Consider the following 144179-nt stretch of genomic DNA (forward strand, 5'->3'; position numbering starts at 1 on the left):
ACACCCCCAAAAATATCACATATTTTACTTTGATTGTCATTATATTTTTCCTCCTCCTAAATAAACTCTAAATTGGTATTTCATATCCTTTTATGCTTGCTTATATATGAGCATCACGAATATCCTTACAAAAGCCAGAATGCTAATGGAAGCATACAGCCCACCACATCACAACACTGCAGAGGGAATCACAATGTTTGCCCATTTAGTTCAAATTTAACTTCAAACATATATATTGTTAATGTAATATAGATTATTAAAACCTTTCACGCACACAAAGAAAAGAAAAACACATTTAAACATACAATGCAACAATACATAATTTAAGATATGCGTAAAAAGCACTTCATTTGACTAGTATCAATTATTATTTGTTCACCTAAAATGTATGAATAGTGAAAGTACATCTAACCAGTGCAATTATTAAACATAATTGATTGTCATTTAAAAGTAATTGCCAGAACTCATGAGTATTAATAAAATAGGGATCATGTACAAAGTTATTAAAATAATGAAATCTGAGGACACAGGTTGCCTGACATTTTGTTGAAAATATGTTAATGTTTCTAAATGAGTGGGAACTAAACACAAACACAAACAACAGCCTCTGTGTCCCCCTAAGGTGACAAGTAAATGAAAACAAAAGTGTATAAATATAAATCTACATCTCCTATCTGGTAAAATCGGTAAGTGTTTGGTTAACAAATCATAGTGCATCAAAAATATGAATGTATTCAATAACAGATCTATAATTAATAATAAAAGCTTGTTGGAGAAACCAATCATACCTTCTCAATTAAGATACCATAACATTCTCCAAAGCAACTGCCCAAAGTTATCAACATGCCCTCCCCTAAAATTCGATTAAGATCGTCATATAATGATGATTTCGATGGACGTAAAACTTTCTAAAACAGCATCATCTTTTGCAAAAATGATAGAACATAATGATTGTAAACCTTCTTCAAGACTTATGGCAACTATAGGCAATGTAGAGGGTAACTTGATATCTTTTTTCCATAAAAACCTTCAAAATGGTCAATTTAATTTCATTCAGGGTAATTAACATCCTCTAGACCATGCATTTGAGATTAAATTTCTTTCAATGTTTACAAATTGCTCAAAGGCACAATGAAGAAATTGATATAGTTGGTCTTAATTTTTCCGCATTTGTGATTTCAAGGTGATAGACTTCATTTTTAACCTAATAAATATTTCAGTTTTCCTGGGCTTATCATATAATGGAAAGCCTGATTAGATTAAATATTTAGTTAGAGTTTGAGGTTCATCATCAATGAACCAAGTGTATTTAGTAACCTTTTTATCACTTTTGGAAATCAGAATGGCAGATTTTGGAATTTCAATTTTTAAATGAATGACTTGGACATAGCATAGCATTCCAATAAGGGAACGCTCTAGGCCTATCTCGGTGTTATCAAGTAACTTGATGTCATCAGCAAAAAATATCAGAGTTATATGCAGATGACCAATGTCTGGAGGGAAAGTTTGTACCTTACTTATTTCATCAGTTATCAGTTAAATCAGATAATTATAAATTAAAATGACAAAATGCCAATACACAACCCTGTCGTGCTCCCCCAAATGTATGATTCGATCTTCTTTGTGCAAAACAGACCTACAGAGGGCCTTTACTTACTATAATGATAGCTACATGATAGCTTTTCACTAATAGCACACTCAGAAGGATTACAAGTTGCAGTCTCAATTCTGATAACAGATAGTGCATCCACTCTCATAGTTTTAGGTTTACCACTCAGCATAAAAGAACAAACCTCAAAATCTAAAGCAAGAAATCCTTCATTCTCCAAACAATCATCTTCTATGAACTCAGTTTACTGAGATCCTGGGATTCAAGCATGTTAAAGGTTGGAATCATAGAAAACAAAGAAAGGAGTTTTGAGCGATTTAAGGGGTGCCGTTTCAAATCGTTAAAATTCTGCTGAAAGCCAACCAGAAATGGCTGAGCAGTGTAAATCCCCTTTTTTTCAAATGTTGTAAATATCCCTGAGATGGATAAAGAAATGGTCTTTTGTGGCCTAGGATTGGACATTTGGAGGGATGCCCCCTCTCATACTGATGGGCTCATATCTAATTGAAGAGCATAGATCAATTATAGTGTCCACAGTAAGGGTGTTAGCAGCATGGCAGTCTATGGCATCTGGGATGTCACTAGCACTTACATTTCCCACTGAGGTATCCCCCAAAACCTCCACTAATGACTCATGTAGAGATGTTGACTGCTCTTTAGATATTGGCCTAGGATGGATTAAGAAAGGAAGAATACTGGAAAATGTAGGATCTTTGGAAGGTTCAGTAATAGTAGTCTTACTTATTGCAGAACTTGGTTACATTTTATTCTTTCCTTTTATTCAGCAACTTTTTTATTGTTTTTTATTTAGGGATTTTAGATCTCCCAGTGATGCCCCTTGTTCTTCTCTTCTAAGATTGAATTTTAATTGGGGTCCAGAGACCTTAAAAATGTACAGGAGCTTCTCATTCTATAACTTGATAGCCGAGCAGATTTTTATATTTCTTCCTTTGTAGCTTAGGACTCGATTTGTCTATGCTATCTGGCACTAGTCCATGGAGAAACTTGAAAAGAGATATTTGCCCTATGAGATTACTCCCGAACAACATCCAAATTGGCAAAATTGTCTGAGATTTTAGGAGACAATGGCTGTTCATTTTGAAAAATAATGTGATACAAATGGCTGGTTGAGATAGAACACATGTAGAAAATAAATCAGGGAGTGATCTTAGACTGTTGTCTCCATTTAAGCGTACAGTTTTTAAGATTTTCTCCAAGAGAGACGTGAGTGGTCATTAGTTTCACACCAGATGACATAATGTAATCTGACTAAGCATTGCAGTACCAGGTTAAGTACAGTTATGGGCTGCAAGTCCAGAGTGTAGTGGTCTACAGGCAATGTGTGACTTGAACATTGGCTGGGGGGTGGCAGGGTAGGGCAGAAATGAGAAAATAGGTTTTGGATATATTTACATTTTACCAAAATGTAGTTTTTCCCAAAGATCATTCGATTTTTTTCATAACGTCAAAACGTCTAGACCAGACTCCACAGAAGAGACCAGAGACTAGATTAGATCTAAAAAAAACAGACCCCTAGAGTTCAGACCTGAGAGGCCAGACCCCAAAGGCCTGATCTGACCTCAGATGCCAGACCAGATCCAGAAGGTCACACCACACCACACCACAGCAACTAGACTTGACCAAATCTGTAAACTAAACCAGACCCTAAAGATCAGATTATAGACCAGATCATAGAACAAAACCCATAGCACATGGGCCAAACCATACCCCAGGCACTTGCTCAGCTCCCCAGAGAGCATACCACACTTCCAGAGACCTGACTCTAGAAACCTCATACCGGACCCACCCGCCCGCCTGACCAGACCCCAGAGATAAAAGAACATAGGGCCAGAGACCAGACCCCAAAAACCAGTCTAGACCCTAAATACCAAGCCAGACCACTGAGAGCAGACCACACCCGAGAGACCAGCTCAGGAGCAAACTGCAGAGACCAGACAAAGCCGCAGAGATGAGATCAGGTCCTAGAGACCATACCCAGAGAACAGATAGGCTTCCCAGGGATCATACCCCGGAATCGAGAACACAGACCCTCAGAGACCAGACCACACACATCAAGAGACAAGATGTCGTACTCTAGAGAACAGGCCCCATAAACCAGAGACCAGACCCAAAAGACTAGAGACCAGACTCAGACATCAGACCACCAGAGACCAGCCCCCATGCACCCAGAAACCGGACCACAAGGACTAGACCCCAGACATCAGATCATGGACACCAGAACCAGAGGCCAAACCCATTGGTGACCAAGTCCCCCAATCAACTAACAATAAACACCCTTTGAGACAAGACCAGAACCCAGACCCCAGAGAACAATCTAAAGCCCAGACCCTAGAGATTAGACATAGAGATCAGCTCATTATCAAAGAGAACACAGAGCCACACCCGAAGGTACAGATCTCCAGACATCAGACCAGATTGCCAGAGAACAAACTGGACCTCAAGAGAAGGCCTCTACAGCCCTAAGGACAGCCCCACAGAGACCAAACCCCAAAGATCAAGGAACATTCAACAGAGACCAGGTACCAGAGACAGCATCAGACCCCAGAGACTGCACCATACCCCATACACTGAGACCACACCAAGCCACACCAAAGGCCAGGGAGACCAGGTCTGAGACTAGACCATAATCCAGAGTCTGTCCAGAGACTAGACTCTCAGGGATTAGACGAGATACCCAGAGACCAGTAGTCCAAAGCACCAGTGAGCAAACCCCTGAGAGCATACTCCCATAGACCAAAACCCAGTAAATTCAACCAAGAGACCAGAGACCAAACTCCAGACATCAGACACCAAAGAAAAGACATCACCAATTAGATACCAGAAAATAGATGCCGTGCCACATTGATCATACCCCATAGACTGGACAAGACCCTCAGCGAACAGACGGCAGAGAATAGACACCAGAGACCAGACCCCTCAAAGGCCAACATCCAGAGACAAGACCATGCCAGAGGCAGGAGTCGAGATCCGAGACACCAGACCAGGACAGACGCCAGAAACCAGACCAGACACATGAGAGCTAATTGCAAAGACCAGGATAGATTCCAGAGGAGAGAAAACAAACCATATTCAAATACCATAGACCAGACCAGCTCCCAGACACCAAAGACCAAACAAACAGGAAGGCCAAATAGGAAGTCATACACACAGGAACACCTACCCCCTCACACAGGGACGTGCCACACACAGACCGTCGCAATCCCTCTCCTATAGATTGGCAAATACCCATGCAAAATGAGCAACAGACACTATCAGGAATGCAAAAGCATACAAACACACAGTCAAAGACACAAAAGAAAAAAGAAGAAATCATTGGAAAACATTTTTAAAAAGATGCAGCCCAAATTAAGTATTTTCTATAATACAAACCAAGTCGAACACCCTCCAAACTAAACCTTAAATCAACCTTCACCACCATGACACCTGCCTTTAATATTAGGTAGCTTACATCACATGCGTGCTGTGAAATGGTGCTGAAGTGCGATATAAGGTGTACTGTGTAGTGTGCTAGACCCTGGGATAGAGAAATGCTTCATTTGGACCCAGTGTCTGTATCTTAACGTCGGTGTTTTCAACATTTGCAGACTTCACCTTTTTATCAATAAAAACCTTATTTCTTTTAAAAATGTGTTTTTTTGTATGACAAATGCATATATCTAGACACACACACAAGCAGACAAACACGCAAACAGCTGCCATGCACTTGGAATGCCAGCATACCTATCTGTTTGTTCAATAAACAGTGGCCTGCTCCTCAACGTCATATTATTTTAAATCCCTGACATAAGGCTCACATCCTAACAGTTAAACAAAACAAGCACACTACTGTATTAGACGTACTGGCAAGTTTGGAGCCCGATTTCTTTTGCTTCCAAAGCGGAGAGACGAACCCATGTCCTTTTATTCACCCAGGAGCACCCTTGCTAGTTCCCATCTCACATAAAGAGGTTGCCAGCAAGGGAGGGGGCTGATTCATGTCATTGTGTGGGCTCATCGTCGGCCTTACCCTTCCCATGGTTTCTTGTTCTGCGCAATGTTACACTTGTCTAGCTGCAACACATGAATACCCCAGCCAATTTTGGCATGCAAATGAATTCAGTTGGATTGTAAATTGTGCGCTGCCGGAGTGGTTTGCTGGGCGCCCGGCGCGGCACTCCCAGCTGATGTCTGCCATTTATGACCGATAGTCGAGTGGTTAACAGTTGATCCTGAACGGCCATTCCAAGCAGTGATTTTGGGAGTGGCAGGCCTTTTGACGCCTTTATTCCCATGGTAAAAGGGACTTTCTTTTTGTAATTCAAACTGTGTTTTTCCCTTATAAAGTGTATACATACATACATATTTAAGCCAATGTGCTGCTATTTACATCCGGTAAATATAAAAATCCAATTTTCTATGGAGCTCATGTTCCATTTTGTGTAAGGTGAATGGGAGTGGGTGTACATTGCTTTTTTTCCCCTGCACATGTCGACTCCGCTGTGCAAATGATACAAGTGTACGTGCTAACGTGGTAACCTAATGACTCCCCGCCATCAAATTACAATTAGGAACAAAATTAACACCCATATGTCCTTCCAAATGCTGCCAATGTTTGAGGATGAATGATAGGATGCAGATATGTGATGACACAATTTGATCAAGTCGGGAAACTGATATTAGGTTCAGGGATCATGATTCAACTGTCATCAACTCAACCATTCCTCCACTGCATCACACCACTCTACACAATGTCCTCCACTAGGCACCGTTCCACCACTAGCCATCATCTTCCCACTAGACTACATTTCCGGCAATAGACACCATTTCCTCTCCTAGACCGCTTATCCTTGACACAATTTCCACCACTAGAACACATTTTCTGCAGTAGACAACAGTTCAATCCCTAGACAGCCTTTCCTCCACCATAGCACATCTCCAGTAGACACGGTCACCTCTGCTAGGCACCATTTCCTCATCAGAACACATCTCCTCCACTGGACACAATCTCCTCTGCTGCACGCCATTTGCACCACCTCACCACAACTCCTCCACTATACGCATTATCCTCCACTAGACACAATTTCCAAGACTAAACCACACGTTCTCCCCTAAACGCCATTTCCACCACTAGCACACATGTTCTTCACTAGACAACGTTTTACACCACTAGATCACCTTTCCCTCACTAGACCACATATTACACGAGACACATTGTTCTTAACTAGACCAAATCACCTCCACTAGGCACCATTTCCACCACTAGCCCACATGTTACTAGACAACTTGTTTCACCACTAGACCACAATTGGTCAATGTTTACAGTAGACGAATCTGAATGCAGCACTGTGGCTATGCTACCAAAATAGGGGACCAGAACTGGGACCACCCATTTAAGCCCAGTGCTGATAGTCAGTGAGTGACTCGTCATGTCAGAGGAAAATCCCTGCCTTTGGGCATCATACTTATTGCCACTGGTGGACGGCCGGTGGGCAGAGATACATGCGAATTGGACCAGGCCGAATGCAGAGCGGACGCTTCCCACACCTATCCCGCAGCCCCCAATTATCAAATCAGAATGCAAGGGGTTACGGATAGCGGAGGCAACCTCCATATAGTTGGATCAGCCTTCTATAGTCAGATTCTGAATGGTATTATTTTGTGGGTCACCCACGATTTAAGGGAGATTCCAGGGGCCCCTTTGAAAACAGAACACAACTGCAGAAGGCCCCAATTTAGGGTGGTGGGTGGAGAGGTCCACTGCACTGCAGTCTTTGCACAGGGAAAATATTTCTCTTGGACAGTCCTCTGGACCACCAGGGTAAAATAGCCGGGAAGGGGGAAACATGACTGAATAAATGAATGAATGAATAAAACCTAATTCGTGCTTGTGTTTGTTTACACTTTTTAAATTTGATGTTACAAGTTTACACAGAGATGGTTCCTCGTACCAGGAATCTAGCCTTTTCCCTCAGCACAAGGATGCACAATCGGAGACGTTTACATACATTGTTGTCATGAATTCAGAACCCGGGATGTTTGCCAGTGACCCGTAGATATTAACTATGTGTAGCAGAGCATGTATGTACTGAAAGTAGGAGTAGACTGTGTGAGATACACATCCCATCCAGCGTGGCTACTACTCTGGGAAAGGTTTCTGCTGATGTGTTTAATAATAATAATGATAAAAATTGTAATAATAATAATAATAATAATAATAATAATAATAATAATAATAAAATATTAATAATACCATGCTTTTAAATAATTCTTCATGCTGGATTCTTACACTTCCAAAAAGTGTGCCAGTAGGTGTTATTATCTCCCATTTTAATGATACCCAAATTATCGATTATGTACTTGCCAAATGCAGTCTGGTCCCATGTTTAAAGCAAGCCTTTAACTTGCATGCTATCCAGCTAGCCGGAGGAAGTACCTTGCAAGAACCATTCCAGAGACACGTTTTAAGTGGGCCGGAGCTCTCCTGGACCCAGGTCCGACAGTTTGAAAAAAAAATGCTCTTCAGCTAGAGCTATAATGGCGCTCACTGGACAGATTTTCCAACCAGATGACTGGTTCATTATCAGTTTTCCCCTTACTCCGGGAAGCCCTGCGACATGATGAGCAAGTGCAGAAATTTCAGTGGGGTAACGAGAGGCCTGCCTAGGAATGCGAAGTCCGGGTCATGATGACTGCACTGTAAATACCCCTAAAACCTGTTGCCCTTGAATAGTCACAAACACACACGCACAAGTACACACACACACACACACACACACACACAAATATACATATTTTATAATGTGTCTATTACCAGTTAAAATAATGGTATCCACCTTCCACCTATTTTCACATTCGAAAGCACTGAAGCTGCGAATAAAATACCTACAGGAACTTTTCGCTGGGAGCACTTGATTTAAATAGTGAAATATTTCATTTGTCGTGTTAAGATGAATCTGTAATTGTTCAGATACATCATGTTTTGTTTTTTCAAAGGTTTTCTTTTGCTGTGCATCCAATACTCGCTGATAGTCTGTACTCAGTGCACAAGATTGAGTTGAGGTCAGATTCGCAAAAACGAAGAGATAGGAAAGGTGCAGAGAGGATGCACTTTTTATTCAATTACGTTTACTATGGAAATGCGCAGGTGCCCTTGTGCTCAAAGGTGAAACGCTTATTTACGGGGCGGAAATCAGCGCAAACGATGTACTATCCAGTCCCCTTGCGTGAATGGTTGTCAGGAGCGTGCTGTTGACACCAATGTATGCAAGGCTCCCACACCCACATAGTTTTCTCGGGGAGAATTTCACATCTATCCCTGTTTGAAGGATAGAAATGCAGGTAGGGCAGCTTAAAAAGAATTATGCCAGGCCAGGGTTGACCGTGGCATGATCATGCCTCTGTTCCAAACATGCAGAGGGGACTATCTGTGCATTTTAAAGCACACCCCTTTTGTGATTTCAGAATGTGCTTGAAAATGCACAGAAACGCGCCCTGATTTGTGGAAATTCACAAGTTAAATGCTCTGTCAGAATATGGCGCACTTTTTGGGCAGAATTAGGAGATGCTCTTGCAGAGACGCGCACGCAAATCTCTGCATTTATGCCAAAAAGAGCTTTGAGGGTTTGGCCCAACAGCCTGCACATTTCTTGAATGTATCTTATGGAAACAGGCTGTCCTGCGTGGGCCACATCTCTTAGTGCTCCACAGATGTTTTGCTTAGTTCCAACTCGCCGCCTCTCTGTCTGGTATTACAGCTATTTACTCTGCTCAGGCTCTTCCTGTACTCCTTAGGCCATGCCCCAAATAAGTACTTTAGTGACTTGTTAAGCCCCCCTCGGTCTCTCAACCCATTTAAAGAACAGCCAAAAGAGCAGCTGCTCTACAGCAAATCCCAGATTTCGGGGCATACAGGCCCCCAGCTCCTGTAAAGGGACTTGGCAATCATAAAACGGTTTCAACGGTCACCAGTTTCCAATCCGCAGAAACATTGCACATGTGCATTACAAAGCATTCGCCTTATTGCAAATTTGCCGTCTGTACACCCTTTGGGTCATGGTGCCTGTTGGTGATACAAGTGTCATGTCTGAAAACTGGATATTAGGCTCAACACCGAACACGAGGGATTCAGGGCACGAACGTGAAATCCAGAGTCACATCATCAAACTCAAACAATCCAAGATGGCCACCAGGAAATTGATATGCAGCAGTGATGGAGGGAGAGATAGGGTGGAGATTTAAAAAGTAAAAAACCGGGACAGGGCAATAAACATGAAAGTAGGACTAACTCTTGAAAGGGCCTGTTAAGGCACTAGACTTCAGAAGTGGTTGAAGGAGAAGGGGGTTTAAGTGTTACTGGTCAAATAAACATATATTCTAATTAATGTATCACTAATTTATCACAAACTAACACTATCTTAAATTGTAAAATGCAGTATTTCTTCTGTGCAAGCTGTGCCTGCCAGCTATGAAGACCTACTACCACAAACCGTCGACCACTGAAGTTTCCAATGGAAACATAATCTTGACAAAGGGGGGCAGCTTTCCAAATTCCAGGACAGTCCCGCCAAACAGGGACATCTGGTCACTCTACCAAAGACACACATCTGCATTCCTTGTCATTCGAAAATACAAATGTTGGTCGAGGTATATATATATCGATAGGCTTAGTTTAGGTAAGGGCAAATATTGAGATTTGTAAAATGCGATTGTCATGAAAGGGAATGACTCGTTCTCGACTCTTTTAAATGGGTTTAGTGTTGCATAGATGGAGCGGGATAGCAGCAGCAGGCAGTGGTGCACACTTGCGCTATCCATGGTCCTGAAATTCAGACAAGTTGGCGCTTCCTACTGAACTCTCTCTCTCGCTCTATGCAGATATATATTTGGTGTATATATTTGTTGTCCCCCCCTATCCCAGGCACCTACCCTTTACCAGCCTGTCCAATGCCCCCACTCTCTAACTGGTAATTTTCGAAAAAAAATAGTTTAAAAGGTGAAAAAGTCATTACGAAAAAAACACCCTGTTTTTGGCCTCATCCCATTAATTTTCCGGTAGAGAAAAAGTGCATCGATTGAACATCCTTACCACAAACCACTGGATGGATTTGGACCAAATAAAAAACAATTTAGCGCAGCAGATGTGCATTTTGCTGCTTTGGAGTAAATCCGTCCAGTAGTTTTTAAGATCTTCGACAGTGAAAGGGTAACCCAAAAACATTTATATATCTCCTGTGGTCCTTTGTGATGAATTCACATAAGGCTCCAGGTGGGGAGGGGTAAAGAGGACACCATGTGGAGTTGGGGTTTGGCTGCAGAGGACATATTAATTGGGGGACATATCTTCATTTTCAAGCATTTTCGGATTATTTGGATAATTCCAGGTAAATCGCGTGAGATTACACAGTAACGTCATAAAATGCGTGAAGAAAAGAATATGCATCACACAAACCAAAGAGTGAAAGTGGTTAATGGTAGAGGGTCACGAAAGCAAACCCCAGTGGAGGAGAGTGGGGTTTCAAGGGAAAAGGAGGGGGACACATGGGCAGTACCAGTGAGGACAGTGGAGACTTTACCATTTTTAGCGATTTCCTATTACAGCGGGAATCTGCACACTCGGGATTGCTTGCTGCTCGAATAGGACATGGGGCTCACTATTTTAAATCTGCCGAGATCACCTTTGCTAGGCATGGGGCAAGGGACTTTTGGGAATAATGTACAATGGACACAGCCTTGGCCAGTGGACGTCGATTTCTTACTAGGGATAAACACCCGAGCTCGGCGTCAAGAGATTGTGAACGGGTCTCGAGACTACAGCCCGTTCACAATTAGAGTGTCCAGCCTGAGGTCTGCAGTAAATAATTTGACTATTAAACAGAACGGAGGACGTTTTGATCCCCACGTTGTTCACTAGCAGACACATATTGTCGACGTTTGACGGCGAGCAAGGAGTTTGGACAATTGAAACCAAACTCGACATTGAAATGTCTGGTGTTTATCCCCAGTAAGAAACTGACGTCCACTAGCTGTTTTGTATGAAATAATACTTGTAGTTTGAATAATGTATTAGTTATGTATTATGTCTGTGTATTAATGATTGAATTTAATTATTGTTTATGTTTATGTATCAAGTATCTGTGTAATAAGGTATTAACCGTGAGTTTTATCTTGAACAATTAATGGTAGTTTTAACTGTGATTAATATAGTGTTTTTCCGAATATTAATAAATGATCAATTGACGTTTTGTAATCTAAGAGAGCAAACTGAATATTTTTTTCTCTCTAAATAATTTTCTCCTTATGCGGTGTGGTCTCCTGTAATAGTGAATTCTAGCATCCGGTCTTTATTTTACATGTTGCTTATTTTGTAGGCGGGGCTGACTGCAGCGCGTTTAATCCTGGTGTCTGTACATTTGAAATAATGTTTGGAAACACCACCCCACACACACAGCATTCACTTCCGGGTAATTCAGTGACATATACTAGAACCACTGCCAGGGATAAGCCTATTTTCTGACAGTGGGCAAGTAAGTATGGCACATGGATGTTGGTCTCCCTCCATCTTTTGTCCTTGGCTTCCCTTGCTTCAGTTGCTTCCAGGCAGAATCCTCATGGTGTCTATGGATCTCATTAATTAACTGTAGTGCATGGTCTTAAGGGATCAGAGTGCTTTTGATTGGTTTAATAGTCATACTTTTATGAGGGTCACCATGCCAATACAGGTTCAACTTCCCAGACAATAACAAATGAATGCTGGTGAATTTCTATAATGCTGCGGTAGGTCAACATGATATAGTATCCCGTATGTGGTTACAGTCCCTTCTAGCCCCATATCTATATGACCTTCAAGGTGGTCAATAACTCTTTTTTGTGATGTACTAAGATATTTGTACGAGCTGGTTGCTGTTCTCTCAGGTTTGTTAGGTGCTTACATCAATGTTTAAAAATAAATATGTATATATCCACTTTCTGTATGCATTATTGTTTTTATTGTCCAAATTGGCCACATTGGCCACAGATCTCAGTGCAGGTTTCTCCACAATCTATCTTCAATATTGATTGCACATAGCCTTTTGAGACCCGGTTCATCATTTCACCACAAAGTGGCTTCTTGGCATTCAGCGGAGGTGGGAGTCCCCACTCCTTCATGTGCTGCCCTGAGTCACCCTGAACAATTAGGCCAATGGCTATCATTTGGAGGACCCTTCAATCAACTGGGTGCAGGATTCAATCTGCCCACCTTTGCTACTTCTGATGCTATCAGTAGATCCTACCATTCGCACCTGTGCCATTAATTGAGTATGTAGCATTTATGCTTTTGATTTGTGCTGTGATTTTTTTCATGTGTATTTACTGTCGAGATTATTATTTTCTCATTGTTTGTTGTATTGAAATAGCGCAAAGGCATGTAAATAAAAGCACCAATTTTAAAAAAGGGCATTTATTAATGTGTACTTTTAACACCTGCAACATTTGTTAAGTATGCACTGTAACAAAGTTCCCTGCTTGACTTTGAGAGACAGCAGTATGGTGGCCCCTAGGGCCCGGGGCACCCGCTGAACTCGAGGATAGCAGCTCCTGGGGGACCCCACTGCTGACTCACCACATACAAGGGCTTATTATATCGGGACTATAACGCCAATAATGTACCTATAATTCTTCAGACGTTGCAATGTCTAGCTTCCCTGACTATGCCCACTGGCAACCCAAAGGAACCCCCGGGAGCTGGTAGAGCAACAGGGGCTCACACCCAACCCCAGGCTAAAATAGGCAAATGTCCCATTAAGGGACCAGACAACAATACCTGTGATGACCATTATACTGCTCCATTATACCTCTGCTGGTGTTTCCCACATCTAGGACTGGGTGTTGTGGGGTGTTCAGGACCTCTGCTAGGTCCCTGGACACCAGAACTAAGAAAATGCATTTTTTAATGTCTTCGAAATTGGCGAATTCATTGCCAGTTTGGTGGATCCACAAACCCTAAAAAATATTAGACATGTCATAACAACTATCCTCATTGCACAAGCAGCAGGAAGAGAAGGTGTGCAACGGAAAACACAAAAGAAGCAATTATTAAAATGAATTGCACATCTCTGCAGGGCAAAGTGAAAACCCCAGGAAGCAGACGGACAGAGCTTTCGAGAGGTGATCTGTAAGATACAAGATAGCCACCCCACCCAATACAGCCTATGTTCCATTAGACACACCCACGGGGAGTCACTAAGAAAGGGCCAATCACAATGCAGACCATCCCATAGACCCTCAGTTGGAACCCACTAGTCAGGGTGCCAACCCAGGGGAGTGGTCAGAACACTTTATAAGCCTAGTCTCACAGTCAGTCAAGATGGAATTTAGGAGGAAAGACAACAGTGGCTGGTGCTGATGAATGTGTGGGAGTAAGGAATTTGGAGAACGCTAGAGAAACGAGCGTGTAAGGAGTTGGAAGGAGTCTGGAAAATGAGACTAGTGAGGAGGAGTTTAGGGACCAGAGGGAGGCATCCCTGGATGTGTATTAATGGTTAAAAGGAAGTAGAGGTTAAGGCACTATGTGAGGAGGTTGAGAGTGACCAGGAGGTGATGGGAAAGGACACAAAGGAGAATGGGGAGAAGCCTGATAAGGAGGGGGTAGGAGGTGACATCCAGGAGGTTGAGGAGGAACGTGATAAGGAGTTGGTTGGTGGAGACAGTCAGGAAGTTGCGGAGGAATGCTACTCAGAAGTCTTACGAGGTGACATTAAGGAGGTAGAGTAACAGCATTATCAGGAGGTGGCTGTGGGAGCCATCATGGAGGTTGAGGAGGAGCCTGATATGGAGGAGGTTGGAGAGATTGGAGGAGGAGGCGTGAAGGAGGTTGATAAGGATCAGTATCAAGGGGGATTGAAGGAGAAAGCAAGGATCCTAATAAGGAGGGAGTTTGGGGATGACTACAAGAACGTTTTGGAGGAGAGAAAATAGGAGGTGTTAGAAACAGATAAAGAGGAGGTTGGTGAAGATGTGGAGGAGTTGCTAAAGGCTTAAGAGAGACTGGTCATGTTCATAACCATAATAAGGTTGATACTTGTCAGGAAGAGGTCTTAGGTCTCAGTAAAGAGGTAGTAAAAGGGGTCAAATAGATGGAGGCTAACTTGTTATTGAACATCACAAGAATGGATGTTGATGTAGAGGAGGACCAGAAGGTGCTGGAGTCACTGGAATATAGAACAGGTTCTACAAGCCCCAACAGAGAAAGACGGGCAAGGGAATGACTACAATGCACCAATAGAGTACTGGGAGAGGGACATGGTCCCAAGAAGTGGGCAGTAGAATACCATCAAGAGTTAAGGAAGTCTCACAGCTGGCCAACTGTGAGGAAGAGCTGGGGAAAGCCCACATGGAGGAGGTACCAGTGTCAGAGAAAGACCGTTGACTAGCTTAGATTCCTGCCTCCTACAAGGAAGAATTTAGAAATTGTGAGGCAGATTTGGTACAGGTGGGGAGATTCAAAAAAGGGCTGGAGAGGAGAAATTCATGGAGCTGTGAAAGGTCTACTAGAATGAACTATACATTGACAGGTGATTTTTGAGGGTCAAGTCTGGCTTTAGGCAGGCATTAGAGTTGGAAGGATGAATGAGCCTGTGGAGGAGGGACAAGGAAGCAGACTTAGAGCAGATAGGTCGAAAGCCAAATTGGGACCCTGCCTTAGACACAATGGCTTGCTAATCCTCCTATTGTCAAAGGTTGAATACAGGTTCACACCTTTGGTTCATAGAAAATTGTGAACTAATTCAAGAGTTAATTTTGATCAATTTTAGGTGCGGGTGAGGAACTGGGGTCATGGCACAAAACCCCGACAATAGACAGTGGGCCTCATTAGGACCCAGGCGGTAAGGGGTTTACGGCGGCGTAAACAGCGCCGACCCTTACCGCCTGATTCCGAGGTCCCTTTGCGCCATGGAGGTTTTAACACCTGCTTTTAGCAGGTGTTAAAATCCATGGCGCTAAGGGACCTTGTTGTTAATTACGCCACCGTAATTTACGGTGGGGTAATTAACGCCTTCCCCACTCCCATTATGCCCTATGGGGCAAAAATGGGAATGGGGAAGGGTAAATGGGTTAATGGGGACTTACCGCCCCACTCACCTCGGAATGGGGCGGTAAGTCCGCCAACCACCATGGCGTAAACGTAGTTTACGCCATGGTGGTAAAGGTACGACCCAGGCGGTAACTTACCGCCTGGGTCGTAATGAGGCCCAGTGAAAGGAAGAGGATTCAACCTAGGAATCCTCCCGTCCCCTGCACACTTTCAAATGTTTGGACAAGACCAATACTGTTATTTATATAAAGCTGTAAAAATTGTACGAATACTAATTTGTTTTGAGAAAAAAATATTTTTGAAACAGCATTGCTCTGATATAAATATTTATTTGTCACACATTTCTGTGTTTGCTTACATTTGTCATAAATTAGTATTTGTACAATTTTTACAGCTTTATTTAAATAACAGTATTGGTCTTGTCCAAACATTTGAAAGTGTGCAGGGGACTGGAGGATTCCTAGGTTGAATCCTCTTCCTTTTCACAATCCTCCTATTGTCCTCACCTTTCAATCTCCTAACTGCCTCAGGCTCCCTCCTGAGCAGAAGCTGCTGTGTACCCTTCCACTTAGAAGAAATAACAGACGCAGATGCCTTGGACTTGCCAGGAAAGAATGCTTTTAAGACCACTTTAAGTCAGCACTATAAAAAGTAGGTAGGAGACAGCCAGAAACATATACTTACTAAAGTGGACACTGATATTAGGAGTGTTTCAGCTCAAGAATCTAGACAAGGAATCTGGGTTACTTTAATCCACCCCAGATTGGATTTTGGCCCCAACCTGTACACAATCACAAATAAAACCTTTTGTACACTTTATATTCCAGTCTGGTTGTCTATTGATTCCTGGCATCCATCCTGAGAGTAGTTATGATTTTAATTTTGATTTGGAAACAGAAGCAATCAACTGTGCAGTAGACTTTTTGATGAAACCCCACTGTGCTACACTATTGAATGTAATGCCCTTTGGGTAGCGTGTCATACAGTGGATGGGAAGGAGAGTAACTCTTACAGCAAATAACAGAACCAGCTCAGGAAGATGGTAAAGGTTTTCTATTTTAATATCAATTGTCTAAAACAGGGAGTTACAACGGAAAACAGTGGATGTTGCACAAGCTCTTGGCGCATCATACAAAAAATAAGTTTTATAGTAAAAATGCATCATACGTGACATCATATTACATGGCAAATACGAGAAACCTACGAGGGGTTGTGATACATTCAAGGGGAACATCTAAGTATACTTTCTGTAAGGGGTTGGGTTGTGATTTGGTCTCTTCTGTTATGTGGATATCTTGTGCCCACCTCTAGTGCAAGACATCTTCATCATTATTAAGCACAAAGTATATCATTGGCTCTCAAACTATAAGGCCCTTTGTTATATGGCCCTCTACAATTGGTTGGCTCATGCGTACCAGTCTGGAACATTCAGATCACTAGCTGCACGTAAGCTCATACCTCAGGTGCCAGGAGGTGGACTTGACTGTACCTCCCCACACAATTAGCCCAACGTCTCTCATCACCCATGCCTTCTGCCATGAAGATTGTCTTTGAACTTGGCCTTGCAAACTATCCTCGTCTCTGGGAATATAAGGTAGTGCAGTCACCCACTATCACTTGTTCTAGAACTCCTCACCCAACTCTATTTCCATCCTTGGCTCATGTGACAAGAGACCACGATTGGATCCAATATGCTGCATTTAATTCTCTTAAATGATAAAACTTGTCACTCCTGGTGTTCTTTCTCTGCACCTTAACAAGGGATTATTCAGCATCTCACGTTCACCGCCTTCAAGAATAGATAACCGGTCTTGGCTGCTCCATCCTTGACACCAGGCCAAACAGCCCTTCCAGACTCAACTATGATCTCAGTTCATTATTTGTTGCTGCAATGCTCCCGGCTCTTCTCTTCATGGGTTTAAGCTTACTAAAGTTATGACACCGATGTCCAGTTTCTATACAATGGCATCTTTGCCTGCACTCTTTTCACTACTCATAGCTAGCTTCTAAGATTACTTGCTCTACTTGCGTTGCTGCATCTGTATAATTATTCAACGACTTGCATTTTGTGCAGTGCTTTTCACACGTGCAATCTTCTTTTCCCGTATGAATGTTTACTTAATTCTTTATCTTGTCATCAGTTTCTATAAGGGTCATACATCTACTTCAGTTAGTCTTCTCTGTGCATCACACTTCGCTTCTTGTGATGTCACCAACTCCTTTTCTTGCTCTTTTTCATATTCCTTCTGGGACTTCCACTATTAGATTGTCATTTCTTCGGGAGTACATTTGAGAGGGTTTTCTTAATGCGTACCTTTTCTCAAATATTCGCTGCAGAATGGTCACATCTGCTGGTGCCAGGCATGGCACAATGTCAGGCCTCCAATATTAAGGTGAAAGAGGGGCAGGACCTCCTGCAGAAGCATTTGGCTGCTCCTTTACACTACAACTCTGGTCGAGCCATCGGCCACACTTTCACCGGTCTCCACATCTTGATACTTCCTCTTGAAGAAAGGCTTCTTTGGAGTCCAAATCTTTATGACTCCCTTCAGGGACCCGGCTGAATTGACATGTTCATCCACACTCCAGCTCATGTAACTGCACAGTCCATCTGGATTACAATAGACCCATCGTCCCACGTACTTCTTGTGATTCTTTGAGTACAGGAACTTTGTTCCCTCAGGTGCTACAATGCTGGCCTATATGTATTTTCCGATATCTTCATCTGTCAATTCCTTGGGAACAAACCCTGATTCGACATCAATCATGTTATTAATTCCTAGTGCTATCTTTGCAGCCTTCTTAAACTGTTTTTTTTGTATTTTTCACTTTATTTAAAAAAATATGTTGCATAGAACAAAGGAAAGATAGCTATACAGGCTGTTGAAACCGCAAAAAACATCCCCCAGTTTGTTCCCCCACCCCTCACCCTCTCCCTTCCCCCACCCCTCACCCTCTCCCTTCCCCCACCCCTCATCCTCTCCCTTCCCCCACTCAAGAACTACCAAGACCAACCATGTATTGGGGACAAGTGCAATCAAAATACTGAGACCAAATGTGAAATCATGACTGACCTAATGGGTTCTACAATAACACTAATGCAGGTAAAGGGTTCCATGTCTCTGGGAGCCATATGGGTCTTACAGGGGCAGTGAATCAAAGTCTAAGGGCCTCACACCCTTCATACAGAAGGACCATGCTCCAGTCTAGCAAAAAGGAGCCCATCCTGTTATGAGTGATCGCTGTTAATTTCTCTTATGTAAAGATAGACAACAGCTTAGCGAGCCATCTTTTTAGGACGGTGCAGAGGAGCGTTTCCAGTCCTAGGCAAGATCTAGTCTCCTGGCCCTCAACATAGCCTCATCACCTTCGGGAAGATGGTGGACTCCGAATCAGGGGAAGGGACACCAAGGAGCAATTTGAGTGGGTGTAGGTCCGGGGAGATGCCCACAATATCTTTGATCCAACGCAAAAGCTCGGACCAATAGATCTGGATGGATGGACACTCCCCCACAAGTGATACCAAGATCCACGCTGGCCACACATCCTAGGACATAGAGGGGATACTCCCATAAACATTTTTGACAACCTATGTGGGGGAAGGTGCCAAGGATAGAGAATCTTCAAGTTGTGTTCCATTGCCGCCGTGCAAATGGTGCCAAAAAGAGTGCCTTATAGACCGTCCGCCAAGTTGCCTCATCCAATACCATCCCCAGTTTTTACACCCAGGAGTGTTTAAAGCCCTGCCTACCCTCCTGCTTCGCCGTAATCAGTGCTCTATAAATCTTCAACAGCAATCCCATCCTGGAGGTAGATTCCACAATTATTTTCTCAAAGGGTTTGAGGGGGCGAGCCAGATCAGCGCACCATCTGGGATTGGTCCGAATGCCTTTAAAACAAAGATAATCAAAGATCAACATCGATCTCTCTCCCATGACTTCAGCTAACATATCATAGTCAATGAAGATGTTTTGGCTAAACAGTTGGCCGGCCCTTTCCAGGCTGATGTCCAACCATGACTGAGTGTTACGTAAATGCTTGTTGACCAGGTCGAAGGGGGGACCCCACAAGGAGGACAGGGGGAAGGGCCATGAGGTAAGGGGTGCATTTGTAGCATTGCTCTTCAAAGAAGCCCAAAGGACTGATAACGTAGGGGTTTTTTTAGAGTTGGTCAGGGAGTACCTACGTCGGGGCACACAGGAGGTCCCTTTCCTTTCTAGGGTGTGTGTGGGTATATTCTATGTATGTCCAATACGTGCCCATCTCATCTCTCATGTGCTCCAATATTACCCTGAGTTGAGCTGCCTTGTGGTAGTTCCTAAAATCCGGGAGCCCAAAACCCCCAAAGGACCTCGGAAGGGTCAGGGTTACATGTTCAACCCTCGGCCTCTTCCCACTCCAAATGAATCGCTGGACCAGGCCGGCTAAGGTCCAGAAGAAGGAGTCTGGGATACTGATGGAGAGGGCCAAGAAGTGATAGAGGAGACAGGGGCGAATGTTCATTTTAATTGAAACCATACGGCCACACCAAGAGAGCAACAGGGGGGCTGGGCGTAGGTGGTCCTTCCTGATCTTGTCAAGAATCAGGGAGAAATTAATCTCAAAGAGGGCTCGTAGGTCCCTAGGAAGGCAGATTCCCAGGTATGGGGAGGCCTTCCGTTCAATTCTCATACCTTCTAAGGTGTTCCTTGCCTCGATTTCCCGATCCCTATTTCCCATGGGCTTTACATGATTTAGAGCAGTTGATCTTCAAGCCGGAGAATTTATCAAAGGTGCGTATTAGGTCAATGAGAGATGGAAGGGAATTTGGTAGGTTGGTCATATAGGCAAGGATATTGTTGGCAAAGAGCGATAGTTTAAAGTCATGGACCCCACAGCGAACCCCGAAATCCCTTGGTATAGTATTATGGCAATGGCTAGGGGCTCCATTACTGGGGCGTACAGAATGGGAGAAATGGGGCAACCCTGCCAATTCCCTCTTGAGAGGAGGAGGGGGGGGGGAGAAAAATGAGCCATTTGTGGCTACTCTAGTGGAGGGGCCATTATACAGTGTAGCAATCCACCCACGGAATTTATCACCCAGGTCCATTCTTTGCAGGACCTTGCCCATGTAAGGCCACTCGACCTGGTAGAAGGCCTTTTCTGAATCTAAGGACTTGAATAGACCTCCAAGTCCTTACTTGAGGATTCATGCATCAAGTCCAGGGTCTTTCTTATATTATCCGACCCCTGTCTGCCAGGAATGAATCCCACCTGGTCTCCATGGACCAGGGAGGGGAGGTGCTGGACCAACCTATTAGCAAGTAGTTTTGCTAGGATTTTTACATCCGTATTAAGAAGGGAAATAGGTCGGTAAGATTGGCACTGGGTTGGGTCGTTCCCCTCTTTAGGTATAACCACTATAAGGGCAGGGATACCGTGTCTAGAGCTGCATTGAACAACTTAGCCAAAAATGGAGCCAGGGTGGAGCGAAAGGATTTGTAGAAAAGAACAGTGAAGGCATAATCACCTGGCGCGGTGCCCCCTTTCATGGTACCAATGGTGTCTATTACCTCTTGGGGAGTGGTGGGCATCTCAAGGGGGTCAGCTTTCTCGGGGGGGAGGCAAGGGATTGGGAGGGAGTCCAGAAATCAGTCGGCATCAGCCCCATCCTCGTTTATTCCAAGTTGTAGAGTTGTACTGGTGGAACTGTTTCGCTACCAGAGAATCATCTACACATTTGTCTCCCTAAGGGTGAGCGCAATGAATCGGTTCTAGGTCAAAGTTTCGAATGCAAAGGATTGAATAACCAAAGGGTCTAATCAAAAGGACCGAAAACCAAAGGGTCGAATGTTATTATTTATTTTTTTTTACATTTTTTTGGGGGGTTGGAGGTCCACCCCAAACCCCCTTTTTTGTGGTAATAAACACTTTTTTCCAAAACGGAAAACCAAAAAAAAATAAAATTCCCCCCAAAAAATGAGACCCTTTGTTTTAGGTCAAATTGACTCTCACCTTTGGCATTCAATCCTTTTGAATTCGGTACTTTAAGTGGACACCCAATGAATCTACCCTCCTACTGTTTCTGAGTTCCATCAACCTCCAGTTGAGGATCTTATCTGCCTTCTCACCCTTTACCATGTATCGTTCCTTAAGAAATGCCAGCTCCCTTTCCGTCTGTTCCAGCAAGAGAGCTGCCAATTTTGCTTTTAGCTGTTGGAGCTCTGCCCATTTACCCAGTAACATTTGTGATCGTAGTTTACCCCCCGGTTGAAGAGCCTCTATTTTATCTCGGAGGAGTCTCTCCTCTCTCGCCCATTCTTTCTTCCTTCTCACACCCATATCAATGAGAACGCCCCTGATTGTCGCTTTGAAGGCATCCCAGATTCCCAATACGCCCACCTCCCCATTATCATTAAATGCAAAGTACTCTTTTATGGGGGTGAGAAGGGATTGGGATAGTTCCTTGTCTCGCAGCAACAAGTCATTACATGACCACCTTGAACCATCCGGGGGTCGCAGGGGAACCCCTATCCGGACCCAAACTAGGTTGTGGTCCGACCAAGGGATTAGCTCTACATTAAAGCCAAATATTCTTTCCCCAATGGAGGCATCGACCAGGATATAATCAATTCTGGAGAACGTAGCAGGGGTTTTAGAGAAAAATGTAAATAGAGGGTCTTGACCTTGTCGTATGAGAGTCGGAGAGCCCCAGTTCCTCATTGACCCTATAGAAACCAGCGGCCATCCTCCTTTGTGCTTGTGTGTCTGTATAGTGGCCCTCAGACTTCCTGTATCTTTTGGGGTTGAGGACCATGTTGAAATCCCTGCCCACAATTAGAGCCCCCCGCGCGAATGCCATGATTTTAGTTTTCACCTCTTCCAAAAATAGGTCTTGAGCCTCATTTGGGCAGTAGATTGAGACTGCCGTCACCTTACTGCCTCTGATTTCCCCCTTGACCATCAGATAGCGCATCTCAGGGTCTTTACGCCGGTTCTTTGATGTAAAATGCACCTTGGGAGACACCACAATCGCTACCTCTCTTTTCTTAGCTGGGCAAGTTGCGTGGAATAACTCCTGTATGGATCTGGCCCTGATGGACGCCACCCCCCCAGCCCAATGGCTTTCCTGGGGAAACACAAAGTGAAATTTTAGCCTATTAAATTCCCTCACCACCATAGACCTCTTGTGGGGGGAATTCAGATCACGAACACTAAGTGAACCCAACGTCAGTGTTCGGTTAGTGTCATCCATCAGGGGGGACACATTTTTCTCAGGTTTCCTCTAAGGATTCGTATGATATCCATGTCCCCCTCTCAGCTCAGTAAGCTTGGGTTCCAAACAAGAGAGCAGTTCACCTTGGAAGTCAGGCCACGGCCTGGTAGCTGAAACAGGCAACAACCCAAAAACAACAAGAACAATAACCCCAAGATCCCCCCTCCCCTCCCTGTGTGCCTGGACTGCCCTCAACATCGAGGATGTCGTAGGGCCAGGCCTCCGGTGCCTACCTCCTCAGAGTTGGCAAACAAAGCAAAATATCCCCTCTCTGAGCCCCCCCAGATAGTGAGTGTGCTCAAGTAGGAACAGAATACCTTGTCATCCGCTCCCCCTTTAACAAAAGGATCAAACAAGGTCAAAGGACAATGTTCTACCTCGAAATTTCCAAGGAGAAATATGGAATCCAATTCTTCCAGCACCTCAAACCGGCACAAGCTGCGGCTGGAGCGCAGTCAGTCATTGGAAGATTTCGGTGAGTCTGGTGTTACTCTCCTAAACTTCCTGTTACCACAGAACCAGTGCCTTTCATTGAAACCACTGGCTTTCTGGGCTCCTGTTAACTCTCTTCCCCTGTCTTCAAGTTCACCTCCTTTGGTAGCCTCGCCCAAGAGTTCTCCAGACACTTTATGGATGTTGGCCTCCGTAATTAAGGAGTATTTATAACCTTCATATTCAAACGAGAGGGAAAAAGGAAATCCCCACCTGTACCTTACTGCTTTGGAATTAAGCCATTTTTTCAGGGGGCCACAAAGTCTACGCCGTGCCAAGGTGAAAGCCGACAAATCCTGGTACATCCTGATCTGTGCGTTCTCCCAGTTGATTGGGCCCTTTCTTGGTGTTAGCTCCAAGATTTTGCTTTTCTCTGAGAAATAGTGGACTCTCAATGTCAACCAACCTAGGGCCCCTAGTGGATGCCCCCGCACTGTGGGCCCTATCAATCATCGGTTTCTTGGTGTTGTTCATGTCAAAAAGTTTCCTGATCACAGCGTTGGTGTCCTTTATAATGTCCACCTCTGTCTCGCCTTCCGGCTCTGGGAAGCCCAGGAATCTCAGATTGCTGCGTCCCTCCCTGGTCTCCAAATCGTCCAACTTGAGAGTGGATTTTTCTTCTCTTCCTTCCGATTCAGAGAGGTGCATATCTACTTGGGTCTTCAGAAGGTCGACCAAGGTTTCGTTTGCCTCCAGCGCTTGGACTCGGTCGTCAATTGTGTCCACTTTTCATCCAAGGGATCCAACCTCTTGCCAATGTCAGCTCTGAAGCCTCGATTTCATCGGGAAGTGCAACAGTGCTCCCCATTCACAGATTGGGCCTCCATTGCTTCTGCCTGCGAGGAGGAGGGCATGTCGGGTGTCTCCAGTGCTGGGGCCGGAGAGCGGCAAAACTTCTGCAGGGACTCGACCACCAAGTAAATCCACAGACATTGGAGGGGCCGAGCAATCCGACTAGGGTGATAGTCTCTCCCAGGAGGGGGGACGCAGAGAGCAACTCAAGAAGTGGAGGAAAAGTGCAGAAGACTCCAAAGGGAGGCCCCACAACGGTTCATGTATCGGGAAAGTCGTGGTCAGTCTGAAGGATTCTTCCGGCTCCAGGTGGGCCAACGTCAGGTTGGACTTTGTGCGACAGTGGCCAACAATGCTCCCACCTACCTCTACCTCCACCCCAGCCCCAAGGGAGATGTGGCAGCTGTACTCAGGGGGTGGCAGTGGCCGAGGGGTATATGTGTTAGAGGGTGGGGTCAAGACAGTGTTGAAGCCTTGCACTCCGAGTGCACCCTGACCCTTGGTGGTGGGCCCCAGCTGAGTGAGCGGTCTGTGACAATCAGTAAAGTTCAGCACAGTTCTTATAGCCTCCATGCGGGCTGGATGTGGAAGCGTGGCCATACAGGGGGGTTGCGCACTGCTTCCCCTGTGAGGTGCCCCTGTCTCCAAGGACACACCACCGCATCTCCCCCGACTCCTCGAGAAGAAAAATCCTCTTGTCCCAAAGGCTGTTACAAAGGTAGGGCATGTGGCAAGTGTTTGCTGCCCATGGATTCAAGGGGGCCCAGGTTGGAGCACTTGCTGGGGATATTGAAGTGAGTGGGTAGTAATGATGTGGATACGCACAGGGGTAGTGCGCCATTATCTCCAGGCACTCTTTAGGTATGTGCTGGAAGTCGGCAGGGGGGCATCTCCACCCCTCCATAGGCCCGGTATGGCGTTGCAGAGGGGGGCCCTCTCCCAGTCAGGGACCCCCCGCCATGGGTTAAAATGGTTAAATGGGGATCACAAGCCCCCTCCAATCAGCCCTTGTTTGCTGTATGGCCGCAGTCCACCTCAGGGCCCCCACCGAAAGAGAAAAGAGTCAGTAGGTTTTGTGGCTAAGGACCCCCTCTGCTGTGCAGGCTCAGGTGTTGGGGTACAGTGACAGAGACCCCAAGGGCTGTGAGTGGAAGTGGGGCCTGGAGCACTGACCTGGTAATGTGCAGGCTCCTCAATGACTCGTGCAGCATCTCTCTGTTACAGTCTCCAGGGCTCTTCAGGTCCGGCAGGAGGAGGCTTTTTTTCAGAGGTGTTGGGAGGTTCCTTCTCTTATCCTCTGTCAGGGGGAGGGAGCCGGGGCAGTTGAGTCGATAAGATGCCAAGGTCAGAGTCAGACCCTGAAACAAGCTCGAGTTGGGGGGGCACCATGGCCCTCTGGTGCAAGCAGACAGAGTAAGGGTCACCCTGTTCCCTGAGATGCCCGGTTTTAAGGCTGCACAGGGTCCTTGTAGAACATTCAGTTGATCTCCTATACTATGAGTAGTTGATGGCCCCAATGTAGGGCCACAGGTCCGGCCTAGTGTTAGAAAGTTCGAGCCGGAATCAGCTCCAGGATGGTGAGTAACTCCCCAGGTGGAGAGCCGTGGGTGCAGGGTGGAGGGGGAGGGCCACTCGGGTCCCACCAATCACGTATCCAGGAGCTGAACTGTGGAGTCCCCCATTTGAGGGCCCAAGTCCTTGAAAGTTCTCACTCCTGGCAGTCGCCCCACAGCCCCCTCGTTGTGACAACTTAACTGTGTAGGGGGTAAGGATTGTTGGATGTCAGCTCTAGTCTGCAGCTCCTGTTCGCTCCACCACGTTCACTGCTCCTTCTCCCAGTTCTGCAGCAAGGAGGTGCGGGTGCTGGCGGGAGGCGGCGAAGGACAGGGGGGAGGTTGCAGGGCACCACGCTCCTCAGCGGGAAGCTCCTCCTCGTCCAAGCTCCAACAAGAGCCCCCTGGAGGAAGGGCCTGTGGTGGTGGAAGGGCCAGGGATCAGCAGCGAGGCAGGTTTGGTCGAGAGTGCCCCAAGGTTCCCAATCCTAATGGCGTGTCAGTCAGGCCCTTTCCCCCACTAGTTTACTCGGTCTGTGGGGGGAGACTGAGGGATATGGGAAGCTGCCCACTGTCCACGGGCCTCAGGCCTCTCCTACACCACAGTGTCTGGAGTTATTGTTGTGGAGCCGCAGTGCAGGCGATGAGGCGCGCACACTCCTCCTCTTGTCTGCCGGCTCGTTTCTCAAGTTATACGTCATGTAGAAAGACCTGAATTCTTTCTGTTAGGTGCACCAAGGGCTTAGGATGCTCTGGGGGGGAGGGTAGGGTATTCAATCCTGTGAGGTTGGGGGGGGCTCACTTCCCTTTTTTAACCCCTGTGGAGGATTCCGATGGAGATGCATCAGCACACCTCAGCGCCCCATGGTGGCTCTCCTTCTTACACTATTTAATTATTATCCTGATCATACAGAATCCAAACATCACCATCACTAACACTGCTCCAAGAAACTTGAAGATGTTCGCCATCCATTATGGAATCCATGATAATATAGACGCAAACCAACTGTCATCTGCAATATCATCTGTCTCATCTTGGTGTGTAGATTTGTCAACAGCGTTATGGCCTCTATCAAGGTTCCATTCTCGTCATCATGAGAAGGCATGAATGTGCAACATGATGACCTGATTTTGGTGCAAACTCCTCCGTCCATCGCAGCGATCATGTCAAGGACATAACTGTTCTGCATGGTGATCAATCGTATGGCCCTTAGTGCTTCCTTGATAGCATTGAATCGCTTTATGATGGTGTTGATTGTCTGCAGAAGCTCCCATATGGTAATCTGCAACAATTTGGCATTAGCCATTGCTTGACGTCCAGGCATGAAGATGGTTGTGAAGATTGAAGCAGTCTTACTGAAGAACCTGTGTTCATACGGAATGGCATCATATAAGTCCATTGATTTTGCTGAGAAGTAATTCTCCCTTTAGATTCGATTGAGAAATTTAAGTGATCTTCTCCTCTCAAATGAGCATTCACCTTTGGAAATTCTCCAATATTCAAGTCACTCTGAGGAATCACTAGCACTGGAACATGAATGAGCACCAAGCAACACGTTCCTCCCCAATCTTTGGGCAACTTCCTGTAGACCCTAGGCCCACAAACCCAATATCGATCCTTCGGGACTGCTGTCCTGGCTCCCATTCGGGTAACGTCAACTGTAGTTTTGCAGCTTATGTTATCACCCACATGCTTTCTTCCTTCTCTTCGGAAACACAATGTCCCATTTGCCAATGGAACCACAATCATTTGACCTGATTCATCTTCTACCCATGTCAGCAGTTTGGCAAACTTGGGCCACAACTTCAAACACCCATCATTTACACTCTGGACCTCTTGCACATTTTCTGGCTTCAGTAGATGGGCTGCACAGGACATCAGTCCTCCTTCTCATCCCTTCTTGGATTTCACTTGTCTGTAGACTAAGACTTGAGTTTGTTCCCAACATCCAGGCGATCCAGCAATTTCTGTTATATCAGGGCATTCCATCCTCTTCATGTCTTTCATAACTACCTCTTCTTGTCCACTTGTAGAATACACAAGCATCTTGCTCTCCCATCCAGGTTGTTTTTACATCTGTGAAGTCTTAATATAATCATCCTGGAATGGAAACAACCATTTCGAATATCCACCGCAGAGTGGCCAAACTTCCCTGAATTCGTCCTCTGGTCATGCATGCTGCAAGAGGGACCAGACATCTGGCATTGTGTTCTGGAACTTCTCTTGAAATGAAAGTTTGTACTGTATTCATGAAATAGGGTATGAGAGCACAGACGTAACAACTCTCCTTGGAAGTTCTCTCTCCCGCATTTCTCATGTGCTGATACCACATGTTAACTCAAATGAGAATGCTGCAGCTGCCAATGACTGTGCCCAAGGAAAGTGTCCTTTCATAACTGGGTCTAAAATCCCACTGTAATATGCTAAAGGCGTGTATCCCAATGTAGTCATTTGTGTGAATACCGCTGTCATAACTGTCCATTTGTGTGCTGTACAAATTTCTTTTTTCAATTCCTCAAACCCTTCCTCCATCTCTTCAGTCCACTCTATTTTCACTTTATCCACATGTGCTTTTTATAAAGCTTGAAAAATGGGTCTCATATATGAATTCTATTCAAACACCCAAGCTCTAACATAGTTGCAGAGCACCAAAAACTGCTGCATTTGTCTCACTCTATCTGACTTTGTGGTTTTCATAATCGCCTCATCTCTTTCAGGTGTTACCTTTTTTCCTTCATGTGAAATCAACTGCCCTATGCATAACACCTCTTCTTGACAGTACTGTAACTTCTTTTTGTCTACCTTGTACCCTTAGTCTGCTATGATTCAATCTTGTCTGCACTCAACTTCAGCTGTGCTACAAATTCAAATGTCATCTATGTACTATATCACCGCACTCTTAAGATCAATATTGCCTAAATCCATCTGGAAGACTCCATTTAATATCGATGGAGACTCAAAGTACCCCTGGGGCAAACAAGTATGTTTCAGTCGAGTTTGGCGAAACATAAAGGAAGTCAAGTCTTGTGAATCTTTGTGCAACGGGATCGAGAATAATGCATTCTTCAAATCGATCACAGTGAAACATTGAGCTTCCACTGGGATACTGCATAGTATCGTTGCCGGATTAGGAACTGTATGAACTTCTGCCTCTACAATCTGGTTAATCAGTCTCATATCGTGTATACATCTCCATGACAATCCTTTCGATTTTTTGATAGGATACACTACGGTATTGCACAATGATTCCGATGGCACCAGAATACCTTGTTTCATCAGTGCTGAAATGGTCTTGAATATACCCTCATCAACCTCTCGAGACATGGGGCCTCATTACCACCCTGGCGGAAAACCATGGTGCTATTAGCACCATCGTCCGTGCCGGTAAGTTACCCACTCCGCCATGGAGAAAGGGGGAATTACCACCCCATTACAAGGTTGGCGGGACGGTAATTCCCCCTTCCTCCATGGCCCTTCCTCATTCCCATTTTTGCCCCATAGGGCTCAATGGGAATGGGGAAGGCGCTAAGTACAGTGCCGCAAATTGCGGCACCGTAATTAGCACCAAGGTCCCTTTGCGGGTCCCTACTTTAACGGCTGGTTTACAAGGGACCTCATAATTAGGCACTAATAGGTTAACGCCGCCGCAGCCTTTTTTTACGGTGCCGTTAATCCATTAGCGCCTGGTTTGTAATGAGGCCCATGGGGTACTGTCTTGCTCGAGGTAGAATTGCTCCTGGCTTCAGTTTTATTTTGACTTCCCCTATTCCCTTTAACAACCCTATGTCATAAGGGCCTGTAGTCCAAAGGATGAGGGGCACCTTCTCCAAGTCTTCCTGAAATAATGCTGGAGGCTGCTGCATTATCAGCATTCACTGTGGCACTTCCCTCTTCCCTCTTCTCTAATCTTATCCATTATGTGATGCTCATAAAGAACACCACTTCATCATCTGTTTGGTCTTCACTGAACATGGCATCATCAGTATGTCAGTCAATCTATAGCCTTCTTTGAGAGCTATTACTGTCCTCCATGGTCTACCTTCATCATCCATTCCTTCGAGCATTGCCATTTCCCTTTGTACTATGGCTGCTTCCAATTCTATAGGGATAGTCTGTCCCCCCTCTTCGTCCATAGGTATCTGTGGTTTAAACATGAACTCATCAGGTATTGTCACTATTTTTCCCACTAAGCGAGGTAGCCACGTCAATATAATGCTCAACCGCTACTGGAACCCCTTGCAGAGCCATTTGCCCTGTGAATTCCAATATACATTCTCCAACGTTTAAATATTGTATTGCTGGAGTGGAACACACTATCCCTTGATCAGTAAATAAAATCTTCATGTTTAGCCTTGTCATCAAATCTCTTCCCAAAATGTAAACTGGTGCCTGCCATGAATACAACAAAGGAACAGACATGTCAGACCCTCCTATACAGACTGGTAATTCATCAGTAAAAGGAACTCGACCCGTAGCTCCAGAGAACTCTTGAGCATTCATGGCAATTCCCAACATTGGATATTTTCCCTCTCGTATATATGAACGAGTAGCCGCAGTGTCTACAAGGAACGAAAAAAGATGTTCCTCCTATCGTCACATCAATCCGTGATTCCTCTTGGAGGTCTGATGTCACTGATAGTACTGAACACATCAAGTCGCCCTGTGAGCTGTCCTATTGTGGATACATGCACATCCCTGTACCTGTAAAGGGATTCCCTCCTACCACAGTGCCACCCCCTATTCTAGGTGTCAACAATTGCCCTGTGTTTGCCTTCTGCTGTATCTGCATAGGGACATGCTGTGACTGCCCTTATGGTGGATTCATTTGCGCTTGGTGTGGTTGCTGTGTCTGTTGCATTTGCGGCGACTGTGTCTGATTCACTGTCTGATCTTGGGAAAACCCTTCCCTAGCTTGTGAGTTAGATGCTGGAGGATAAGCTGTCCCCCCACTTGAGAATTTGCCATTCTGTACATACCCTTGGCTCCCACATATGCGCGCAGTGATTTGCCTCATATCGTCACATCGACCCTTGGTTCCTCTTGGGGTCTGGTGTCACTGATAGTACTGAACACATCAACTCACCCTTTGAGCTGTCCTATTGTGGGTACAGGCTCATCCCTGTTCCTGTGAAAGGATTTTATCCTACCAAAGTTACACCTCCTATTCTGGGTGTCAGCACTTGCCCTCTGTTTGCATACTGCTGTGTCTGTATAGGGGCTTGCTGTGACTGTACTTGTGGTGCATTCATTTGCACTTGCTCTGGTTGCTTTACCTGCTGCACTCACAACGGTTGTGTCTGATACACAGTTTGATCTTGGGCACACCCTTCCCTCGTCTGTGTGCTATATGATGGAGGATAAGCTGTCCCCCCTCTTGTGAATTGACCATTCTGTACATTCCCTTGGCTTCCACATATGCGTGCAATGTGTCCTGTCATACCACATGTCCAACATACAGGGGGAGACCAGCTAACTAGTCCCCCTTGGTTAAATCCTCTCTGGGTAGTCTGATTCTCATTCTGTGCATTCTTAAACCCACCTTGATTATTTTGGAATCCACCCCTTCCTCTATAACCCATACCTCTGCCTCGTGGCATGAACTCATAACCACCTTGGTCCATCGGGTGCTGATTATTTGCCTGCGATATATCCCACTGCGTCCTGTATTCCCAGCCCTTCTCTGCTTGTCAATAACGCCCCTTCGATGGACATGGCAAACTCTGACAATTTTGTCTGAACCAACTTGGCTTCCTCGATTTTCCTCTTCTCATCTTTCTTCTTATTCTTCTCTTGCAACAACCGACATTGATGCACTATTGTCAGTTGTATCTCAGCCCATGGTTTTGCTTCCATTCCCACTTGTTTATTCATTTGCCTTTATACTGGCTCGGGCAACCTCTGACATAAAATCTTGTAAAATAATGCCAAAAATTGTTCCCAAAGCTCGCGCGTTTCAATTTTCCATCACTCTTGAATATCCTGAATGTAAGCAATAGGGTCTTCATCTTCCTTCGTCTTACGTGTCATGATTGCACCCATATCTGATGTGTTGAAATACTGACTCCAAGAGCCCTCCGCACATCTGCTCTACAATTATTAAACAGCGCTCCATCATGAGCTGTGTTTTGTGCTGTCACACTTGAATACCCTGCTCTCCTCCATATGTCATCAGCCCTTTCTCCAAGGATATTTGTCAAGAGATCCCTAAGGTCCCCTATGGCAAATGTGTTTCCTCCTGTCATTTTCTCTAACTCGTATAACTATTTCCCAGCACCTGAAGTCAAGCTCGGGCGCTTGCACCTTAAATTGTCTTTTCCATCTGCGGCCATGGAATATACTGTGGTCTTGCACCCCCTTTTTCCAATAAGGGAAACTGTGTAAACCGTAACCCGCAGTCAGCTCCCATTGTCAGCCTATCCATGGCAGGGACGATCATCCCTGACTGTCTGCTTGCTGGCAGTGATCTTAGTCTGCTCACATATAGCAGTGATTCTCACTTCTCACTATATGATCGTCCTGAGGGATGCTCTGGATATGCTATGGGATCAGGCATCCTATCCTTAGGTTGTTCTAAATCCGACCATCTTAATTCCTTGTCTATATGCAGGCTTCCCTCAGTGCGCATGCAGTTCCTCCCTCTTCCCCAAGGAAGGATTTGCTTTCCTCGTCAGACATGTCTCATCCCCACAAAGTGTGACTATAATCCCCTTCACCCTTGTCTAAGTTCAGTCTGCTTAAGGAAAAGGCTCTATGACTCGCTCGAGACTGAACAGATTTTCTTCTTCGCTTCATGATTGGAATCCTGGGGATTACTCCCTCCTCCCTCGACATCCATAGTTGCTACCTTCCTTAAATTCTTGATAGGCCTTATCGATCCTATCTCTGATGCTTCTTATATCAAAGTTTTCTTCTTCCAATACTATTGAAGATACCCCTGATGTTGCTTCCTTTATTGGAAGGAATTCTTCTGTTCTATCCCATCATGTTGGTGGGCTTAGCCCTACTGGCTCTTTATAAATAAGGCTTACGTCAAGATCCCCCTGTCTCCTTCTTTGTTCTAACACTTCCTCTAATTCCCTTTGTTTTCTCCCCTCCCTTCTAATTCTGTGTTCCTCTTGTCTTCGTTCTTCTCTCCTTAGGCCTGCCCTCCTTTGCTCCTCCTCTCTTTGCCTCTGTATTCCTATATTCTTTAATTCCTTCCTCCTGTTCTCTCTTCCTTTCTCTTTTATCCCTCTCTTCTATTGCTCTCTACCTATTGTCATACTTTCTTTGCTATTCTGCCCACTCCTCCTTTTTCACTTGCTTCTCCTGATACATCTGTTCCCACCGCTCCCTGCTCTTTCGTCTATGCTCTACTTCCTTCAATCTCTTTTATCGCTCCTGGTCTTTTCAATCCTGTTTGTCCTTGTCTTCTCTTTGTCTAACTTCCTCGATGCTTTTCCCATTTACCTTGAGTAATATCTGTCCTCCCATTCATTCGTTCTGCACAAGCATTACTTCATCAGCTTTACCCTTCTCTCCCTTCCATCTCTTAATCTCTCTTTCTATTTCTGTCAATACATTTGATCACTCACTCTTCTCTTCTTTGTCTTGTATAATATTAAAGATCTCCTCTTTTCTCTTATTCTCCTCTGGACTATCGTCACTGCTATAGGCGGGTGGTTCGTATATCGGATTACTATACCCTGTCGCTGTTTTCGGTTCTTTTAAAGGATGCAACCCTACTTCTTCCGCACTAGTGCCTTTCACTTCAGGCAATGTAAGGAGAGCTAAAGGCCCAACGTCTTCCTCCTTACACTGGCTAAGCATCCACTCCTCAAGTGACAGATCTTCCCATTCTCCCTGGTACATTTTCCAGAGCTCTAGGATCGGTAATCTTTTCTCTAATATCTTCCCTGTGTATGCCATGTGCAAGTATGTGGTCATGTGTTGCAATACCGCTTTTGACAGTGATCCCTTTTGTGGCAACGGCATGAACATCTTTTCTGCTGTGCCTTTTACCCACTCCGCACTTTACTGTTTGAGCTTGGTTATGTGTTTTGGCAGTTTCTTGCATAGGTGCATCAGAGGAGAATCTCCCATTGTGAAAAGTCTCAATCAACTGTCAATACTTACCGGACTTTATAAAATACTCTCACCACTTTTTCAATACCTTTAGAACAACAAATATAAGTGTACACCAACAATCGCCGCTCAAGTCTCTACTTTTTCAATTTGCTATGTCTACCCCCGGATTGGTACCAACCTCTTCACTAGTTCGTTACTTATAGCTCCTTAATTCTTTTCTCAATGACTTCACAACTTTTATAATTTTTCAATATCTCTGCTAAACAAACAACACAAAGACTAGTCAACTTTACACATTTAGATAAACACTGTGATCACACTTTTTCCTTTTCCTCACCTTTTCTTATACTCTACAGGGTTTGAGACATCGCCTTATGCAAACCTTTTAGCAAGTTAGATATTTCACTATGTTACGACTGGAGTTTGAAATGTCTCCTTCTGAAGCTCCCTTGAGCTAGGAATCTCTAGGCGCTATCTCTATCTTCACACAATAGTTCCCATCACTCAAAATGTACAACAACCCTGTCCCCTTAATATGCCATTCCCATTGGTCTACTCACCATTCGTTTGTTAATCAACTCAATGCCTTCGGTATCATCTCCTCATCCAACCGACCACTTTGCCTTACTTCAGCAGAGCGCACGTCGAAACCGGGCAGGTATTTCATCAAAGGGGGACCTGCCCACCGTCTCGGTTCTTCTTGAGAGATTTCTATTTGGCCGCTCTCAACAGGAAACCCTGTGAACTTCTGGTTTAATGGTGGAGGATGCCCGATCGTCCTAAACTGTGCGGCTGAACTTGTTTGGATCTTGAAACCATCCGACACTGCTACCACGTGAACGTATAGCCCTTTGGGTAGTGTGTCATGCAGTGGATGGGAAGGAGAGTAACTCTTACACCAAATAATGGAACCAAGTCATTAAGATGGCAAAGGGTTTCTGTTTTAATATCAATTGTCTAAAACAGGGAGTTACAACGGACATCAACGGAAAACGCACAAGCTCTCCGCGCATCATAAAAAAAATCACTGTTTTATAGTAAAAATTCATCGTACGTGATGTCATCCTACATGGCAAATAAGAGAAACCTACGAGGGGTTGTGACACGTTCAAGGGGAACATCTAAATATACTTAATATAAGGGGTCGGGTTGTGATTGGATCTCTACTGTGAGGTGGAAATATTGTGCCCACCTCTAGTGCAGGTCATCTTCATCATTATTAACTACACGGTATATCATTGGCTCTCAAATTATAAAGTCCTTCGTTATATAGACCTCTACAATTGGTTGGCACACTCATGCCAGACTGGAACCTTCGGCTCACTAGCAGCACATAAACTCATAAACCAGGTGTCAGGAGGAGGACTTGACTGTACCTCCCCACCCAATTAGCCCAATCTCTCTCATCACCCATGCCTTCTGCCATGAAGATTGTCTTTGAACTTGGCCGTCCAAAGTATCCTTGTCTCTCAGAATATAAGGGAGTGCAGGCACGCACGATCGCTCGTTCTAGAACTCATCACCCAACTCCATTTCCATCCTTGGCTTCCATGACAAGAGAGCAAGATTGGATCAATTTTGCTGCATTTAATTGTCTTAAATTTTTTTAAAAAACTTAGTGCTCTTTATTTGCACCTTAACAAGGGATGATTCAGCATCTCACATTCACTGCCTTAAAGAATAGATAGCCAGTCTTGGCTGCTTCAGCCTTGACACCAGGCCAGACAGCCCTTCCAGACTCATCCATGATCTTGGTTAATTCTTTGCTACGAAACAGCTGACGGCTCTTCTCTACATGGCTTTAAGCTTGCTAAAGTTATGACACTGATGTCCAGTTTTTATATAATGGTGGCTTCGCCTGCAGTCTATTCACTACTCATAGCCAGCTTTTAAGATTACTTGAATGCTTGCGTTGCTGCACCTGTACAATTATTCAACGGCATGCATTTTCTGCAGTGCTCTTCACACGTGCAATCTTCTTTTCGCATATGAACGTTTCCTCAATTCTTTATCCCACCATCACTTTCTATAAGGGTCATACATCTTCTTCAGTCAGTCTTCTCTGTGCGTCACACTTCACTTTTTGTGGCATCACCAGCTCCTTTTCTTGCTCTTTTTCATATTCCTTCGGGGACTTCCTCTATTAGATTGTCATCTCTTCGGGAGTACATTTGATAGGGTTTTTTTAATGGGTACCTTTTCTCAAATATTTGCTGCGGAATGGTCACAACTGCTCATGCCAAGCATGGCACAATCTCAGGCCTCCAACATTCAGGTGGGGAGGGGGGGGGGGCAGGACTTCCTGCAGAGGCATTCTGCTGCTCCTCTACACTATACTATAGTACCTTGCTCAAAAATGTAATTTGGCTCCAGCTGCTTTCTCCTCTCACTCCTCCCTCCCCCTGCCATTGATACCTTTCAGTATTAATATAGTAATTATTTTCCTATTGTTTTTGCATTGTAATTTCCTGAGGACATCTAGCAAAAGCACCAAAATACATTTGAAAAAAGGCCCTTTTGATGAGGTGTTGGCAGTGGTGGGAAACAGCCCTAGCTCCTTGCTACTGAAGGTGAATGCTCTTGATGCTTCACAACTAGCGCTGTGATGATAAAGCCTGGGGAAGCATAAATGAGCTTTAACCCATCCCTCTAAATCACAATGTAATCTGCTATAAACAGACAACGTGGCAATCACTTTCCAGCACTCCATGTTATGATGCAAGATAATGTACACACCCATCCTGAAACACATTCAGCACATTATTGTTTTGCTTGGTTACATAATGCTCGAGGAGTGGGCACACTCTTTTTATCTATTGTCTATTGCAATCCTGTCCCACTCGCAGGCCCCAAACTTGAGATCTCTTGCCTCTCTGACTTTTCTTACAGCACAGAGGCACATTTACACCTGGCCTTAGGCTGCCCCCTGTAGGACCCTAGTTAGTGGGAGATTGTGTAACAGGAACCATAAACCTTGCCCTTCCCATGGTATCAGGTAATATTATCCCCATACATGATGTTGCCATACATATAGTCGCCAGGAAACGGCATAGGCAACATTATTTATGGGGATAATTTATGGGGTAAATGGGAACGGGGTTGCAGGGGTGTCTCCCACTCCCTTTATAAAAATATGGGTGTTGCAGGGGTGTCCCCCGCAGGTTCCATGGTGTATTATTGCCAAAAAAGGTGTCATTCTTGTATGGTGAAATTTTTGCGGGGATATTATCACATGAAACCCTTCCCCTCGGGTACTTTCACTTTGTTGTACCATAAAAGTGATTCTTAACATTGTTACCATCGCTGCAACTCTTCCCCCAAAGATGTGTGTTTTTTAGCAGCTCCACGCCAGTACTTGAGGTCATGATGGAGTTGGGTGGGTTGGGGTCAGGCAAGAAATATTCATGTACATTCAATACAACATTAAATATTGAACAGCTATACAATACAGCCTTTTCTGGCTGAATGGGTATTTATTACTATGAACAATGCAGAAAGAAAAGGTGAAAACCACAGTCAGTAATTGTGCCTAGCTGAGCTCTTAGCCACATAGTTTATGTTGCATCAAAGGACAAGAATAGAATGGTTGTTCCTAACGGCAAGTTTATGGTCACTGCATAGCATAACACGCTTCTATTCTGGGTTTTCACTCAGAAGCATTGACAGACCGGAAGAGCATAACTTAAATCACCAAAAACACTCTGTAGCATTAGGGAGGCGGCGTATTGATAGTGTTCTTATGGAACTGCAAGCTTCAGCTTGATAGATATTTTTACTGCATGTTCCATCTGTCCCAACCAGCATGATCAATGGTGTGGGGTCAAATGACTTGTACTAGAAAACTTTCATAGAAGTGCAGATTGCAGACCTAACCATTTATTGCTGCACTATGTGTTTACTGTACATCCAGTACTAGGCTTCCATCTAGTGTAACTCTGGTGTCAGTACTCAGTGATCCATTTTGGAATTCCAGAGCTGAGATTTGCAAAATACAAAGCTGTGTTCCCAGCATCTCTATACTGATCATGGGAAATGTTGCAACAGCATACCTTGTCTAACATCCTGTAAACAAAGCTACAGTATTGTCTGATGTCCTACCTGACTACACACACTGCAAATGGGTCCCTCCAAGTCAAAAATAGTGTTGTTTTGAATATTAAAAGAATTCAGCTCCTGTTCCTGTACATAAAATAGATTGTTGGAGGATGCAGGTCCATGCCACTGCATGCTTATATTGGGGGTGTGCCTGTCCTTCATCAGATGTTCACAAAATAATGGTCACATATACTAAATACAAACAGACATCACTATCAAGGACTCATATAAGACAAAAAGAAAGGCAACACGAAAGAAACATCCCCCCAAAGAAGATACTTGAAAAAAACCCTTTGAGTCTTATGAAAGTTTTTAATCATATAAATATTAAAAAGACAAAATCAATTCCTACATCCAGGTCTCAAAAAAGTACAAAAAACTGAAAAGACATAAAATACACAAAAGAATACATAAATGCGTCAACCAATGACCCTGTCATAAGACTCAAAGGGTTTTTTTCAAGTATCTTCTTTGGGGGGATGTTTCTTTCGTGTTGCCTTTCTTTTGTCCTATATGAGTCCTTGATAGTGATGTCTGTTTGTATTTAGTATATGTGACCATTATTTTGTGATCTCTTTATATCTCTAGAGTTAGAGTAGTAAGGGGTAATTAATTCTCGGTGCCTTCGGGCACGCTTGTCCTTCCCTATTTCTGGGTCCCGTTTGAGAATTTCTCCCCCGTAAACAAAAAATTTGGGACTGTGCCTTTTTCCTTTTTTTGATCACTTCATCAGATGTGACAGCCTCAGCACAATACAATACCATGCCTGACCTCCCTGTCCTCAAATTAGACAGAACACAGAACAGATACTGTAAGAAAAGGCAGAAGCCAGTCCATCATCAGGCACAAATGCCTTAGCACAATGCAGTACACTGAATGATCTCCCCTTCCTGATATTAGACAGAACACAGAACAGATACTGTAAGAAAAGGCAGAAGCAGTGTAAACTCACCTCATACAAAGGAAAATAAAGCTTACTCCGCAGGCATTCCTTGCTTTGATCCTTCTCTCACACACACTCTCTCTCTTTCTACAGTATGCCTCTCTTTCATTCTTTTCCTTTCTTCTGTCACTTAGAAGTTTACTAACTTAATGTAACATTTCCTTAATAGAGATCTCCCAAGAAGCTGTACATTTCGAGAAGGAGGTGAAGATGAAGGAGCAGGACTACACCTTGAAGTAGATGGGCCAGTCAGCCAAACCACTTAGTGGACCAAAGCCAGGACTTTGCCTTCTGCAATCCCAACAAACAGCACACAGTATGCAATGGATGTGTTTTGAGCTGAAGGTTCTCAGGTAGCTTTTGCACAAAATCTTGCCTGAAGAGTGCACTGCATAAGTGACAATTTTAACTACTCGTGGAGATCAAGGTGGAGGGGGCATTCAGAGGCGAAGGAGACACATAAAATCTGGGGGGGACAGGGGACATCTTGGGGACTTTGCTTTATTTATTTATTATGTTTTAGTCAAAGAACTCGAATTTTCACAAGATTAGAATTAAAATAGCAGTACTTATTAAATTACGAATATCACTGTATAAAACAAGAGAAAAGAAGAAAAGAAAACAGAAGAAAATTAAAGTATGCAGCAGCAAAGAACACGTCTTTGTATGTTTCTGGATTTTACATCTGACTATGAGCTCATGGTAAGAGAGAGGAAATAACAATTACTGCCAGTGGGCCACAGCTAGGATACCAGCTTGTTAAGAGACAGATCACATGTAGGTGGACTCCTGCCAATTAAAGGAGTTGAAGCCTTTTCTTCCAACTGCAAGTTGCTACATTTTTGTGTGGGGCAAGGGGATGTGTGTGTCTCTTGGAATGTAAGGATGGGGGTTTCAAAGAAAGTTTCAAAGAAAGAGGAAATCTTGTTTGTACCTCTGAGTAAGCCCTGTAATGGGAGTAGAGGGACCAGGTGTGTGATGTTGCTGTTTTGACTGTCCTCCAGGGGACCTGGGGAGGGGGTACAGCAAACAAGGAGGATGAGCGATCGCAAGCCCACCCCCTTTTAAGCACTCCCCAGGTCCGCGGCCGGATGTGTCGGACCCAGGGGATGCCTAGTAGGTGGGGTGTATGTGGACCAAGGAGGATGTCCAGAGGGGCAGCCCGCTATGTGGACTGCCCCTCTAGCGACCCTGCGAGGGCCGGGCCAGCCTCTCACGATGAGTTGTGTCCCTCTTATTCCATCTCATGCTAGCGTCAGAGCCTAGCCTTTCTTTGCTTTTGTTATTCTGAATACAGAGCTGGACTCTGTTCCGTTCTCGTTTAACATTTGCTGCAAAGCCTGATCTATTTGATTCTCACAGAGCATGGGTCCTCTGCCCTGTTCATTATTACATGATCACTCATCTGCCCCCAGGGTATTGCCCCCATGCTTTGGGGGCCAGGAGGGGAGAGGGCAGCTTACATAGTAAGCAGCCCCTCCCCCCACTTCAAAAACAGATCCCTGCATGACAAACCTAACACATATTCTGGGGGGAATAAATGATATTACATCCCCCCACTACATATTCTGGGGGGAATAAATGATATTACATCCCCCCACTTAAAATTGTGGGGGGGATTTGTCCCCCCTTCCCCCCCATGTCCTACGCCAATGGGGGCATTCACCTTTGAAATAGAAATTGTAGAGGATAATCATAAGAGTCAGGGTGGGGCCCTCACCCTGTACCCACCCATCTACCCTTTGCCTTCTCTTTACCCGTCCCTACCCTTGTACCCTACACCTTCTTTTCACCTTCCCCAAACCTAGTATCCCTGCCTTTTCCTCATCCATACTCACCCTCACAGTCCATGCCTTCTCTCATACACACCAACTGGGGCCTACTGGATCCTTTGGCACCCTTGACGTACACCAAGCTGGTCAAGTGGCACAGCGAATAGAGCGCTCACTTTGACATCCGTGCAGAGCTTGCTAAACTCAGCCTTTCATCCTTCCAAGGTCGATAAATGAGCACCACACACCGTGGGTAATAATAAGCAGCGCTCAGATACCTGAGGGTTCGTAGCGCTATATAAGTGCCAAATTATTATTATTATTATTTATTATTTATTACACCACCGTTGTTGTTTGATGCTTCAGGTGCCATGTGTATCCCCACTCCCACCTTGTGGCTCCCAGGAAAAAGAGTGTTGGTCTTCCATTGTCGGATTGCACACTCAAAATCATTTCATTGAGTCGACTTACTCGCTAGTGATGATCCCACTGGCAATTTAGTTCTGGCCGAGTTAGTCAATAGCTTAATGAATCTACGAGTTTTAGATGTTTGGGAAGCCATTTTGAGAGGCTTTTGCAGTCTGAACTTTTCTCTTCCCTGCTTTGAGTAATTTGACTGCCAAGTTAGGCTGTAGCGATTGTGTTTTATTAAACAAAGTGAATGGATTATGAGTCTGTATAGAATCGATCTCATTACCTATTGAATGTGCATGACCCATGGTCTCCAATGTTGGTATTATTGCTGTCTCCTTAATCAATTTTGATCTTCCCCTTTACCCCCGCCACTTTTATGGTCTCTGGGATGGGCAACGAATCCAAAGTGATTGCTCGATCAAACTGTTGGTTGCATTCAGCATCTCCCTTATATCGCAAGTCCTCGTTACTTGCTATAAAATATGAAGCAACCAATTGTTGCTTCTGCATTATCAAGGTTGTTAAAGATGTAAGTGATTGATTTTGAATTTCACACATGGACTTTGTTAATAAACGTCCTTTTAGCATCTGGGTTATTAACTCAGTTTGTACATTATTTGCTCCATTACTTCATATAGACGTGCAACTGTGAGAAGAGCCGTATTCATTACACTGAGTGTATTATTATGTGCAGGTTCTTCTGGGAAGGGAAACCACTGCGAGTTGGTATCTTGAATAAAGAATTGGTGATCTCTCGCCAATTCAGTAAATTTAGAATGACGGGGAGTTGGGGCTAAGAATGAAATAGAATTATTCAATGAGTGAGTATCAGATTTATCAAACATGACAGGAGATTTAGAAAGGTCATGTTGGACTCTTCAATTTCATTTATATGATTTATTTGTCCTATTGTCTCCGGAACTATTGTTGCATGCACACTAGACTCTTCATGTAATTGAATTAAATCATCTGAGTTTGAGCATGTATATAAGATCTCCTCAGAATCGGGAGTATTGTTGTTAGACAGGTTCTAAATTCAATAGCTTCTTCATCAATTTCGCCTACAGTTGTTAGTAGATCATAGGCTTTACAAAGTTTATGTTGGGCTTGTATGGAACAACGAGGGGGTTCAGCCAGCATAATTCTGTCCCCCTGGACATCTTGCATAAAGATTGCTTCGCCTGATAGAACTACTGATTCCAGAATGGAGTCAGATATTTCTTGACCTTTATGGATTATGGCAACATCAGATGTTGCTGGAGCAATCTTATTACCCACCCCATGTGTGATAGTTTCAACATTTGTAGTAGAACCCATCAAAGCTGGATCAGTGGTTTGTCCATTCAAACTTACATTGGTCTCAGTTATTTGTTTAATTTCAGAAGTACAAAACGGTCTAATATCAGCTGACAATGAGAGTGAAAGTTGTTGTTTTTTGAGTCCGCGTAATTTATGAACTGCTGCGGGTACGTTTTTTTTTGCCAATGGACGTACCATATTTACTCCGTCTTCAAGGACAAATTCAGACGGAATGACTGTTTTCAAAGGTATACATATTGGATGACATAATTAACAAACTCCCCAGTGGTGGGGGCACAAAGAAAAATAAATAATTACAACACTACCTCCGCCTCGCGCTCTCACACGTGACAGCGAGACAGCAACGACCACACTTCCTCGACCGCACTTCACGAATGCGCGCACCCGAATGCGTGGATTCGGCAGCAATAAGGAAGTCGGGAAGGAAAGGCGGGGAAAGGTTCCCTAAAAACAACCAAAAAAACAAGGTAAATAGGTGCGTTGTGCACAATTGTTCATTACTAACGTGCACAACGTAAGCACGTTATGATTAGTTCTGTAAGATGCGTAAGCAAAAAAGTCCATAGCACGCATACCCAGATGATTGTCCAATTGAAATGCTCCTTTCTCGTGTAGTCGGGTTTTTCCAAAAAGAAACACCAAGTCCAAATCTTCCAACACAGAAATGGGAGCAGCGAGACAGCAGCGACCACACTTCCTAGACCGCACTTCACGAATGCGCGCGAACGAATGCACGGATTCAGCGGTAATAAGGAAGTCGGGAAGGGAAGGTGGGGCAAGTTTGCCCAGATGATTGTCCAATTGAAATGCTCCTTTCTCGTGTAGGCGGGTTTTTCCAAAAAGAAACACCAAGTCCAAATCTTCCGACACAGAAATGGGAGCAGCGAGATAGCAGCAGCCACACTTCCTCGACCGCACTTCACGAATGTGCCATTTCAGAAGAGTATGAGGAAGTGAATATTAAATTGGCTATAAGGCATGTATAGTTTTCGGTTCATGCAAATGGTACAACCCAGATCTAGTCCTGGCTAAACTCCCCACTGGATGGCTTCCACAATACATAGTATATTCAAAGGAAGGTAGCATATCTCAGAACTAAACTTACAAAGTGTGTCCTCTCCAATACATTAATAAATTGATCATAAAAAAATGGACATACGCTGTTGTCAGATGTGTTACAAATATATATAAGATCAAGTCTTGGATAACGTGTAACACTAAGTATGTGGTATATATTCTTTCATGCCCTTGTAAAAAATTGTATGTGGGCAGTACCATTGGCAAAATGGAAATGAGGATTGTACAGCAGATATAAGCTATTAAGAACATAGATAGCACATGCCCCATGGCTCTGCATTTCAAAAACATACATGAAGGAAAGCTGGATGGTTTCACGTTCTTTGGTATACACACAGTCCAAGAACCATCAAGGGGAGGGAATCGCGAACTTCAGCTATGACAACTTGAAACTAACTTTATACTTGACTTAGAGACTAAAAACCCAGTGGACATAATTTGGACGAAGAACTGTACACCTTTCTGGGCACATGAATCATTAAACAGATATCCACTTTTGTATTAGCGAACAAAAGGTCCCATGTTATATTTTGCCTTTCACTTCCTTCCTTTTCTGCTCTCTTCCTGCCTTTCAGCTTTTTTCTTCCTTTTTTCTAGTATTTGCGGGTAATTCTCCTCTTCTTTCACTCAGGAGGTATAACAGTTATATGTTTTATTTCATGTCTTTGTGTGTCTATTTTGGGTTTCCTCTTTTCTTTTAAATCTTGAGGAGTTCTCATCCAACTGTATTCATTTTGTTGTGGATTTCAGAATCTTTCTCCTCTTTTATAATGGTTTTAACACCTCGTTTATATGACTCGGTGTAGGTTTGTTTTTGGAATGAGGGAAGCCCACCACATCTAGATTTTGACTCTTATGGTTTCATGTTAGATTTTAGAGAACACTATGGCTCTTGCACTGTAATACAGTAAACTGCAACATCTTCGTTTTTTTTTACGTTTACAGAATTTATCTCCTCTGAGTATACCATTGCTGGTACTCATAATTATTACAGTCCTCCGTTAGATGCTCTCAACTATTAAAACCCTGTGGAACTCCTGGTCAAGTATGGTTATACCTAGCATGTTTGATCAAACTGGTGAAACATTACCTATACTGTATTATTGCATTTTGAAGAGGTTTTAATCGTGTGATATTAACTAATGAGATTATTGGTATGCACCTTACATGATGGCAATCTGGCATATAACCTCTTTGTACTATGCACTTTAACTTTGATGTGGATGTTGACAATGCATTCCATTATGCATCTTTTAGTTGTTCCAAACTAGATGTGCACTAAGCACCTTATTTTGAGCCCACTATGCTGCTTATGTAATACTATCTTGTACCACATTGCACTATGCACTTTGGAATTATGAAAATAGGATTACGCATCATGCACTTTACTCTGAGATCAATATGCTGCTTATGTCATATTATTCTGTACTCTATTTCACTATGCACTTTGGAATTCAAAAAATAGGATCAAGCATTGTGCATTTCATTGGTCAAGTAGATGTATGCATTGAATGGTTTTATAGTGTATATGGTAAGAGCATTGCAAATTGATGTATTTTTATTTAAAAACCAGATTGATACTATGCAATTTACTCTGAAACATATATGCTGTGATTGTTTGCAATTTTGTACTCCATTGCATCATGCACTTTGACATTCCAAAATAGGATCCAGCATCTTCCACGTTATTGTTAAAAACGGATGTTTATATTGAATATCTTACTCACCCTACAGCATAATGAACAGCCAACACACTGGCCCCCTATTTAGCTTCTATGAGGCTTTGTCCACTGCTTAAAACTTGATGCATAATGCAGGATCATTGCATGGAAAAATCCATATGCAATATGTAATCACCATATGAACGTTGGATTTTTCTATAGGAACATGCTATCGACACTATGTATTTCATCCTTTATGCAATCAATACGTTGTTTGTGAAACACTATCTTGCACTAAGCACGTGTGATCACATGGCAGGAACTTTGCGAACCTATTACGGTCACTGCTTATTTCACAAGATACATGTGCACTAACCCTAGTTTGAAATAGTTTTCCGTGCAGCACATTTTAAAGTTGTTTTGAAATTTCCCACCTTGATATTCTCCTTGTGGGTTAAGAGGTGCACTATGCTGCATACAGTGCAAACCATGTGCCTTTTTAACTAACTGTGGAACTGTATAAACATATAGAAATTGTATTCACAAACTGTCATGTGTTCACATCCAGCGCTGTAATTAGGTTTCAAGGCATTGAGTATACCTTATTGCACTTTTGTGATGCCAATCAGTCAAACAACAACATAACAAAATGTCTGATTTATTACAGCTTGAATCAGGTGTCTCCAAATCCACAAAACCCATCTATCGTGCTTAGACCATAGAGTTTCTCACCATACTAATGTCCTTCCTTTGTGTCCACTCCCTTGTATGTGATCAAGTGGCCTGTTTACTGCAAAACGCGTTGTTGTGTGCTTCCCTATACATAATTCTTCAAAATAAATGAAAAAATTGTTTTGTGGAACTCATGGTTGTGGATTTTTTGCGGATTGAGGGATTTGCCTTGTTCCGCTGCTCCGGGAGTGTTACCCAAACAGCGTACTACGGAATGCACTTTCTTCATATATATACATATTCAATGAAACAACTTTGTTAAAAGGACGTTATGGTTAAGTTGCACTAATAAAAACTTATGAAATTCAAAGAAAAACCTTTGTTAAAGGAACGTTATGGTTACAAGTAAAACCGAAAACCCCCAGAAATTCCCCAGTTATGGTAAGCTAAGCAACCATAACTCACACCACCACAGTGCACTGCTAAGACTAACACCCAGGACATCAAAGATGACATCACAAATGTCATTGATGACATCACTGTTGACATCACATGTGAAATACATTTTGATGAAAAGTCCCTACAAGGAGGTAAATTGGGGGAGTGGGGTGAGGTAGATTGTATGAGTGGGGTCAGATTGCATGAATGAGGTAGAATGATTGAAGTAGAGAGGGTGAGTGGGGTATGCTAGAAAGGGTGAGTGGTGTGAGGTAGAGTTGGTAGGTGGAGTGAGGCAGAGTGGGTGAGTGAGGTGAGGGATAATGGTTGTGTGGGGTATGGTATATTCAGTGAGGTACAGTGGGTGAGTGGTTTATGGTACAGTGGATGCATGTGGTGTGGTAGGGTGGATGTGGGAGAGTAGGTGAGGAATAGTTGTTCAGTTGGAACATAGAGTGGGTGACGTAAAGCTGGTGAGGTAGACTGGGTAAATGGGGTGAGGTAGAGAGGGTGACATAGAGCGGGTGAATGGGGTGTAATAGAGTGGGTGGATGGGGTGAGGTAGAGTGTGTGTGGTAAAGTAGGTGAGTAGGTTGATTTGGAAAGAGTGGGTGAGTGGATAGAGGTAGAGCCAATGAGCAAGAGTGGATAGGGTACATAGGGGGATTGGTGTGAGGTAGATTTGGTGATTATGATGAGATAGAGTGGGTGAGGTAGGGTGGATGACGTAGTTAGGGTGAGTTGGGTGAGGTGAAGTTGGTGAGGTAGAGTGGAGTGAGGTAGAGTGGGTGAATGGAGTGAGGTGAGGTACAGTGGTTGAGGTACAGCAGGTGAGTGCACTGATGTCAATTGTGGGAGTTGGGTGAGGAAAAATTGGTGAGCTTGAGTGGTCAGGTGTTGGGTAAGTTAAAGCGGACAAGGTAGAATGGATGAGTGGGGTGATACAGAGTGGGTGTGGTACAGCGGGTGAGTGAAGAGAGGCACCATTGGTGGTTGGTGTGAGGTAGAGTGAATGAGGCAGAGTGGGTGAGGTAGAGTGAATGAGCGGGATCAGGTAGAGTAAGTATGTAAAATGAGGTAGAGTGGGTGGGGCAGAGTGGGGGATGCAGAGTGGGTAAGTCAGTTAAGAAAGATTGTAGGAATGGGGTGTGGTAGAGTTGGTGAGTGGTATTTGGCATATTGGGTGAATGGGGTGAGGTAGCATGGGTGAGGTAGAGGTTGTGAGTGGGGTGAGGTTAAAGTGGGGGAGTGGAGTGAGGTAGCGTGGGTGAGGTAGAGTAGGTGAGTGAGATGAAGTAGAGTGGGGTAAAGTAGAGTATGGTAGGGTAACTGACCTTGCAGTATTCCAGTTCCTGCCCAGATCCTGGTGAGCATGGTAACTGATACCTAAGATGACATTGATTCTATGGTCACACAACAGGATTGCCTTCAGCTGCCAAACTGTTTTTGTGTCACTTTGTTGCAGAAGCTTGTTTGTGATATTGCACAGATGCCTAAAGTGAAGGATAGAAATGGCAAAAAGGTAATTTGCAGAACTATAGGCCAAAATTAAATTACATTTTCAACAAGAAACTCTGGGACACAATGCATCGATTTTGGCCTTGCATTTGAGTTCAATAAGGGACAGTCACTACTGCTTTTACAAATACAGTACGGCATGTACATGACATACATGTGTCACAGATGCCTAACAATAACAGATGTGTTTTCCCCTGACTAGTGCGTTTCACAGGAAACATGAACATCTCTTTCACTAAAGTTGTTAAAGTAGATACGCTAAACCACTTGTTACCTTCTTTATTATTGCTTTGATCCAGGGAATGGTTGGTTGGTTGGTATGAATCAGCTACCTTGTGCGCCATGTCATAAAAGGTTTGCATGCGTATCTACTCTGTACTTTCATGTGCAGAGCGTACATTAGCAAATGCTTCATTTATTCAGACCAATGCAATGCAAAGCAAACATACATTTCATTATACCCCAAGCTATGACTGTTGTACAATCAAGCTTTACAACACTTACTATTGTTGATGCTTTATTATCCTCTTCTATGGGTGTACTTTCCCTCATGGATGGTAATATATGTCAGAGCAGGAGCGAGAGATCTGGAGATAGATGATGCATTGCTGGATTTCTGGAAAGAGGTGCCCAGATCCATAAAGCTCCCGAAGCTATGCACTAGGCACTCACCTCTGGGTCTGATGACTTTACACATTGCTGGAATCATGGATTCCAGGCATTGCAGGGAATACAGATGTGCAAGTAGCAGGTGCTACACCTCATGATTTGCAATGCCCATTGAATAACCATAAGGTTCTCTCCAGAATCAACTATTTATATCAGGAAGAGCTGTAGCATGCAGGGTACCCTACCATGCTACCCTACCATGTTAAGTACAGTCATTATACCATGATACCTTAATGAGAGTCTATTGCAAAGTGTCAGCCCGCTGACAGAAATCACTGATGATACATGGTATGAATACCTTGCAAATGACCAAGCCAGTGGCAGGCACTACTCTGCAAGAGGTTAACATCCCCATATAAGAGGGGCACCTTGCCCTACTTTGATGAGAACAGAATCACTAGATCACTTACTGAAAGATGTGTGTTGTACATTTTAATTAAGATGTTTTCTTATTTTAACCAGCAGTGATACCCAGGGAACACCAGCCATGCTCCTATCCTGTAAGATCTAAAATAAACAAAACAGACAAGGCTAGAAAGCCCCATCTGGTCAATGGCAGCTGCAAGCTTGTATCAGCAACAAAACAAGTGACAACATTATATTATAAAGAAGAACACAGCAGATTTTAATAAAGAAGTCTATTTATTGTCTTTTTATTGCAATGCTGTATTTCTCTATCAAAATAAAGAAAATACAGGGCCAATCCCAAAAAGGTTTTGGTGAAAGTGGTATTGCAACCCTGTTCTCACAAGTGCTGAATCAAATGCCCAGATCAATTCCACTTTGTCATCCCAATTCCATGTGAGTGAGGCCCTTGGAAGCGTAGACGAGTGGTAACACATCTACTATATATCACAATGCACTCGGCTCAGGCAAAACCCTCCACGTGGTCAACATGTGTTCCATCTAGTGCCACACCTAGTATAGAGTAGAGAGATGCAGTTGCCTACTCTTTAGGCATACTGGCAATTTGGAAAAATAAATAAATAAAACAGAGATCAATGATGAGGCAACATGTCTCATATCAGGGCAAATTGTGCACTGCATGTCAGACAATATTACAATTCTCAAGGACAGGTACTGACTTTACAAAATATGAGTCCAATTTTTCAATTGTTCAGCCTGTGAAAGGCAAACAAAAATGACTTCCTCCAACCTGCAAATGCCTCCTACTCCTGTCATATCCTTGCTATTGTACCAATTTGATCTTAGGCGAAGCAAAACTTGTGTGCTTTCTCACAGGTCAAGTCACTCCCAGTGCTTGACATCTTAGTTTCTCCAACCACTGCAAATAGTCTTACCTACAGTTTGTTCAGTGTGGCATGCCAAACAGTTACATACAAGATGCGTTCAACGTCAGGCCGTCCAGCAAAGATATGCCTGTTGGTCGTAGATCACAACGCTGGAACCCTTACCTGTCATTCAAGATGGCCAGTGTTGGTTTCCCCCAGGTCATGAACCAAGGTGTCATTGCAACAGATACAAGAGTGTCTCTGACATCCTTTTGGACCATTTCATTTTACAAAACTCCGAAACAAATTGATTGGAAGAGGATGGTCTGCTTTCTTGCTGGCCCACTTTTTAAGATTTATTCACCTTATTCAAGACACATCTGTGCAGATTCCTAGCTCGAAAATGCATTCATGAATTAACACCTTTGCATTAAAGTTCTCTGTTTACTAACCATTTGTACTATTGAGAAATTGTAAAAAGCACACTTTTCCCCTTCTAATTGACAATCAATCTTAGTTGTATTAGAATGTTCTAGTGGGCTATGGGCTATGGACCCTCTAATATTAGATGGCTATGTGATATACCATCCTGCAGCTAAAAGAGGAGAAAAAGGCAGGCCATATGGAGGATTGATTATAGGGGTGGCTAATACTTTGGGCTCGAGGCAGATCAATTGTAAGCTTGAAAGCAATATGATAGCATTCGAAGTGATCTTTGACAATAAGGGTCCCAAGGGATCATTTCTACTTGTGAGCCTGTATAATCCACCTGGTGCGGTGCAAAGTGAGCAATTGCAAGACTCTCTCCATGACCTATTGGCGAGTTGGTTGTTCATATTTGGTGACACAGGGATAATAGTTGTTGGTGACTTTAACTGCCATATGACAGGGCACGGGGGTACATCGCAGAATCTTAAATTAAAAGAGAAGTGAGCCATGGATCACACTAAAAAATACCTTGAGGGTGGAGCATGGGAATATCTGTTTGAGTCCTGGAATGCTAAACGGTAGAACAACTAGTGATCATCCTGGGTATCATACATGGCCAAATGGAAGTTCTCATAGTATGTTGGACTATATATTTGTGTGTTCTAAGATCCAACTACAGGTGGAGGACATGATAGTCATCCCCAATGAATGGAGTGACCATGCTGCTCTGAAATGTGAGATCAATATTCCTAGAGAGGAGCCCTTGTCCAGCAATATGGGTAATGTGAAAATGAATAAAGCAGGTACCAGGATTTCCTGGTTGGATAAAAATATAACACACGCTATTGAAGCCCTGGGGGTGGTAGGATCCAATCAGCTCCCTAATTTTAATGAGATGACAATCGACTCTTTAGAGGACTGGATCTATGCCTTTGAAGGAAAGCATGTGGCTGCATCTATGGGGGCTATAATAGGACTCGAGGGGAAAAAACTGCTCTATGATAAGATGATCAGAGATGCGAAAAGGAATCTCAGAGCTGAGCTTCGCAAGGCCAAGAAATCAATGGCCCCCCGGGAGGTATATTATGCAAATGTTAGGGGGATCAAAAACAGATATAGATCAGCCATTAAGGCGAAAAGAAGGGCTGATAAGGTTCTTTCCTGGCAAAGATTGGCAAAGACCATATGTGAAGGAAAGACCCGTAACATCTGGGCCCTTTCGGGTGATGTTCAAGGTGTCAAGAAAGGGGCACTAGAAAATCCCATTGAAGCTCGGGTGTGGACAAAATTCCTGGAAAATCGGAATGCCGAGTCAGAGGATGAGAAATCAACAGCATTGGGTAGTTCCCCACCATTGGCACCTATCGTCATATCACACAAACTCATATTGAATAAGACCAAAGAGATAAAATCCTCACGTGTACCGGGCCCTAACAGATTGGCCAACATTGTTATTAAATCGTATCCTGAGTTCTGGGCCAGTCTGCTGAGTATACTATTTGAGAAGATTCTAAAAACAGGTAAAATACCCCGTTCATGGCAAACAGCGATATTAATCCCCATGTTTAAAAAGGGAAATAGACTTGACCCAAGCAACTATGGGTTGCTTTCAATGTTAGACGCCACAGGGAAGATATTTGCCTCACTTTTGTTCAAAGAGCTACAGCTATGGGCGGAGGGTTCCGGTATACTGTCCAAATTTCAAAGTGGGTTTAGACAGGGATACTGCACCTCCCTTAACATCATGGTTATGGACCTGCTATGATCTAGAGCGAAGAAAGGGGGGGCTGCCCCCCTTTATGTCTTATATATTGACTTCACACTGCATTTCGATTCAATCCCCAGAAGTCGCCTGTGGCAGAAACTGAAACTAATGGGCTGCCCTGAAGGTCTGTTATATTATCTAAGACTATTACATCAAGACAATTCAGTAAAATTGAAGCTAGACCAAGAAGGCCACACTATAGCTAAAGTTTCCTAAAATGGGGGAGTAAAACAAGGCTGTGTCACAGTACCTCTAATTTACAATTTATATGTTTACGATGTCCCAGAAGCAATATCTGCTCTAAATAACTGCTCCCCTAAAATTGGTGAAGCCATCTGTCTCGTATTAGCGTACGCGGACGATTTGGTTGATATATGACTACACTACTAGTGGGATACATAGATCGGTGACAGCCCACGTATGCAGTTGCGAATGGCCTTAGAACTAATCTGGGAAAAACGAAAGCCATGAAATATACAAATAAGAAAGTGTCTTGTGTGCAGATTATGGTAGGCACAGTGAGCATCTCCTACGTTCCCCAATATCGATACCTGGGCATTGACTTTAAAGTTACTTGCGATTTTGTGGCTTGTAAACAAACACGTACCATTAGAGCAGCACAATTGACTGCCATGTTTCATAGGTTTACTGTCAAGCAGGGCGGTTTTACTCTATGGGACACTCCCCAACTATACGTACAAGCCTTCTCTCCGGGCATAACATATGGGCTGGAAGCCCTCCTTGAGATTGACTTAAAGTGGCTGCTGGTGATTGAAGGGAGATTGTATTCTTGGCCTACCCCCTAGTATTCCAATGGCCATAATGAGGTTAGAGCTTGGGCTGATCTCTTTAAAGGCCACACTGTTGAAGAAGCAGGCCTCACTATATCTAAAAATGACTTGATACACAAGCAATGGATTATTAACAGCAGTCCACCAGGAAATGCCTAGGGAGAATTCTTCATGTACAACCATTGGTCAGATGGCTAAACTGTTCAATGAAATAGGCTGGCAATCTAGGAAAGGGTATTATTCAGAAGAGGCTCAAAGGGCATTGGGTAAACAAATAGATCTCTGGGATTGGTTAGAGAACTACGACCACCTAAGGAGTTTAAAAAGTTATCAATTTGTGCAGCACAGATTGTATGAGTTTAAGAAACCTCAGAGATACTTGAACATTTGCCCATCAGCAAGACTTAGATGGTTTATTTTATTGCTCAGATTGGAGCAATTACCCACTATTATGATCACGGGAAGAAAGGATAAGATTGCTGTTGAACTTCGACCATGCCGTCTGTGTAAAGAACAAGATCAGCTGGAGACTGCAAAGCACCTTCTGGCTGAATGCCCGAAAATGGCTAGCACATTTAATCTTCTCCTTGGTAGATACGTCCATGATAACAAGCACATCAAGGATGACCTCTTTTAGCACTGTGGTATTAATTCTAATAGTATGCGCCTGTTGACAGCTTTACATAACATCTGGCTGAGAGTTGAAGTTAGCTTGGGCATAACACTTTAAGATGCTGATCAAGAAAGTTTATATTGTATTAATAACTGAAAGTTGGACATATGATTATATGTTTAAGGAATGTATGGTTTTTATGACATGTTTCTATATTTTTATTTGTATCATGCATTTCTATTTCATTATTTCAAACGTTTGTGTAAAGTTTATAATGTAAACTATATCACAATAAATATTATTTTTAGAATGCTCTGAAGAAGTGATCTGGGTCGTCCTGTCTCATATAAATTAGACATTAACTCGATAAGGATCAACCTTTAACATTGTTATAGCTGCCCTGTTTCCCACTTCCATGCGTGACGCCTCGAGCCACTTCTGTTTTTTCCCCACTGCATTCTGGGATTTATAGGTCCCCCTTACAATGGGAAAAACGAAACTACAAGTTCCAGCTTGCAATTGGTAAAAACAGAAGGACAGGCGTGAGGTGTCACGCATAGAACTGGCAAACTTGCCTGCTATGCATTTTTATGGGGTTTTTTGGTTTTTTTTGTTTTTTTTAAGTCAACGGTCGTACAGAAGTTGCTCTTTTGCAGTAAAGGGTGTGGAGTTTGCTCAACAAAACCCTAAACCATGAACCATCAATCACTAACCCCAAGTACCATGAACTATGCTGTGCTGCTTCGCCTGGCACAATATCTCTTAAATTTCCCAAAAAAACACAAAAATACAGCAGTTGTTTTTTTTCAGTCATTTAAGTCTGAGGACACAAATCCTACACCCGGATAAAGTGCAAGCCCGGCAGATTATTCAACGGCAGCCTGCCAGCTGAATCCTGCTTGTAGTGCAGTGCCCAGGCGCGATCAATAAGGACCCCAGGCCTGGTCACCCCGGCGTAAGCTCTCTCTCTATTTATTGCCAGGCATGGGAGTAAATAGGTCTTAAGCTCGTGGCATGTCATTATAACTTTTTCGAAATAATGATGCGGCCTTTTTTTTTCCCGCCTCTAATTTATGCCCCGTGCACCGGCTCCAGTCACTCAATACCGCGGCGTCTGCAGAGGAGCAGATAGGCCTTAATGAGAGAGGCCTCGGCTTTATCGCCTTTATACTTCAGCCATTATCTCGCCGCAGTCTATAACCACGCGGTTACCACTGACAATAACGCTCACGGGCAACAAACGCTGATGAGTTTTCTATGCGCTCCTCACAAAAAGTCCATCAAAACAAGCGCGAGAAATTATGAACCCCAGTGACAGACAAATAGAAGCGGCTCCGGCGTGAATTTACAGGCCCCAAATGCGAGGCTCGTTTTAATTCTTGAGCCGGCCTTATCTCCCGCTCTTCCTCTTCTGGCCGGGAGATAACAGTAATTCTTCTGTGTGCTATTTTTTTCCCCGACTGAGTAAGATGTTCCCCGTGTCTTTCTGCTTGCTAAAGATAAAGGGTTAAAGACCAGCTTGTGTTGGTCGCTTTGTGCAGGGGGGAAAAAAAGTAATCAGTATTCAAACGATGGTTATCGAAGGTGGAACGCACAGAACAGTAATTTTGCCTGCTTCAGTTTTTTTTTTGTAAGTTTTTTTTTTTATGAATGCACATAATGTCTGGAGTGCTGGGGGCAGATAAAAGAATTAGTGGCAGCGGAGGGGGACAGAGGCACAAAGTACACGGGGGAATTATAATGGCTATCTTTGTCTCTCGCCGCTCATCCAGCCAGCCAGGGTTCCTAGCTCGTAAACAATTTAATCTTTTTGCTACAGTTATAATACAAAAGAAAGTAACGTCCCCACACTTCTTCCGAATTCTGAGGCGAGGAGAAAAAGCTGACGTGAACTTTTTTTTCCCCCATCAGGTTAACCCTTTAGCTCCTTGTTGCTCTAATGTATACAGGGCCTGGCGACCAGGAAAGATGTATGTATTTTTTCAGTTCTCAACTCAGCATCTGTTTTTTTTTTCTTTTTTAATCTCGGTGTCACCCTGTGTGATAATTCTGCAGGCTCACGGGTGAAGAAGGCAAGAGATGAATTCATAAAGAGAGAAGGGAAGGGGCAACAGCTACTGCGAGAGAACGTGCCCGGAAACAAAAAGGCGAGCTTGTTAGCATCCTGCCCTCCTAGTGGAAGCCAAGCCAAAGGTGCAGCGTGGAACACCGCGGTTCTCAGGAAGGTTAGGTTTGCCGTCACACGTCGTCGTTGATGAAATTACCATATGTCGCTTAGCTCCAAAAGGCTTTTCCTTTCTCTCCTGTTTATTACAGTTCAGGGCTGCAGTTTCATAGCTGCGTACTGTATGATCTGCACTCAGAATGTAAGAGGGTCACATTTGCCCGATTGAGCAGAGGTCCTCCTAATTTTGATCAATTGGGAGTATATTCTCTTTGCCTTGACCAACTTGAGGACCGTGTCCTGAATACGAGTTCTTTAAGGTCTGGTCACTGAGTGAGTATATTTCCTTAGAAAATATCACCTTACTGACCATGCCGTAATCAGTTGTCTCGTTGAGCTTTGACCATTCTGGTTACCATGCCATTGTGAGTCATTCCCTTAAGTTTGACAAGCTTGGTTATCATGTTATAATTCATTACTCCATGTGCCTTGACTATCTTGGTAATCATGGCTTGACTGGTCATGCCCAGAGCTTTGAACAACTTGGTGACCTTGTCATGAAGCCTCATTCTATGAGCCATGAACAAGTTGGTAACCATGTTGTGGTTGGTAATTCTCTGAGCAGTGATCAACTTGGTACTATACCATCAGAGGGCAGTCATGCTGCATTAACCAAATTAGTGACCATCACATAACTGATCATTGTATGAATGCAGGATTCATAACACCTTTGTGACTTGTCATGACCAGTCATTCCCAAAGCCATGACAAAGTTGGTCACTATGTTAGGACTCTTTGTTCCTTGAACCTTAACCGATTTTGTGATCATGTCATAACTGGTTTGTTCATGGAGCAGTGACCAAATTGGTGACCAAATTATTAATTTTATGTGTCCATTTGATGTCTAGGCCAAGCAAGGGCATTCCCTGTGCATGCCCAATCCAACTTGTTGACCATGTCATGACACATGTCCACAAAGCCATGAACAGCTTGGTAACCATGTCATGGCTACTCCTTCTCTGATCCATGAGCATATCACAACTGGCATTCTTCAGGGCACCATCAACTTGCAAACCCTGTCATTCTGACCATTTCTGGATCCATGTCCAACTTCATGACGTGCTATGATGGGACATTCTTTTACTGCTGACCAACTTTGTAATGACTAGTTGATTATTCTGTATGGTCACGCTTGGTGACCATATCATGAGTAGTTGTCCTGTGAGCCTTCACTGATTTACAGATCATGTCATGACAATCTCATGACTAGTTTCTATCTGAGCGATAGCCAACTTGGTGATTATTTCATGCCTGATGAATCACTGGCATTTGACTAACTTGGCACCTCAATATGACTGGTGATTTACTGCACCTTGACCAGCCTCATTACCGTGTAAATATAGTTTTTTCTCTGGGCATTGACTTAATTGGTGAACATAAAATGATTAGTTGTATGTTAAACATTGAGTAATTTGGTGAACATAACAATATTCTTACCTTAACGCACCTGCATTGGGTATTCCTGGTGTCCCGTTTCACTTGTACAAGCAGCCTGGAATCCGAGGCTTCCTTCTGGTGTCTCAAGTCGTCTGAACGTTCGTGACTGGAACCTCCGGGAGGCCGGGCCTGAAGCCGCGTCATCTCGCAGTCCTTGCAGCCGACATCTCCTGTCAGCTGGTCGGCTGCTGTGACGCAGGCAGCATGCTGCGCATCGGGATAAGACCTTTCTACGTAACAAAGGGTTTTCTTTCTTTTTTTGCCTTATTCCTACGTTCTAGCCCTGGCGCTAATGCTGGACTGTTTTTGTATTAAAATATGAGCGTTTTTGAAGCAGTTTTGGGCTTACCTTGAAGCAGGCTTTCACAGCCATTAACCATTTCTGTAAAGTCTCACATGTATTCAGCAGGCTGGACTGCCACTACCTCAGGTTGATATATCTCATGTCTGCACTTCATTTTAAGAAGTAATACAGAGTCAATTCACCATACATTGACTTTGGCTTTTCTTTTTTTTTTCTTTTTAAGTGTGGCTTATCACTTTCACCTCATATGGATGATTTTTTCTTTTTTCTTGCTAATACTTACTTTTTAGAGTAGAGTCAGACCATTCATACTATTCTTTTTTCTTCTTACCTCACATTTAAAATCATATACTCTGTGCTCCTACCTTTTGGGGTTTTTCCCTTAACAATAGTACTCTAATTTGTTGAGGCTATCTATCAATACTACATAGTGGTTTTTCTGGGCGCCATAGTCGCTTATACCAATCTAGCTGAGAGGAGAAAGGAAGGTGAAGGGCAAACTAAACAAGAAACCTATGATTTTGGAAAAGTGAAACCTGATATTTATCGGAATATCTTAGCCCTACATCCATATATATATATATATATATAATGGCTACTAAAAAGGGACAGACTAAAGAGGCATATATGTCGTCTCCCACTACCCTAAAGAGACAGAAGAGTATGTCTCCGACACCCAAAGAACACACAGCAGATCCGGTCATGCAGACCATATTATCAGAAATTAGAGCTTTAAAGCCCTTCATGGAGGACACAAATGCTAAGATGCAACTACTTGATAATAAATGGTCTGTTTTTGAATCTCGCTGAATGAAGTCGAAATACGAGTTAGCAATGCTGAGGATATTTCTAATAAGGTTATTAACTTAGAAATGCAGGTTGCCTCCCTACAACAACAGACTGAAAACCTTGAAAAAAGAAATAGAAGAAACAACCTGTGTATGGTTGGCCTTCCGGAAGGTATCGAAAGAGAGGATCCTATTGCCTTCCTATCTATGTTTCTTACTCAAATTCTCAGCCTACCACCCTCTGTGCAACTCAACATCCAGAGAGCTCATCGAATTGGCCCCTGTAGCTCTGCCTCCAATTCTCACAGTTCTTCCAGAACTCTTATCTTAGCCCTCCTAGACTTCACTCACATTATGGTCACCATGCAAAAAGTCAGACAACTTAAACAGCTAACATGGGAAGGAAACAACGTTTTTATTACACAAGATGTTTCCAAGATAAAGGCTGCAAGAAGAAGAGACCTTTTGTTTTTCCGACCTGCTCTGAGGCAATTAAACGCTAGGTATGGCATTATCCATACTGCTATCCTGAAAGTTACGTTAAATGGGCACACTTCAACCTTTGTTTGTTTGTTTGTTTATTCATCTATAACGCACTCCCGACCCGCAGGTATCAGGGCGTGATGGTTACCGGTAGGTTCTCAGCTTAGTTACACAAAAGATAAATGAACAATACAGATACATACATGCACAGAATAGTCACGAGACAACAGGAGACAATATGGTTGTACATTTCGTTCCTGTCCACTTGATGGTATTTTACACCTAGTAGACACATGGCTGGGGTTAGATATCGGAAGATTTGAGCCAGATGGTGAATTTGGATCTGAAGTTCTGATATGGCTGATCTTCTCGGACAGCAGGAGGCATAGAGTGCCAGAGCTGGGCCGCTTTTGTAGGGAAGCTATTACCACCTACCTTAGAAAGTTTAAATCTAGGAACAAGGAGGGAGTTGCTATGTGCTTGCCTGCAAACTCTGCTGGAGGTCCTTTTATGGAATCTCTCAGCGAGATAGATGGGAGCAGCGTTGTTCAAGGATTTATGGGTGAGTGACGCAATTTTCAATTTGATTTCGTCATTTGTAGAGAGCCAATTGTTTTGCCGCCTGATCTCCGAGATATGGTCTCTCCTGGTCACTCCAAGGGCCGCTCGAAGGGCATTGTTTTGGAGTGTTTGGATTTTCCTGACGATTGCTTTGTTAGAGCCAATATAGAGGGATGTTGCAATAGTCAAGCCTGGACAGAATAAGGGCTCTGGCCAGGATGATGCAGCCATTGTTTGAGAGGAAGGGTTTACCGGTTCTGATAAGTTTACACGTGTAGCGGTAGTGGAAGCCAACCTGTTAACTTGTTTGGTGAAGGAAAGGGTAGAGTTTAGATAGAAGCCAAGAGTTTTCACCTCACTGGCCACTTTAATGAGGTTGCCATCAATAATGAAGGAAGTGTATTCAGTCCCTAGTTTCTTGAGGTTGGTGGGAGTGCCTAGGATGATGAGCTCTGTTTTGTCATCATTCAGGCATAGACCATGATTAGCCATCCATGCCTGGATGATGAGATACACCCTATTCACCAAGGCCACATCCTTAACATAAACCCCTGAAAGTGGGAGGAGAATCTGTGTATCATCTGCATAGTTAATGTAAGTGATACCAAGGTTGCCCAGATCATCATAAAGGGGCTTAGTGAATAAATTGTATAGCATAGGAGAGACACAAGATCCCTGGGGGACACCGCAGGTTATAGGGATAGGGTCTGCAGCTGAGTCTAGGTGGCTGCATAGGACTTTGTGGTCAACAAGGTGAATGCAGCCGAGAAGTCGAGGAGGAAGAGAAGGGCAGAATTCCCTTTGTCCCTTAATTCATCGACTTGGGTCTTCAAGTCTATGAGGGCCGTCTCTGTGCCGTGTTGTGGACGGAAACCAAATTGGCGTGCTCCCAGGAGGTGGTGTAATTCCAGGTATTTCTGTATTTGTGTGTAGGCAACCTTGTCGAGAATTTTTAATAGAAAGGGTACAGTAGTAATTGGCCGGTAATTGGTGGGTATTGAAGGGCAAGTGTTTGTTTTTTTAGTAAGAGGAGCACTCATGATTCTTTGAGGTTAGCGGGGATGATGCCGGATGCAAATGAAGCATTAATGAACTTGGAAGTAAAGGGGGCTAAATCCCTTGCTGCATCCTTAATAAGCTGGGCTGGATAGGAGTCGCCCAGACAGTTGGAAGGTTTGAGTGACAGTATGATTTTTTCGACTTCAAGGATTGATGTTTTGGAGAATTTGAAGCGCATCAGTGGTGATCTGGGTGAGGTAGGTGTCTTAAGGTTAGATTGTGTGATGGTGGTGGGGGATGGTGGGTGGCGGTGAATTGGTGGGCGAGTTCAAGGATGTTTTTTTTTGGCTATTTTAGTTTGGAGAGTAGTTATTTTATTGGAGAGTGCCTGTTGGATGCCGGCGCACCAGTTTTTTTCTTTGGGGCAAGTGTCTGGCATGGAGATAGGGGTTTCTATCTCTTTGATGATTGTGAATAACTCTTTCATGCTGGAATTAGCTTGGGGATTCCAGGTGTTGTATGATTCTTTTTTGGCCCGGCAGATTTCTTTTTTGTAGAGGGTGGAGCTCTTGATGAGTTTGGTCTTGTTGGCTTCCGATGGGAGTAGTCGCGAGGCGGCCTCACGAGTTCTTTTTTTGTTGTCTTAGATCTTAGAGGAATGGAGTGAACCATTTGTTCAAGTGCATTTTGGGTTTGCTGGGTGTAAGTTTGAGCGGGGAAATTATATCTAAAGATGTTACCATGATTTTGTTATACTCATCGACAAGAGTATCTGGATCGGTACTGTCTGGAAGGGAGTTGAGAGTGGGAAGGATGGCTGGGATGAGCCTCTCGGCTGCGATGGTCTTTTTACTTCTGGTGAGCGTCGGGGGGGCGGTGGGGATCGTGATGGGGAGAAGTCTGGTGGTGGTGAGGGCAAAGGACACGATGGAGTGGTCTGTCCAAGTTAAAGGGGAGACACAGGTGATGTTAGCATGACAATAGTAGTCAGCTACCCAGTCTAATTTTGTTCCTTTATTCCAGGTGGGTGCAGAGACTTTTTGGAATAGGCTGAGTTCGGTCAGGATGGTGGAGATGTTCAGGGCAGGTTTATCAAGGGGATTGTTGAATCCCAGGTTGAAGTCGCCAAGGAGTAGAACTTGTGATGAGTGTTTGAGGTTATTAGAGAGTATGGAGGAGATGCCCTCCTCGAATGAACCAATGGGTCCCGGTAGTCAATAGATCAGGTGAAGAGTTAAGGTTTGTGAATTGGCCAGTGGTAATTAGACTGTAAGCGTTTCACAGGATTGGACATTTTGAGAAGGGGCAAGTCTCAGGGCGAGCCTTTCAAAACACAACAGATCTAAGACATTATATACAATCTCACCAAAGGTCTGATATGGATACTTCTAATCCCATCACATGAAGGAGTTCTACAACCATGTGCGTTTTTTTTATTTTGAAATTTGACATCTTCCATCAGAGCGGAGAATGGTGGGCCATCCTTTTTTCTTCTCATCGGCTCTCCTTCCCCCATATTTTCATCTTTGGACTTGGATTGGTGTAGCTGGTTCCTGTTCACCACCGCTCTTTTGATATTTTTTGATTATAACTATTTTTGACCAATTTTCATGTCTATTTTGTTTATCTTTCCCCCTCCCTCATGTCTTATTCCTTTCATGTTGTCCCTCATCTTGTCAGGTACTCATACATTTTTAAATGCTAGCAGATGTTTCTGCTTTACAGTTCCTGGTTTATTTGAATTACTGTTTATGTTAATACACATTATCCTTCTTCTTGATTGATGCCCCTCAATATAGTATGCTGGAATGTTAAAGGGTTACATAATCCCATTAAAACACAAAAAGTACTCTCACACCTCAATAGATTAAAGTCCTCTATAGCTTGTATACAAGAATCACATATTTCCACTGATGAAGCAGCAAAACTTAAACGACATTGAGTAGGTCAGGTTTTTTCCAGTGCAGCCAACCGAAAATAAAATGGCTTAATTACACTTATTAATAAAACCCTCAAATGTAAAGTTATATCCACAGAATCTGATCAGTCCGGAAGATGGGTTATTCTTAAAATAGCAATAAAATCTATCACCTATACAATCCTTACTATATATGGGCCTACCTCTCTTGACCCTTCCTTCTGGAAATAACTCAGAAATCATATACTACTGAGCAACCCCCTTAATTTGATTGTTTGCAGTTCATCCCATACATAATTTACAAACTTTATATCTGAAACTGGCCTTAATGATGCTTGGCGTATCCTACATCCTACTGACTTGGAATTTACCTCTTATTCTATACCCCACAACTCCTCTTCACGGCTTGATTATATTTGAATCCCTAATTCTATGGTTAACCTTTTACTCAATGCCCAGATAGAATCCATCACAATCTCTAATCATGCTCCTCTGCACATTAAAATTGCTACCCCAATAACCTCTCATAATTCTTGCAGATGGAGATTTAACACTACTCTATTAAAGGATGCATCTTTTACACAATTCATCACACAACAACATAATAACTTTGTCTCCTAAAATAAGGATCAGGACACCTCTATCCCCAATAATTGGGACTGCTATAAAATGGTCTTTTGAGGTCACATCATTTCTTTTGTAGTGAAAAAGAAGAAAAACCTTAAATCTGAATCTGAATCCATTCTTAAATGACTTAAACCTCTAGAAATCCAATTTGCTCATACAAACTCTTCCGCAATCCTTCGGGATATTTTTAAACTGAGATTTTAATATAATAAAATCCTTACACAATATTCATGTTCTAATTTGCTCAAATATAGAGCCAAAATATACCAATTTTCCAATAAAGCCAGTAAAACATTGGCTTCTTGCCTTAAACTTAAGAAGGAGAAAACCAAAATTGTTGTTATTAAAGATCACTTGGGGAATAGAAAAGTTACTGAGAAAGAAATTGTGCAAGTCTTTAAGGAATTTTATTCCAATTTATATACTTCTAAAACCCCTCCTAATAATTTGCTATTAATGACTTCTTATATAACACACCTCGTGACTCCTATCCCCAAATCAACCTCTCCTCACTAAATGCTCCAATTACTCCTCCTGAAATACATTCAGCTATCTAAAACCTTGAAAAAGGTAAAACCCCAGGATTAGATGGTTTTCCCATTGATTTTATTGCCCATTTCTCCAATCATTTAGTCCCTAGGCTTAGTAAACTTTTCTCTCATTTTATTTTAAATAACATGGCCCAAGGCACATTTTCAGAAGCTATGCTAATAGTATTCCCCTAAATCAAATAAAGATCCCGAACTCCCCCAAAATGACCGTCCAATTTCCCTTATTAATACTGACTGTAAGATTTATGCTAAAATTCTGGCCCATAGAATCCTCTCTTTCCTACCCAATCTCCTTAAGCAAGATCAAGTTGGATATGTAAAAGGCAGAGTGTCCTCATCCCATATTAGACTTTTTTTTGGATATCACCGACATTCTAAACAAATCTAGTGACCCCTTTACTGCGATAGCCTTCGATGCGGAAAAAGCTTTCAACAGAGTTGAAAGGGACTTTATGTCCAAGTGCTCAAGTGGCATGGTTTTTGCCCCCCTTTTCTATCTATGATTAAGGTTTTATATTCTAATCGCAAAACTGCGATCTTTGTAAATGGTCAATTATCTTCCTTCTTTCCCTTATCTAGAGGAACACGTCAGGGCTGCCCATTATCCCCTATCTTGTTCATTCTACCATTAGAGCCCTTTCTCAAAGCCATAAGACATAATGATAATATTTTGGGTTTTTCATTTGACAATTTACATATCAAAACAGCGGCTTATGCTGATGATGTACTTTTATTCTTAAAAAAACCCTCAGCAAAGTGCTCAACATTTACTTAATATTATCTCCAAATTTTCAGATGTGTCAGGATACAAACTTAACACTGACAAATCTGAGATTCTTCCACTCAACATACATTGCACCCCATCTCATACTAGTACTCTAGGCATGAAATGGTGTCCCCTTGGATTCAAATATTTAGGCATCCACATTTCAGCTTCCATTAATGGTATTTGCAAACATAACTCAGGTAGCACGTTAGCCAGAGTCAAAGAATTAGTATCCTCTTGGTCCCTCCTATATCTCTCCGGTCGAGCAGACTGGAATCGATCGAGATGATAATCTCCCCTATAATACTTTATCTTCTCTATATGCTACCTATTCCTCTTTCCCCTTCCTACTTCAAATCTATAGATTCCTTTCTCACGAAATTCTTATGGGGAAGGAAAAAACATAGAATTTCGCTGACTAAGCTTAAAATATCCCATTCCCAAGGAGGGGTAGGTTTCCCCGATTTCAAAAAATATCATTCAGCTTTTACTGTAAAGAAAACACAGTGGTGGTTTGTACTGGATGTATCATTTCAAGTGCCTAACTGGGTTCGCCTGGAGAGAGCTATGGCTTCTACAATGTCCCTCACAGACCTTTACCTCATTAAACGGAAAAATAAATGTACTAAATACTACTGTTTTTGACAATCCATCCTCCAAAGGTAAATCCATTCTCTGGAAGCTTTGGCTCTCTAAGGGCATTACATTCTGTAAACAACTGTTCAAATGTGGTATCCCATTTACATTCGATGAATTTATTGTCGAATTCCATATATCTGGCTCTTCGTTGATGCAATTTCTTTCAATTATTGCAGCAATAGTAGAACATTTGGAGACACTGATGTATAGTTCTAATGATCTGGATGTGCTAAGACTGCTTCATATGCTCAACTCTAATATGACTGCCTTGATCTACTACAACATCTTATTAAATACTTCACCTACCCCGAGGATTGAATGTCTTCACAAGGACTGGAGAAGAGATTGCGTACTGCTGGATCATCAGTTTACAGAATGGCAATATGTTAAGCCATTCTGGAACTCTGTGTAGAATACCATCAAATGCATTATTTATTTTATTTTAAACTTTGTTTATTGGCAGAAAGTTAAGACAGGCATAGAACAGGGTACATCTCAGTAATCAGATAATATCGCACACCATCCAGCAATACATATCGGCAGGGTGCCGCCTCATTGGGGAGAACAATTAGCGTTTGGAGCGGCCCAGCCTGGGGGAAAAGGGACACGAGTCAGTGTCATGGTGTGGCGGGTCGTGTTTGGGGAGGGAAAGTCGTCCACTCCACTTCGTCTCTATTATTCAGGTAGCTGCGGAATTCTGTCCACACATTTTTGGGTCGTGATATGGGAGCCAGGGGCCCAATGTATTCCTCTTTGCACATTTGAGTCCAAGTAAGGGTTTTAAGCCACATCGAGAAGGTAGGGGGGCTGTGACGCTTCCAGTTTTGCAATATACACCTTTTAGCCACAATGGCACCAACATTAAAAAATTTAGACATTTTCCTTGCATTTTCCCCCTCCCAGACTCCAAACAATAGTGCAGTGGGTTCACATCCACCGGGGTCTCTATTATTTCGGAGAGCGCCTCCGCCACAGCCACCCAGAAAGCGTGGATTGCAGGGCATGTCCAGAACATGTGAATGTGGTCAGCTTCAGGAGATTTACACTTTGGGCATGCACAGGACAGGGCACCAGCAAATTTCGCCACCCTAGACGGTGTGTAGTAGAGCCTGTTGAGGAATTTAAATTGAATGCAGCGGAATCTGGCGCTTAGAGAGACTGTGCGTGTATGTGCATACATCTTCCTCCACAGCCCCTCAGATATTTCCATTGCTAGCTCCCCAGCCCACGCCTCACGTGGTTTGAGTGACCCAAACACCTTCTTCCCCAGCTGCATTTTATACAGATTGGATAACACCCCCTTGGAGCCCGCAGAGTTCGCTATGTACTGGAGTTCGGGTGAATCTGGGAGTTCGTCTGGATACGAGGGCCACATGGCACGAACTGCAGCTCAGAGCCTGTAATACTGAAGCATCTCAAGGAGGGAGTTAGTGTGTTCTGGGCGCAATGTTTGGGGGGTGATAAACTTACCCTCTGGGAAGAGGTCTGTCAGGCCTCGATAGCCAAGGTGTTCCCAGTGTCGTGAGAGGTTCTGGTCGTGTGTGGGGGAGAGTCCCGGAAACCGCCACAGGGGGAGCCACTTATAGTACGGGTGCAGCTCCTGCTCGGAATGTAAGATAGCATTCCAAGCCCTTATCGTGGCAGTCACTGGGTCTGCCTGGGCTTCTGTTTGGAGCCCGTGGTGCAACAATAGGGTCATAATGTTAGTTCCCTCCCCGGCCATTTTTTCGAGTTTTACATACAGAGGCGGTTTCTGTGGTGCATACCAATGGGAGGCATGCTGGGCCTGGGCCGCATACCAGTACAGTTGTAGGTCTGGTGCCGCAAACCCCCCTTTATCATATGGTGCTGTCATGTGTTGCCACTTCATGCGGACCGACCCAGAGTGCCAGAGAAATTGGGCGCATTCCGAATGAAGCTCCTTAAAATATTGCTTTTCGGGCCAGATTGGGACATTAGTAAAAACATAAAGGAGCTTGGAAACTACTATCATCTTTATCAAGGATAGTTTGGCTGCCAAAGATAGTGGTAAGTGTCGCCACTTGGAGAACTTGGAAATGATGAGCTGAGCCGCGGCTTCATAATTGTCCTTTAATAGGGTCTTTTTGGACAGCGACACCTGAACCCCCAGGTACTTGACTCCATTCGGAGACCAGCGCAGAGGGGAATCACATGTTGGTTGTTGTGTTGCTGCAGTGAGGGGGAAGATTTCAGACTTTGAGTAGTTTATCTCAAACCCGGAGAACGTGCCTATTTTGGTGACGTCTCGGATAACCGGGTTCAAGTATGTGGAGGGGTTTCTGATATAGAGGAGGACGTCATCTGCGTAAAGCGAGATTACTTCCGGAACATCAATTAACCGAATGCCTTTATTGTAGTGACGCCCTCTAACATGGTCCGCAATGGGCTCGATGGCAAGCGCAAAAAGGAGGGGGGAAAATGGGAAGCCCTGGCGGGTCCCTCGGTGTAGTTTAAAGAGGGGGGAAGGAACAGAGTTTACAAGGACCCTGGCTACCGGATCCGTATATAAGAGCTTTATGTAGGAGAGCATGTTTGGGCCCACACCCATCTTCTGTAGCACCGCCCACAAGTATTGCCATGAGACCATATCAATGACCTTTTGGGCATCTATAGTTACAGCAACCGCATCAGCGCACGGGTCAATCCTGGACTTCACGTTAAATAGACGACGGATGTTGAGTGCCGTGGACCTACCAGGGATGAACCCACTCTGGTCCAGATGAACCATGTGGGTCATGAAAGGGAGAAACCTATTTGCAATTATTTTGGCGAAGACTTTCATGTCAGTATTAATGAGGGATAGGGGTCTATAGGACCCGCACTCTTCCGGGGGTTTTCCCGGTTTGGGGAGGACTGTTATTAAGGCTTCCCGTAAGGAGGGGGGAGGATGCGTAAACGAAGTGCTTCGGTCCAGACCCTGTGTAGTGCTGGTGCTAAAACAGCCACATGTTCCTGGTAAAACTGAGAGGTGAGTCCGTCCGGGCCAGGAGCCTTGTTTTTGGGGAGGTCTGATATCACCTGGACTATTTCCTCTAGTGTGAACGGGGCTTCAAGACACTCTCTGGTGTCCTGGGAGATAACAGTCATGGGGATGCTTTCTAGGAGGTCATCTAGATCTTGATCTGAGTGTCCGGGTCGGGGGCCATATATCTCGGCATAAAAGGTAGCAAATATGTCAAGGATGGAACGGTCAGACCAATGTTTCAGTCCCTGCTCGTCTGTAATACTATCAATCCGAGTCCTGCCGCCTTCCGCTCGCACCAGTCTAGCCAGTGTTCTACCCGGCCTGTCCCCCTCCCCGTATCTACGGGCGGCGACAGGACGGGCTTGGTATTGCACCTCCCTCATAGCATGTGACTCGAACTGTTCCAACTCAGCTCTGATCTCTGCTAGTATCTCTGGGGACAGTGTAGCAAGGTGGTTTTGCTCAAGGGCCTTGAGCTTAGTTTCCGAAGTGTTTAGGGCTTGCCTAATGGCCTTCAGGATGCCTGCTTCTTTAGAGATGCACATCCCCCTGATGTACACCTTGAATGCCTCCCAGCTGACCCCCTCCGATGTATCTGACGTACTGTTATTTTCGAAGAATGTGGTAACGTCCGCTAATATCTCTGCTTTGAATACAATGTCCGCCAGGGCGGCAGACTTAAAGCGCCACGCGGGACGTGTTGGACCCACGCTGCCCATCAGGATCTGTAGCAGCACAGGGGAATGGTCAGACAGCGTGCGTGCCAGGATCTTAACGTCCGAGACCCGGCCCACTAGCCCCCCAGAAAGCAAAAACAGATCGATTCGTGAAGAACTATCGTGTACAATGGAATAGAATGTATAGTCCCGTTCGTGAGCGTGGAGGGTCCTCCATATATCATGCAGACTAAGGGCGTCCATATGTGTGCGGAGTCGGACGGCAGCTCGCGTAGTGGTTCTGCGAGTGGTTGTTGTTCTGTCTAGGGTATTATTAATTATCAGATTCATATCTCCCGTCCATATAATGGGGATATCTGGGTATCTTTTTTTTTTATTTTTTATTTTTATTTGTTTTGACCTATTGGTATTTACAAAAGTGTAAAAAAGTCTGCTTCTGTTTCTCTCTTTAATGCGTTGCTTAAATTTCAATTAGAAAAGAGACGCATTATCACACCACTTAGGGGGTCAAGAGACAAGTAATCAGGTCTAGCGGGCATAAATGGGGTCTGCCGAACAGTCCCACCTGAAAGTCTCAAGCCTCCTAGACGTAGCTGACTAGGGACCACTAGCAACTACGTTGGCTTTGGACAGGGCCAGCGACAGAAATTTAGCTGCAGTTCTTGACCATCTGGCTGAATCACCTGCCATCAGACGGGACCAACAGGTTTCTTCGTCGATGGCTAGTCGTTCACTGATAAGTGGTGTCATAAATGCTTGTCTCTCATTTGATAGCGCAGGACAGTTCATGAGAAGGTGGCGGACCGTTTCCACTTGATTTGGGACGCTGCATAAGCGGCAGTCCGAATTCAGCGTTGAAGATCTTGCTGCTAGAATTTCCCTAGTGTGTGGTAAGTTTAGGCGCGCGCGGAGATAGATCATTCTTAAATTTTTCTCCGGGAATTTCTCGCAGTATTTCAGGGGTTCTTTTAGTTTGTTATGGGTCGGTGGAAGATGCTTTAGAGACTTATATTGCTGTACTAGCTCCAGCGTGTTGATCCAGTCTTGTTGCTGTAGTTTTTTTTTTTACTCGGCCTGGATTTGAGATATATATATATATATATGTCTGGGTATCTCATTAGAATGGAGGCCACTTTGTCGAAGAACTCGGGGGGTATCAGTGTTGGGCGCGTATAAGTTGACCAGTATGCATTCCTCATGAGCCAGGGTATAGTGTAAAATAACATATCTGCCTTCTGTGTCGATGTGGGACGTGTGGAGTTTGAAGTTTAAAGATTTATGGATAAGTGTCAGGACACCCCTGTCTTGAGTGGAGTATTGAGTATAATACCTATTGAGAACAAAGGGGGGTCTGGGAATCTCTCTACCAACACGAACACAGCCTAATGACCTGTTCTTGGGTGAATAACCCCTTGGAGAGACTCTACCAAGTCTTTAGCTCACTGTCCCTTTCACAGAGAAGAAATTTCCCCGCATATCAGCCTTTGTCCTGCCCTGGGGCAGTCCAGTGCCGAAATGCTAGGCAATTCTCCTCTGAACAAGAGTACCATCAGTAACCCCATACACGTGTTTCAGCCTTGTTGGGCATCATCAGTGAGGTGAAACTGTTGCCTCTCTAAGAACAGTGAGCAAGGGGTCCACGTCTGGATCGCCCTGTTAAATTAGGGTGAAACCCAAAGTTAATTTATTCAAAACAAAGGGGGGTCTGGGAATCTCTCTACCAGCACGAAAACAGCCTAATGACCTGTTCTTGGGTGAATAACCCCTGGGAGAGACTCTACCAAGTCTTTAGCTCACTGTCCCTTTCACAGAGAAGAAATTTCCCCGCATATCAGCCTTTGTCCTGCCCTGGGGCAGTCCAGTGCCGAAATGCTAGGCAATTCTCCTCTGAACAAGAGTACCATCAGTAACCCCATACACGTGTTTCAGCCTTGTTGGGCATCATCAGTGAGGTGAAACTGTTGCCTCTCTAAGAACAGTGAGCAAGGGGTCCACGTCTGGATCGCCCTGTTAACTTAGGGTGAAACCCAAAGTTAATTTATTCAAAACAAAGGGGGGTCTGGGAATCTCTCTACCAGCACGAACACAGCCTAATGACCTGTTCTTGGGTGAATAACCACTGGGAGAGACTCTACCAAGTCTTTAGCTCACTGTCCCTTTCACAGAGAAGAAATTTCCCCGCATATCAGCCTTTGTCCTGCCCTGGGGCAGTCCAGCGCCGAAATGCTAGGCAATTCTCCTCTGAACAAGAGTACCATCAGTAACCCCATACACGTGTTTCAGCCTTGTTGGGAATCATCAGTGAGGTGAAACTGTTGCCTCTCTAAGAACAGTGAGCAAGGGGTCCACGTCTGGATCTCCCTGTTAACTTAGGGTGAAACCCAAAGTTAATTTATTCAAAACAAAGGGGGGTCTGGGAATCTTTCTACCAGCACGAACACAGCCTAATGACCTGTTCTTCGGTGAATAACCCCTGGGAGAGACTCTACCAAGTCTTTAGCTCACTGTCCTTTTCACAGAGAAGAAATTTCTCCGCATATTGCTCACTGTTCTTAGAGAGGCAACAGTTTCACCTCACTGATGATGCCCAACAAGGCTGAAACACCTGTATGGGGTTACTGATGGTACTCTTGTTCAGAGGAGAATTGCCTAGCATTTCGGCGCTGGACTGCCCCTGGGCAGGACAAAGGCTGATATGCGGAGACATTTCTTCTCTGTGAAAAGGACAGTGAGCTAAAGACTTGGTAGAGTCTCTCCCAGGGGTTATTCACCCAAGAACAGGTCATTGGGCTGTGTTCGTGCTGGTAGAGAGATTCCCAGACCCCCCCTTTGTTTTAATACCTATTGAGACCCCAGGTGTGTGCTATATTGGACGATATATGTTTCAGAGCGTGCGTCTCCTGTAGTAGGAGGACCTTAACCCCTTGTCTCTGTGCATATGCCGCAATCCTGCGTGACTTCGTAAAATTTGTCAGTCCCCGAACATTCCAGGACATCATCCTGATCGCCATGTCACTGGTTTATGGAACATCCCAGGTTAAGCATCTATCGTTGATTCCCGCCATGTGTGCCGCACCGGAAAACAGGTGCCACCCTTTGGAACCAGTCCCAACTCCTCTGCCATTTTGTATATAATCTACCCCAACTTCTGCCACCCCCTCCCTCACCGCCCTGCCCCAACCAGCAGTGTGTGAAAACCCACCCAAACCTTGACCCACTGCGCACCTTCCACAACTTGGCGGCACAGGGGAACTAGCCCAACCGGGGCCAAAACACAAACATTTAGAGTCAGAAAGAATTGCAGCCGAAGTGGGGGCTGCCGCTGCCGTTCTACCCATTTTTACTAGTACAGGTTCCAATAACATCATATAGGACTGGACATCAGCTGACAAACAAACGATTTCAGAGAGAGGATACTGGAGTTTCCATGGGGAATGCTGTACAGTTTTGCGGATCAAGGCTCAGTGTGTGGTGTTACAGATAAATGATCTCCCTTTACGTCCCCCTCAATAAAATATGCTCACGCTGCAGTGTTGCAGGGCCTCTAAGTGCCCGCCATCTGGCAGAGAGGGGGGGGTCAGAGCCAACCAGGGCAGCTCATAGCAACTACACCACCATCCCTAGTTTCCACTACGGGATATCACAGGTCTAGATATTAGACATCTTCCATCAGCTCCCCAGGAGGGTCAGCCGGCGGGATCTGCGCCTCAATAAACTTGACTGCCTCATCCGGGACAGTGAAAAAGTAGTGTTTGTTGCGGTGGGTGAATTAGAGGCGAGCAGGGAAGAGCATTGCATATTCGATTTTCCGCTCTCTCAACAGCTTCTTCACTCCGTTGAATTGACGCCTCTCCGCCTGGACAGCCACCGAGAAATCCAGAAAGATTCTGATGACTTGTGAATCCATCCTAAGTTCCCCTTTTTCCCTGGCCAATCGGAGGATATGGTCCCTGTCCTTGTAGCTCAGAAGTTTTGCGATGATTGGTCTAGGGAAATCCCCAGGTTTAGGTCGAGGTGCCAGGGAGCGATGTGCCCTTTCCACAGTAAAAAACGGTGAGAGTGGGGGTTGTCAAGGAGGTCTCTGAGTAGTTGTTTGACCGCAGTTTCCATGCGGCCCTTCAGCGCAGATTCGGGAACCCCCACAATGCGGACATTGTTCCTCCGGGATCGCGATTCTAGGTCATCACACTTAGCCTTTACCTGCTTCATGTCGCGGACAAGTTGTGAGACGGTGTTTTGTAGGGTGTGGACGTTGTCCTCATTAGCCCCAATCCTCTGCTCAGTCTCAGCAATTCTGGCCCCATGCTGATCGATCTTCACTCTCATTGAGGCAACGTTTGCGTTGATGTCGTCCAGCTTTTCGTGGAAGGCAGCAAAGTTCTTAGCCATGGATTCCATCATCGTGGAAAGGTCTACCTGAGGGGGGTCCTGGGTGCATTCCTCTTCCTCAGGTGGCAGTGAGGACGATGCGTGCTCCGCTCTAGGCGCTAACTTAGCGAATCTGTCCATGGCGCATGGTTTACCGTTAGGCCTCGGCTTACTGGGCATTGCGGAGGAGGGAGGGAGCACCCGCCTGGCTATGCCCGATGACTACTTTAGGATGGCTTGTCGCTGATGAGGCGGAGATTAGACCACAGTTGTAGCACTTAGGTCGCTCAAGAGCTGTAGGCGCAGTAACGTGCAGCCAGGGTGTGAGGGCACTGGTGGCGGAGGTTCTGTTGGGGGTGATCCAGGAAGGGCTACGTAGTCGCCAGTTATATGGTACCATCTAGATGTGCCTAGGCGTGTAGATCAAAGGTCCGCCGGTGAAGCAGGCCAAAATGTTGTGCAGCGCCGCTTGACTGGGTGGGGGTTCCCGGATCTATCCGCACCCCAGATGTTATATCACATTTTCCAGAACCAAATGAGGTGGTCGCAGCCCACGGAGGGCACCCCTCAGAGGCGTCAAATGGGAGGTAGTGTCAAAGTGTTGACCCCTGGAGGGCTGGGAGGCCTTAGACAGGCCGAGCTGGGGAAGCAGGGCCAACGTTCATGAGTGCACACCAATACAATGCAGGGGAGTGCTTGGGGCCCCACCAGTTCAGAGGGAATGAGGCCCAGTCCAGGCTTGTTCACCCACCTTGCAACCTCATGGCAGCTGGATCCTCGTCGCCCTCGTAGTTCTCCCCCGGGACAGGCCCAGCTCGGCGCCAGAGCAACGCGGCCCGCAGGAGCGTCGCCCGCCGGGAGATCCGGGATCGGATTTGGCGGCCGCGAGCACACACGGGCGCAGGGGCCGGGCAGCCCAGCCCGCAGCAAGTGGAGGCGATCCCAGCCTCCGGCCCCGCTGTCGTGCGGGAGGTATACTGGATGAGGGCCCGCCCAGGACCCCCGCCGTTCGGAGAAGAGGCGCAGCAAAGAGTCCCGCGGGGCCAGTGAGGGCGTCCCGTCAGGGGGTCGCAGTCCGTCACCGCAGGAGTTAGCGAGGGGGCGGCGCCGCTTCTCAGGATCCAAGGTCCGTCCCGGCGTCCCCCGGCTCCGCACCCAGCCCGGCCGGCCAGTGTCCAGGAGGAGATGGGGCACAGATGGCCGGGAGCCGATCAGGTGTCCGGGCCCGCAGCCACCCCCGGAACGGTAGCGGGGCGAGGGTCGCACAGTAAACAGGCCCTGACTGTTGGGCCCACACGGGGGATCCGCGCCGTCCGGGGATGCCTCGGAGCCGGGAACCCATCAGGCCAGCGAGGGCGGCGTGTCAGGAGGCCGCAGGCCGCCTCCTCCGGGGTTGGCGAGGAGGGGATGTCGCACCACAGGGCCTGAGGCCCATAACTCCGTCTCCCAGCACCGTTTCTCGCCCAGATTTCACTCGAGTGCACAGGATGATAGGGGGACTAAAATCGCTGTGGTTTCGTAGGGGAGGTATACGGTATACCGACGATGTCCAACAGATTGCAGTGGGTAGAGACGGAGCTCACTGGCTAGGCAGCCATTTTCTTCGGCTGCTCAACAGCGCCCCCCATCAAATGCATTTTTAACCTTACTATGGATTTTTGTTTTGATTTTCTTAATTTAGGTAGCTCCATTTAACCAACAAACATTCTAAATCTCTGTTTGATTTATGCTTAATGGTGGCAATCCAAAAAATCACGACTAATTGGAAAAACCTAAGCCAAATTCATTATAAATTTTGGTGGAATTCTATATGCAATATTCACAGATTGGAAAGCTGTAATGCTTCAACCCTAGATTTAAAAAATAAGTTTCAGTTGAAATGGCAATTATTTAATGACTTTTTATCTGTATAGATTTGCATCACTAACTTGTGAATCATTATTCTGTTAGAATGCAAGTTATATTTGTACCCCTCTCTTCCTCCCCCCTTCATCCTTCCTCTTGTTTGTGTTCTGTCAAGATGGTGTTTTGTCTTGTTCTCTGTAATGTTTGATCCCCCTCAGTATTAAAAAAATTATCAGTACAGTTTGAAACTATATGATATAAGGATACTTGACTTACTTAGTATTAACATCATTGTGAGGCCAATTCATGGAATTAATGTGCACTGAACTTTTCAGCGCAAGCGTGCGAAAGCCTGCGAATTGCAGTGCCAGTGTGAAAATCGCAGCGAAACCCGCGCACAGCGATTCATGGAAGTCCGTGCGCGGGGAAATCCATGGATGTGTGCTGAAATACTGTTCGGCGCATGCTGGCGCACACGCCTTCAAACAGCGTGTGCTAAGCGCACAGCGAAAGCGCACATAGTGCGGCGTACACAACAAAAGTAGGCGTAACACGGGGTGTGACACGCGGAATGGGGAACAACGCGTGAAAATGTGGCCGTCACGGGGGAAGTACAGGAGGCAAGTGCCCGGAACGCCCACACGCTTGCCTACAACATGTGTTCATGGAATCGAAGAGGGCAAACCAGCGCACGGGCAAAGACGCGCACAGGCCTAAACACGTCCGCCACACGAAGGCAGGCGGTAGCGTCCCTGTGCATGAAAAAAAATGTGCGCTAACAAAAAGCACGTACATACAGCTATGATGAATGTCCCATACTGTGTCCCTCTAGGACAAATGACGTGCAAATTGGTACGCGACAAACACGGACATCCGCTGTGTGAAAAATAGCGTGTGCGTGTATTTCGGGGGTGCGCGGGAAGTTTCACACGCGATAGGCCTTGGGCGAGTGGGGTACGTGTATAACTGGGGTTTGCGTGGAGTTTCATATGCAATTGGATCCGGGTACGTGTATGTCTGGGGTGCGCGGGAAGTGTAACGCTCACCTGACTCCCACGGAGGCGCTAGCCTGGTTCGCGCTGCTGTGACCTCTTCTAAGGTGATGCGCAGGGTTCGGAAGACGGACTGGACCGGGCCCCCAAATCTGGCTTGTCTGGCTCGCAGAAGTATCCTTCTGTAGGCGAAAATAGGGGATTAACTGTCTGCGGGGTAATGCAATCAGCCTCCCACTTTCCCCTCTCACCCTCCTCGAAACCCTTCTGTGATTCCTCGTAGCGTCTCACCTTAGGGTCTGGAAGGACGAGCTCTCCATCCTGCTTCTGATGCAGGAGCGCGTTGGTATTCAGTAACTTCACTGGATTTTCGGATTGGTGAGAACCAAACTTGCTTGGCTTCCAGGTAAGTTATTTGATAAGAGGTTCCCCTTGTGTCCATGCATTAATGTACTAATGCTAGTGTCTTTTTCCCCATAGGGGCCGGGGTACGGAATGCCGGGGAACAGGCACCGACCCGAGATGAGAGGTGCAATCCTTGTAGAAATCAGGTAAGTCTTTAATGAGCGTTTTTTGGTAATGTCTTTTCATTCGCTCATTAACGCTGATGTCTCTTTTTCCCATTAGGGGCCGGGGTCCGGAAATGCCAGGATGCGGCGCGGACCCGAAATTAAGAGGGAATGAATCAACAGGTAAGTCTTAACATGGAGATTTAGCTTTCCTTATTCCCTTCTCTCTCTCACCTTTTGTTCTGGTCTTTTTCTCCCTAGGCGCTGGGGTGTGACTGCGAATCCGGATGATCGCTGCTGAACATGGAGGCACCCAGTAAAGGTGAGTGGAATGCGGCGCTGCAGCGATCGACGCGATGAGCTTTTAAATAAAAGTCTTCCTTTTCAGGATTGTCGGCGAGATGTCTCCGGGATGGGGATTTAGCAGGTAAGGACTTTTCCTTCTTCTGTTCTCTTCTTCTCTTCCTTTGCAGGTGATCCAGGATGCTGGCAGGCGTGGCAGAAGTCAGGATGCAGGAGCAGACACGGTGAGCGTCCAGCTGCTAGATGCAGAACAACACAAAGCACGTGTGGCTGTTCGGGTGGGTTTAAATAGCCTTGGAAGAAGTTCCAGGTATGTATCCTTCCTCCAATCAGGTATGTATCCTTCCCCGACCATGCCCGGATGATAAATTAGTCCCACAGGTAAAGTAGTTCCTTTCAGGCCTCAAGGAGGCCGGGATCCTGCAGCATGGTCTGCATCAGGTAAGTGCACCCAAGCACATCCATAATGAGCCTGGCGCCTATGGCGCCAGGACTGATGTCTTTTATGAGCCTGGCGCCATAGGCGCCAGGACACTGTCCAAAGGGCCCCTATATGGGGTTGCTGGGTCCTTCCTTGGGGACTGGATGTCCGCTTTCGGGGACGCAGGGCTTGAACCGGCTCCCCGGGAGCGGGCATCATGACAGCACTCCCCCCCAAGGCCCCTCCCAAGGTTGTTCCCTCCGGGGGTTTTGGTTTGTCTGGGAAGAGTCGGTGGAATTTCCTGACTAATCGAGGTGCATGCACATGGTCGCTGGGTTCCCACGACCTCTCCTGAGGTCCGTACCCCTTCCAATCAATTAGGTAGAACAGTTTTGACCTAAACATTTTTGAGTCTAAAATGTTCTTCACTTTGAATTCGGGCTCCCCATCTATTAGAATAGGTTCTGGAGGTTTGAGTAGTCGGGTTCCGGGTACCACTGGTTTCAGAAGTGACACATGAAAAACATGGTGAATTTGCATACTAGCTGGTAAATCAAGTTTAACAGCCACTGGGTTAATTATTGCCGTAATAGAATAAGGTCCCAGATATTTTGGGTTAAAAGTTCGAGGCCCTTTGAGTGGTAAATGTCTGGTAGCTAACCACACTTGATCCCCAATCTGATACAGAGGTGCTTCACTCCGATGTAGATCAGCATTCTCCTTGTATTTTCTCTTGGCTTGTTGTAAATGCGTAGTTGCCTCTTTGAAGGCTTGGGTAATTGTAGAATGCAGATGTTCTACTGCAGGCATTCCGAGGTTCTGAGGTGAGTCAAGGTTTGAGGTTCGAGGGGGTTGCCCAAACAAAGTATAAAAAGGACTGTGGCCAGTTCCAGAGTGTACCGAATTATTATATGTGTATTCGGCTATCCAAAGAATGTCTTTCCAGTTGCTTTCAGATTGCTGTAACATACACCGTACGTATTGCTCAAGGGTCTGATTTGTCCTCTCGGTCTGACCATCGGTCTGAGGGTGGTGACTGGTCGATAATCTTACGTCGATCTGCGCCATTTCACAACATTTGCGCCAGAAGTGGGAAATGAATTGGCTTCCCCGGTCAGAGATTAGTATAGATGGGAATCCATGTAGCCGAACAATATTTTTGAGGAATTCTATGGCTAGGACAGAAGCTGAAGGTAAACCTTTCAAAGGAATAAAGTGGGCCATTTTGGAAAACAAATCCACAATTACCAGAATAGTATTGTACCCCGAACAAGGAGGCAGGTCCGTAATAAAATCAATTGATAGGGTGTGCCAGGGTGCTGGCGGTATGTCTAGAGGTTGAAGGAGACCGGCTGGTCTTTTCTTTTGACTTTTATTTTGGGCGCAAACACCACAGGACATCACAAAAGATTTAACATCTTTTCGCCAAGAGGGCCACCAAAATTGTCGTTTCACCTTTTCCTCTGTCTTGGCAATACCGGGGTGTCCCTCTATTAATGCATCATGATAACCGGAAATAACTAGTTCGTGTAATTCCTTATGTGGCAGGAATAAGCGTCCTTGAAAATAAGGTAAACCATTATCTATGGTAAAGTCTGATCCCTTTTGTATCCAATCCTCTAAGGTTGTAGGGTCCAGGAGTTGTTTCACTCTGGCTTGAATGTCTTCAAGCGTCTGTAACGAAGTCATGCCTAGAATCCTCTGTTCGGGAATTATTGGTACTGGTTCTGAGTTTGTATCAGATTCTCCCATTCCAATTCGGGATAAGGCGTCTGCTTTGCCATTCTTGCAGCCAGGTCGATAGGTAATCACGAAATCAAATTCAGCGAAAAACAAAGCCCATGAGAGCTGCCGTGATGACGGAGCCTTGGCGGTTTTCAAATACTGTAAATTCCGGTGATCAGTGATCACTGTGATGGTATGTCGAGCGCCAAGCAGATAATGCCGCCAGGCTTTAAAAGCAGACTTAATGGCTAGCAGTTCTTTGTCCGTGATTGCATAATTAACCTCGGGTGCCGAGAATTTTCTGGACCAAAATGCTACGGGATGCAGTTGGTTGGTTTCGGGATCTCTTTGGGACAGGACAGCTCCCATGGCTAGGCTGGATGCGTCAGTCTCGACGACATAAGGGAGATCTGGACGCGGTTGTTTCACTATAGGTGCGGAGGTAAACTTAGCTTTTAAATCCTGAAAAGCCTGCTCGGCTTCTTCAGACCATTCAAAATGTTTATTTTTCCTCAAGAGTGCAGTAATGGGTTGTACCACACGTGAAAATTCCGGGATAAACCTGCGATAGAAATTGGCAAAGCCGAGCATGCTTTGAACCCCTTTTACAGAGCTAGGTGATGGCCATTTGAGGATGGCATCCACTTTTCTTGAGTCCATTCGGACTCCTTTGGGTGTCAGGATGAAACCTAGAAACTCGACTTCTGTGGTATGGAAAACACATTTCTCCAATTTAGCAAATAGTTTGTGTTGGCACAGTTTTTCAAGTACTGCCCTGACGTGTTTTCTGTGATCAGATTCCGAAGAGGAGTACACCAGAATGTCATCGATATATACGACAACACAAACATCGATGAGTTCCCGAAGGACATCATTCATGAAGTATTGGAAGGCAGCCGGTGCGTTACACAATCCGAAAGGCATCACCTGGTACTCGAATAATCCGTATTTAGTACGGAAGGCAGTTTTCCATTCGTCGCCTTCTTTAACTCGTACCAGATGATAAGCCCCCCGGAGATCTAACTTGGTGTATATGCAAGCGTCCTTCACCTGGTCAAGGAGTTCAGGGATCAGAGGCAGAGGATAACGGTTTTTAACCGTTATCTGGTTCAATGCCCGGTAATCGATACAAGTTCTAAGGTCGCCTTCTTTTTTGGGCACGAAGAACAAAGCCGAGGATGCCGGGGACTTTGACGGGCGAATAAAACCATTAGCTAGGTATTGATCCAAATATTGTCTCAAATGCAGATTCTCAGGTTCGGTAAGGGCATAAATCCTGCTACAAGGGGGTTGTGCACAAGGCACCAGATCGATTTGGCAATCGTACGATCTGTGAGGAGGTAACGTGTTGGCCTGTTCCTTTTGGAAGACGTCCTGAAAGTCTTGGTATTCCGGAGGTAGTTGCATGGAGGCAGAGGTTACAGATGCTAGATTAATCTTCAGGTTTTCTGGGTAGCAGGTTTGTGTACAATCCGGGAAGGTTATTCTCTTAGCTCGCCAATCAATTCGAGGATTATGTGTCTCTAACCTAGGGATTCCAAGAATAACCTGAAACTGTGGATCCTTGATTACATCGAACACAACACCCTCCCGATGGCCGTCGGGACCAATAAGAGTCACCTCAGTACTGGAATGTGTTACCGGTCCAGAGGCAATTTCAGTTCCATCGACTGTAGTGATGACATCTTTGCTGGTTTTAGGACGGAGAGGGAGGTTAATCCTAGAGACAAATTCACGATCCACATAGTTTCCAATAGCCCCACTATCGATGTATGCCTTTATTGCATGCAACCGCTTAGGCTGTTCTGGATCTACGAGAACCATTGGCACAATGAAATGCGAGGTCTGAGAGTTAGTTTTCAAGCTCGGCAAGCGGCCCCCTACACTTGTCGGGCGGAGTCGTTTCCCGAAACAGAGTCTTCATGGTTTTTATCAGCGGCTCCTACCGCCTTTCGGGGCGGTTTTGCCGGGCAATCTTGTAGAAAGTGTCCAGAATTCCCACAATAAAGACATAATTTTAACTGCCGCCTCCTTTCACGTTCCTTTTGAGTTAAGGGTCCTTTAACCCCTCCAATTTGCATAGGCTCAGAGACATCAACTCCCTTGGGATTAGCATGGGTCTTGACCAACACCCGGGTCTCAAACCTGGACCGATCTGCTTTTCTGTTTTGAAGTCTGTGATCCAAATGGACCACTAAGTCTATATACTCTGTGCATTCTTGGGCGGATTTACAATTTGGGCCAAGACATCTTTAAGTTCTCCGCTTAGGCGTCGATAAAACAACGTGACTCTTTCATCCTCTGGCCATCCCGTTTCCACAATTAGTCTATTAAAGGTTGCAATATAGGATAGGAGGTCCTGATTGCCCTGTCGCAGGGATAGAACTTTGTCATCCAGAGCCTGCCCCTGAGAGTGTCGAGCAAATAACCTTTCCATGCTTGCTTGAAACCTTTGAAAATCACGGAGAATCGGGTCATCTTGAGTAACCAGTGGAACTGACCAATCGGCAGCGCAGCCGCTGGGATATGACAATACAAAGGCTACCTTGGTCTGATCATTAGGGAAGGCCCCAGGTCTGCATAGGAAGTGCAAACGACACTGATTCATGAATACGGCAAATCGTTTGGGGTCCCCAGCAAAGCGTTCGGGTGGGGTCAGCGGCATGTTTCCAGGTAGATTAATCTGCACAGGGTTACTGGAAACCACAGGAGCGGGGTTCCCTCCGGAACCGGGTAGAGGAGTTTGCCCAGCTTGACCTTGCAAAAGCTGTCTGGTCAGGTCATTAGTTCTTTCCTTTGATATTATTAATTCCCTCCTGAGGGCATTAGTCTCTTGACGAGCGGCATGTACTTCGGCCCGTAATTCCCCCAGTAATTGGGCCAACTGATCAGTCTCAGAACTTTCCATAGCGCCTGGGTGGGAATTTGTAGGAAGGCTTTGCGTTCTGTAACGCTCACCTGACTCCCACGGAGGCGCTGGCCTAGTTCGCGCTGCTGTGACCTCTTCTAAGGTGATGCGCAGGGTTCGGAAGACGGACTGGACCGGGCCCCCATATCTGGCTTGTCTGGCTCGCAGAAGTATCCTTCTGTAGGCGAAAATAGGGGATTAACTGTCTGCGGGGTAATGCAATCAGCCTCCCACTTTCCCCTCTCACCCTCCTGGAAACCCTTCTGTGATTCCTCGTAGCGTCTCACCTTAGGGTCTGGAAGGATGAGCTCTCCATCCTGCTTCTGATGCAGGGGCGCGTTGGTATCCAGTTACTTCACTGGATTTTCGGATTGGTGAGAACCAAACTTGCTTGGCTTCCAGGTAAGTTTTTTGATAAGAGGTTCCCCTTGTGTCCATGCATTAATGTACTAATGCTAGTGTCTTTTTCCCCATAGGGGCCGGGGTACGGAATACCGGGGAACAGGCACCGACCCGAGATGAGAGGTGAAATCCTTGTAGAAATCAGGTAAGTCTTTAATGAGCGTTTTTTGGTAATGTCTTTTCATTCGCTCATTAACGCTGATGTCTCTTTTTCCCCTTAGGGGCCGGGGTCCGGAAATGCCAGGATGCGGCGCGGACCCGAAATGAAGAGGGAATGAATCAACAGGTAAGTCTTAACATGGAGATTTAGCTTTCCTTATTCCCTTCTCTCTCTCACCTTTTGTTCTGGTCTTTTTCTCCCTAGGCGCTGGGGCGTGACTGCGAATCCGGATGATCGCTGCTGAACATGGAGGCGCCCAGTAAAGGTGAGTGGAATGCGGCACTGCAGCGATCGACACGATGAGCTTTTAAATAAAAGTCTTCCTTTTCAGGATTGTCGGCGAGATGTCTCCGGGATGCGGATTTAGCAGGTAAGGACTTTTCCTTCTTCTGTTCTCTTCTTCTCTTCCTTTGCAGGTGATCCAGGATGCTGGCAGGCGTGGCAGAAGTCAGGATGCAGGAGCAGACACGGTGAGCGTCTAGCTGCTAGATGCAGAACAACGCGAAGCACGTGTGGCTGTTCGGGTGGGTTTAAATAGCCTTGGAAGAAGTTCCAGGTATGTATCCTTCCTCCAATCAGGTATGTATCCTTCCCCGACCACGCCCGGATGGTAAATTAGTCCCACAGGTAAAGTAGTTCCTTTCAGGCCTCAAGGAGGCCGGGATCCTGCAGCATGGTCTGCATCAGGTAAGTGCACCCAAGCACATCCATAATGAGCCTGGCGCCTATGGCGCCAGGACTGATGTCTTTTATGAGCCTGGCGCCATAGGCGCCAGGACACTGTCCAAAGGGCCCCTATATGGGGTTGCTGGGTCCTTCCTTGTGGACTGGATGTCCGCTTTTGGGGACGCAGGGCTTGAACCGGCTCCCCGGGAGCGGGCATCATGACAGGAAGTTTCACACGCGAAAGGGCCTGTGCGAGTGGGGTACGTGTATTTATGGGGTACGCGTGGAGTTACACACGTGATAGGCCCTGTGCGAGTGGGGTACATGTATTCCTGGGGTTCGGGGAAGTCTCACACGCGATTTCAGCAGGGTACATGGATTTCGGTGGTGCCGGGGAGTCCTGCACGTGAATTGGCAGTGTGGGTCCTCCCATGTGTTCCCTCTACACCCTCCAAGGCCCCTGCAGGCAGCCCACACCACAGGGGACTACCCTGCACCCCTGGTCATGTCCCGCAGGCAGCCCATCCACCATGGGCATGCCCCCCAGCCAAGCCACATGTCACCTTGCACTATTGATCACCAAGCTTGACCCCCTGCACCCCCACCCCCCAGCAGTGCAGGGCACCGGCCAGCAGGCCCCCACTCATGTCCCACTCATGTCCCCTGCACCCCCACCCCACAGCAGTCATGGGCACCTGCCAGCAGGCCCCCACACATGTCCCCCTGCACCCCCACCCCCAGCAGTGCAGTGCACCTGCCAGCAGGCCCCCACTCATGTCCAACTCATGTTCCCCAGCACCCCCACCCCCCAGCAGTCAGGGACACCTGCCAGCTGGCCCCCCACACATCCCCAGCACCCCCACCCCCCAGCAGTCAGGGGCACCTGCCAGCAGGCCCCCACTCATGTCCCACTCATGTCCCCCTGCACCCCCACCCCCCAGCAGTCAGGGGCACCTGCCAGCAGGCCCCCACTCATGTCCCACTCATGTCCCCCTAAACCCCCACCCCCCAGCAGTCAGGGGCACCTGCCAGCAGGCCCCCACTCATGTCCCACTCATGTCCCCCTGCACCCCCACCCCCCAGCAGTCAGGTGCACCTGCCAGCGGGCCCCCACTCATGTCCCACTCATGTCCCCCTGCACCCCCACCCTCCAGCAGTCAGGGGCACCTGCCAGCAGGCCCCCACACATGTCCCCCTGCACTCCCACCCCCCAGCAGTGCAGGGCACCTGCCAGCAGGCCCCCACACATGTCCCCCCTGACAGGTCATCACACTCCAGACCCATGTCCCTCATGGCCACCCAAATCCCACCCCAGTCCAAACACCCCACATTGAATTCCCAAAGTCATGATAGAAAATACATAACCAGCATGGCCATGAATCAATGTCCCTCAGACCCACGTAATGGTGACACATGACTGTGAAAAGATTAACATTGTGACATGCACAAAACAAATCAGATAAGACCACATCAGTAAAGTATATAATAAATGTGTATTCAATAATTAACCAAATGAATTAAAAAAAATCACACAATAATGGAAATAATGAAGAAAAAGCTGCATGTCCAAAATATTCAAAAAAAATGTGTGAAACCAGAATCCAAATCAATCCAAAAGCAAATGGGTCCAAAGAGTCTGTCCGTCCAACCAAATCCAGAGTGTAAAAATAAGACACATCCATTGATCCATGGTAAAAAAGAAACTTAAATGAAGTGAAATCCAGTGTAGAACTATATACAAAGTACAAATCCAGGGTCCATGAGCCAACCATTGAAAGGAAACCTACAAAAACCCTTCCTAATGAACAACTATATACAAAAAGGTGGGGCATTGTCCAAGCGCCCCAAATGAAATGAAAACCAAAAGGAAACCTAACACTAATTAACTATATACTATGGCAGCGGTCTAGTCCGACGGCTCACTTCCTGATTTCCCGGGCCAGGACATCATCGAACTCCTGCTCGATGTCCCGGAGGCGGTCCTCTTGTAAGGCCCAGAGGGTTCACAGGGCCGATGACATCCGGACCTCCAGGTCCCTGCGAATTTCCTCGAGGCACTCGGCCCGCCTCAGAGCCCTTGGCATGGAGTTCTCCGCCCTGACCATCGTGAGCCATGCCTCTTCCGCCCGCTGCCGCTCCGCATCTATAGCATGGTCTAACAGCTGCCACATGGGAGACACTTCCCGTCCTGGGTCCTCCTGCCCTCCGGCCGATGCCTGCCCCTCCGATGTCGAAGGCCCCGAGCCATCATGGCTCCCACCTTGTTGCTGCTGCTGCTGTGCCTGTGCCCTGGCTCCTGCTGCTTGCACATCCTCCTCCAGCTGGGGTGCAGTTGTTGAGGTGGCCACCCCTGCTGGACGTCCGGGTCCCGACTGTGGCAGGGATGTGTCCTCCACCAGCCTGGCCGCACGGTCAGAGGCAGCTCCACAGGGTACCCAGGTGATACATGGGTGGGAAGATGGCACGGAGGACGACTGGCGCATAGGGGGTGAGGTGGGGGTCGAAGCAAGGTTCAGCAAATGGAGGAATCCAGCCTGGGTGACCTGTCCCAGTAGGCTGACGTGGTCAAGAGGCATTCGAGATGACGTGCAGTCTCCCCATGAAAAGACTGCAGGTCACCTCGCATGTCCCGTTGACACAACGCCACACCACCCAGGACAGGCTCAACCCGTTCCGGGATAGACACGGCTGCAGGGAGAGGAAGGCCAGTTGTTGTAAGCGGATCCCCTCCCTGAAAACGGGTCTGGACGTAGGCATCCCTGCTGGTGCGGGATGATGCAGTCACAGGATCGGGGACAGGATTACACACAGGCACCTCCGCGGCGGCCTGTGCTGCCTCCTCTCCCTGCCCCTGCACTGCACCACTGGCACCAGTGGAATCCCCACCTCCAGACCCCGTCTCTGTCCCTTGCGCAGCCTCCTCCTCCACCAAACCCCCCACCAACCTGGATGACTCCGTGCCATCTTCCTTCGTCGGACCCTGTGGGGTCTCAGCTGCCCCTTCTGCTGCCGAGGAGTCCAACTCTGACCTCTGCCTCTTGGACCTACCCTCGGCAGCTGCTGCCTGGGACGCGGCACCAGACTCCTCACTCCCTGACGAGATCACAACCTGGGACGGGAGCCGGGCCTTGCGTCTCCGGCTAGTGGTATGATCCCCGCCGCTGTGCTCCACAGCACCCTCTCCGCCCTCTTCATCAGTTGACGCTGCAGACAGGGAGAGATAGGAGACAGGCATCAGGACACTGTACAATGGACTGATACACACATGCCAGTTGCACATGAGTGGCAGTGTCAAACTTCAGACATGGCATCACAATCCCCAACACACATGGCATGTCAACTCGCACACCTGTGAAATTCCACAGCCATATGGCAACAGCCAGCACCATCCATACACATACAACAGCATGTGCAGCCAAAGGTGAGCCAGACATCACATGAAACACAGGGAGTGCACTAGACATGCACACACGCCACCACACTTACATGCATGTGTACACCTCCACCAACTGTCGCAGTGATGAGATCGGCATCCATGTCACATCTGGCAATCAGTCTTCTACGTATCAGTGTCCCAAGCATCCATGTTGCATCACTGTTGCACCCTTGTGAAATACACACACATGCACATGTACACGGTGCAGATACATGCAGCTGGAACCGACATCCATGTGTGACACTACAACCATGCCAATTTACATACACAGTCATTCAAGCATGTGTGCTCACACATCTGCATTTGGCATGCAAGCTTACACACACATGCACCATCCATGTGTCTCACACATGAGAGGACTCGCATGTGTTAGCCTCACTGCCCTGTACATACACATCCATACATGGCCCTACAAAACCACATGTGCAACCTGCACACTACTGGCACACCACCACACGCACAACTTACAATCAGTATGCATGTACACTTACTGCTCGACTCCAGACGGGTCTGCCTCTCAAGGACATGGACGTGGAGCACTGGGGATATGCGTTCCAGGACCCTCATTTGATGTTCCGACAGGTGGTCCTGCGCCCCTTAGCATCTGCTGCCTTCAAAAGGCGCCGGGCCGTGTTGAGGGTCCTGGACCTGATGTCCTCCCAGCGCTTCTTGACATGTTAGAATTTTCGGACTGCCACCCCCTCCGCGTTGATGGCAGTCACGATATCTGTCCAGATCCTGGTCTGTCCTTCCTTGTCGGCGCGTGAACTTCCGAAGAGGGCATTATACTGCCCCAGGACTTGCTCCACCAGGACACCAACTTCGGTGGCAGTGAAGCTGGTGGCCCTCTGCCTCTTTGGCTGGGGATTGCCAGTGGTCTCAGATGGTGGTGTGCCTGACATGGCAACCCCAGAGGTAGGCGTGGGTGGGCAACTGGATCCTGGGGCTGGGCTGTGGAGCGATGGTATCCAAATCGGGAGTCTTCAGTTCCAGCAGGGCTGGTCACAGCAACTGCACCCCTGCAGATGGCTGATGTGCAGGCAGCAAATAGCAGGGCACGTGGGCGGCAGGCAGGCAGGCAGGCAGCAGCAGATGGCAGGTGGGAGCGTGCTTGGGGCTCTTGGGGGCTGAAAAATGGCCTTCAGGGCAGGAGCGTGGTCTTCCGTGTGTTTTCGCGTGGCCAGCTTGATACGGAGTGATTTGGCATGTGAAAAAATTGCACGTCAGCGTGTAATTCGAGGAAAGGCCCTTAGTGCGTGAGCGCTTCAGCGCATGTACGCGATTCCATTGGACCAAAGGCCCTTAGCGCGTAAGCGCATCTGTGAAGTATCGCGCACGGGCGTTGCCCTGGCAGGGCTTGAAGATCCCACGTGGATTTCCATTGCTCTGTACGTGTTTTTTGTGGGGTGGGGTGCGGTGCCTGTGTTTTGCAGGCGTTGGGGTTCACACGCTATTACTTCACAGCGGGTGGGTGTTGGCTACGCGTTCTTCTACATGCAAGGCAGAAGTTGAGTGGTAGCCCGCTCGCCCAGGCCCAATCGCGTGTAAAACTTCCTGCGCACCCCTGAAATACACGTACCCCGCTTGCCCAAGGCCTATCGCGTGTGAACCGACAAGAAGTACAGATTTCATCCACTTGCTCTCCACGAAAAGCATGTACAAGAAAATGGCGTCCTACACGTACCTTTTAAACCGGTCCACAGGTACACTTCACTTACGCGTGTACGCGCCCTTTCATCCAATTACACACGAGGCCACTCGGACGTGCAGTTTTTCCACGTGTGCTCTGTCATCACGTGCTAAGAGGGAAAAGCCCGCGCGCATAATGTAACTTACGCGCTTACGCGCTAAGGGCCTTTGGTCCAATGTAATCGCGTGCGTGTGCTGACGCACTTACGGGCTAAGGCCCTTTCCTCGAATTACACGCTGACATGCAATTTTTTCACATGCCAAATCACTCTGTATCAAGCTGGCCACACGAAAACACACGGAAGACCACGCTCCTGCCCTGAAGGCCATTTTCCTGCCCCCAAGAGCCCCAAATACACTCACACCTACCATCTGCTGCTGCCTGCCTGCCTGCTGCCCACGTGCCCTGCTATTTGGTGCCTGCACATCAGCCATCTGCAGGGGTCCAGTTGCTGTGTCCACCCCTGCTGGAACAGAAGACTCCCGACTGGGATACCATCGCTCCACAGCCCAGCCCCAGGACCCAGTTGCCCACCCACGCCTGCCTCGGGGGTCGCCATGTTGGGGCAAACACCATCTGAGACCACTGGCCACCCCCAGCCAGAGGGGCAGAGGGCCACCAGCTTCAGTCAGAAGGAAGTTGGTGTCCTGGTGGAGCATGTCCTGGGGCATTATTATGCCCTCTTCGGAACATCACGCGCCAACAAGGAAGGACGGGATAGGATCTGGGACGACTTTGTGGTTGCCATCAACGCGGAGGGGGTGGCAACCCGCAACATCAAGCAAGTCAAGAAGCGTTGGGAGGACTTGAGGTTCAGGACCCTCAAAAATGCCCGGCGCCTCGTGGAGGGGGCCCGGGGAAGCATAAGTACCATCCAGATGAGGGTCCTGGAACGCATAGGCGCAGCGCTCCATGCCCAGATCCTTCGGAGGCAGACCCGTCTGGAGTTGAGCGGTAAGTGGCCAAGCATTGCTGTGTGAGAGAGGGCATGTTGCAGGGTGATGGTTGTCTGATACTTGCCTGTATGTGTGACATAGGCCATGTACGTATGTGTGTGTGCAGGGACATCATGGTCATGCATGTGAGACCAGTAATGTGTGAACCACATGGTTGGTGCATGTGTTACAATGCAACATTCGGAGCAGCATGGGGAATGCACACATTAATGCATGCCTGTCTCTGTTATTGGACATGGATGGGGTGTGAGAGATGGGTCCTGCGTCATGGACATGTGTGGTGTCCATGTCTGTGGGTCTGACTTGCGTGTCTGTGACTTGGAAATGCCATGGATGCATGACACATGTCTGTGACAATCTTCAGATTCACTGATGCAGCCTACTCATCCTTGTATCCACTGTGTCTGGGGTGTATGAGGCCAGATGGATGAAACTAGGGTGAAGTGTGTGCATGTGATAGGCATGACCCATGATGCATGTGAGTTTCAAACCAGCATTGTATGTTTCAAGAGTCCCTTTGACATGTATGCTAATGTTCATAGCATGCGCCATGCCTGTTACTGCATGTATTTTGCCTGCACTGACCCATGTGTTGTGGTGGGACATGATGGAAGTGATGTTTGACAGTGCCACTCATCTGCTATCGCTTCCTGTCTAGGGGACCATTGTACAGTACCCTGATGCTTGTGTTCTATGTCTCCCTCTACACAGCGGCAAGTGATGAAGAGGGCGGAGACGGCACTGTGGAGCAAAACGGTGGGGATACCCCCACCGGCCGGCGACGCAAGGCCCAGTCACCCTCCCAGAATTTACCATCGTCTGGGAGTGAGGGGACTGGTGCTGCGTCTGCCACTACGGCTGCAGCGGAATGGGTGGGTGAGCCCCCACAGGGGCTTGCAACGGCGGAAGACGGTGTGGAGCCATCCAGGTTGCTGGTTTCCACAGAGGAGGAGGAGGCCGCTACTGAGCCGCACATGGGGCCTGGTGGGGGTGGTTCCCACTGGTGCAAGTGGTGCAGTCCAGGGCCAGGGGCAGGAGGCAGCACAGGTCACCACGGAGGGGCCTGTGCATGTCGCTGTCCCTGACCCTGTGACTGCACCACCATGCACCAGCAGGGATGCCCCATCCCAGGCCCGTCCGCAGGTAGGGGGGATGTCCATGTCATCTGACACTCCTCTACCTGTGGACGAGGGGACCCCTGGATGTATGGAGAAGGTCCTGATTGGTGTCGTGTTGCACACGCGTGACATTCGTGATGACGTGCATGCTTCCCGGGGGGAGCACGCACATCATCATGAAGAGCAGCGTGCCAAGGTGGCCCAGTTGGGAGTGTCCATGGTCGGGGGTTTTGTACATTTGTGGGCCACTCTGGTGGCCCTCTCCTCCTCTGTGGAGACTATGCGCCAGTTGTTCTCCATGCCGTCTTCGGGCCCAGATGCCACCAGGGCACCCTGTGGACCTGCCCTGACCAACGCAGCCAGCTCAGTGGGGATCCCATCCCTGCCACAGTCGGGAGTTGGAGATCCAGCAGGGGTGGACACCACAGCAACTGGACCCCAGCAGATGGAGGATGTACCGGCATCATCGAGCAGGGCACGTGCACGACGGCGTCGGTGGATTCCATCAGCCTGGATGCCATCGTGCTGGCAGAGGCAGTTGCATCGGAGGCAGCGGCAGGCTCAACGTGGGAGGCATCATGGCTCGGGGCAATCTACATCAGAGGGGCAGGCATCGGCCGAAGGGCAGGAGGACCCTGGAATGGGACTGTCTTCCGTGTGGCAGCGGTTGGGCCAGCAGATAGGTGCGGAGCGGCGGCGGGCGGAGGAGGCACGGCTCACGATGATCAGGGCGGAGAACTCCATGCGCAGGGCACTGAGGCGGGCTGAGTGCCTCTAGGGAATTCGCAGGGAGTTGGAGGTGGACATGGTGTTATCCCTGCGAGACCTCGGGGCCAGAGAACAGACCCGCCTCCAAGACATTGAACAGGAGTTCGATGATGCCCTGGCCCATGACATCAACAAGTGAGCCGTTGGACTTGCCCGCCGCCATTGTATATAGTTCATTAGTGTTAAGTTTCATTTCTTTTTTCTTTCATTTGGGGTGCATGGACTTTGCCCCACATTTTTGTATATAGTTAGTAATTAGGTAGGTTTCATTGTAGGTTTCCTTTATGTCGTTGGGCTCATGGACCCTGGATTTGCTATTTGTACATAGTTTCACAGCGGATTTTTCTCCTTCATCTTTATTTTTCTTCACCATGGAGCAATGGATATTACGCTTTTCTTTCCCTTTGGATTTGCTTTGTTGGACGGTGACTTTGGACACATTTTCATTTGGATTAACTTGGATTCTGATTTTTTTTATTTATCATTTTTTGGGACATGCTGCATTTTCATTATTATTGGCATTATTGTGTGTTTTGATTTCATTCCCTTCATTTTGACTTGATTACATTTTTGTTTCTTACTTCAATGTGTGGTCTTCTCTCATTGGTTTCATGCATGTCACAATGTGGGTTTTCTCAGTCATGTGTTGCCATTGTGTGGATCGGACAGACTTGTACTCATGCGCATACTGCTTATTTGTGATCTATCATGTAATGGGGATTTCAATTTGGAGTGGATGTAAAGCTTGGTTGGGTGTTTGGACTGGGGTGCTGTGGGGTGGGATTTGTGTGGCCATAAGAGCCAGGGATCTGGATTGTGATGACGTGTTGGCTGGGGGACATGTGTCAGGGCCTACTGGCAGGTGCCTGTCAATGATGGGGGGGTGGGGGTGCAGGGGGACATGTGTGGGACATGTGTGGGGGCCTGCTGGCAGGTGCCCCTGACTGCTAGGGGGTGGGGGTGCAGGGTGACATGTGTGGGGGCCTGCTGGCAGGTGCCCCTGACTGCTGGGGGGTGGGGGTGCTGGGGGACATGTGTGGGGGCCTGCTGGCAGGTGCCCCTGACTGCAGGGGGGTGGGGGTGCTGGGGGACATGTGTGGGGGCCTGCTGGCAGGTGCCCTGCACTGCTGGGGGTGGGGGTGCAGGGGGACATGTGTGGGGGCCTGCTGGCAGGTGCCCCTGACTGCTGGGGGGTGGGGGTGCTGGGGGACATGTGTGGGGGCCTGCTGGCAGGTGCCCTGCACTGCTGGGGGGTGGGGTGCAAGGGGACATGTGTGGGGGCCTGCTGGCAGGTGCCCCTGACTGCTGGGGGGTGGGGGTGCTGGGGGACATGTGTGGGGGCCTGCTGGCAGGTGCCCCTGACTGCTGGGGGGTGGGGGTGCTGGGGGACATGTGTGGGGGCCTGCTGGCAGGTGTCCTGCACTGCTGGGGGGTGGGGGTGCTGGGGGACATGTGTGGGGGCCTGCTGGCAGGTGCCCCTGACTGCTGGGGGGTGGGGGTGCTGGGGGACATGTGTGGGGGCCTGCTGGCAGGTGCCCTGCACTGATGGGGGGTGGGGGTGCTGGGATACATGAGTTGGTGATCATATTGCAATGTGACATATGGCTTGGCTGGGGGGCATGCCCATGGTGTATTGGCTGCTTGCGGGACATGACCAGGGGTGCAGGGCAGTCCCCTGTGGTGTGGGCTGCCTGCAGGGGCCATGGAGTTGGTAGAGGGGACACCTGGGAGGACCCAGACTGCCAATTCACGTGTAAGACTCCCCGCGCACACCTGAAATACACGTACCAAGCCCAATCGCGTGTGAAACTTCCCGCGCACCCCTGAAATACACGTACCCAGCCCAATCGCATGTGAAACTTCCTGCGCACCCCTGAAATACACGTACCCAGGCCAATCGCATGTGAAACTTCCCCTCGCACCCCTGAAATACACGTACCCAGCCCAATCGCTTGTGAAACTTCCCGCGCACCCCTGAAATACACGTACCCAGGCCAATCTCATGTGAAAATTCCTGCGCACCCATGAAATACACGTACCAAGCCCAATCGTGTGTGAAACTTCCCGCACACCCCCGAAATACACGTACCCAGGCCAATCGCGTGTGAAACTTCCCGCGCACCCCTGAAATACACGTACCCAGGCCAATCGCGTGTGAAACTTCCCGTGCACCCATGAAATACACGTACCCAGCCCAATCGCATGTGAAACTTCCAACGCACCCCTGAAATACACGTACCCAGGCAATCGCGTGTGAAACTTCCCACGCACCCCTGAAATACACGTACCAATCCCAATCGCGTCTGAAACTTCCCGTGCACCCCCGAAATACATGTACCAAGGCCAATCGCGTGTGAAACTTCCCGGGCACCCCGGAAATACACGTACCCAGGCCAATCGCGTGTGAAACTTCCCACGCACCCCTGAAATACACATACCCAGCCCAATCGCATGTGAAACTTCCCGCGCACCCCTGAAATACACATACCCAGGCCAATCGCATGTGAAACTTCCCACGCACCCCTGAAATACATGTACCAAGCCCAATCGTGTGTGAAACTTCCCGCGCACCCCCGAAATACATGTACCCAGGCCAATCGCATGTGAAACTTCCCTCGCACCCCTGAAATACATGTACCCAGGCCAATCGCGTGTGAAACTTCCCGCGCACCCCTGAAATTCACGTACCCAGGCCAATCGCGTGTGAACCTTCCCATGCACCCCTGAAATACACGTACCCAGGCCAATCGCATGTGACACTTCCCGCGCACCCCTGAAATACACATACCCAGGCCAATCACGTGTGAAACTTCCCGCGCACCCCTGAAATACATGTACCCAGCCCAATCGCATATGAAACTTCCCGCGCACCCCTGAAATACACATACCCAGGCCAATCGCGTGTGAAACTTCCCACGCACCCCTGAAATACACGTACCCAGGCCAATCGCGTGTGAAACTTCATGCGCACCCCAGTAATACACGTTCCCCGCTTGGCGTTTGCTGTTTGGCAGCCTTGTAAACTGGTCCAGGGTTAGCGCAGCCCTTTGCGCTTAATTGGGAATTTTGATGGCTTTTCCTTGCGCGAGGGCGTTCTTGGGGGCGTAACTGGCCCCCAAGAACGCCCTGTGCAGAGTGCTTTGGAGGCTAAAATCCATGAATACGCTCTGCGCGAAAATCGATTTTAGCGCACGCGGCTGGCGCAAACATTCGCACGCGCACACTGTGCGTCAGCTGCGTGTGCCACTTTTGTGTGAAATTCTATGAATTACCCTGTATATCTTGTTAACCGGTTTTACATCGCTGCCATTCTTGACATATGATATTTGTATTATTTGCCTTGTATATCTATTTCATCCAATAAAATCTTTAAACACTAAAAGAAAGGCTCTCAGACCTTTTTGCAAATCATCTTTAACAAAGCTGGTGTCCAGGTCATACCTGATCATTACCTAAACTGTGGCCAACTTTTTATGATTTTGAGACTGGCCATTCCCTGAAAAATAACTAATTTGGTTGTCCAGGGCATGGTAGGTAATTCACTGAGCCATGGTCAAGTCTGTGACTGTGTCACAACCTAACCTTACATGAGTAGCAACCAGTTGTATGACCTGTTCATTATAGTTCCAAGCAGTGAAAATTATTATTGGGGACCCTATCATGAAAGGTCATTAAAAAAGCAGAGGATAATTGAACCATATTTTAAGAATGATAGCAAGACAGACAATAAAGGTAGAACATTATGAAAACCAATTTTACAGTGAGACAATAATGGTTAAATATCTTGTCAGTAATGTCACATAATTGTAGAAGTCCATATTATTCTTCGTTTACTCCATGTTGTTTCATCCTTAATAAGTAGCAAGCAAATTCTGCTTGGTTTCCTCATAATATTCTCCCGTCGATATTTCACCAACATGTGTTTCGACCGGGGGTAGTTATCAACGCATCAAATTCATACGATGCTGATTAGCTTGTATTTGTACTTGAATGAGGAATTTTCATGAATTTCAAATCCAATAATGGTCCAATAAAATCAGTAGGATTACTGAAATATGGGAATTAGCAGAACAATATATAGATTGAAATAGTAATATTGGAAATCATGTCATGACTGGTCATTGCAATAATGGCTGGTTGTTCTTTGAGCTGATGAGCTGAGGAAAATATTTTAGCCATGTTAGAATTGTTTGTTCTAAGAGCTGTGTACAATTTAGTCATCGTGCCAAGACTGGCTCATTCATGACCTGGTACCAGCTCTGTCATCAGGTCTAACTGGTCATCACAAGAACTCTGATCAGCTTGGCATTTCGTGACCGCGACCACCTTCATGATCAATCCATGATTGATATTCACACACTATAGACCAACCTGGTGAGTATGTATTGACTGGGCATTCCTAGGTATGCAAAGACCATATTTTACTTCAGCATTGAACAACTGGGTCACATTTATACTGGCTACCCACTGCATTCACCGATTATGTGACCATGCTCTAACTTGTTGTTCATTAAGCCTTGATCCATGTGTGATAATACCAAGGCAGGTCTACTCCTGAGTCTTAACCCATAATTTTCTAAGCCCTTCCAAACTTTGTGCTCATACAATGATGGATCATTCCTTGGTCATTGATCAACTTGGTAACATTGTTATTTCTGTTTGTTCTCAAAGCCTCCCAATTTGGTCAGCATGCCGTTAGCGGTCATTCTGTGATATTTGACCAACTTGATTATCCTATCATGATTTGACATTCTCTGAGCCATTGCAATGTGAAAGGTAATTGTATGATTTGTCATGTGATTAGCCTTGAAGAGCGTGGTGACATTTCACTGAGATACTTTTTTACCTGAGCCATAACCACCTTTAAGATTATGTCAGAATTGTAAATTTCTTAGCATTTGACCAACATGAGATCTATGTTGTGACCAACCATGTGATAGTTTATCTAACGCTTGCACTGGGGCTAAGAACTGAGCGAATGCCCACCAGTTTTACTGCTTGGGTAATCTGGGAAGGAGAAAGTAAGATTTTCCTTAATCCATGTTACATAAATACTTTTATATTGGGGGAAAAAAGCAGCAGTCTGTCAGTTTTTCCTCAAACAAAATTCATTTTTTCACAGTGGAAAATCAGAGTAGCATGTATCTTTTGTTCTTCTTTGCAAAAACAGAAAGAATAAAAAAAATCCGATTGTGAGCTTGATTATTTTGCCTTGGTTCAAAATGTTATTTAATGGGTTCTTAGTAAAATTTGTAGCAAGCTTAATTTTCACTATTCCGTTTCATGCAAGCAGCAACACAATTGCACTTCATTGCAAACATGTTTAGGTTATATGGATTGGGATACAACCATGTTGGTCATTTCATATTATCTAATCAGTAAAACTGGTGCTAAGTGCAATTACTACATTTTAGCACCAGTGATGAAATTAGATAATCTGGTCCCTAGTCTAGACTATATAATGATCTTCTATTCCCTAACAGTTGGTAAATTTAGTAAATGTTTATAGGCTGGTAATCTCCAGAATGGAAATACCTTGGAAACTATGTCATGATTAGTTGTTCATCCAGCATTGACCAACTTGAAAAAGATACATCATTTCATGAACTTTGGCAATTCAGTCACCATAAAAATGCATAATACCTACTTTGCAAAAACATTTGTTTCAATTACGAACCCAGTGAGGACATGGGGCCTCATTACAAGAATATCCGTAGAAGTAAAAATGGTGGTAATTAATGTATCACTAATTGTACTGCTTTGCCATTTTCTGACTTTGAAGGAAAATTGGAGTAAATCTCCAGAATTTGGCTGTCAGTATTACCTCCAGAGGAATGAAGGAATTATCTTTAGCAGAATAACCAATGGTGGTAATTCTACCTAAACCTTAATGGAGGGATACGTGAACACCATGATGGAGAATAACCACAGATTCTAACCGTGCAGATTTACTGCCATTTCAAGTTGTGAGTTTGAAAACATTACTATTGTTAATTTTGCTAACCTTGTAAAGATGCCCATATTGTAAAGATGCTGCCCTTGCTGAAAGCAGACAGGCACATGCACTAGACTGTAAAATAAAAGACATCCATGATTGATTTTAGACATCAATATAACCGAAAAGAAATGTTGTAAGACCAGACAGTTGGACCAATAAGGGCATGCAAATGAGTTAATATCTTAATTGGCAAATTTTTCAATGTCCTGTTCTGTGCTGGCAAAAGAAAAGCACCTTATGTTAGTTCAATAATATGAGTATACACAAAATAAAGGCCTAACATTGAAAGGCAATAATTAAATATATTTTATTGCCCAAAGGAAGAAAGATGTAACTTCCAGGAGGAAGCTGTGCAACAAGGGTCGTCAGGCATCCGTAGGCGGAGCAGAGCAGGTTCTTCTTCCTATTTCATCAAGGTAAACCATATCTCTCCTGGACCTTATCCAGAATGGCTCTGATGTGGAAGACTGAAAACATCATCATAATTATAGGTAGGTCACCGCCTGCCAGATCCCCAGGGAGCAGACTCTGGTCAGAATAGAAAGCGTCTAAGATTACCCCTCCACAAGGACTCCCCTTGTTTGCATATTCTGAATGCTTTCAAAAGTGAAAAGGATGTTATGTCAATAAAGGGGACTGGATATAGCAATCACAACTTGCTTAACGCGGGTCTGTCTCTTCCTGCGCTTGAAGCCGGTACTGGGCCCTTTGATAGCTCCCATTGTCAGTGGGAACAGAATCACCAGATTCAAAGGAGGTGGCACAAAGCTAAATAGAAAAATGCAAAGTTTCTTGGATGGTATGCCAGAGGTAAAACTGGACAGACTATGCTGCCCCTCAAACTTTGTAGAGTTTCTTTGGGACCAAGATCTCCCTGAACGAATTGTAACTAAAACTGGTGAAATCCACAAGCACACTTTTGATCAAGAAACTTGGGAGTGCAAAAGGGACCTAAGAAAGTGTATCTGCTTGCATGAAGAAACACAGATTCAAGTGAGGCTTGATGGTCAAGGATACTTGACCAGTCCAGTCCTGACAGAAAGAGGGGTGAGGCAGGGGTGCATACTTGCCCCCTGCCTCTTCAACCTCTACCTGGCTGTACCTTCATGCCTTGGGCAGTCCCAAAATAGGGAACCAAATAGTAAACTGGATCACCTATGCAGATGATATTATCTGATTGGACTATAATCTGAAAAGGCCTCCAGTATATGCTCTGGGGGAATACTCAGTATTGAATGATTTGCAAATGAATTCTGCAAAATCTAATATCACCTGTTTCAGTCAACCGTTAAAGAGACTGACAGATTTTAAGTGGACCCTAAACAGTGACAACTTTCCCAACTTTTATATTTGGGCTTGAAAATTAGGTTTTACACCAGTATTGCCTTTGTAGAGTCAAATATAGAGGGACAAATGTACCAATTATGCTGCCAAAAGAAAAAAACGAATATAGGCAGATATTGCAGATTTAACAACATCACACTAATAAACTTTTTTAAAGGCAAGATCATTCCAACAGTGCTGTACAGGATGGAGTTTGAGCCACTTGCAATTAACTGGATCAGAATGGAGGACAGGTTGTGGAAAATATTTTGTAAGTTTACCACAATCTCTACTGATAGCAAGCCTGAGATTCGAGTTAGGGTTAAACTTATTGCAGGCTAGTCTAGACTGCAAGCTCAGATCATTGTACATACTCATAGTAGTCCCTCAAAGACACTCATTATATGAGCATATTGTTCTTCACTTAGAAAGGGGGCCTAGTTTGACCTTACATAAGCTGAAGGAAGGTGTGATCAACATTTTGGAGAATTATCACCCATCAGACGAAGCCTTTATAAAAAAACACTTTGGTAAAATGGGCAATTGTGAGAAAATATTGGATTAATATAAAAGATCAAATGCGCTTTAGCCAAATCATTTTCTACTCTTGATAAACCTAAGGCTTGTCTACCTTAATATTTAAAGCGTTTTCCAAATTCCCGCTGGAAGGCAGAATTTGTGGGATTCTGCCTAAACTTTTACAGACAGGAGACATTTTGGCAATGCGCAACAAGCAACTCTACAGAGAAGATAATTGTAAGTGGTGTGGGGAAACATCAAGACAAATTTTAAAACATATTATGATTGAATGCCATGAAGTCCAGACTCAGAGAGTTAAGCACTTTATACATTTTGTTGAAAAAGAAGGGTGATTAAATAATGAGGACTTTTGGAAGAGACTATTTGCGGTTCCATGAAACACTCCTTTCTGTTGAAGTATGGAGAATGCTGAATGATTTGTTTTTTTTTAGTTTGTGAAGAGTTTGCAGTATGTAAAGAAGCGTTATACACATATTCGATATAAGTGTTCTATATTGTGTTGTGAGTATTGATTGGTTTTCTGCAAATGCTGTTTGATTTTAATGTTTTATTTCTTTTGTAACAATGTTTTATGTGAAAAGTCGATTGTATTGACTAAACCACATCAATACAAAATTTAAAAAAGGATTTCTGCAGGTAATCAGGTGGACGTCGTTAGAGGCTTGTCGAGGCACTTATCCGAGCTTCTTTAAGGGGCTATTGTCATCCTTTAAGGCGGATTGCCCAAAGCTTGTGAGAGTGTTGCAGGCAGCTGCCTTGTCATTTATTGTAGGTTCAGAAACCGTCTTGCACTTCTTTTCCAGGAAGCTTGCTGCAGATCCTAGCAGGGCAGGCTGTGTGCTGGTTGAGTACCAGTTCTGGGGCGGCTGGAGGGTACACTGAGTTCTGTTTCTCCCTCTGTTCCCTGAGAGAAATTTAAGGTAGGGATCTTGCTTACCTCTTTGGATATCCCGACCTTCCTTTGCTGGCAAAAGATGTATGGAAGACTGTATCTTCAGCCGGGGTCCAAGTTTGTGAACTTATTTGTTACTTCTAGTGAAGTTGTCAGATGATCTGCCAAAAGAGGGTCTCATCCCTCTTTTAGAGCCAAGTGGCACACAGTGATTGGTGTAGGCTAAGCCTACCTTGATGAACCAGTCCTGGGGTCGTTACCAACAATCTGTTGTATGCATGAAGTCATAACGAGAGTGCTTTGCAACAGGAAAGGTAAACGGGTGGAAACTTGTTATACTAAATCCCACCCATCTACCTGTCTGTTGTTTATCAAAGAGTCTGTCTGGTTAATGGATCTCTCTTTGTTTCCTGATTAAATCGGCATGTCTACCTTGAAGATGTGGCAAGACCAGACTCTGGCTCCTACAAACCACATTTGCGTACCTTATGAATGGTGTGCCAGACATGACAGCTCACTGTCATTGATACTAAGGGCGGAAGCTGGCTTTGGGTTGACACCATTACATATGAAAGTTTGTTGGATTGCCTGTCTCATTTGTTAACCTCTGCAGCCAGGCTCCATGTGGGCCTGTTTAAAGTACCCTCTAATTGGTATCTTAATCACTGCCACTAGCTGGTGGGCCCAACAAAAGAGCACGGTGTATTCATGGAGCCTTTGTTAGATAATCAGGATGGCCATGGTAGTGGAAAGCTTTGTCCTCCCCCTTCCTGGAGATGACAGTGTACACCTGGCTGTCACTTTCCAACTAAATATGACAGGGAGGACTGTGCCTATAGGTGTCATGAATCGCCGGTGGAAACTATGGCATGGTTGGAAGCTTTAGTTCCATCTTAGTTACTTTCCGGTCTAGTCCTCATCCAACATGGCCGATGCAGGTATATATTCTTGCCCCGCCCACTGCTCTTTGCGTTGTATCTGTCTTTCTGACTGTGCGCTGCCGCTGCTCACTCCGCTGAGTAACTGCTTTGTGCTTTCTTTCGTGCCATCTATTGTTAACCCTCTTTGTATTCCTCTTACGTTGCTCTCCTCTGGTTCTGTTATTCCTTTTTCCTCTTACAGCTCGCCCGTGCTTTCCTCATTCTAACTTACCTATCTTTCCGTGTTCTTCCGCTGTTTCTCTCTTACCTGATTTGTTCCTTTGATTCAGGTTCTCCATCTCTGCTCTTCCGCGATTCAGTCTTTGGAAGGGTGTTTACCCTGCATTGCCCTTTTTCTTATGGTTCTGGCCATTTCAACTTCAGTCTTGTTTCCCTACTCTTTCGGCTTCTGCGGCCATCCTCTCTTCCCCGGTCCGCCCCTTCATATTGGGACTCTGCTTGTGGTGTCTTCCACCATTAAGTCTCTGGAGGAACCATGATTACTGACATTACCGGTACCTTTGTTCCGTCTTTCTTTTTCTTTTCTTTCTGACTTCAGTTTGTTACTGAGCTTTTCGGTCCTCTTGCCTCTTTTATTCTTCACTGCCTTTCTCTCTTCCTTCTACAGTACAGTCTTGCCTTTTCCTTTTCTCCTGTTCGACTACCACAGATTTGACTTCAGTTGCTGGTATCCCTGAGTTACTGAAGTATTCATTCAACCTCCTGCTGCCATCTATTTGACATAGACTCCTATTATCGGCCTAGGAATTTGAACTTCAGGGTTTTTTGTAGCCAATTGGACTTTCCCTGATTGTTTGGGGTTTGGCTCCTCGGGGTTCCCCAAGGGCAGGTACCAATACCTGTCAAGGAGCCAGACCCTATTTACATGATCGGAAGGATCGAAGGTCTAAGGAAAGACAACCAACAGACAATCCGAAGTCCCACAAGAAGACAACCTCGAGGACCAAGGACAATTCATCTGAAGAGACAGGTGAGGAGGAGGTTAGGGAAGGTGGGCAGAAGTTTTACAGCATACAACCCCCAATAATTCCAATGGCGTCCTTGGAGCAGTACCAGGAGCTTGTTGTGGTGATGTAGAACCTCACTGTGGAGGTACAAGCTCTAAAAGACAGAGGCCCTCATTACGACCCTGGCGGATTTTTTCCGCCATCGACGGACTTTCCGGCCATGGCGCAAAGTCCCTTTACGCCATGGCGGATGGCGGACTTACCGCCCCATTCCGAGGTCGGCGGGGCGGTAAGTCCCCATTGACCCATTTACCCTTCCCCATTCCCATTTCGGCCCCATAGGGCTCAATGGGAGTGGGGAAGGAGTTAATTACGCCACCGTAAAATACGGTGGCGTAATTAACACCAAGGTCCAAGAGCGCCATGGATTTTTCCGCCCGCAAAAAGCGGGCGGAAAAATGACCATGGCGCTCCAGGAACTCGTAGTTGGCGGTAAGGGGTCCGCGCAGCTAACGCTGGCGCAGACCCCTTAGCGCCAGGGTCGTAATGAGGCCCAGAGAATGTGGCGCTTCGTCAACAGGTTGTGTAACACCGAGATGATCGTGGAGATCTACCACCCATGACACTTTCGAAGTACGATGGGCACCCCGGAGGACTCAAGGACTTTTTAGATGCCTGTCATGTTTATTTTGCATTTAGACCACATACTTATGAAACGGCACGTTCCCGAGTCGGGATCATATCGCTAACTTGACAGGAAACGCATTATCCTGGGCTACTCCATTAGTTACCAACAATGATCCTTCCCTAAATGACTATGACCATTTTGTGGGATCGTTTAAGGAATGGTTTGATTGTCCTGAAGTTTTATACACCTCTTTGGAAGCAATATTGGATGTACGTCAAGGATCCACAGATGTACAGATGTATATCTCCCATTTTTTGAGGTTGGCAACCAAGGCAGACCGGCCATATTCAGCCAAACAAATCATTTACAGACGAGGACTACATGATGATATTAAGGACGAGCTGGCCCGTGTAGCACGACCTGCATCCTTTCAAGAGTTGATGACATTGTCCTTACAGATCGAGTTCAGGCTTGTAGAACGCCGTCAGGAGAAGGCCTCATACTAATCCTCCATCTGCTAGCCTACCTTTCCAGCCTCCCAGAGAGGTTCACACTGTAGATGAACCCATGCAAATTGGAGCAACACATGGTCCCTTGACTCCTGAAGAGCGAAAGAGACGCCGAGATGCAGGTCTTTGCATGTATTTCGGTTCATCCAAACATCTCCTAAGGAATTGTCCTGAAGTCCCGCCTAGAAGGAAGGAAAACTCCAGCTCCCGATCCTATGCAAGGGAAGTATCGGGGGAGCTGCCTACAACCCTTGCGACTACACAAGACCAATAGAAGAAAATGACGACAATCGACTGATGGTCTTTCGAGTTCTACTTTGGTTGTCTGATCCAGAACCCAAGGAGGTACTGGCAATGTTAGATTGTGGAGCTGCAGGCAATTTTATAGATCTCAATTGGGCCAGAGAGAACCTCGTACCTTCTAAACCCAAGCAGAAGCCCATATCAGTTGAAGAAGTTGACGGTACCCTGCTGTCGTCTGGTCCCATAATAAAAGAGATGGTGCCTTTAAAGATGAAGTTGGGAGAACATCAGGAGTTTATGGTGTTCGACTTGATAAGAGCAGCACATTTCCCTCTGGTGATTGACATTCCGTGGTAAAGGAAGCATAACCCCCAAATCGACTGGGCATCAAATCGAGTGAGCTTCAACTCGCATTTTGTGCATCCAACTGCATGAACACTCCTTGTAAGGATTTGGAAGTGGAGAAGACCAGTACCATCAGAACTATGACGATATCTTCAGTCCCTCTCCATTATCAAGAGTACTCAGAGGTATTCAAGGATACCTTACCAAGACATTTACCACCCCACACAGCTGAAGATTGTGCTATAGAGTTGGTCGCGGAATCTATAGTACCATTTGGTCGCATATACCCTCTGTCTTTACCAGAAAGGTGAGCATTAAAGGAATACCTAGACGCCAACCTGAAAAATGGTCTCATTCAGGAATCTAAATCATCCTGTGGCGCATCATTGTTCTTTATAGCCAAAAAGGACTCATCCGAGCTATGCCCATGTATCAATTATCGTGGTCTCAATCAAATTACCAACCGAGATCGATACCCAATGCCGCTGATAACAGATATTTTGGAAGCAATTCAAGGAGCGGTCTATTTCACTAAGCTCGACCTCAGAGGGGCTTATCACTTTCTGAGGATAAAGAAGGGTGATGAATGGAAGACTGCTTTCCGGACCCTGTTGGGTCTGTTTAGAGTAATGCCATTCGGACTGGTTAATGCCCCAGCCATTTTCCAGAGGTTTATGGACAAGGTCTTCTCAGACATGTTGTTCTTGTCAGTAGTTACTAATGGATGACATTTTGATTTTTTCTCAAACCTTACAGGATCATCACTATCAAGTCAAGAAGGTACTTCCTTGTCTTCACTCTCACCAACTACTAGTCAAACCAGAAAAATGTCAATTGGAGGTTACATCAGTTTCATACTTGGGATTCATCCTTTCTAAGGAAGGCATAGAGATGAATCCAGCAAGATCAAGGCCATACTGGAATGGAAGGAACCTCAGAATGTAAAGGACGTGCAGAGGTTTCAAGGATTGGCTAATTTCTATCGCCAATTTATTCCCAATTTCTCTAGAATGGTGTTACCGATAACAGCTCTCCTCAAGAAGGGGGTCAAGTTCGTATTTGATGATGCACCCAGAGAAGCATTTCAACATCTCAAGAATCTATTTACCTCAGCCCCGGTTTAAGTACAACCAGATAAAAGCAGACCATTTATTCTAGAGACTGACGCTTCGATAGGAGCTGTAGGGGCCATTCTACTTCAAGGGGCTGCTGATGGTCTTGAACATCCGGTGGCATACTACTCCAAGACTTTGACCAGCAGCGAGCGAAACTATTCTGCTCTTGAAAGAGAACTATTGGCCATAAAGTTAGCTTGTCAAGAGTGGCGCCATCTGCTGCAAGGTGCAGCTCAGAGCTTTAACATCCGCACAGATCACCGCAACCTTTGAGTACTGCAACAGATGGAATGACTAATGCTCGACATGCCAGATGGGCATATTTTTTTTTACAGTTTGACTTCCTGATTACGTACATTCCTGGCTATGAAAACAAGATGGCTGATGCCTTGCCTCGCTGTCAAGGGGATGACTCAGGTATCTACCAAGGTCATGACTTGGTATTCCCTGGTCTCAGGATAATAGCAGCTGCATCTACATTCCTTCAAGACCTTGTTCCAAACTATCATAAACAGACTAACACTCCACAAGTGGTCACTTAAGGTAGTGATGGTCTCTTCTATCAAGATACTGCATTCTACATTTCTACAGAGAAACTTCAGGACCAAGTCCTTTCCTGGTGCCATGATTCGCCCTTATCAGGACACCCAGGGATAAGGAAGACACATGAGTTGATCAGTCGGAGGTCCTGGTGGCCCACGCTCTGAAAGGACGTCTACAAATATGTATCTTCTTGCCCAATTTGTGCTTCCAGTAAGTACCAGACTGGTAAACCCATTGGGTTGTTACACCAACCTCAGTTACCTGTTCGTCCTTGGGAACATATATCCACAGACTTCCCTGTTGACCTACCCCAGTCTCATGGTATCCATTATGGTAACCATTGACAGTAAATTGGGCCACTTCTCTGCCATCTCTCATTTTCCTTCAGCCCCCGAATCTGCAGCTGTCTTTCTTAGAGACATTGTTCGTCTCCATGGACTGCCCAGAACGATAGTCTCGGAGAGGGGCACACAATTTATCTCAAAGTTTTGGTCTACCTTATGCCAGCTATTAGGTATTCACAGGGCTCTCTCATCAGGGTGTCACCCACAGAGTAATGGTCAAACAGAGAGGCTTAATGCCAGCCTCGAATAGTATTTAAGATGCTTTTGCAGTTCAAAGCAGGAAGAATGGTTTTCGTATCTCCCCCAGGCAGAAGTTGCATATAATAACTCAGTCCACACATCCATCCAGATGAGTCTGTTCTATTGCACATATGGTTATCATCCTCAGCAATTACCAGGGACCAGTCTGCCATCTACACGTACCCCTGCCATACACAGCCTGCTAAAGGATCTCCAAGAGGTACATGTCTTAGTTAGAAAAGCGCTTGAGACCAGTCAACAATCACATAAGAGGTGGGCAGACAGGAGTAGACGTTCCAAGCCTGATTGGAAACCTGGCCAGTTGGTCTGGTTATCCTCTAAATTCTTGCCCAAATGGGTCCATACTGGCACATTTTCCCCACGCTATCTTGGTCCTTTCCTAATTGTGTCTCAGATTAATCCCATAGCTTTTAGGCTAAGGCTACCTAGGAATCTCCAAAGAGTACACCCGGTATTCCATACCTCTCTGCTAAAGGAATACAAGGAAGATCTTTATCAGCGACAGTATCGCAGAGTGGAATCACCCATTTCTCAGGTGCCGGAAGAATACGAGGTGGACTACCTGGTAGATTCCAGGTATTGTAAGGGCAGAGTCAAATATCTGATTCACTGGAAAGGATACCCTACCGATGAGAGAACTTGGGAACCCAAGTGTCACATTCATGCCCCTAGATTGTTAAGACGATTCCATCAATTACACCCAAGAAAGCCTGGGGGTCCCCCGAGGGGGAGGGGGTATACTGTCAGGAATCGCCGGTGGAAACTATGGCATGGTTGGAAGCTTTAGTTCCATCTTAGTTACTTTCCAGTCTAGTCCTCATTCAACATGGCCGACGCAGGTATATATTCTTGCCCCGCCCACTGCTCTTTGCGTTGTATCTGTCTTTCTGACCGCAGCGCTGCCCCTGCTCACTCCACTGAGTAACTGCTTTGTGCTTTCTTTCGTGCCACCTATTGTTAACCCTCTTTGTATTCCTCTCGCGTTGCTCTCCTCTGGTTCTGTTATTCCATTTTCCTCTTACAGGTCACCCGTGTTTTGCTCATTCTAACTTACCTTTCTTACGGCCTTCTTCCGCTGATTCTCCCTTTCCTGATTTGATCCTTCGATTCAGGTACTCCTCGCGGCTCTTCCACAATTCAGTCTTTGGAAGGCTGTTTACCCTGCTTTGCCCTTTTTCTTACGGCTCTGACCATTCCAACTTCATTCTTGTTTCCCTAGTCTTTCGGCTTCTGCGGCTGTCCTCTCTTCTCTGGTCCGCCCCTTCGTATCGGGACTTTGCTCGTGGTGTCTTCACACCGAGATATGTGACCACCCACAGTACATACGCCTATGTAGAGGAAGTCCCAACTACAACCTGCACTCCAGCCACCCACTTTGAAGTACTAGGAGCGTTCACACCGAGATCGGAAGGATCGAAGGTCTAAGGAAAGACAACCAACAGACAATTGGAAGTGCCGCAAGAAGACAACCTTGACGACCAAGGACAATTCATCTGAAGAGACAGGTGAGGAGGAGGTTAGGGAAGGTGGGAAGAAGTTTGACAATAAGCTTTGACCACCCACAGTACATACGCCTATGTAGAGGAAGTCCCAACTACAACCTGCACTCCAGCCACCCACTTTGAAGTACTAGGAGCGTTCACACCGAGATATGTGATGTATGACGAACAAATAAACCAGCAGAGAGCCGCATTAGGACTCTGCCCAGTGCCAATCAGAAGAACAATACCTATTGAAGTACCAATAACCAGACAACTATGGGCAGTAAGGTATCCATGACAAGAAATGAAGATTGCTTAAACACTGTCCTGAAGAAACTGAAAAGGCCTTAATTGAAGACGAATGGTGGCGACACAAGGGCCCGGACAGATGTACAGATGAACGAAACGACAACCAAAGGATGACACACAGAGACGAAACACCATGAACAAGGATATCGTGAACCTAGAAGGAGAGACGATGTTGAAATATTAAGAACCTTAACTGTAAAGCAGGATGAAGATATTCAACCAGCTAAACGCCTGTACATATGCTTGTAACTGCAAGATACTAAGAAAACAGTGCAGCTTGCCATGCTTAGTAGAAGAATAGAGCGGCAAGCGCCGACTATATATCTACCTCAACAAAGCACATTATATAAGTGCGAGTCCACTTTATACAAAAGCAGATTTAACCCAGGTTACTAGAGGTCAAAGAGGACAGAATTCATATTCCAGCAAAAGGCAAGAAGAGAGGGCTGAATCGAAACTCAGCAAGGAGCAGCTCGTGCCTGGGAAGTCGAGGTCAAACCAAGAGAGGGAGGCGGACAGCAGCTTTGCGGAATCGAAACTTAAGAACAGAACAGCCTATCTCAGAAGGCCAAGATAAGGAGGCCTCAGACAGGTGGCAAGCCTAATAAGGAATTAAATGCACAAAATAGAAGGAAAACTAAGCAAATTCACGGTGTGCTAACACTTGACCAGCCAAGAGTGAAGAGGTACCAACGTCTGATGTCACCCAAACAGAAGATACCATAACTTTTTCTGACAAGAAGATACAGTTTCGAGGCCGACCATAGCCAACTAATTGACACATAGACATTAAAGTACTGATTGATGGCCGGAAGACCGGTGAATCGAGGGCATCTTGCACCAGGTGGACCATTCTGCATGCCGCTAATTAAAGTGGAGATTTATGCTCGGGGTGAAGCCAACCCAATCACAATAGACCAAATAATCTAGGGTCCTATAGATAGTAGAACCAATGAGACGTCACACTTTTAGTGACGTCTACATGAGTAATGTTAGAAGGAAGGGCTTAGACGCCCACCTAGTAGTGTTTATCCAATCCCTACACTCCATTACCATATACATATATAACACCTATACTTAAGAATGTTACCTCCGCAGTCCAAAGCGACAAAGGCAGACCTGATGACGAAAGGAAGGATCAGGCACAGACAAGTGCACCTCTCGATAAGGAGAGAGAGGGAAAGACATGGAAAGGAAGCGAAGACAGAACTGATGGGATAGCATTCGCAAAAGACGAATGGATTGGAGGACAAATTTTATTAAAACTCGATGGAAACGAAGTGATGACGTGAGACCTAAAGAGAGGTTAGATGAGGCACAGAGTAAGGAGCAAGAGAAGGAGTTAAGAGGCACAGAGAAAGGAGAAAGAGAAGGAGTTAAGAGACGAAAGGATAAGAAGGAAAGATAGACGGAGGCAAGAACAGCTATATCGCGAAGAGCAAACAAAACAGCTCGATCGCAACCCGAGAGCAGCCTATGTTCAAGATCGACAGAAACAGCAAAGGTCGAAGAAGAGCAAAGGGGACATGAAAAAAGGATAAGGAGACAAAGAGATGAGCAAGTTTGAAGGGCAGATGAACGTAGAAATGAAAAGAGAAGGGAAGAAGATAGAGTCAGAGAAGAGGCAAGGAAGCGCAAAGAATTTGATGATGATATCAAACGTAAGCGAAGACAGAGGGCAGACGATCTTGAATATTTGGAGCGGGAAGTTAAAAAATCTGATCCAGTTGTAGACTGGGAAGACATTGAAGAATTCTTTCCTGCGTACGATTCAGTACCAGGCACGTCTAGGGCAAATATTGAAGATGACTTCGACACCAGAAGCATCGGGGAAACGATCGACAAAATATATGATGAAATGGGGATAGAACAAACACCCCAAGGAGAGGGGGAGGACGAGCGCTTGGAAAGCACTCAACTATATGACACAGAGGATGTCACCCAGAGTAGTGGGAATAGGAAACTGTCCCTGGACAGATTAGAAATCAGCAGAAACAATGATGACACAAGAAGTTGCGTAAATTGGGAACAAACAATGTCCGACTCCGAAGGAGAGGAGCGCGAGGCAAACGATGAAGGGAAAAGGCGCGAAAGACGACTCCCAAGGGAAAGAGGAATACGTTGGTCAGACACCAGCGAGTCCGCACTGAGGGCATCAGAGTCAGCCGTACAGTCTGACTGACATGAAGGAGTACCCTATGGTCAGAGGTGGGTGTCGTCACCTCCCTATGTAGATAGACTAAGGACATTGCCAGGTAGGCGGCGATGCAGAAATATCACCCCTGCAATAGACAGGAGAACTATGAGAGAAGAGAAAGAGGGCTGCGCATTCCAATTTCTGCTACTAGAAAAAGGGGGAGAAAGACCACAATATATTCCATGGCCACACATGGATCGAGAGAACCTGAAAAACAAGCTGGAAAATGGATACATGAGTTAGAAAAAATGACAGGGGGAAACACGCTAGCTATAGGGGACATTAAAGGTCTCCTGATCACCATACTTGGTGAAAGAGCAGACGATGTGTGGACACGGGCAGGGTACCCTGGTGTGACAACAATTAACACTGCGCACGACAGAGCGCCATTTGACAATTGCAGAGCAGCAGTATGGAAGGCGCTACGTGTGCTTTACCCAGACACTTCCGATATGGGAGCTTTAATGACTTGAAAAATGAAGGAGTCAAAAGATCCATTCATTTATATTCAGAATTTCCATACGCATGGGTGCTCGAAACGCACAAATCTTGGACGCAATCAATACCTGTGCTTTACCATATACTGTGCCAAGGATTGCCAGAACCAGTGCAGAAACAGCTCAAGGAATTGGTAGGAGTTGAGGCTAAGCCTTGGGCTGAAATACAGTTGACTATCGCACATTACTGTAGACTGTTGCAAGAAAAGAATCGAAAGGGTGAGGAAGCGAAGCTGGTGAAAAAGAAATGATATGCTCTTGAAGGAGCCATGCTTACTAACGCAGCTGAACAACACATGCAGCAAGTGTCTAATCCACAACATAGCAACCTGGGTAACGTAGGGTTGTACCCATGGGGAGGAGGATTTAGAGGAAGAGGATGCCAGAGCAATCAGGGAGGTTTCCAAAGTAATCAAGGAAGTTTTCAAAATGTGCAAAATGGTAACCCGGATATGTCGAATGGACACATAATCCGACCACTGCCAGTATGTTGGCTGTGTGGAATGACAGGGCATTTGGCACGCACATGCAGAAGTCAAGGCATAATGCAGAATGGCCAAGGAATGGGAGCAGGCACGGCGAATCCACCTGCAGTTTCACAACAGGGCGTTGCACAGAATCACATGGAGCAGTAGCAAGCTCCTGGATCGCAACAAGGCGTGCAACCACAGAACATGGGGAATTTTCCACAAGGACAATCCCAACAGGCACCACGGCAACTACCACAGACCCAGAACCCTTGAAGGGGAGGAAACATTGGGAATGGGGAAAATCCACAAGTGTACAGTGGGCCAAATTTATATATAAACTAGGACAGCTCACTGGGAACTTGATGTGCCCTATCCTATCAGTGACACCCGACCCTCATAGAGAACCTAGGATGGATGTCGTTACAGGGGGTAAAGAATATTCCTTCCACGTGGACACGGGTGCAACACTCTCGTGCATACGAGAAGGCAAGTTTTCGTTGTCCAGTGATGCCATAGATACTCAGAGTTTTACCGGAGGTCACAGTCGAGTTCCCTTTACAGACACTCTCCCAGTCTCCACAGGAGAGTGCAAAATGAATCTACCTTTATTGTATTCACGGCAGACCCCAGTAAACATTTTAGGTCGAGACTTAATGACAAAATTGAACATGACAATTTCGTTCACGGAGGAGGGCATAGTATGCTCCACTCCAGGAATGCACTATTCAAATGTGTGCGAAATGATTAGAGAATACTCAGGACACATAGCCATGAGGGCCATACGATTGGAACCATAAGTTTTCGTATATGGCATGCGTGTACTTATGGAAGCAGTGCCAGGCCTTGCAGATAAAACCATGAGAAACCCTGATGAGTTTTTATTCAGACCAAGAATACCTATGCATGAGGAGGAGGGACAAGTATTCCCTTGATGATACATACAGCAGCAGTGCGAGGGAAAGTAGCATTGGTTGATGATGAAGGCAGACAATGGTGGGAATTATCGCCATCGAAGAAGGGTATCGAGTGACTGACGTCACAAATGATGAGCTGTTTGAGGAACAATCAGACACAGAAGAGACACGGGTGGAAGTGAGTCTCATCTTTTGGGTAAAAATGATCAAAAGACAAGTGCCTCAGAGAATGATGTTGGCGCTGAAGCGCCCCGAATATTTTGAAGAGAATATAGCTAAAGTTCCTGTCTCAGTGTGGCTGCAGGACCCTATGACATAGGCTTCATGAAGGGGGTGGGAGAAGTGAAAATTAAACTGAAACCAGGAGCAATTTTACAGAGAGTCTGACAATATCTCATGTCCAGAGAAGCAGACAAAGGGATTTTTAAGACAATGGGATTCATTCCGAGTTTGGAGGTAAGTAAACGTCCTTACTGGCATGGAACAAATACTGTGTCTGTGTAGTAAAGAGCCCGCTAATAGATGGCTATTACGAGTTCGCGTGCACAAGCTTTGCGCCATGCAGGTAACGACATTACCTTATAGACCTTACCTTGCAGACCTGCATCTTGTTTATTCATTAAACCGTGGCACCTGTATACTGCAATGTGGGCCGCTTAGAGTTTCCCTCCAGATAAGGGACTTTTGGCCTCTTATTGTTTGCTCTGTCGTTTGAGGCAGACCTACATCCATTTATCCATTATTTTATTTTATTTATATTATTTATCCATCCAATACATCCATTTATTTACTAAAGCAGCAGCACTTGTATACTAAAATTTGGGCCATTGAATTTGGCCTCTTTTTCTTTTTGTTTGCCTTGCTATCATATATGTTTTTGTATGTGATTCATTCATTGTTTGTTTTTATTTACCTGCAAAGTGCACAAATGTGTCTTTTGTTAGATTTCCTTCTAATCCTAAATTGTTCCTTCAACTACTTTTTCTGTTACCTTAAACTGCACTACTAATTTTTTGTATTCATAAACCTACCCCTTTTTGAAAATACTAAATAAACTATTCTGTCTAACTAAGGAATGTTTTCAGAGTACAAATATTGTAGCCAAATATCTTTTGTGACCCCCTTGCTTTAGGTCACACTACTAACGTTGTTTAAACCAAAAACAATTTGTTTTAAAACTAACTTTTTGTATTTCAGCAGAGTGGATAGTTTTGGCTTATAGGTAACGACATTACCGGCATGCCGCTAAAGTCCTAAAAATTGCCCTTAGCGGCACCATGGAAAGCGCTGACAGCACTACCGCCATCAATTAAAACGGCATTAGCGCTGACCGCTATCAGTAGTGACTGCTAATAGCGGTCCCCGTAAATAAGCGGAACCGGAAATAGCGTCATCGCACAGGAGCGGGAAAGAGCACAACGGCCATATTTAAAAACACAATCCATTGCCATCCTCAGCAGCCAGGACCTGGAGTATTTTGCTGAGTACCTACATCAACCTCCAACAACTATATTATGCCCAAGGCAGTGAAAAAAGGTGCCTCCCACCAGCGCAAGGAGCGCTTTAATGAGGATGAGCTCACCATCCTGGCTGAGACCCTGGTTGAGAATGCTGAGGTCGTATTCGCAAACAGCCTCAAGAGGGAGGCTGTTATCAAGAAGAAGGAAATTTCGGCAGTTGTCGCAGAAAGAGTCAGCGCGGTAGGCAACACCCCCCGCACAGCTAAAGACGTCCGGAAGAGATGGGATGACCTGCGCCTGCGAGTCAGGAATATCCTGTCCGCAAACAGGAGCAAGGCCATGGCAACTGGTGGAGGAGCAAGCTCACTGATAAAGCTGAGCCGGTGGGAGGAGATATGTGCCAGCACGATCGGCATCGAGGCCATCGAAGGCATGGGTGACATGGAGTGTGGTGCCACCTCATCGGCGGAAGTGTCATGAACCCTCTCGGTTGGCGATGGATGCCGTTGTTACGGCTTCGCCGCCATTAAACACTGCCACCACGTTGTTCACGTTTCTCTGTTTACGGTCTAGTGTTTTCCTCTGTTCTTTCCTCTCGCCTATTTACTTCCTGCTACCCATGGTTCCTTGCATTGCAACCGTCTCCTTTCGTTTTTCACGGTGAGACGCTTCCAGTGCTTTTTCCTTTTGCTCGCTCCTTTTCTCCCATTTCGGGGATCTCCTCCTCTTTTTCTCCTTCCTCTCTGCCTCCCTGGCGGCTCCCCCTTCCGCCGGTTTTCTCTCTGCTTTTGCGTCCCGGCGCTTACCTGCTTTCTGCCAGTGTTCTTTTCCTTTTTGTCATTTTTTCTCCGGGTGAATCTTCGCCTTGTTTACCTCGAGGATTCCCGATGCAATTTAATTCTACTACAACTACGGCTACATATCTCATCGCAATCCATGGCCAGCAGTTCTACCGCGACACAGGGGTTTTTTCCGCCTTTGGGCTTTTTCCCCTTACCCGCCTGCATACGGGACCGGAGCCGAGGTGGTAACCAATTCAGAGTTCCACCACGGCTTTGTTTCGTGTCAGAGCTCTAACAACGAAGAGTAAGAAGGATTACCTTGCCCACCGACACAGCGTCGGAGCGTCAGACCCTGAAGACTCAGGTGAGGAGAGTGGTGCATCGGGTGGGAAAGTGGAGCAGTTGGACAATACCCCTACGATAACTTCAAGTCTTACACAAGGTTGTGACAGTTTGCAACGCCCGAAGATACCAATGGCTACTCCAGAACAGCTGCAGGATCAGATACAAGAGCTATGGAAAGCTGTGCAGACTCTTTCTCAAGAGCTTCAGACTGTTAAGGCAGAAAATGCTGTATTAAAACAATTGGTTTCAGCTAGAGAACCTTCCCCTCCCCCAGAATTGCCACCGGTGGCCCTACCTTCGGGGAAGTTCGACGGTTCTCCCAAGAAGCTTAAAGAGTTTTTGGAAGCTGCCACGATATATTTCACTTTCTGCCCTCGCATGTTTTCTTCTGATCAGGCTAAGGTTGGCTTCCTCATTTCGAATATGGTGGGCAATGCCCTTGCGTGGGCTACTCCTCTTGTGACAGGAGAGGATCCCGTTTTACAGAAGTTTGGGAATTTTAAGGCTCTTCTGAGAGAGTCCTTTGAAAGACATGAGCTCACCTACACTGCTTGTGAGGATCTCCTGGATGTGAAACAGGGATCCTCAGACCTCCTCACTTACATCACTAAGTTTAAGACCCTGGCTGCAGGGGCTGGCTGGCCTGAACAGGCACAATTTGCCATTTTTCATAGAGGTCTTAAAGAAGAGATAAAGGACGAATTAGCCCAGTCTCCCCGACCTGCCTCTTTTTCGGATCTTTTATCCTCTGTCCTACAGATTGAACATCGACTCCAGGAGAGGCGTAACAACGAAGAGTAAGAAGGATTACCTTGCCCACCGACACGGCGTCGGAGCGTCAGACCCTGAAGACTCAGGTGAGGAGAGTGGTGCATCAGGTGTTTAAGTGGAGCAGTTGGACAATACCCCTATGGTAACTTCAAGTCTTACACAAGGTTGTGACAGGAAGGAGGTGAGTGTCCTAAGAAAACACTGTAATGCAAAGTCTGATGATAGTCCACCAATTTGTCTGTCTAAAGAGGCAAGCCATTCCCCAATACACACACATTCCCAGCCTAGTTGTCGTCCGCACCACAGACACATGCAGATGCCTGCAGCAAGGCAATGCCATACCTGACACACACCACACTAAGATGTTAATGGCATATGTCACACTGCACGCAGGACACAACAGATATGCATGTCACATAGCATACATCTGCCCCAACATGAGTGACCCTGACGGATGCCTGCATTAACCACCCATATAGCAAGCAACGTGATCATCCAAACTCCACTGCATAGTTCCCCTCTATTGTGTAGATGAGCAATTATACAAATGTATGCATGATGCTTGTCAAACCATCACTCATGCCGTCCCTCTCTTCCACCCCCACAGGCTCAGATCCTGACAGCGAGGCCCGGGACTCACCCCCACAGCCGACTACACCCCGGAAGAGGGCCAGGGATGAAGGCAACAGACCTTCCACCTCCAAAGCCCCACACAAGCCACGACAGGCACCGAAGAACAAACCACCACAGGATGCCATGGCATTGGTGCCGCCAAGGCCCATCACCACTGTACCCACAACTCCTGTGACACTTGCACAGGACACTGTTGAAGGGGCACTCTCTGCAGAGAACAGCTCTGTCGGGGAGGCGGCAGCTACAGCACCCCTGACTGATGACGGCGTGCAGGGACAGGTGTGTGTGCCCGTCGAGGACGACTCCTCCGACCCACCGGCTACACCAAGTCCGGCACCATCCCCCCACCTCACATCTGTCGACTCCGACCACGGCACCACCCTGGAGCAGTCTGTGGGGGGGAGTACATCCAAGAGAGCATGAGTCCCATAGAGGACCCAAATGCATTTGAGCATGACACACAAGCACCCTCCACCTCCACTGGTGTACCGGCAGGGGTGCACCAGGCAGGGCACGCTTTGCAGCGGCAGGAGGAGCTAACTGCCCTGGTGAGCCAGTTTGTCACAGACAGTGCCCAAGCAAGGCAGGAGTGGCGCGATACCAATGCCTCCCTGGGGCAGATAATCGTGGATAGCACCAGTAGATTGTGCGAGGAGGTGTCTGCCCTGCGGTAGGTCCTCAGCTGCATTGCTGATTCAATGGAAGCAGAGCGTCCGGCCCCCCGAATGGAGCAGGTGGCCACCCCATCTTCCTAAAGCTCCACGCAAACCAGTCCCCTACGGCGGTCGGCACGCACACTGCCACGCTTGGACATGCTGCCACCAGGTGCAGGGAGTGGCAGGATGTAGACTGACCAGCCTGATGAAGGCAATAGACAATTGCTTGGACACCATGTGTGGGGGAGTTGTGGGGGGAGTGGGAGGGGGTGAGGGTGTGTGGGGGAGTTGTGGGGGGAAGGAGAGAGGGGTGAGGGTCTGTGGGGGAGTTGTGGGGGGAGGGGAGGGGATGAGGGTGTGTGGGGGAGTTGTGGGGGAAGGGAGGAGGGTTTGTGTGGTGGAGGGTTACAGCACTTTAATCTTTATTGGACAGTTAAATACACCCGTTGTGGGAAAAAAAATCTTGAGTGGAAATTCCTCATTGCATATGTGTCATTTATTCATAAACAGTGCATAGTGTACATGTACTCCCATACCCAGTGCCCTATGTCCAACTTTCATGTCCGCCTCTGCACCCATGTGTTATAAATATTGTGCTATCACTGACAGACGCACAGCACGTCCCTCCTGTGCATCGGCACCGCAATGATGTGCAGCCACATCTTCTTATTCCACTTCATCATCACCAGGTGGTTGCAGTTCAATGTCAGGGGGCAGAGGCACGTTCCGTCTGATACACATATTGTGCAGCATGACACATACCATGATGATCTTGGCCACTTTCTCATGCCTGTAGAGGAGTGCCCCACCCCACCGGCTAAGGCAGCAAAACCGTGTCTTGAACAGGCCAAAGGTCTGCTCGATGACCACATGGGTACGGGTATGGGAACGATTGTAGTCCTCCTCGTGCCTGTTCTGTGGGTTTTGGACAGGGGTGAGGAGCCACGGCTTCAAGGGATAGCCACTATCACCTGCATGGAAGGCAATAAAAGGTATATGTCAGTCGATTCATGATGGACAGCTGTAGTAGTCACACATGCCTGCAGATTATCCTTGGTCACATGCACATGTCCCTGGTTGTATGCACACAATGTTCATGCCCTCAATGTGTACTGTGCAATGGACTTGTTGTGTGGGTTTCATTTCCAAGTTGATACACAGTGTACACTGCCTTGATGTTGCTCATGCATTGTGGATGCATACCGCTGTGTTTGTGTCAAATTTGTGATGTGTACTGTTCTGTCTGATTTTCTAGCTGGCAGCTTTGGCAGTAGGCTCTGCAATATTAGGCATTCAACGCTGATTATTACGATGGTGACATGCTGCACTTCTGTGGTGGTGGCAGCCCTGTGACCAGCAGTGGATTCCCTTGGTGATTTTGTTCAGTGCACTCCCATGGATGCTTGCCCTGTGTAGTTATTTGCTGCAGTCATTTAGATAGTGAATATTCACACCATTTTCCAGGATTGTGTTACAGAGGATACGGTACGATGATGGGTGGTGGACGTGTTGTGGGATGCAGGGTATTTTCAAGTTTGACATGTTGTGCTAGGTGTCCAGCTTACTTCATTTCCATGGGATTTTGTTGTCATGTTCAGTTAGGGACGCTTTGGGGCTCAGTGTTTTGTGATGTGCACATCGTGCTGTCACATCAACAATGACCCCATGGTGGTGTGTGCATCTATCCCCCCATTTCACAGCCATGTGCCTGTCATCCAACTTACCAAGCAGCCAGGCACGTCGTCCTGCATGTCGCTCCATGTAGCATGGTAGCGTGGAGTTCCGCAGGACCATTGAGTCATGAGTTGATCCGGTATATCGGGCACAACAATGTGTGATGTTCTTGCTGGTGTCACATACCATCTGCACATTGATGGAGTGGTATTGCTTGCGGTTGCGGTACACCACCTCCATGGCATGTGGGACCACCAACTTCACGTGGGTACACTCGAGGGCACCTATACAATTTGGCATGCCTGCCAGTGCATGGAAGCCGACTTTTGTATCAATAATCTCCTGGGGAGTCCGTGGTAGGGATATGTAGTCCCTTGTGTGCTTCAGGAGGGCATCCAGCACTTGGTTCAGAATGCGAGAAAATAAGGGTTGTGATATGCCATGCATGTACCCCACTGTGTGCTGGTAGGTACCTGTGGCAAGGAAGTGGAACACCGACACTACCTTTAGTAGAGGGGGGATGGCGGTGCGTATTTCAATGAGGCTGACAATGTTGTCGTGTATCATGTCCATGATGGTGGTGATGGTGTCCCGGTCCAGACGGTACAGGGTGTGGATCTGCTCAGGGGTTAGGTTGAAGGAACTGGCTCTGATGCGAAGGATTGGTGGCTGTCTGCGTGGTACCACTGGCTGCACTGGTGGGACTTGCTGGTCCTGTCTCACCCTCCTTCTCCTTCTGTGTCTCCTCTGTGGTGAATGCTGTTGTTGTTGTTGTTGCTGGTGTGGTAATGCAAGCATGTCCTCCAACCCCAGTATTGCTACTACTAGTGGAATCATTTTGGTGTGGGAAAGGGTGTGGTGTGTGGGTGTGCTCCTTTTGTGCTGACCAAGACTCCATTGCCTCCATCTGTGCTGATTGTGTGCACCTGTGGCAGTTGGGAACACTGCACATAGCAGTTTAGGGGTGGTTCGCGATGCCGGTATAGCCGGCATGCCGGTATCCCCTATTTGCGCCTTCTTGATGCCGGTATTTGCGTGTCCGCCTGACTTGTGATGTCCTCCTGTTAGCAGCATCCTGGTATTGCCGGCCTGAAGGCCTGCGTGCCCGCACCCTTGCCGCTATTAGAGGCACCGTTATTAGCGGTGCATCTAATACCGGGTTCTTAGGTCGGAATAGCCCGGAGCGGTATGCAATGCTGGTAATCCTTTACCGGGATTGTTTTTCCATTACCTCCAACCTCGTAATGACCCCCAATCTCTGCCATGATTGACCAGGGCATCTTAGTGACGTCAGAGTCACCATGTAATCCAGGATTTACGAGCAATAAACAATATTGTTGAGGCCGAGTTCCCTTTAGTCCCTAATCCATCTACAATTCTATGTAATATACCCATCGAGGCAAAACATTTCACGGTGGTTGACTTGAAAAATGTTTTTTTTCTCAATCCCGCTGCACCGTGACTCGCAAGATCTAACGTCATTCACGTTCAAACAAATGCATCTGAATAGCACGAGGCTGCCACAGGGATACTGTGAGTCTCCGTCTATTTTCAACAGAGTCCTGCAGATGGACTTAAGCAATATTGCATTAGCCAGTATCGTCTTGCAGTATGTGGATGACATCCTAATCTGCAGCACCACAGAAGGACAATGCAGACACGATTCTGTTCAGCTACTGACTATACTGGCTGAGAAAGGTTATAAGGTTGACAAAGAAAAGCTACAATATTGTCAACACGAAGTGCTGTACATAGGCCAGCTGATCTCACATGAAGGCAAGAAAGGGACCCCAGAAAGGGCTGAAGCCATATTGAATACAGCTAAGCCACATACGATAAAACAAATGCAGAGCTTTCTAGGCCTGTGCAACCATGTTAGAGCATGGGTTTTTGAATACAGCTCTTATACTAAGCCTTTACTTCAGGCCCTAAAGAAGGCCCAAGTGACAAAGGGAAAGATTGCATGGTCTGAGACGATGGAGAAAGGGTTTTCTGAACTCAAGAGAGCGATTTGTACAACTCCGGTTCTCGGAATTCCGAATTATGTAGAGGAATTCTACCTGTTTTCACACACAGATGGCAGCGTTATGATGGCAGTGCTCGCTCAAAGAACCTTGCTTGGGTATAAGCCCCTAGCATATTACATTGGAAATCTGGACCCAGTAATGAAAGGCCAATTCCCATGCGAACAAAGTTTAGCTGCCGCAGCATTCGTCATATAGAAAGCGACAACCATTGAAATGTGAGGTTCCATGACGTTATACGTCGAACATTAATTATTTGCCATTTTAGAGAAACCAAAGGGCACATTGACATCTCAGAGAGCTTCTGCTTATGAAGTGATCATATCAAATCCATCGATTAAAATAGTCTGATGTAAGATAGTGAACCCTGCTCAGGGATGTCATTTAGGGGTCGCCAGAGTCGCAATTGCGACCTCTGAGGTCTCCCTTGCGACCTGTGAGGTCTCCCCTGCGACCTCTGTTCTTCCTAGTGACCTCTAAAACAAATAATATTTTTTTTGTGTGTTTGTTTTTTTTTAAATGCAAGCTCCAGGGCAGGGGAGAGCACAATGTGGCTCTTTAATTATGGAGTGGCTGGCTTTCTTGTTCAGGCCCCTTAAAAAAAAAAAAATCACATCCTTATCATTTGGTCATGGACGTCTGCTTGGATTCACAGTAATTTAGTAATATGGGCCTGTAGACACTGATCTTAAAGATACATATGACCATCCATTCTTGTAAGAAATGTACATTACATTATAGTGATATCGTAACCATATTTTTCGTAGTGTACAATGCTATGTGATGCCACTTCCTGTTTTGTAAATGGGTGAAAGGTCATGTTCCATCGCTTCCTGCAATAGCACTTTGTGATGGGTCAAATGACATCACTTCCTGTGATGTCATCTGGAGTCAAGGGTCGTGTGATGTCACTTCCGCTACCCCTGGCATTTTGGTGAAATTACGTCCCTGACCCAGCTATGTTCATAGCAGAGCCAGTCACTGAAGGAGAGCCGATACATGACTGCACGAATTATGAAGAATTCTATGATGAAATCCCCTGGATAAAAGAAAATGCCTTGGCAGGAGGAGAGATTGTCTTCATTGATGGATCTTCAAGGATCGACCAAAGTGATGGGCAAAGATAACCAGGTGTCGCTGTGATGAAACACATAGCAAATGGAGAATTTCGAGTACTTGTCAGTGTGCGAATACCATCTCATTATTCAGCACAGGTTGCAGAATTATTGGCGTTCATACTCGCCATTGAGAATCACGCAGACCAGGAAGTAACGGTGTACAGCAACTCCGCCTATGTGATGTCAACGGTGCACACAGGCCTAGCGCGCTGGAAAAGGAGGGGCTACCTCCGAGCTGACGGCACCCAGTACAGCACGCAGCCTTATTGGATAGGTTGATAAACGCACTACAGCTCCCAGTGGGCATAGCGGTCGTAAAATGCGCCGCCCACACGAAAGGGACAGATTTTGTCTCACGCAGAAATCATGCAGCAGACACGGAAGCCAAGTGTATGGCATTGAAAAGCGAGATGATTATGGAAGTGGAAGTAGCGTGCACCAATGAAAAAATGATGATAGCATGAACCACACAGGAAGCCTATAACGATCTTGGGCAAACACAACTAATGGAGCTCCAAGTAGAGGCACCACAGGAAGAGAAAAACTTGTGGAAACGTCGAGGGTATTCTTTAAACCCCTCTGACAGCTTGTGGTCGACAAGACAGCACTGGTAAACCAGTAATACCTGTAGCCCTACTAAAAATAGCATTGGAACAATTGCATTACCCGATGCACATGAAAAAGAAGAATATAGCAGCAACGCTCGCGAAAGATTGGTTCATACCGAATTTAGCTGAACATGTTGCATTCTTTATGGTGAGCTGCATAATCTGCCAGCAATTCACCGCTGAGCACACATTAAAAGTAATGAGAGGGGTCATCTCCAGGCCAAATGGGCCTTTTCAGCATATACATGTCGATTACGTCGACATGATTCAAGTATGCAACGGGTACAGATACTTAATTGTCGTGGTGTGTCCACTCTCTAGATGGATAGAAGCAGGTTCATGTACACACCCAAACTCTACCTGTGCGGCCATATTCCTAATGAGGGAAGAGTTCCCTAGGTGGGGGGTGTGTGAAGAAATGAGATCCGATAATGGGGCTTATTTTGTCAATGCAGTCTTTGAACAGATTAGCTTGCTGCTTGGTATAAAGCACAAGTTCTCGTCGGCGTATCATTCAGAAAGTAATGGGATCTGTGAGGGGCTCAACGGCTTGTTAAAGGAAAGGATAGCCAAGTTGAAGCTTACTCTAAAGAGGGGATGGTTGCACTGCCTTCCTCTGGCACTGTATGCTCTTCGGAACCAACCCGGCTCCGACCATCATCTTACGCCACACGAGATAGCCACAGGAAGAATAATGAGAACACCCTTAGACTCCCAGATAGAGCTAGATGTGATGCCCAGTCGACAAGGGAGGTTCTGGGATCTGAAATGCAAAATTATCTGAACGTCATGAAACCTTGCCTTACTGTAATTTCAGACCACCTGCAGAGATGACGAACAGGGTGCAGTGCAGCGCAGAACACAGAAAGAGACACTACATCAGACACAGCTCAGGGTCTACGTGTTCCACTAATTTTCCCTGGAGACACCGTTTTGGGATGAGCCAAGGTACAACAGACCCTTCACAGTTGAGGACGTTACTCCATCCGCAGTCAAACTGCAAGGAAGAAGAGCTAGGATCTTCCTGGGTGATGTCAAGCCATATATCGGAGGAACACCCCTGCCTGCACCCCACCACAAAGAGACTACAGACAATGGGGAAGAATCACAGCACGTGCTGACGAGATCCATGACGAGGAAGAAGGACGCATCAGCAGCAAAGAAAAGACAAAGAACTTTTGCAAGTCTGTAGCTCAAACTGGACATTCGCTCTAAGCAAAAAGGGGACAATGACAAATAAAACAGCACTCTGTGCATCCTAGTTGCAGGGTGAAGAAGAGAATTGCGCGTATAAGCCACAACATATTCTGTGATTCGAACTTTGTACTAAGGCACACCCAAGCCTTGTTGAAAAAAGGACTATGCCAGATTTATACTGAGGACTTTTACATTGAAAGCAAATACAGTATCCTGATTCATCCAGTACCAAGATTTTATTCGAAATCACTTATGGTTTCCCACAGTAGAAACATCACAGAAGACGTGGCCACGCATTTCAACGTAGTGCTAAGGTCATACCTGTCACTGGTAGGGAGGCTCACCAGTGTCACAGACTTTTTACAAGATTTTGAGAACGAGAAAATAATAAGACAACTGCTCACTGTCATTGCCGAAAAGTTCATCACACTCCCTGAGTACAGTGAAAAGGAAACAAATGCTTCCTCCACAGGCGGAATTAGATGAACTCATCAATATGCTTTTCTTTCATATGATCGAGGACTGTCTATCTATTGTCGGGAGAACAACTGATACATTGACATTCCTTCGAGATCCAGCAAACACTGAACATTTGAGCCATCTGTTGAATAAGATCAGTTATTTGGTCGTACTCCACGCAACCGGACAGTGCAAACATTGTTTACAGCAAAGAAAAACATATAATCCTGAACCCAAGCAGACAGGACAAATGTCCCTGTCACCAGAAGTCAGCAGATTGGCACACAATGTCCTTTTTTCGCATAGTCACTGACTTTTCAGAGCTGGTGGGGAGACCTATCGAGGTTAACGTCCTCACCTTCATCAGAGATGCAGCTAATGTCGCACAGATGGGAATGCTCCTGCACGAAATTATACTCTAGGTGAAACTGTTCAACCATCAAAGAGATTATTTGAGGAGATTCTAAGAAACTTTCTGCGGAGGGACAGATCGAGGAAGCAGAGTCAAGAATTTCATTTGTCGTATTTGTTGTCTTTTTCCTATTTCTTCATACTGACCAGTGTTCAATATGTCCTCCGGATGAAGCAGATTCGAGAGGTGCACTGGGAAATCATGCATTTTGAACACACACAGTAAAAGTGACTCATCGAAAGTAGTATTCTAATCTATTTTTCCCATAGTATAGCAAGGGAACTATATCCTTTATTAAGAGACAATAGTCACTCACAAGAGGAGGAACACTTGTGAAGCACCTGACACTTTCTGACACAAAGCTGTTTGAAGAACGATATTGGGTGGGGAAACAATATCATTGACATTTGGCAAATGATCGAGATGGGGGCCCACAGCAGTAACCTGGTCCTCCCACAAGCAGAGGGGCACCCTCGCTTCTCTGGAAGAAAATGCTGTCGCCTCACATATTGAACTATAATGTACATATGTATTATAATTGTCATTGGTTTTCTGTCATTAACGATCAGAACTGCATTCTTTATTGGTGCACGAAGCGTCTCAATTTCAGTGCACCCACCTGATGATGTACGCATGAAACCCACAAAAACACCCAAACCTTATATAGTCATTCCAGTCCCTAGAAAATCTGATGATAGAGTAAATGAACTTGAAATGAACGTGATTAGTAATGATATACACATATCTATGGTAACAAATGAGCAGGAAAGCCGGAGACAGGGTCGGCACGAAATGAATGAAGACAAAGCACTGACAACTACAAGCCCACACGCACTGAATACACACGAAATAGGCCTAGTGTCAATGACCACAGAACCTCAAACGAAAGCAGTGGAGAAGATGAGACTGCCTACCGCAAAACCATTCACTGGAGATAGTGAGAAGAAATAAGAAGAATTAAGAGAAAGGCCAACAGAAATAGCAATATCAGAAGCACTTAAAAAGATAGAAGCGGCCTCAGAAAAACTCTCTGCAAGGACACAAATGTTAGTAGATCTTCTATTACAGCACATAGCCAGAGCAAGGAAACGACAAGAGGAACTGAAGAACAGAACGATAGAGATGGTATTGACAAGCACACATGTTCCAACACGAGGGACAAGCTCCTGGTCTACAATACAGCCATATACCGGACCAGTGTAGGGCTGGTTGGCATGGGCATTGGCACGCAGCAGAGTAAAAAAAGCACGAGGAACAGGAAAGAGCTGCCAGACGTTTGTCCACTCAAATGGCGTAGATGAAGAAGCCTGCACCATGGGCCAGGATGCCTGAGAGCCCTCCAGCAAGAAAAAGCCATACTGAGGCATTCAAAGATGTAGTCATAGCAAACTACAGGAAAACACTAAGAATCGAGAGAAGCTTACACGAAGACAATAATGAACTGAACAATTACCTGGACAGGACAGCACATCTAAGGAACAACATTTGGTACCACCATATGAAAGAAGTTGGAAGACGAAGTTCGGAAGGAGAGTGCTTTGTTTGTGCACTTCTACCGTACAGCATGGGGAAATCCAAGATCTTCGTGGCTGTCGAAATAGATGTCCCGACAGCACATTGTCTGTCACATGTAGCAATGTGCAACACCAGAGGGCAGTTCATTGGAAGTGATGCCTCATTGATATGGGCAACCGAGACAGATTACCCTAATGAAGATGATTATGTTCAAGACATTAAGACGAGAAATAGAGCTCATACTAGGAATCACGTGATCAGATATGAGAAGCCTGAAGTTAAAGGAGCAGGAATAAGATGGGAAATAAACCCAAGACTGAATGTCCCAGGAAAAACTCCAGAAGAGGCTCAAATTTGGAAAAACAGAGGCCAGATGCAGATTTGGGGAACAGTGCTTTCACCAAACGGATGGGAAGAAGGAGTAGTGATCTGCCGAGCATGGATGATCCTTGGAGCCTGCAAAGAAGCAATAGAAAACTCACAGAGACTGTGCAAACCTCTATGGCCGAGACTTACAAAATTATTGACATGGGTCGAAGACAGAGGAGGACCCCTGCAGATAGTGCAACTAGAAAGCCCGAAATTGTGCTTCAGGAACAATGGCACAAGAAAGATGGGAGAGAATCAGAACTGCAGACACATTTTTGAAGCTCCAGGAATGACTCACGGAACTGCAGTAATTATGGATCATTATTGGGAGTGTGGATCCAAAGCATACATCAGACTGCTGAAAAACTGGGGAGGCATATGCACAATAGTGAACGTCCACGCTCCAGCACTAGTGATCCCGAAAGGTGACCTGAATATTGACAGTTTCCCGAAAGCAGATGCTCACCTGAGGAAGAGGAGATCTGTCGAGCTGGTATCCCGAATGAAGAGAGAGAATTACTTCTCTGCCAAATCAGAAGAAGTATTTCATGCAATCCCATATGAACACAGGCTATTCAGCCTCACCTCAGCAGTGTTCACAACAATCCTCATGCCAAGATTCCAGGTTGGAGCAAACACTAAATGGTTGCAGATAACCAGATGGGAGTTATTGCAGACCATCAACACGACCATAAAAGGATTCAATGCTATTAAGGAAGAGTTAAGAGCAATTCGACTGATGACTCTCAGAACAGATACGTACTTGACCTGATCACAGCTATGGATGGAGGAGTTTGTGCAAAAATAGGAGAATCATGTTGCACATTTTTACATTCTCACGATGAAGAAAATGGAACTTTGACAGAAGCCATAGGTGTGCTGACAAACCTACAGAACCAGATGATCAATGAAACTGACGAAGTTGATGATGACAGCTGGTTTGGATCACTGTTTTCATGGGTTCCACAATGGATGGCGGATGCATTCAAGTTCCTAGGAGCCCTACTAGTAATGATATTACTAGGATTTTGTGTCATTAAGATAATAATATCACAATTCCAGAAAACTGCGAAGAAAGCCACAGGGATGAAGATTATGATTGATGTCAAACCAGGATGGAAGCCCAGAGACCTAACTGATGACGAAATAATAGACTTTGTGAAGGCCAGCGAGTATGCGCCAGAAGGAACAAAGTTTCTGTATCCCAAGAAACGCAGAAACTATGAAGGAAAATTGATCTATTGCAGCCCAAATGGACAATGTCAACTAATGACATGGAATAAAGATGAACATGTAAAGATAGCAGGAAGCCTGAAAGGAGTGATAAAAATATGGAGGCCAAGGAGTCATTCCTTCAAACCATCATGTACAAACCCAGAAGATGAAGAAGAGATGCATACAGAAGAACCAAGTGAGATGAATCCCAAGGAGGAAGCGGAAGTGGTCGTTAAACCAACCAGATGGGGGAGTGTAGAGGAGGTCCCAACTACAATCTGCACTCCAGTCGCCGACTTTGAAGTACCAGGAGCGTTCACACCGAGATATGTGACGCATGAAAAACAAATAAACCAACAGAGAGCCACATTAGGACTCTGCCAAATGCCAATCAGAAGAACAATACCTATTGAAGTACCAATAACCAGACAACCATGGGCAGTGAGGTATCCATTGAGACAACCCTACCAACAAATGACAAGAAATGACGAATGCTTAAACACTGTCCCAGAAGAAACTCAAGAGGCCTTAATTGAAGACAAATGGTGACGACACAAGGGCCCAGACAGATGTACAGATGAACGAAACGACAACCAAAGGATGACACACAGATAAAAAAGCCATGAATAAGGATATTGTGAACCTAGAAGGAGAGACGATGTTGAAATATAAAGAAACTTAACTGTAAAGCAGGATGAAGATATTCAATGTACTCCTGTACATATGCTTGTAACCGCAAGAAGCTAAGAAAACAGTGTGGCTTACTATGCTTAGTAGAAGAATAGAACGGCAAGCGCCAACTATATATCTACCTCAACAAAGCACATTATATAAGTGCGAGTCCACTTTATACAAAAGCAGAATTAAGCCAGGTTACTAGAGGTCAAACAGGCCAGGATTCGTATTCCAGCAAAGGGCAAGAAGAGAGGGCTGAATCGAAACTCAGCAAGAAGCAGCTGGTGCCAGGGAAGTCGAGGTCAAACCAAAAGAGGGAGGCGGACAGCAGCTTCACGGAATCGAAACTTAAGAACAGAACAGCCTATCTCAGAAGGCCAACATAAGGAGTCCCCAGGCAGGTGGCAAGCCTAATAAGGAATTAAATGCACAAAATAGAAGGAAAACTAAGCAAATTCATGGTGAGCTAACACGTGACCAGCCAAGAGTGAAGAGGTACCAACGTCCAATGTCACCCAAACAAAAGATACCATAACTTTTTCTGACAAGAAGATACAGTTTCGAGGCCGACCATAGCCAACTAATTGACACATAGACATTAAAGTACTGATTGATGGAAGGAAGACCGGGTGAATCGGGGGGCATCTCGCATCTAGTGGACCATCCTGCATGCTGCTAATTAAAGTGGAGATTTATGCTCGGGGTGAAGCCAACCCAATCACAATGGACCAAATAATCTAGGGTCCTATAGATAGTAGAACCAATGAGATGTCGTACATTTAGTGACGTCTACATGAGTAAAGTTAGAAGGAAGGGCTTAGACGCCCACCTAGTAGTGTTTATCCAATCCCTACACTCCATTACCATATACAGATATAACACCTATACTTAAGTTACCTTTTCCTAAACAATAGAATGGCATGTTAACTTTTGAGTGTTACACGTTAATGATGATGAGTTTTGGTTATAAATGTTACTGTTTGCATGAAGTTCTGGGGAGTTGAAGCGAGACAGGCTATCGCATCACTGTTGATTTCCATGTTTCCCCGTTACTTGTACTTGTCATTAAACAGACTCCACTTTGCCAAACCATTGAGTTGCCCTTATTGATTTGTGTTGGAGTAAGAATTCCTGACCCCTTCCACCTCAAGGTGCAGCTATCTCATCTTAAAGTATTTGAGAGCGTGCTCTGACTCTATGGGCTGGTCAGGGGTCACTCGAACTCGAGTACACCTATACATTTGTTGTGGTGTGAGCATAGGAAAATCTGTGTTGATTAGCCCCACACATTCTCCTGATGTTGGTCTACCATCATTCCATTTAATAAAAAAATATCAAAAAGCACAGACGAGTGCACAGCCACCATGTGGATGGAGAATTTCTCATATGCCCCCCAGCCTCAACATATGAACCACCACCCTACTGAGGGTCTGGTTCATCGTCTAGGTGAAAGTACCGGCTGATGCTATCTGCATGTCCATGCTGGGAGCCTGGCTTGTGCTGGATGTACGTATCTAATCCCTGTAGGGATATGGCCCAGAGTAAAAGCTTAGTGTTCTCCCCTTGCATGGTCAGTAACCATCGAAGAGACAGGTGGTCTGTCTGGATGGTAAAGTGTAAAACAAAAATTTAGGGTTTCAGCTTCTTTATTGCCCACATGACCGCGTAAGCCAGTTTTTCAACAATGGCCCATTTCTTTTCCCTTTTTACCAATTGCCTACATTAATGTAGGCGACAGGCTGCTCTACCCCTTGAGACTTCAGCTGCACTAACACTGCTCGAATCCCAAAATCACAGGCGTCTGTCTGGATAATGTACTCCTGACCATAGTCTGGCACTTTCAGAAATGGGGCCCTATGCCATAAACACTCCATCCTTAAATCCTGAAAGGAGATATGACAGGCGGGGGTCCAAGTTACCTTCTTTGTCATCTTTTTGGAGGTTACATCATTCAGAGGCATGCCAATGGTCCCATACCCTTTGATGACTGAGCCAGTAGTACCCAGTGAGACATAGGTCCTCATTATAAATTTGGCAGTAGCCTTGCCGGAAAACCGGCAGGCGGATCCCAAACTTCCAAAAAATTCTTGCGCCCGTGAATTACCAGGTCATCACAGCCCTGCCGGTCCCGGTAATTTCCCATTAGCGGGCGCCGGAATGAAATGCTCCCCATTCCCATTTGAGTCCTATAGGCTTATAGGGCTCAATGGGAATCGGGAGGTCGGATGCACCGGTACCATTGAGAATGGTTATGTTGCATCTGACATGCTCTGCTCGCGGGTGCCAGTATGGCTTCCAGGACAGACCTGGTGGCCGCAATGGCACCCGCAAGTAGAACTCGTAATTTGCCGGTCCGGGAACTACAATACAGGCAAGATTACCGGTACCATAGTTCCCGGACTGGCACAGTTGTAATGACCCCCATAGAAAGGCCCTCACCTATGTCTGTGTGGTGGGGATGTCCCAATCCATCACAGCCTGTGCTTTAGCTTCCGGAGGTTGTTTCTTACCGCCACCAACCAGGTGGCCTAGGTAAGTCACTGTGCCCTGCACTATCTAACACTTTGTGGTCTTGATAGTCAGCCCTGTGTTCTGGAGTGCCTGAAGCACTTGTTTCTGGTGGCATAAGTGATCCTCCCAGGAGCAATGTTGTCAAGATTTTGTTGTTTGGTTGCCAGTAATAGAATGCTTTGTGAATGGAAGTGGGTAGTGGTGCCAAACACTGTGGTATGTTTGTGGATTATGGTAACTGGAACATGTCTGCTTGCATCTCTCTATTATGGTGCAGTGGTTGGATAGAAGTGCCGGTGCCTATGTTGCCCTTGTGAATTCTGGCACATGGCTACATGTTCGCCTGCATGGCTCTGTTATGTTGTGGTGGGTGTGGGCAAGGCCTAGACTGTTGGGTGCATGGCCAAAGGCCGTAGGCCATAGGCCATGCACCCAAGAGCCTGGGCCTTCACCACAGCCACCACAACATAATGCAGTCATGCAGTTGTAACTCTGCATGTCTTCGAAGGTGGGGACCTTTACACAATGGATGAGGACATTGTAGACTTGGTAGAACAGCAGAAGTGAGCTGCTAGTCTTACATTAGCATAAGGTGTAGATCATTGCACCTGTTGCACATTAGGGAGCCACATGTGACTGTTTGCATTTGCTATGGTTAGACCCTTATAAGACCCTTGCTTTAGGAAGTGCTTTAAGATATTGGGCCTCATTACGACCCTGGCGGAATGGGTTAAACGGCGCCGTAAAAGGCTGCGGCGCCATTCAACCCGTTCCGCCACATTACGAGGTCCCCTCGCGGGACACGTTAAGCACGCCTGGGAAAACCAGGCGTGCACACCGGGTCCCGCGAGGGGAAGAGGGAGCAAACAACGGGCCATCGTGTAATGGCCCGTTGTTTACTCCCTCTCCCATTCCCATTCAGCCCTATAGGGGCTGAAATGGGAATGGAGATGAACCGTGTCCGTGTCCTCGAGTGAGGAATTACCAGGCCATCCGAACTCGGAATGGTCCGGTAAGTCCTCATTCCGAGGACACAGACACGGATGCGGTTTTGCCGGCAGCCATGCCGCCAATAGCGGCATGGCTACTGGCATACCTCGTAATGAGGCCCATTGTGTCATGAAAGGAAGTGCTCAGCATAAAACATGTAAAAGATGGACAATGTACACAGCCACCTACATACCGTTGAGCACACCCAACACAACGTTATGCAACATGCATGCAAATATGTGGCCAGGGTGCAGGCTAGCAGGCTCAATTGCAGATGGGGATTGCATTGCACATGACATGAGCATTTAAATATAGGGTGTACTATGGTGTGTTGTGTGTGGTGAGGGCCTAGTGCCTTGGATTAATGGCTGGAGTGGAAAGGGAAGAAGGACTGTCCCTGCTTTACTGGGGCGCGGCCCTCGCTGTAGCTGGGAAAGTGCACGTGCCTCATCCTGCCCTACTAAGCATGTTGGCCATGCAAATGGAACTGTGGGAATTAGCCAATCAGGTGTCGAGGGTGTGCCTCACAGGAAGGGCTGCTACTATTTTTCCCCATTAGTATGAGAAGTGAGGGTGGCAGGCAGAGATGGAGAGACACAGAGTGCTAATAGTGGGTGATACCTTTGTTCAAGATCTGTACAGGTATGCCGCGCAAAGAGGCATGGCTGCTAATTTTGCGTTGGAAGTAGTGGAGGCTTTCTGAGGCACTGTCTATGGGGGCAGTTTTGGCGGTATGGTTGACCTTTGCAGATCTGTGGTCTCTGTCGCTAATCTTGATGTTGTAGTGCTGCATCATGGAGCTCTACATTTGGGGTACATGTCATGTGGACGTTTGCTCCGGCGCCTAAAGAAGTTGATGGAAGAAGTGATGTGGATTTTTCCCACTGCCAAGGTGGTTTTCTCAAGCATACTACCAAGAGGAGCATGGGACCATGCGGGTGTACTTTGTCCCCAGCCAAAGGTCGGAAGGTGTTTCATTAACAGAAGCTTGTGTCAATGTATGTCCACTGCTGGGATGTTCTCCAGCGACTATAACATCATTGATGAGCAACATTTGCTCGGGTTTCATGCAAATGCATTTATTTTACCAACATTGGCAATGCTGTTTTGTTTTACACTGTGCAAAAAGTGTTGAAGAAAATCATGTAACAATGTAAGGAGGCAAACAAAAGAGAAACTCAGATGAAGAGCAAAAACAAAAAAGATTCTTTGTAAGCACAAAACACAAACCACAAAAAAACCTATTTTCTGAGGGACCACTAAAGACCCAATCCCCTAACGTGTTTCACATTTCTCCCCCTGGCCCCCTTCCTAGTACGATTACTCCACGGATTCCGCTGTAGTTTCCGGATTACATGTGCCACATCCGGCCCTTTTCAGGATGGTCGCCATGGAAATGGGAGTGTGGAGGCTAAGGGATTGCTCAATAAGGTTTCTGGTTGTGTTGTGTATGGAAAACCTGTGGCAGAAGGTCCCTTTGTACAGAGAAATGCAGAAGGCTATGGTGGAAGTGTGCAAGGTAAGGGGAAGGCACCCTGTTTGTATGGATGCACTGTATGTACGTGTTAGAAGTTGCTAACATACACTTAGTGTTGCTTTTGTGTGATCATTTTTCATAAGTTGGTAGTAAGTGGGGTGCTGCAGAAAAGAAATCTGTGAAGTGTACAAGGTAAGTGGTAGGCATCCTGTTGTAATGAATACAATGTGTGTATGATTTGGTATGAAATTATATTGTATGATATGCCATTTATAGTGTGCATACACACAAGTTTGTTAAGGGCCAACGAGGCAAGGGAGGGGGGACAGAGGGGAGACAGAGACAACAAACCTACTAGGCCAGGTGTGACTCAGATCGCCCACGTGCATGGGGAGGAGAATGTGCAGTACACGGGAAGAAGAAAAAATGACAATAAGTAAAAATACAGCACGATGGTGGCAGGTGCAAGGATAAGTGCAGACATCAGGTAGTTTTGGAACTGTAAGGGATACAGAAAACAGTCCCCAAGTGCAGGGATTGCCAGAAAGCTAGTCCAGGGGGGAGACTGGCGGGGGCGGTGGCCTGGGGCCGAGATCACAGGGTGGCCAGGTAACCAGTGCAGATTCAGTTTCAGCCAGGAAGTCAGCAGGGGAAAGGAGGAGAAAAAGCAGAGACAAAGAGAAAGGTTTTGAGGTGATTCTGGAATCGGCCAGGGCCGTCACAAGAGGGGTCCAGTGGGGGCAAACTTCCCCGGGCCTCGCACTAGCTGGAGGGCTCGAGGCACCCTCGCCTAGGTGGAAGGCAGCACAGTCTCCCGTGTCCTTTATTCAAACGGGGGACTGTGCTGCCCCTGCAATGATTTTGCTGTTTCTTGTGAAGCCGTTTGGCTCCGCAACAAACAGCAAAATAATGGGAGGCAGCAGGGCTCAGAAGTGAGCTCTGCTGCCTCCCGTCATTCAGCTGAAAACGTGGACATGCTGAATTACAAGAGAGGACTGCTCTCCTGCCAGACAGTGTGTTCACGTTGCTCAGCGAGACCACGCTGACTGATGGGAGAGGAGTTCTCTCCCGTTAGTCAGTGTGTTCATGTTGTCAGCGTGACCACACTGACTGACAGGAGAGGAGTTCTCTCTTGTAAATCATTGTGTTCATGTTGTCAGCGTGATCACGCTGACTGATGGGAGAGGACTCCTCTCCTGTCAGCCAGTGTGTTCAAGTTGTCAGCGTGATCATTCTGACTGATGGGAAAGGACTCCTCTCCTGTCAGTCATCGGGGGGTCATTACGACCCTGGCGTTAAGGGTTTAACGGTGCCGTAAAAGGTGTCGGCGCTGTTAAACCCTTAACGCCTGATTACGAGGTCCCTTTGCGGCTCCCGAACCTTAACGGTTGGTCTGGACCAGCCGTTAAAGTAGGCACCCGCAAAGGGACTTCCGAGGTAATTACGGTACCGCAATTTGTGGTACCGTGATTACCGCCTTCCCCAGTCCCATTGAGCCCTATGGGGCAAAAATGGGAATGGGGAAGGGCCAATGGTAAATGGGGAATTACCGCCCCGCCAACCTTGGAATGGGGTGGTATTTCCCCATTTACCATTGGCGAACTCGTTACAATACCGGCAGCAACCATGGTGCTAATAGCGCCATTACTTACCGCCGGTATTGTAATGAGGGCCAGTGTGTTCATGTTGTCAGCGTGATTATGCTGACGGATGGGAGAGGAGTTCTCTCTCGTCAGTCAGTGTGTTCACGTTGCTCAGCATTACCACGCTGACTGACAGGAGAGGAGTTCTCTCATGTCAGTCAGTGTGTTCACATTGCTCAGCATGACCAGGCTGACTGATGGGAGAGGAGTTCTCTCTTGTCAGTCAGTGTGTTCACATTGCTCAGAATGATCACGCTGACTGACAGGAGAGGATTCCTCTCCTGTCAGTCAGTGTGTTCATTTTGTTAGCGTGATCATGCTGACTGATAGTAGAGGAGTTCTCTCTTGTCAGTCATGTGTTCACTTTGCTCAGCGTGACCATGCTGACTGATGGGAGAGGAGTTCTCTCCGTCAGTCAGTGTGTTCATGTTGTCAGCGTGATCATGCTGACTGATGGGAGAGGAGTTCTCTCTTGTCAGTTAGTGAGTTCACATTGCTCAGCGTGACCACGCTGACTGATGGGAGAGGAGTTCTCTCTTGTTAGTCAGTGTGTTCACGGTGCTCAGCATGACCACGCTGACTGACAGGAGAGGAGTTCTCTCTTGTCAGTCAGTGTGTTCATGTTTCAGTGTGATCACACTAACTGATTGGAGAGGAGTTCTCTCTTGTCAGTGTGTTCACGTTGCTCAGCGTGACCACGCTGACCGATAGGAGAGGGCTCCTCTCCTGTCAGTCAGTGTGTTCATGTTGTCAGCGTGATCACGCTGACTGATGGGACAGGAGTTCTCTCTTGTCAGTCAGTGTGTTCACATTGCTCAGCATGACCACGCTGACTGACAGAAGAGGAGTTCTCTCTTGTCAGTCAGTGTGTTCACGTTGTCAGCGTGATCACACTGACTGATGGGAGAAAAGTTCTTTCTTGTCAGTCAGTGTGTTCAAGTTGCTCAGCGTGACCACACTGACTGATGGGAGAGGAGTTCTCTCATGTCAGTCAGTGACTGATGGGAGAGGAGTTCTCTCTTGTCATTCAGTGTGTTCATGTTGCTCAGCATGACCATGCTGACTGACAGGAGAGGACTCCTCTCCTGTCAGTCAGTGTGTTGATGTTGTCAGCATGATCACGCTGACTGTTTGGAGAGGAGTTCTCTCTTGTCAGTCAGTGTGTCACGTTGCTCAGCATGACCAGGCTGACTGATGGGAGAGGAGTTCTCTCTTGTCAGTCAGTGTGTTCACGTTGCTCAGCATGACCATGCTGACTGATAGGAGAGGACTCCTCTCCTGTCAGCCAGTGTGTTCATGTTGTCAGCGTGATCATGCTGACTGATGGGAGAGGAGTTCTCTCTTGTCAGGCAGCAAGTCTACGTGGCGGCTGCGTGGATGCTTTTTAAGGGTGCATGAAGGTAAGGTAAGTGTTTTTTATTTTAAATTAAAAGTGTATATGTGTATTTAAATTAAATTAGCATGTCTATGTGTATGTATGAATGCATGCGTGCATGTTGGTGTTTGTGTCAATGCTGTGTTTGGTTTTATGTATACATGCATGTATGGAGTTGTGCAACTGGTGGATGAATGCATGGGTGAAAGTGTTTTTTGTGAGTGTATGTTCAGCACCACCCCTAAATGTAGCCACCCTGGGGGCCACTTCATTAAGGGGTGGGTTTATGGCATCAGAGGTGCACCTAGGCTAAAATGTAAGGGGGGAAAGGGGACTAACACTTCAAATGGTTGGAGAGGGGCTAACGTCAGAGGCTGTGAGGAAGGGGCAAACTTCCTTGTGTGGGGGCACCTAACATCTTTCCACATTTCTAATGAGACTATTCTGGTGAAGCTTCAATGTTACAAGCAGCTACCTCTTGCCTTCATTTCTGAAACGTCACACTTAAGGACTGCTGTGAGAATGAGATATCTCATGTCACCACTTCCCTTCTAATCACTCCCCTAACATGCAAGTGCTAACCACACATCACAATTTCAATTACCTAAAAATGTATGGATATGAATGCAGGTGCTAACAGTGAAATGACTGCTCATGGCCATGGCTAATCCCTATGGCAATTCTCACCCAGTTCCTGCCCTCCCCACCCAAAACACCTCCTCGCTGGAACTCTTTGAGCTAGCTTTAAACATGCCTTGCCATCCAACGTTGCACTCAATGTGCCTGCAAGTGTTTCCTCAACAGAGTCTTCTGAGAATTCATGACTTTGTTGGAGTTTTTACCAGGCACTGCTATTAGCTGCTTAGGTACTCAAACCATTTTGCATTGGCACTATCAGTGGCCAGCTAGTACCAATACAGAAGTGCCTTTCCCATGGCTACACGAATGCCCAAACTGTTAGCATTGCCAGTGCTCTTTTTGCTTTACCCTTGATGCACAGGACTATGCATCAAGGTTAAAGCAAGCATACTACTTGGCTACATTGGCCCACATTGAATGTAGGCCAATCTAGCCAGTAAAAACACTTATGGTACACAGTCAGCCTGGATATACTTTCTGTGGAATGGCATTTTTACTGGCTGGCAGTCCGTAAATGGTAATAATGGCATATATTGATGCAGCCTGCATCGACATAATTAGAACAACCAGCATGAATATATTTTTATACTAGCATATCTCGCATGGAAAGGCGGCATGAAATGTATTGGAAAATGTTCCTATGCACAATTTGTGATTTGCAACTATTGGGAATTTCCATGTGCTTCCATACAAAACCAATTGCAAACTGTATGGATTTCTACCCAATTTTGCAAAGAAAGTACTGTAAAATACATACTTTTAACCCAATGTTTCAAACATTTACTTGGGAGTGAGAACCCCCCTCAAGCAACCCTTGTTTGGTTTGGGCTCCCTCACTGTGCTCTGTTGATCCTGCCTAATTGGCACAGACATTTAAGCCTCTTAATTTCAGAAATGTACCAGCCTCCACTGTACATCATTTGTCACTGTGTATGATGTGTGTTTTAATGCGCACACAGGGCAGTGTGCTCCTTAATGATATTATATGGCATTTATAATGTACCTGTACACAAGTGTTTCTAGGCGCGACAAGGCAAGGAGGGAGAAACAAAAGAGTAGGACAAAACACAGATCTTACTAGGCCTTGTGTCATTCAGATCGCGCAAGAGCAGGGAAGGGGGAAGGGGAGAAGTGCTGAGGGTGGGGTAGGATGCAGAAGTGCAGTAACAAAGGAGAAACAAGAGTGCAGCCAACGGATGGCAAGTGTGGGAACTCATAAGTGCAGCCAACGGGTAGAGAATAAGAGCAAGAGAGGGGACTGTATGGTTACAGATACAGACCACAAGTGCAGGGGAGCCAAGAGGCAGTGCGGGATTGCAACAGGACAGGCAGGGACCTGAGCCCGAATTCAGAGCTTGACCAGATGACCAGTGCATGGATCAGGCAGGTGATCAGCAAGGGAGAGGAAGAGAGAAGGCAGAAGCAAAGAGACAGGTCTTGAGGTGCTTCCGGAACCAGAGATGGTTCTCCTCAAGTTTAGCGAGGCAGGGAGGCTGTTTCCAGAGGGAGGCCCCAGCCGAAGAAAGAGATCTGACCTCAACTCCTTCCTTGGAAAAGTGACTGACCCTCAGAGAATTGGAGGTGGCACAGTGGAGAGGATGCAACCTCGTAATAGGGCGGAATGGGATTAACGGCCCTGGCACCATTACCGGCGCCATTAATCTCATTCCACCCGCCTCGTAATGAGGCCCGGTGTCTGTTTCACAGGTCATTGAATGGCAAGCAGCACATCAATCAGATTAATTAGACATTTAACACACCCAGCGTACACTGGAGGTTACTGTTCCTTGTTTCCAGTGGGCCTCATACAGCCAGGCATGCTGCAGCCATACATTGGTAGGTTTCCACAAAAAAACACGTAGTCGTCAGGACTACTTGAAATGTGGTAGCCTACCATATGAATCTGGAGGGCTGGTGACAGTGGCGGTGTTACCAGCATACAGAGGATGCCCTACGCATGTGCATAGCTGTGGAATGGACAGACGTGTGCTCCTACAACTAATTAAAAGTACATTAGAAGATGCGGCCATGCGGCCAGTACTGGAGTCCTATGCATACCTGCATTGTGATTGCACATACACCGGCCAGGTGCTGTCTCCCTAGGAAACCTCCATAATGCTTACTTGCAACCATCTCGGACTGTAATGTGCACCACAGACTCACCATGCAATGTTAACACAAAATGAAAAACCACTCACACACTCACCAACACTTAACATGTATACCTTTAATTTCTAAGATATACAGACACTATCAGGAAAGGGAAGGGGTAGCACAAATGGATACATACACAGGGGAATTTGGGCTTTCAACAGGTTTGTCATGAGGGCACCCAAGGAATCGGTGAAAAACGTTGTTAACGAGACATTACGGTTCAGTTGTGCTGCCAAAAACCTATCACCTTTACAGAAAACACTATGCTAAAGCAACGTTCTGGTTACAGTGCCCTACTAAAAACCTATGAAATTCACTAACAAAAAACATTGTTAAAGAATGTTATGGTTAAGTTGTGCTACTAAAAACCTATCACCTTTACTGAAAACAGTATGCTAAAGCAACATTCTTGTTATAGTGCCCTACTAAAAACTTAAGAAATTCACAGACAAAAAACATTGTTAAAGGGATGTTATGGTTAAGTTACACTACCATAAACCGATCACCTTCAATGAAAAAAATATGGTAAAGGAAGATCATGGGTAAAGTGCCTTTCTAAACACCTATGAAATTCACTGACAAAAAACGCTGTCAAAGGGGCGTTATGGTTCAGTTGCCCTAAGAAAAACCTGTCAAATTCAGTGCAACAGGTACTTGAAAGGAACATTACACTTACTTTGCACTAATAACAACCTATCCACATTATGGGTACAAGTAAAACCAAAAACCCCCAGAAATTTACCAGTTATGCTAAACTAAGCAACCATAACTCATGCCAGCACCGTGCACTGCTAAGACTAACACCCATGACATGAAAGATGACATCACAAATGTCATTGATTACATCACTGATGACATCACATGTCTGCTCCCTTTTTTTCTGCACTGGCATATCTAGGCCAGGTGGTTTTCTTCACTGACAGTCAGCAACTAAACAATCAAAAGGTAGTATATTTGTAGAGCTTACCCTTCTCATATGGTTTTACAATACTTTCCTTACGGTTCAGTCACATCATATGATACATATACAAAGGGGAAGAAGCAAGCCTGAAGCACAGCAATTATTTCAGTGCATGAAGATAATCAGTTACGTTAGGACCACTTTCTGTTAATACTGCTGCTTTTTTTCCTTACTTTACTTTCCCTGTGTATACTCATATTTGTATGCGTTGAGGTCTTAGGAGGGGTGAGAGTGATCGGAAGCCCACAATTAGCACACACAGCAACGAACCACAAATTACTCTTAGGCAAGTGTATATGAAAAATATCTATACATTTATTGTCAGCCAAACCAATATATACACGTAAACTTTAGTTATGCAACAACAGTTACCACACAAAATACTCTACTATACATCATATATACAAAAAGATTCCTAATGCGACAAATGGGAAAAACACAGCCACAATCTGTAAAGAGAAGTGTAGGTCAACACACAGTGGGCATTAGGCAATTCTTCACATGTCATTTGCTAACTTTGGAGTCCAGCCCTAAGATGTGGGGAGAATTATGCTGAACAGTACAGTTGTGTGTAAAAGCACATGATCGTGCAAGTGAAGCAAAAAGCAGGTCTTTTTGTGAGGGCTGTAGCAAGTCAGGAAGGGGCTTGAGACAATGACGAATTGGTTCCCACTAGTCGAGTAGGGTCTGCCATTGGCGGCAGAGCAGTTTTCAAAAGGTGATAATAACTAGGGGGCACAGGCTAACCCAGCCAATATTGAATACCTTTAGAGGATATTTGTGCGTAAAAAGGATTGGTTGTGCCAGGGGGCCACCGGTAAGTGATGCAAGAACTCATCGACCCTCGGCACAGTCTGGACCAAATTTACCAGTTTAGTCGAGGTTGCTAGTAGGTTCGAGTCCTGCAGTTTCACTGTGCTCCGGCACTCAGCGGCTGCAGGATAGAACGATTGTCCATGACGGCACAGTTGCCTTTTCTCAGCTTCCAAAGAAGGTATGAAGAAAATTCCAGTGCAGCAGGCATCAGGGCACAGGAGAGCAGAACAGCAAGGCACATATATTGACCATTACCAACCAGTGGTGACGTGGGAATCTCAGACGTGGGCCACATTACTCACTCTCCTAATTCGGGAGATGGCACGGGAACACAAGCAAGTAATGTCCCAAGTCTTGGGCTTCCACTCGAGACTGCGACGGTTCTGCAAGACCCTGAGGTCGAGCTGGACAATTCACTGGAAGGCCCAGATACACTTCCGAAGCGGCTCGTTCGGTGGCTAAGCAGGGATCACCGGGGGTAGTTGAGAAATAGGTGTCTGACGGACCAGCACAGTTCGAAGGGTGCAAAAACCTTCAAGAGTTTTTCCGGCGGTTTCACAAGTCTGTTTATTTGTGCAGGAAACTTGGCTCCTTTTGGAGTTTGGGGAGAACCCAGGTGATCGACCTGAAATGGATGCAGAGCCCCTTCTCTTATCCAAGATTGACTTTGTGCCAAAATCGAGGACTTCCAATCGAAGATATGCTCTCATGCTGGCATCGCAGTCATGGACCAATCATGGTCCATGGTGGTCTCAGTCATTCAGGCATTCCTGACATCCTAGCACCAGTAGTGTGGATTCCGATCAGACAGTCCCAACCCGCTTCCTGGGCACGCACATGTGACAGGCAGAAGCCTGCAAAAGAGATCGGTTTTCGCTGAAGGCTGCATGCCCAAATAAGGAAAACCCAGGTTACTCAACAGGGTTAAGGCAAGGGACAAAATGGCTGTGGGACAGAACAAAAGACTTTGTGGCTCAACCATTTTTGGACCTCGCCAGAGACTTGAGCCAAACACGTTAAACATGTTATGATACGGTAAAAATAAGTAAAACGTTATAAAAAGTAACTGCTGCCACCAGTTCATCCAGGCACACTCGTACAATCGCCAAAACATCAGTCCAGGATGTCTAGGTCCGTAAAACCAAAAGGACCCCAGAGCTTGGTACTGGAAGGTACAATGTGCACCGGTAAAGGCTGGGCTTCACTGGAAAAAGTCAGGATAGGAAATTCAAACAAAAGCAAAACGTTTGTGGGGTCCACAAATGGAGGGAAAATTACACCTACATGAAATCTTTCCTAACACTCGCCCCTCCCAGACAGGGGGAACTAATGCACCTGTGGATAGGCCTCATGTTCAGGTTGGTTAAACATTCTGGACAACCCATAAGCATTGCTATGTTGGCCACCTGGCCTGTGCTCAATGGTGAAGTCAAACTCTTGCAGGCTTTTGGACCACCTGAGCAACTTTGGATTCTCTCCCTTCATGTTCATCAGCCACTTTAAGGGCTTATGTTCAATTTTCATAGTGAAGTGGGTCCCATGGAGGTAGGGACTCAGCTTCCTTAGGGCCCACATGACAGAGAAACATTATTTCTATACTGTGGACCACCTGAGCTCTCTGTCCTTAAGCTGGCGACTAATGAATCCAATCTGGTGTTCCTTGCCTTTCTCATTTATCTGTGATAGTACAGCACCTATCCAAGTGTCAGAGATATCTGTCTGTACAATAAAAGCAAGTTTGTAGTCAGGGGCACTGAGGACAAGGGCCTGTCACAGGGAGACTTTTAAGCCATTGAAGGCCTTCTCACACTCCTGAGTCCAAGAGACCTTCTTAGGCTTCTTTGGAGTAGTGAGAGCAGTCAGAGAGGCAGCTATGGTGCCATAGTCTGCCATAACATTTCTATAGTACCCAGTGAGTCCTAAGAAGGCTCTCACTTGGGTCTGTGTGGTGGGGGTGGGCCAGTCTTGTACTGCTTGTGCTTTACTGGGTAGAGGCTGAATCCTCCCTCCACCTACTTCATGCCCAAGGTAGAGAACAGATCCTTGACAAATCTGGCACTTGCTAGCCTTTATGGTTAAGTGGGTCTTCTGGTGAGCCTGTAACACAATTCTAAGGTCCTCCACATGTTCCTCCCAGGTGGCACTGAAGACTGCTAAATTATCCAGATTTTCTAAGCAGAATTCATCCATCCTATTTAGAACATGGGTCACAAGCCTCTAAAAAATGGCAGGTACATTTTTCAACCCAAATGGCAGGACAAAGACTGATATGCAAATGGATATTTCCCATCTGTGAAAGGCACAGTGAGTAAAAGCAGTGGCTGCGAACTCTCAAGTGGTTAATAACCACTGAACAGGTTATCATGTCTGTTCTTGCGAGAGAGGGGCGCCCGCTACCTTTGTAAAACTATTTTTTAAGGAACCTGGGATTGGTAACCCTAGGTCTCCTGGGGGCAACCAGACGTGGTCTCCCTCTCACTGTGCTTAAGAGGCATCAGCTTCACCTCACTGATGATCCCCAACAAGGGTGAAACATGTGTATGGGGTTGCTGGTGGTACTCTCGTTCAGATTGGAGTTGCCATTGTATTTCGGTGCTGGACTGCCCCTTGGCAGGACAAAGACTGATATGCAAATGGATATTTCCCATCTGTGAAAGGCACAGTGAGTAAAAGCAGTGGCTGCGAACTCTCAAGTGGTTAATAACCACTGAACAGGTTATCATGTCTGTTCTTGCGAGAGAGGGGCGCCCGCTACCTTTGTAAAACTATTTTTTAAGGAACCTGGGATTGGTAACCCTAGGTCTCCTGGGGGCAACCAGACGTGGTCTCCCTCTCACTGTGCTTAGAGAGGCATCAGCTTCACCTCACTGATGATCCCCAACAAGGGTGAAACACGTGTATGGGGTTGCTGGTGGTACTCTCGTTCAGATTGGAGTTGCCATTGTATTTCGGTGCTGGACTGCCCCTGGGCAGGACAAAGACTGATATGCAAATGGATATTTCCCATCTGTGAAAGGCACAGTGAGTAAAAGCAGTGGCTGCGAACTCTCAAGTGGTTAATAACCACTGAACAGGTTATCATGTCTGTTCTTGCGAGAGAGGGGCGCCCGCTACCTTTGTAAAACTATTTTTTAAGGAACCTGGGATTGGTAACCCTAGGTCTCCTGGGGGCAACCAGACGTGGTCTCCCTCTCACTGTGCTTAGAGAGGCATCAGCTTCACCTCACTGATGATCCCCAACAAGGGTGAAACACGTGTATGGGGTTGCTGGTGGTACTCTGGTTCAGATTGGAGTTGCCATTGTATTTCGGTGCTGGACTGCCCCTGGGCAGGACAAAGACTGATATGCAAATGGATATTTCCCATCTGTGAAAGGCACAGTGAGTAAAAGCAGTGGCTGCGAACTCTCAAGTGGTTAATAACCACTGAACAGGTTATCATGTCTGTTCTTGCGAGAGAGGGGCGCCCGCTACCTTTGTAAAACTATTTTTTAAGGAACCTGGGATTGGTAACCCTAGGTCTCCTGGGGGCAACCAGACGTGGTCTCCCTCTCACTGTGCTTAGAGAGGCATCAGCTTCACCTCACTGATGATCCCCAACAAGGGTGAAACACGTGTATGGGGTTGCTGGTGGTACTCTCGTTCAGATTGGAGTTGCCATTGTATTTCGGTGCTGGACTGCCCCTGGGCAGGACAAAGACTGATATGCAAATGGATATTTCCCATCTGTGAAAGGCACAGTGAGTAAAAGCAGTGGCTGCGAACTCTCAAGTGGTTAATAACCACTGAACAGGTTATCATGTCTGTTCTTGCGAGAGAGGGGCGCCCGCTACCTTTGTAAAACTATTTTTTAAGGAACCTGGGATTGGTAACCCTAGGTCTCCTGGGGGCAACCAGACGTGGTCTCACTCTCACTGTGCTTAGAGAGGCATCAGCTTCACCTCACTGATGATCCCCAACAAGGGTGAAACACGTGTATGGGGTTGCTGGTGGTACTCTCGTTCAGATTGGAGTTGCCATTGTATTTCGGTGCTGGACTGCCCCAGGGCAGGACAAAGACTGATATGCAAATGGATATTTCCCATCTGTGAAAGGCACAGTGAGTAAAAGCAGTGGCTGCGAACTCTCAAGTGGTTAATAACCACTGAACAGGTTATCATGTCTGTTCTTGCGAGAGAGGGGCGCCCGCTACCTTTGTAAAACTATTTTTTAAGGAACCTGGGATTGGTAACCCTAGGTCTCCTGGGGGCAACCAGACGTGGTCTCCCTCTCACTGTGCTTAGAGAGGCATCAGCTTCACCTCACTGATGATCCCCAACAAGGGTGAAACACGTGTATGGGGTTGCTGGTGGTACTCTCGTTCAGATTGGAGTTGCCATTGTATTTCGGTGCTGGACTGCCCCTGGGCAGGACAAAGACTGATATGCAAATGGATATTTCCCATCTGTGAAAGGCACAGTGAGTAAAAGCAGTGGCTGCGAACTCTCAAGTGGTTAATAACCACTGAACAGGTTATCATGTCTGTTCTTGCGAGAGAGGGGCGCCCGCTACCTTTGTAAAACCCAAATGGCATTACCCTGAACTGGTAAAAGCCTTCTGGGGTAGAACATGCTGTCTTCTCCTTGGCATGTTCTGCTAGGGCTATTAGCCAATACCCTTCAGTAAGGTCAAATGTGCTGCAGTACTTGGAGGCACCCAAGGTACCCACCAGCTCATCAGTTCGAGGTA

This window comes from Ambystoma mexicanum, chromosome 9 (assembly GCF_040938575.1).
Source record: "Ambystoma mexicanum isolate Mex_15411 chromosome 9, UKY_AmexF1_1, whole genome shotgun sequence".
NCBI classification, from domain to species: Eukaryota; Metazoa; Chordata; class Amphibia; order Caudata; family Ambystomatidae; genus Ambystoma; species Ambystoma mexicanum.